Source organism: Microcebus murinus, chromosome 28 (assembly GCF_040939455.1).
Source record: "Microcebus murinus isolate Inina chromosome 28, M.murinus_Inina_mat1.0, whole genome shotgun sequence".
Classification (NCBI taxonomy): Eukaryota; Metazoa; Chordata; class Mammalia; order Primates; family Cheirogaleidae; genus Microcebus; species Microcebus murinus.
In genome coordinates, this window is record NC_134131.1 from 2,805,979 (window position 1) to 2,950,157 (window position 144,179).

The 144,179-nt window shown below is 38.7% G+C and overlaps 1 protein-coding gene across 2 annotated transcripts; it reads right to left on the bottom strand.

Annotated features, from left to right (window-relative positions):
• Positions 1–8,942: 8,942 nt before the first annotated feature.
• MDFIC2 (MyoD family inhibitor domain containing 2) lies at positions 8,943–111,848 on the bottom strand. 2 transcript variants are annotated; one of them, XM_020284843.2, is made up of 4 exons: positions 111,761–111,848; positions 59,015–59,053; positions 17,791–18,012; positions 8,943–9,202 (listed from the first exon to the last, which is right to left on the bottom strand). In XM_020284843.2, the coding sequence occupies exons 1-4, from the start codon at positions 111,846–111,848 to the stop codon at positions 8,943–8,945; spliced, it is 609 nt and encodes a 202-aa protein (XP_020140432.1). The 2 variants fall into 2 exon arrangements, with proteins under 2 accessions (XP_020140432.1, XP_020140433.1); XM_020284844.2 differs by lacking the exon at positions 59,015–59,053.
• Between the last annotated feature and the right edge of the window lie 32,331 nt (positions 111,849–144,179).

A 144,179-nucleotide genomic window follows, 5' to 3' on the forward strand; every position in this document is an offset into this window, starting at 1 on the left:
ATGTTTACGATGGATAAGGCTAGGAGAATTGACAGCATTATTTTTTTTGGCATAAGTGATATTAGTTACAAAAATTTCTGCTTGTTCTAGAGTTTCACATGATCGTTCTGATCATGGTGTGGCCATCTTTCTCCTGCAGCAAGCCCAGAGAGAACTACGTTTCAGGCATGACCACTTATACACATATGCACTAGGTTCTAAGCCATGCGAATGTGCTAAGAGTTCATCAGATGAGTTTTCAGTGATTATTCCTACAGGACCAATCCAGCCATTGAGAAGTCAGTTTCCATTATCATTCTCCATGAAGCAGAACTTGCCAGGAGCCTGGTATACAATTTAGAGCATAGTCAAGGGGCTTTGCACTTCCACCCGGCAAAGTCACTCCTTGGCTGTTATTTTTCACTCTACTGTAAATAGTAAGAGGCAGATGAAAAGGTAAAAAAATATGTTGGTTGGGAGGTACTTATTCTCGCCTACCTAGGGTAATCAAGCGGAGACAGCAGCTCCGGATTTGGTAAGTGATAAGTCACATTTGACTTTAATACACGATGATAAACTTCGAGGAATATATCTTTTAAAACATAAAATGCTTTACCTCTGATTTAAAGTTTGGGGGATTGGTCCTGCACCGTAGGCAGGTTAGATTTAGCGTCTCTGGAAATTCCAGAGCAATTTTAAACTCTTTTTTTGATCACTTGCTGCAGCTCCAGCTCTCAAAGAGAATGAGATGTTTGGGGAATGAATTGTGATGGACTTATATGAAAATTTATATGACCAAGAATTGGATTTGTTCCCCTGGAATATTATAGATTATGTTTTATGTTGGAATTACATCAGTGTGCAGAGCAGCAGAAGGCTAGCTTAATGTAGCTAAAAATACACCTGACTTTCCACTTGGAATAGAACTCCCCTATCTGCAACCCGTTTCTTCCCTAATGAAAATAATGGCTTCATGACTCATATATGTGATAGACAGTGGGGAATATTTGAGTCTTAAAATAAGAAGAGTTTGAGAAAGGACTAATGGCCCTTTGCTAATTTCTTTGCCATCCATCTCTTCCCTCCTGTTCCCCTGTCACCGTCCCATTTCAAGCCTTCGTCACCCCATGCCTCATTGCAGTGCCACCTTTCTCGGTCTCCAGATCTTCTTGCTTTAATTTGTCCTGCACGTTGCCTCATGCCCGATCTTGCTCCTCCACCAGTTTAATCCTGCAATTCCCTGTCGTTCTTCAGTGGTTTTTTTTTTTTCATTTGCTCCCTCAGTAAGCTGCAAACTCACTTCACAGCAAACTCACATCTCAGCCCCGGCCCCTACGGGCTCTTACCTGGAGTTGATCCTAACCGATCTCACTGTCGCTTTGATTTAACCTAGTGTTTTGCAAATATCCTACAAGTGCCATCGGCAGCATGCAGAATGATTTTTGATGCTACGCAGAGACTTCTGTGTACAAAATCACTTCTCATGCGTTGCTAACACTTTATTATTCTCAAAATGTAACCCATAGATCAAAACTACAAATTCTTGTGTGTTATTGTTTACAATGAGAGTCTGCAAAAGAGTGAGCTAAGAGATAACTTCATAGGGTGCATGGATCTGTTGGGGCCTTTCTATGGTTGGAATGCCATCTCCACCTCACCTCCCAGGGGATATTTGCACAAACTCACTTCGTGTGCCAGGTGGTTTATTGCCATGCCCACACTGGTGATCACAGAACTGTAGCCATGGCAGAGTGGTGACACTAGCTCCATTCTGGCTCCTTGCCTTCCTCCCCAGTTGCGGGGACTTGCACCCAGTATTGCAAAACAGTGATTGGAAATGTTAATAAGGCTCTCCGGAGTGCCTCGACGACAAATGCAGAGTAGCTTAGCTACTGAGAAAATCTCTTTCGATATTCTGATTTTATTTTATTGTTTTTAAATTTTACGGGAACTTGATATTACATGAGGAACCGTAGGCAGAAAGTGCTGAAAAGGGGAAACAAAGAGAACGTCAGGGAGGGCTGCACCTAATGAAAGCTCTGTATCCGCAAAATAAGTTGTGGCTTTGTAAATTCACTCTAAGTACCTTTGAGGAACGATAAACCATAAAAGAGGTTACCGTGACCTTGGAGTCTGTACAGCTTTTGAGATAAAAGGTCTAAGTATCAGAATGCATTTGGTTGACTGCAGTGTTGTTGACTGATTAAAAACAATCCGTGCTTCTAGAACCTTCCGGCGGAATGCAGATGAGGGCCTGGCCAGGGAGCGGCGAGCACCGGGAACTCTCTTAAAGCAGAGATCAAAGCCGCTTGGCTAAAATGGAACTCTAAAAGGTAAGCCTTTGTGACCATAGATGAATGAGGCAAAGCTACTGACGTACGGATTAAATTGCAATACATTGACTTTGCATTTATTACTTATTGGATATGTATCTTAAAAGCATTTTGAAGATGTTCCAAATTCTAAAAATTGCACAGGATTACAACTCTTAAAACATTTACTATCAGTGAATGTTTTTCTTTGAATATAGCCATTATATTTTCTTTCTTTGTTTTTTTTTTTTTTTTGGTGAGACAGGCTCTTGCTCTGTTGCAGAGACTAGAGTGAAGTGGCATCGTTATAGCTCACTGCAACCTTACACTCCTGGGCTCAAGTGATCCTCCTGCCTCAGCCTCCCAAGTAGGTAGGACTACAAGTGGGAGCCACCATCCTCGGCTGTTTTTTAAATTTTTTGTACAGACGGGTCTCATTATGGTGCCCAGGCTGGTCTCGAACTCCTGGCCTCAAATGACACTCCTGCCTCAGCCTCCCAAAGTGCTGGGATTACAGGCATGAGCCACTGTGCCTGGCCCCATTATATTTTTCTAATTGCTTTAAAAGTGAATACTCGAACTTTATCTTGGTTTGAGCATTTTTCACACATTTAACTTTCAGGCTTTAGTGATTAAAAAAGCATGGGTTTGGGAATTAATAGACCTGAGTTCAAACCTGTGACGCTTGCTTATTTGCTGTGTGATCTTGGGCAAGTCACTTAATCTCTTTAAGTCTCTGTTTCCCTGAGAAAAACAGAAATAATAATTGAGCTCATTTCGTAGGTCTGTTTAGAGAATGAGATAATGTATATATAATAATAATATACTTAATTAAATATTTGCTATGAAATTTTTCCTCCTCATCTGTAAAATAAATAAATAAGAATAAGAATAATGTAAGGAAAAGAGCACATTCACCCTCTCTGGTCCTCCCTTAACTATATTCTACAAGGGCATGGAGAGGTTGGGGTGTTAGTAGATGGTATTGCAATCCACAACTAAGGAATGTCTCCACCTCACCTCCCACTTATCTGTTTTCCCCATGGTGTCAGGACAGACAGAGCTAAATGGAAAGAAAGATAGCTAGATAGGGGGAAATACTCCTTTACAGCGTGCAAGGACCTCTAAGATGAGTCCTTCTGGCCAAGGCTTGAATTGCAAAATGTGGTGTAGATGTCCAGGCTTAAGCGAGATCAGCCTCCTACCCTTCGAATCAAAATAGCTCCAGGCTGAGGGTCCTTCTCAGTTAGCAATTGGGTTTGAGAAGCAGAGAAGGAGACCTGGGCAGCTTAGTCCAAGGCAAAGGGCCCTGGGTCCGCCTGGGGCAAGAATGCTGTGTAGCTGGTCTTCAAGCCAGACTCCCCCAATCTCTCTCGAATGACACCACTTTGTAGAATGTAGCCCAGTGAATGTCCTGACCTCCGACCAAAGAGATAAACAGCTAGCTCCTCCTTTTTTGGGAGAGAGCCAAAGGATCATCATTTCTGTAGATCCCTTCTCAAAATGTGGAGTCTTTCCAACTGGGGTTGCCAGATGTAACAAACAGAAATCTGGGGTCCACCCGGTTAGTTACAGCTGAATCTCAGACAAAGGAGGACTCGTTTCTGTAGTGCAATAGGTCACATGCAATATTTGGGACATGCTTATTTGTTGTTTTTCTGAAATTTCAAACTTAAGTAGGCATCCTGTGTTTTGTCTGGCAACCCTGTTTTCAACAGTTTTTTTTTTTTTTTTTTTTTTTTTTTAGGTAAATCTGGTGATGGCTAATGGAGAGAAAGGCTTTAGAGAAATACTGTTGACATGTGGATAGTCCTCGTGGGGGGCCATCCTGAACATTGTAGGATGTTCGCCAGCATTCCTGACTCCCACCCACTAGAGCTAGTAGCAACTGCTTCCCTTTCCCGTGGTGACACCAATTATGTCTCGAGACTTTGCCAAACTGGAGGCCAGGCATGGTGGCTCGTGCTTGTAATCCCACCACGTTGGGAGGCCAAGGTGTGAGGATCTCTTGAGGCCAGGAGGTTGACTAGCCTGGGCAACGTAGCGAGACCCCGTATCTACAGATAATTAAAAAAAATAAAAAAAAAACATTAGGTGGGAGGATCGCTTGAGCCCAGGACTTCAAGGTTCCAGTGAGCTACCATCTCACCACCGCACTCTGGGCTGGGTGACAGAGCGAGACCCTGTTACAACCAAAAAGACTTTGCCAAATTGAGGGAGGTGGCAGTCGAGAATCACTGCTTTCGAGGTGGTGACAAAAGCAAAACTGTGAAGAGTATCAAGATGGGCGAACAGAAGGTGGTACTTTTATCCAAATAATGATGCTACTTCCATCCCTCACCCACTCCCCACATTCTGGGATCCTTCCATGTGACGTTAGAAACTGTCTAGACCTCTGTTTGAGAAGCCCAATAATACAATTTTAATCCCTTGGTGATTATCATCACTAGAAAATCATTCAACTCTGCCTCTGTTGTCTTTGTTTGTCTATATAGCCTACCTAAACACATACGTGGCAAGTGTTGAGGGTTTTACTCAGATCTCTTCTACAAAGAACACCCAACAAACCATTAAACCGAATATTTGCCTTTTATCAGAGACCATCAGTGTGTGTGGCTGGGGGGAAACTTAGCATTTGCTGAATAAAACTCTTACAGTCAAACTACTGTAGTTAGGTGTACGTATTGTTCTTTTTCTCCGCTTTGTAGAAGGAGAAACTTAGAAGGATTGGGTATTGAATTCTGTCCATTAAATATTTCCACCTACACATTTATCCTTGAAAAAAATGCTGCTAGGCCCCCCCGAGATGCTTCCCATTTGTGAAGTTTCCCTGCCTGAATATGTTTTCTTACTCCTTTGGAAAAAAAAAAAAAACTGAAGCCACTTTCGCTCTATTAACTTTGATTGTCCAGCGTTGATAATTAATTTTGTAAGGCCTATCAGCTTAGGTAGTGGGAAAATTTCATTAGCAAGTTAAATGTAACTTCGTTTCTTCATTGCTTTCCATATTTCGTCGGCTTTTAGAGAAGCAATTGTTTTATAAAAATCCATTGAGCAAAGCAAAGATGATGTAGCTATATGGTTATATTGCTGTAGGAAAAAAAATATCTGTTCTCCATTTTCTATAAAGGTTGTATGTTCTCAAATCTCTTTTATTCTAGTGTGCTTCCTTAAATCAGAACACACAGGACTCTAAGAAGTCCCACCTTAAGAAACAACATTATCTTTATTTGTAATCACAGGCCTTCATCATTGCAGAAAATATCTGAGCCTTCTCAGATTCTGATATTTGTATTTAATCAATAACCACATCCCTTTTTGATCTGCCTTACCTCTGCCATTGTATTTTCCCAGCTGCGTGTGTTTTATTGTGTAAGAATTCAATTGAAAGAGCCATTCACGTTTGCAAAAAGGATGATGTTTTATTATTGGTTATAAAGAAAAGAAATTTCACACTTTGTATAACCGACCCTTTCTGTTATAGCACAGTGAATTCTGAGAGTCAGGAGCAAAGTTAACAAACCGTGGAAAAGCGAGGCCACAGAAAGATATTCTAATATTCTGACCACATTGTAAAACAAGACCTGGCGATTTTTATGTCTCTAATTGATAAGCATTCAATTCACATTTGAAATGCACCATCTTTACATAATTTGAGGGCATGTAGATTAAAAAGAATGAGGGAAGGATGGTCAAAATATTTAACACCAATATGGCACCACCCGACCAATGACACCAGGTACCATGTTAATGGGCTAGGGTTCCAGAGCGCCCCCTGCAGGTCCAGGTGTTCCTCCTTTAGTGGCTAGACCATCATTAGGGCCCTCAGAGAGAGGGCCAGGGTGGCCAGGACGTGAGGGAAGCACTAAAGAGGTCCAAGGAGCAACTGTTTACGAGCCAGCCCGGTAGTATTTTAGTATTTTTAACAGTTGGCCCAGCTATATACCACTGTGTACCAGCTGGAATAGGAAGTGAAGAGCTATGGAGTAGTGCAGTGTAGTCAGAAAATTGCACCCTGCGTTAGAATTCCTCACAGCTGCCGTTAACTCACGGTGTGGTCTTGGATAAGTCAGTTCTTGGGGCCTCTTATGTTTTCTCTTATGAAATATGAGAACGATGGAAAAAGACAGCCCTCGGTTCCCTTCCTGTTCTAAGAAACTACATTTTTTTTTCCCTCTATGATCTACAAGTCCTGTGCATAAATTCTAGAGCTTTCTCTTTGAGCTTCTGGAAAGCAGTGAGACGGAAGTGTTTCTGGGGGTGTGGAGCTCTCTCATGCTCTGTGGTTTGTGAATAGCATGGTGGCCAAGCAGGAGCGAAGCTGGCCTTGACCATAGACGTGCCCTGCTGTCAAGAGCAAGTCAAGAGCAGTTAAATACTTTTCTAGAAGCAGCTTAAAAATATATATATGTTTTTTTTTTTTTTTTTTTTGAGACAGAGTCTCGCTTTGTTGCCCAGGCTAGAGTGAGTGCCGTGGCGTCAGCCTCGCTCACAGCAACCTCCAACTCCTGGGCTCGAGCAATCCTCCTGACTCAGCCTCCCGAGTAGCTGGGACTACAGGCATGCGCCACCATGCCCGGCTAATTTTTTTTTTTCTATATATATCAGTTGGCCAATTAATTTCTTTCTATTTATAGTAGAGATGGGGTTTCGCTCTTGCTTAGGCTGGTTTTGAACTCCTGACCTTGAGCAATCTGCCCGCCTCGGCCTCCCAAGAGCTAGGATTACAGGCGTGAGCCACCGTGCCCGGCCAAAAATATATATATTTTTAAGATGAATAGTTTTCAATGTTCGGGGGGATTTATCTCAGATTAGAAAAGTGTGCTAGTTTACTACAGAAATGAAATGAATGTTGCTTTTTGCCTAAAATGACCTAAGTCAGGGAAGAAAACAGGTAATTTGGAGTTTTTTGTTGTTGCTATTTGTTTCCCTGGATCCCAAAAAATTTCCTGAATTCTCCATTTCACTTTTCTGTTGTTTGTTTTGGTTTTGGTGCATTGTGCTTTTTTATATTCAATGAATATATTGAAATATACCCATGGGAATATATAGACACGGATTAATGGGCAATGTATTTGCTTCGCGACTATAGAAACATGCCTACAGAAAGTATTGAAGAAAATTCCAATGCAATTTCAACCTAGATTTATTTTCCCCACAAATTGTTTGTTTTAACTTATTTAAGTTAAAAATCTCTTTCCAGTTTATGTCGCATCTTTTTTTATTAAAAAAAAAAAAAAAAGCTAAAGGCCGGGCATGGTGGCTCACATCTGTAATCCGAGCAATCTGGGAGGCCAAGGTGAGCGGATTGCTCGAGGTCAGGAGTTCGAAACCAGCCTGAGCAAGAGCAAGACCCCCATCTCTACTAAAAATAGAAAGAAAATTAGTTGATCAACTAAAATATATATATAGAAAAAATTATCCAGGCATGGTGGCGCATGCCTGTAGTCCCAGCTACTCGGGAGGCTGAGGCAGGAGGATTGCTTGAGCCCAGGAGTTTGAGGTTGCTGTGAGCTAGGCTGACGCCACGGCACTCACTCTAGCCCGGGCAACAGAGTGAGACTCTGTTTCAAAAAAAAAAAAAAAAAAAAGCCAAAACAACTAAGTATAAAGAAGCACTCAACATAGTTATTAATCAGAATTAATTAATAACTAATTAGTTAATTAGTTAATAAGAAAAAATATGGTTTACAAAGCATATGCTGTGTTAGCAAACTTGGTTCTGAGTAAGTACCTGCATGTGTATTTCTTTTGGGCTCCTACACAAATGATAGTTTAGTCAAATGAACTGATGCTGTTTTAATATCCTGTTGCTTATTGGAGCTGACAAATAGAAATGAGGAAAATGAAGAATTGATTAGCTAGGGTCACATAATTCCCATTTATGCTTATTAGAATAAAGAAGAGCCTTTTGGTAACAAATGAAGAATATGCATAACCTGTCATGACATAGTCATAGACGTGTAATAACACGGTTTAGAATTACTGTGCTCTCCTGAAACACACCACATTCAAAATTCACAGGAGATATTTTAGAGACATCTGTTGTAATTATAGGAACATGGTTTCTAATTCATTTAATTCCCCTTCCTACCTAAACTGTACATATAAGTGAATTTTAAGAGACTGTATAAATAAAATTTTAATTACAAAATGATGTTACACAATACATTATTAATAATAACCAACAATGCATAATGTTTATGTATGAGTCCATTAGAAAGATGAGCTAATGCATGTCAATGCTGAAAGAATGCACTAATTTGTCCTGAATTTGTGAATGAGGCTGAATTCACGATGCAAGCTGATGAGTGCAATGACACTGTGTGGTTTAGCATGCTATCTGGTAGTCAGGAAACATCTTGTACCTATGGCATTTGAGAGGTATTTAAGATTGGTTCATCCATGGATGGGATCGAAAAATCGTATTTTTCAGCGAGCCATGCGGTTGTGAGATTTGGAACAAGACCACTGAGCTGACAATACTAGCTTTCCCAGACAGGTGCAGAATAAAATGGCCTAGAGCATCCAAGAAACGTGGGTACCGTCCTTTGCATTTCAGCACTTGGAAATCACAGTCTTATGGTGACGCGATTTCCCCACCGTGGCCAAGAGGCCCTCGGGGGGAGGGATGTGGTTATTGCACGGTTGCTAGCGGTAACAGATTTCTGAAATCTCCATGGCCAGCTCCAGACACTCGCCGGTCTCGTGGCAAGACTCAAAAAGGCTGCAGTCCACGTCGCAGTTGCAGCCGCAGTCATTGCGAGAGTGGCTTTCGTCCGGGGCGTGGTGGTAGGGGTGGGAAGGGCAGCACAGGTTGGCGCACACTGTTTCGCACGTGTCTGGGAGCATCAGAAGACAGTCCCAGAACTGACAAAACAGACAGGTGAGGATGAGGGAGGCACACTCCTCTGTTTCAAGAAGCAGAGAGACAATTAAACAGTGGCACATCTTGGCCATCTCTATGAAGGCTGGGCACGTGCTTGATAACTTGGGACCCCACTCTTAATTATTTATCCGCACTAGGGGTGATTGTCCACCGTTCCCTCCAGCTGTCCCACCCCCCGTGCCAGTACTCACTCTGCTTAAGCAATTGCTTTATTAACTTCCTGACCATTTCCTATTGATTCAACATAATTTGGTTATTTAAAGTGCTGTCACTTGGCTAAACTCCTTTATTTACTTTGCCTGCAGAGGTGCTGGGAAGCCACACAATCAGCTGGCTCTCTGGAAACCTTGAAAAACATCAGTTCTTCCCCAGATGCAGGAGCAATTAGAGTTGGGGACAAGGAGAGACAGTACGAATGCCCTGCTTCTCTAAGTCACCGGGCTTTGCTGTTTGTTCACCACGGATTGCCATCAACCCGCCACACCCACGTTCAGATGCAAGCGAAAAGCACATTTCAAAACTTAATATAAAATGCTTTTTAAAATAATCACAGCTTTTGGGTTGTGTTTTATTTTTAATCCCTGTTTCCGTTTTCCTCCAGTTATGTAAAGCCTTCATTTTATATCAAGTTGTTTAAGCGCAATACGTCATCATATGCCTAAAAGGTTTTAAATCTTATCAATCCTCTTTAAGAAAATTGGTTTAAAAATTTACTACGCAGACTTGTAAAAATCTGGGAAGTATCTGTAAGGCTTGGAGGGTAATTGGTAATTCTAGCCAAACAGCTGCGATGGGTTATAGATTATTCTATTTTTTTGTTTCCATAAAGGGAATTAGTTAGAAGATGTAGCAGTTCTCTTGTTAAAATTATAACTTTTCTCTCTCTCTTTTTTTTTAAGTTAAAAAAGTCTCAAACATGTGTGAGTGTTTTGTAAAAGTGTGGGTAAGTGTTCATGTGATATATTATCCAATTAATTAAGACCAGTAATCTAAAGATTGTTGTTGATTGAAAGGAACATTCTAGCATGAATTGGAGAAAAATTTCCCTCCAGATGGGCTTATCAATGGATTATAGTTAGACTTTCATAGGCATCTATTTTTTTCCCAGTAAGAATGCTAATAATGCTTTGGTTTTCAGACTTGAGTCAATGGGGACGGTGGACACCCACAGAAGAGATTTTGCCCTCTGCCTCTAAGTGCTCTTAGAGTCCTTCTCATTTACTTCCAACAGTATTTTCCAGAAAAACGTTTTCTTCTTTTATCGTTTAAACACCGACTGATCTTCAAGAGAAAGGAAAACATGCAAACATGCTCCAAAAAGGAGCAAATATTTTAAAGAAAACCAGTTCGGTTTCTTGTGAAAACTCTACATAAAGTTCTAAAGTGAGTCCTGAATATAGGAAAAGAGAAATCTTCCTTCCTTCCTCTGTTTCTCTTTGAGTCCCTCCTCCCACCCTCCCTTCCTTTCCTCCCAATAAGCTGGTGGTAAAAACCACACCATGACTTTTACGAGTACCGTAATTACATATATTGCTGCAGGTGCTATGGCCCTTACTCAGTCTTTATAGTTTCGGGGGGCATAATCCATCATACCTCTGTGGTGTATCATGCATGTCTTTGCCAAACTTGGTGCATTTTTTTTTTTTTAATTCACTTAGAGCCAGTTTCCAGCATTTGGTCAACTCACCCATGTCTCACAAGTCACTGCAAACCACCCACAAAAAAATTCAGGAGTGAGTGAGTAATGGTGCATAAACTCTCTTGTGACGATGCATTTCTGAAGAGGGCTTGGTGTTGGCCAAAGATGTGGCGTGGATAATCCCATCAAGTTTCACCCACGCCCAGGACTGCTACCTTGGTGGCCCCCAGCAAAGAGGACGTTCTCAGTAGAAAATATCCCAAATGAATACACCGTGATCACTCACGAGGGGACTCAAGAGACTTACTCAGGCTTATAGCCACATAAAAAGGACTCCACTGGATCGTGTCCTTCATGCATGCAGGGTTGGGAGCTTGGCTTGGAGGAGAGCAGGGGAGGATGGTGTTCACCTATCAGAGTGTGAAGAACTTGTTTGTAAAATGGCCTTATAATTTCCTGAATGCATAGAACCTTCTAGCTCAATCACTTTTGCCAATGTCTCCCCAAGTTGGCAAACCCTGGAGGTCTCCACTTCTGGTATATACTGTAGATTTTATTTAAAAAAAAATAATAAAGTTTTGGCCTAATCCTTTGGCCAAATTGGCATTTGTTTCCTTTTGCCTCCTTATTTTGCACTTGAGAATACAGCCCGTTTTTTTTTTTTTTCTAAGTCAGTTCTTTTTATTTGGTTTTAAAAGGCAGAGCCTCTTGCCCAAAAACAACACGGTAACATTAATGAATTGAAAACAGATTTTTCCAAACTTTCAAGGGTGTTGCACACTTTTCCTAAAAGGCGTATTAAATAATTCTACGTGAGCAGGCAACTCTGTTTTGCATATGGTCAATTTTTGTTTGCACGAAGGTAACATAAGCAGTTCAGGGGAAAATTTGCAACGGTTTGAAGAGAGCTTTGCACTTCCCCTCCTCCTGAATGAGTGTATTTTCCTTTGCTACACTGTTTCATTCATTCATTTCCTTTGCTACAATGTTTCATAAACATGATATTCAAAGTCACACCCATGATTAGTGTCCTTGAACACCCAGGTGAATTCAGAAATCTGGGAGCCATTGCTTGTCATATCCTTTTTCTCATCGTACTTCTGTCTTCGTTCTGGCCACCATCCGGCCATCATCAGGTCAGTGGCAGTGGCCTCCCGTCTAGGACACTCTGCTTCCACGGGAGCCCACTTCAAATTCACCAGCTCCCGAGAGATTTTTAACCCTAAAGTCAAACAACTTGCTCTCCCCTCAAGTCCCGAATCATTGCCATAGTCTACAAGTCCCTGCGTGACTGGGCTCTGGTTCTTGGACCTACTTCACTCCTCACTCACTACACGCCAGCCACACTGGCTAAATGCCAGTACTTGGAAGGCACCTACCTCAGGGCCTTTGCGCGTGCTGTGCCTTTTGCCTGCATTGCACACCCTCCCCTACCCCAGCTTTATCCAACTCTTATTCAAACCTTTAGGTATTTTTTTTTTTTTTTTTTGAGACAGAGTCTCTCTCTGTTGCCCAGGCTAGAGTGAGTGCCGTGGCGTCAGCCTCGCTCACAGCAACCTCAAACTCCTGGGCTCAAGCCATCCTCCTGCCTCAGCCTCCCGAGTAGCTGGGACTACAGGCATGCGCCACCATGCCCAGCTAATTTTTTCTATATATATTAGTTGGCCAATTAATTTCTTTCTATTTATAGTAGAGACGGGGTCTTGCTCTTGCTCAGGCTGGTTTCGAACTCCTGACCTTGAGCAATCCGCCTGCCTCAGCCTCCCAGAGTGCTAGGATGACAGGCGTGAGCCACCGCACCCGGCCCAAACCTTGAGGTCTTTAGTGTAAAACACCTTCCCTCTAAATCACATCCTTGCTGAAATCCTCACAGCAACCTGCTTTATTTCTTCTTCATGGCACTGACCACAGGTTGGCACGAAACCCATCAGTTGGTTTGTTATCCCTTCCTACTAGAATCTAAGTTGCAAGGGGGGAAGAAAGCCATCCCTCTTGTAGAATGAATAAATCAATGCTGAGTGATTCTAAGAAATAAATATTAAGATTCCCAGTTTTTAGATGAAAGGACTAAAGTTCAGAGAGAGAGATTGTCACTAGAGCTGTCCTAAGTCCTACTAGCTGTATTCAAATCTGAGTCTTTCTGGATCCAAAGCCTTTACTTTCTACCCCACTGTTGTACGTACAAACTGTTTCACCTAGAGTCTGTCTGGGGCCCTCTGCATTTTACGTGCATCTCAAAATAACCCCGAGCTGAGTACTGCTATTATCCCTGTTTATAGAGGAGGAGCTTGTGCCATGCCCCAGATACGCAGGGAGTCGTGGGGGCTGAAGCTGGAGCCCAGACTGACTCCTCCAGAGCATTGCACTACCAAGGTGTCCTGCCGTCCACAACGCCTCACTTTCTTTTGGACGCATTTGAGGACCGTGCATGGGGGCCACTGACGGTCTGCTTTCTTCTCCACTCCCTCCTCCAACCCTGCTCTTTGCTGTATTCCTGACACTGCCAAAGTCTTTCCCTTAGAGGTTTCTGGCTAGATTCAGCCCCTAGGAGGCATCCAGAGAAACCAGGAGGCTGGGAGGAAGGGCAAGATTAGGGTGCTTCCTTCCCCCCTCTCTGCTTGGGGTTGGATCTTAGAGGGAGTGGTGGTGTCTTCTCCTTGCTTTGATCTCTCTCTCAACAGCTCATCTCTCTCTGGCTCCGGCGAATGCCAGTGAGCAGTGGTCTGTCTAACAACGGCCAGCTGCTGGTGTGTACGAGCTCGTGCATGGACTCCTGGTCTGGAGAGGGCTTCGTGATGTTGATAATTCTGGGTGCCTCACTGTTCACTGCATTTGCCTTCTTTGCTATTCTAATATCTCACACCTTTGTAACAAGTTTCCCGTGTGTTAAATCTTCCCAATGGGACCCCCTGGCATGGGCTGGCATGGGCTGGCATGGGCTCTGGTCACCACTGTCAGAGTGCCCACATGGCTCTCCCACTCCTGACACCTGCATTAAAGAAGGTTGCAGATGCATCACAGACCTGCAGGCCACCCCATTGATGGTGGCGCTTGGCTGTGAGCAAGAAGCAAAAACCCTCTGAATGTTGTTTCGTTTCCTTTTCATACCCCTTGGGCACCTCTAGGACATCTAGGCTGCACCGAGCTGATACTTTAACAACGCTGAAGAATTAACAGCAGCTTCCAGAGGAGCTAAACGTGCCACTGGGGGTTGGCTAATTAGGAGGGAGAATCTGCCCCACTAGCAAGGATCGTTTTAATTGCAGTGGAAAGAAAGCAACACAGGATGGCTCCCCAAGCATGCCTGAGGGCAGCCCCACGGTCACGGTCCTGGACGACTCCCCGACTCTGACCCCCAGCTTTTGGTCTGGCCACCTTGGTGCCCACGATTAGGAGGTGGGAGGGACAATAAAAACACATTTCTAGGTTCCAGAAATACACCTCCTGCTGCCTTGGGATCATTATCTGAAGTGACCCCAGATAAAACACAATTTTTATCCTTTCTCCTCTCCCAAAACAAAGTAAGACAAAAAAAAAAAAAAAAAAAAGAGGCAAAATGAACCCGGCCCCAGCCCAGTATTCGAAATGAGTTCAGGGGCTATCACTGAGAACTCGACTTCACAATGAGATTCAGGACACGATGGCTCTGGCTGATGACTGCAAGTTTTTTTGCCCCAAAGTATAAAATTTGGTTCCTTCTCCACCCACGTGCATTTCTTTAAAAAAAAAAAAAAAACTATGTCTGTAATGTAGAATGGGAATAAATAATGTGTGATTGAATGCCATTCTCTGTCTGGGGTATCATCTCTGATGCTATCAATTTTAATAGGTACTTAAATATGTCAAGATCTATTTAAGTTCAGACAAGCACAGCTAACAGTCAAGTCAGTTCTTTAGAACCAGAATGACTAGATTTGGGTGATAGTTAATAAATTTGTGCTTCTGTTTTTTTTTTTTTTTTCCTGAGCAAATGAACTGAAATAATTATCAAATTGAAACATTTTATAAGGTGACACTACTGCATTTAATTGTATGAAATTTACAGTGTAGAAAATGTAATCATTTTATTCAGTAGTCCATGGTGTAATTAAGACTATTCTTTTTGAGGTATCTTCTATTTATGATTTTCCTCTTCCACCTGGATGAGATGTCTCAAATTCAAAATTATACGTCAATTAGCTATGTTCTCGGGATTATTTTTTAAGGGGCCTATTTTCTAATATCATGTGCATTCCTGATTCTCTCACGCACAGGGATGCTTTTGCAAGCTGAAGATCGTGGCAACAGAAGCAAGGACACAAATAGTTCTCTGGACTTTTTCCATTTTACTCAGGAAGGGGACCACACACGATGAACCACAATTTAATAATAAAGTAATGTCGCAGCCCATAGTGTGTGATGTGCACTGAGCATCCTTTTAAATTCCCATCAGAGCACACACCATGAACTGCGCTAATGGATGTAACACATTTTACAAAATCTGCATGTGCGAGGCTTTTCCATCCTGTTTTAAGTGGGGCAATGTATATAAATAATAGATATTAGCAATTAAGCATCCATTCCTATGCACTCATTTATACGTTTGAAAATAAATTAACCACAAACTACATGAAAGTGGATGCAATCTTCTCTTTTCCCTTCTGTTTTCCCTGCTGTTCCTGAAAGATATTTCTGTATTTATCTCAGTACGAACAATGACCCCACTCTCAATTTCTGCATCCTTAAATTAATTACTATCAAAAAATTCTCTAAAATGAAGTGAGTCTGATTTAACTCTTGATTTCCTTGATATTTGCTGTTGAGGCTAATGAGAGTTTCTTATCTCTCAAAAATTCTGGGTTTTTCACTTTCTCTTTTACCCAGGTACCAAAAGCTCTTACCTCACTGGGGTGATTTTTCACATGGGGTTGAGAGAGTGGGAAGAAGGGTGGACTATTATTACCTGTGCCTTGAGCTTACAACCCAGATTTCCCGGTTCATATTGGCCTTAGCTAAGGGCTTCAGAAAAACACTGTAATTCGATCATCCCCATGAATCTCTTTTGCTCTTTGAACAAAGAGTTATCTGTTGTTTAACAAAAAATTGCTTTTTGGTTTTTTTTGCATGAGGCTCTTTCAGTGCCATTTTGATGGAGCGAGCAGTCATGTTGGGCTGTCACTGAGAATACAAAGGTTCAAGTGTCGTGCTAATTGGCTTGGCCCTCCTCATTCTCCCAGCATCACTGATAGGACAGAGGACAGTGGTTTTGGAGGGTCACTGTGTGGATATGTACAATGGCAATCGATTCCTACTCCTGGAATCATTAACCGAATACACGTGATGGACAGCATCCATGCGTCTCTGGTACAGTTCGGTAAGATGTTCTAGCATGTTCCCGCATTACCTATTCTCTTGACTGGCATTCACCTCTACCGAGCCTTGAGCGCCATTGTGGACTCAAGGTCACAACCTGATGGTCCGTAGGCCAAAGATGGCCCAAAGATGTGTTGTTGGCAGTGTCTTGGGCTTCATAAAATAAATAGAACTAGTGATCAACGCTAAAAAACTTAGAAATTTGGCATAACACTCCTGGTCTCTTGCTTTCTTGGAAAACTTCAAGATCTTGCAACTCTGGGCCTGCATTCATTACCTTCTGGCAACAAACAGCTAGAGCTGAGTGGAGAGACAGTGACCCTACAGATGGGACATGAGCTCTTCAGCTTGCCACAGTCCTCACCAATCCCTATTGTCTACTTGCATTTTACTACGTTAGCCACATTCTCTCTTGGTAAACGCAGGCAATGGAGTCTCTAGTTTCTGCTCTAACACATCCATGACAACATGTGCAGAAGACACCACACATATAGCAAGTGTCAGAAATCTTCTCTCTTTTTGCCTTCTAAAACGGTAACATAATCAAAGCTGAAATTGAATACTTACCGTGTGTCAGCTTTTGTACGAGGGGCTTTACACACGTTATTTTATTTGATCTTCAAAATACCTCGTGATGTGTTTGTTACTAGCCCTGCTATATCTGAGAGACTGAGATTCAGAAATGGTAAAAAAAAACAAAAAACAAAAAAAAAAACTTGTCTATTATACAGTTAATAAACGTCAGAGGCGGGAGTTAAACTGATATGATTCCAAAAGTGTTGTGATACAATTTAATTTTTTTTTCTTATTTTCAAAAAGTAAATATAAATTTAAATGTGGGCCAGAAACAATACCCTGTTACATTTTCCTTTGAGAAATTTCAGGCTTTCTTTAAATGCAAATGTAGATACTGAACACCACGGAATTCTTAAATGGTTTATATCTCCTGTAAAAGTCACTGCAAAGTTAACCTGAATAAAATTCCATGTCTTTGTGTGAAGTCCATGATTTTTGAACTTGATTGTGCTGCTGATCATTTAGCACCAGATCTATTTGAAATTGATTTTACAGACATGCCATTTATGTCACATACAGGAATGGTTTGGTCTAGGTTTACACTAATCGGAACACTTACGAAGTGATATTACCTAGAGGAACGAACCCTTTTTCATAGATCGCTGATGTTAAGCATCTTAATATTTTCTATTATCTATATTTATATATTTCCAGCATTTTAATACCATTCCACTTTGCCTTCTTCACTTTCTCTCTGCCCAGAGCTACGGGTTGAATAGTCCCATATCTGAGAAGACGAAGGAGTTTGCCATTTTTCTTTATTCCACGCCTTAACCCCATAGCAAGAATGACGATGCCCTACCCCAGCTATTTAAAACACATTGCCTCCGATTCCAAGCTTTGAGAGCAAACAATCTGCCAAGCACCTCGTAACTGCAAAGTGACCTTGACATGTGTCATTCACCAGGGTTTTCAAACTGAAGTCTTCCTGTTTAATATTCATAAAGACTTGTTTTTTTCCCTAACAGCATATGTGATGATTTTACAGGGTCTGGGGGTTGGGGAGCTTTATTTAGAGATGGGTTGAATTCTGAGAAACATACCGTCAGTGTCTCTCTGATGAACTGAAGTATCAGTTTGGAGGTAGGAAAATTTCGTTTGGCATTCTTCAAGGGAGGACAATGATGTGCTGGATTCTGACAGTTTTTTCTCATTGGGGCTTTCCTTGGCTGGTCCATCTGTGATATTGAATTCAGATACTGAATTTATAACGATAGCATTAATGGGTTTCTCATCCGCACGTTTTTCATTTGTGAGTTGCGTATCTAGACAAAAAAAGAAAAAAGAAAAAAACACATACACAAACCCACCATATTTTACATGACCTGGTGATTTAACAATGGACATTTTATAGAAAATTTCACATTCTAGACTTTTATAAGAATATAGCCTTATTAAAAAGAACCGAGTATTATTGAGCAGGATAATTGTGAATAAAAATATAAAAATAGAAGAGGGTGATCATTATAAAACTTTATACACATTATACACATTACAAGTTTCACCTAACACAGTAATTTCTAACACTTATTTCTACTATTTTTCATGTGTTGAGTAGGGAGAATCAAGGAATTCATTCACATGGATCAACAAAATCTCATAGTATGTTGTTAGTGTACTGTCATAGTGTATTATGGATCTGAAAAGCAGGAAAAGGCTTTTTTTTTTAAAATATATATATGCTGGGAAGTACTGCTAATTGATTTGCATGGTCTCAATCAAGTCACTTTTTCTTTGTTTATACAAACCTCAGTTTCCTTCTCTGTAAAAGAAAAATAGGTAGAGATGAATTCCTACTTCTGCCCTCACAACATGTCACTTGCTACCCCTTTCTCTGCCTTGAGATTTGCTAGGTCGCTATTCGGGTGGTAGTGTATATGGCTTTCGGGGTAGGCTTCTTGGGAACATGCTTTCTTTCCACATAACCACTTGGCACAAATATTAGAGATGTTCAGAGAATTTCTAGCAAAGTCCTTGGCTAAGATTCTGGTTTGAAGAGGCAGGGAAAAGGCTGAAAAATCCCAAGTGCTTGATGTGTTTTAGATCTCCTATATAGCTGGCCCTCCATGTTCATGGGTTCCACATCCCTGGATTCAAAATATTTAGGCCCTCCCACCAGCACAGTGGTCTCTGTGCTCAGCTCTCTCATGGGGCCAGCCTACCTCTTCCTCTGCACATCCACTCTTGCTACCGCTGGAGGGTGGGGAGGGTGAGCCAGAGGACAGTATGTCTGGGGTGGTGAGTAGCAACTACAAACCCACTGGCAGCATTGCCTCCATGGCCAGGCTTTGTCAGTCACGGTGGGGTCTCTCCCCTTCTCCGTGTGGCACTGTGGCACTGCTGCTGCAGACACCAGGGGGGCCTGAGAGCAGCGTGTTTGGGCTGTTAAGGGCAACCTTGCACTGTGACTGCTGCCAACAGCAGCCTGTACCACTTGGGACCCAGAGGATCATCCCACCACTGCTGCCACCATTGCCCACACCCCACCAGCATCCCAGGGCCCCAAGAACTTGTTCACTCACCCAGCCCACCACTGTCACTACCTGCACCCAAGCAAACCACCTGGAGACCCAAGAATTGGACCACTGATCACCACCAACACAGTTGCCAGTATGCACTGCCCTAGAGCACAAAGACAGGCATGCTCAACCCACCACTGCCACCACTGTGGCCTGAAGAGTGGCCTACCTGGATTTCCATTTTCCTAGTCCCCAGCACAACTTTAATGCAGCCTTCACTAATAACTGCACCATAACACTCTGAGGAAATCACAGAAAGCACTAATGTTATTTATAGCCAAAGAAATCTTACAGAGACAGAGACACCACTGGACACACCCAAAATCGAACCCAAAGTGCCCTACCCAACCAACTGATACACCTTCAGGAAAATGTCCTCCCCTACGAAAGTAAATTCAACAATAGAAAGAAGCAAATGTTATACTGTATATGCAGACATCAACATGAGGACATAGGAAACATGAAAAAGCAAGGAAATATGATACCTCCAAAGGAACATAATAATTCTCCAGTAATAGGTCTACATCAAAAAGGAATATTTGAAATTCCATATAAAAATTCAAAATACCAATTTTAGAAAAGCTCAGTGAAATACAAGAGAATTCTGAAAACAATACAAAGAAATCAGAGAAACAATTCAGGGCACAAATAAGATATTTACCAAAGAGATGAATAGTTTTTAAAAAAGGACAAATTTGAAATTCTAGAACTGAAGAATTCACTGAAGGCAATACAAATACATTTGAAAGCTTCAACAACTGACTAGATCAGGCAAAAAAAAAGAATCTCAGAATTTGAGATTTGGTTACTTGGAAATAACCCAGTTAGACAGAAATAAAGAAAAAAGAATGAGCAAAGCCTTCATGATATTTGGGACACAGAAAGCAACCAAGCATATAAATTATCAGTGTCCTTGAGCATGAAAAGAAAATCAAGGGATTAGAAAATCTATTTAATGGAATAGTAGGTGAAAACTTCCTAAGTCTTGCAAGATTTACGATAATCCATAATTCCCAGGTATATCCAATACAGAAAGTGTTTCTCCATTGCACATTATAATCAGAATGTATAATCAGACTGTCTAAAGTCAAAGATAGAGTCCTAACAACATCAAGAGAAAATCTTCTAGTCACTTGTAAAGGAAGTCCCATCAGACTAACAGCAGATTTCTCAGCAGAAACCTTACAGGCCAGAAGAAAATGTGATGATATATTCAAAGTGCTAAAAACCTCCAATTGAGAATACTGTATCCAGCAAAAATTATCCTTCATAAATGAAGGAGAAATAAAGTCTTTCCCAGACAAGCAAATGCTGAGGGAATTTGTTATCACAAGAAAGACCCTACCTGAAATGTTCAAGAAAGTCCTAAACCTGAAAATAAAAGGACTACATTTACCATCATGAAAATAAATGAAAGCATAAAATTCACTAGTAAAGCAATCATACAAAGGAGGAAGAGAAAGAACTCAAGTGATACTACTATAGAAATCCACCAGACCACAAGGACAAGCAATAATATAAAAAGAAAGGAACTAAGACTATATAAAACAATCAGAAAACAATTAACAATACTATAAGGAACAAAGCCTCACATATCAATAATAACCTTGAATATGAAGATATTAAATTATTTACTTAAAATATATAGAGTTGCTGGATGGATTAAAATAACTTGATCCAACTAACTGCTACAGACAAGAAACTCACCTTACTAGTAAAGACAGATGTAGACTAAAAATAACAGGATGGAAAAAGATATTCCATGCAAATGGAAACCAAAAGCAAGCAGGGGTAATTATACTTAAATCAGATAATGTTTTATCTTTAAGCTAATGCTTTGACTTTAAGCCAAAAACAGTAAAAAAAAAAAAAAAAGACAAAGAAGGTCTTTATATAATGATAAAGGGAACAATCCAGCAAGAGGAGATAGCAACTCTAAATATATATGCACCCAATACTGGAGCGCCCAGATTCATAAGAAAATCCCAGGGCCAAATTGATTCACAGCTAGATTCTACCAAATGTACAAAGAAGAACTAATACCAATCCTCCTGAAACTATTCAAAAAAATCAAAGAGGAGGGAATTTTCCCACCTCATTCTATACCGCCAGTATCACCCTGATACCAAAATCAGACAAAGACACACACAAAAAAGAAAATTATAGAACAATATCCCTGATGAACTTAACAAAATACTAGCAAACCTAATCCAACAGCACATAAAAATATAATACATCATGATCAAGTGAGATTTATACTAGGGATGAAAAGATGGTTTAACATATGCAAATCAATACATGTGATACAGTACATCAATAGAATGAAGGATAAAAACCATATGGCCATCACAATTGATGCAGAGAAATCATTTGATAAAATCCAACATCCCTTCATGATAAAAACTGTCAATAAACTAGGCATAAAAGAAATTTACCTCAACATAATAAACACCATATATGACAAACTCACAGCTAACATTGTATTAATGTACTAATGGGGAAAAGTTGAAATTCTTTCCCCTAAGAACTGGAACAAGACAAGGAGGCCCACTTGTACCACTCTTATTCAACATGATAGCAGAAGTCCTAACCAAGAGAAATCAGGCAAGAGAAAAAAATAAAACAGATCCAAGTTGGAAAACAAGAAGTCATATTGTCCCTCTATGCTGATAATATGATCTTATACCTAGAAAAATCTAAAGACTTCACCAAAAAACTCTTATATTTCATAAAAGAATTCAGTAAAGTTGCAATGATCTTTGCAGTGTACGAAAAATCAGTAGCATTTCTATACATCTATATGTAGCTAAGAAAGAAATCAAGAAGGCAATCCCATTTACAATAGCTACAAAAAATACCTAGGAATAAATTTAATGGAGGTGAAAGATCTCTACAAGGAAAACTACAAAGCTGATGAAAGAAATGGAAGATGATACAAATGGAAAAACATCCCATGCTCATAGGTCAGAAGAATTAATAGCATTGGCATGACCAAATTGCCTAAAGCAATCTACATATTCAATGCAATTCCTATTGAAAAATATCAATGTCATTCTTCACAGAATTAGAAAAAAACAATCCTAAAATTCATATAAAACCAATAAAGAGTCCAAATAGCCAAAGCAATCCTGAGCAAAAAAACAAAGCTGAAGGCCATTACCTGCCTTCAAAATATATTACAAGGCTATAATAAACAAAGCAGCATGGTACTGATATAAAAAAAGACACATAGACCAATGGAACAGAATAGAGAATTCAGAAATAAAGCCACATATTTTCAAGCAACTGATCTTTGATCAAATGGACAACTTATACTAGGGGAAGGACATCCTCTTCATCAAGTGATGCTGGGAAAATTGGATAGCCACATGTGGAATAATGAAACCAGATCCCTATCTCTATCTTGCCATATATAAAAATCGACTCAAAATGGATTAAAGACTTAAACATAAGACCTGAAACTATAAGAAGGCTAGCATAAAACATAGGGAAAACTCTCCTGGACTTTGGTCTATGCAAAGAGATTATGACAAAGACATCAAAAGAACAGACAACAACAGCAAAAAATAGATAAGTAGCACTTAATTAAAGTACAAAACTTCTGCACAACAAAAGAAATAATCAACAGAGTGAAGATGCAACCTGTTGAAGGGAAGAATATATTTACAAACTATTCATCTGACAGGGGACTAATATCCAGAATATACAAGGAACTCAAACAACTCAACAGGAAAAAAGCACTTAGTTCTATTAAAAAGTGGGCAAAGAACATGAATAGATATTTCTCAAAAGAAGACATAAAATGGCCACAGGCATATGATGAAATACTCAACATCACCAGAGAATATTCACCCCAAATCCTCCAAATAACAATACAACCATAAAGAAATATATAAATTACAAGAACAACACAGTATAACAACTATTTACATAGCATTAACATTGTATTAGGTCTTATGAGTAATCTGGAGATGATTTAAAGGATCAGGGAGGAAATACAAATAATACATCATTTTGTATTAGGGACTTGAGCATCCGATTGTTTCGGTAGCCAAGAGGGTGGTCCTAGAAGCAATTCCTCTCTTCTGTTAAAGGACAACTGTATTCATTCACTCATTCCACATAATGATCGGGGGTCTGCTATGTACCAAGCATGGGCTGGACACTGGAGATATGGTAGTGACTAAGACAGATATGGTCCTTGGCCTTCATCATCATCAAATAAGTTAGCCAAGAAATAACTGCTTAAGGTACATTATTTAGGAGTGCATGCAAGAGCAGCATATCATGAAATCACGTTACAGAGGGGACCAGACTTGGCGATGGTGCAGTTAATTTATAACTTATCTGCACCCATGAAGCAGAGTCCCAAGATCAAGGAAAGAGTTAGCAGAAGACGTTACTCTCAAACGTGCAGCCAGGCTGATTTCCAGAGACACACCTTAAGACCTAAACAAGGGACAGTCCTGGTGATTTGGTGGCACTACTGAGATGCTAAATAAGGATGCAGTGTGGGGGATTGCATTCTCATTGCTAGCACAATGCCTGGTTGGTTCCATACTGCTCATTGAGTGCCTTGAAATTAATAATACAACTGGCAACCTGGTTTGATCTTGCCATGCTTCTGCAGTGCAGCCCAAGAAATACGTTGTTTGTCAAGCCCATCTTCATTGCCCTTTCCAAAGTTGTTTCTCCTTCGGGGCAGATGGAAATCTCTACTTGGTCCGACCTTAGAAGGCAGTGGTTCCCAGACTTTTCTACGGAGTAGAATCGCCTGGGAAATTTTTTTTTTTTTTTTATAATTTGGAATTTTTTAAAGCTCGGGCACCCTCCTCCTCCTCAGCAGACCAATTACATCCCAATCTCTGAAGGATCTCTGAAGCCCCCAGACCCCCAGGCGATTCCAACATACAGACTAGTTTGGAACTGCTGCAGGGCCTTCTTCTTTTGAGAGTGGAGGAAGGAGAAAGAACCGTCCATTGACTTGTGCACCAGTGATTTCCAGAACTAGTCATGAGAGAGTTTTTCTCTGAAGGCTCTTAACTGGTACCAGAGCCAACAGAATGGTCCACTCAATTGTCTTGGGTCATTTTTGTTTCTTTCTGATCCTTCAAACAGCCTTGGTTTTCAACCATGTTTAATTTTTATTCCCTTCACCTTCTGTGCTGGCTTTCAATCTGTTGGTTGTGGTTTGACCCACCCTCAAAAAGGATTGGCAGAAATCGGGCTTTGGGAAAACATCTGTTGTTGATAACCATTAACACAGTATTGAATGTTGAAATAGAATTGACTCAACAGGCTGGGAAACTCTAGGCTTCCTCTAATCCAAGATGGATTCACCAAATTGATATAATGATGATGATGATGATGAAAATAATAGTTTATTATTCTTACTCGGATATCAAAGCATCTAGTCATTGGCTACTATCATAAACAAATGGACATTCAAATTATGCCTTACAGCACTAACAGCAATATTGGTATTTTGGGCCAGATAATTTTTTGTCATGGAAAGAAAGACTGTAAGATGTTTGGCAGTACCCCTGTCCTCTACCCACTAGAAGCTAGTAGCACCTGTCATCCTGGATCATAATAATCAAACATGTTTGCAGACATTGACAAATTTCTCTGTGGAACAAACTCACCCAGGTTGAAAAACTGCAGCTTTACACACGTGCCCATGTGATTCACTCACGCACACACACACACACACACACACACACACACACACACACACTTGCACGCATTTTATGTCAAGTTCTATGTTGCTACATATGTACCTTATTGAACTTAAGCATCACAAAGACTCTAGGAGGTAGATATTGTTAGCCTCCTTGAACAGATGGGAAATGTATGAATGGGCATCCCAGTTAACAGATGAATGAAGGTAACTTACCTAAACAAGCTTAGAGAGTTGGAGAGTGTATTTAGGTAAGTTGTCCAGGGACCCCTCGCTAGTCAATGTTAGAACTGGGGTTCAGACCTACGCCTGGTGGATTCCAAAAGCTTTGCTCTTATCCTTGGCCCTTTTATAGTGTTCAACATTTTCTCTGATTTATTCTTAGCTTTTATCTCTGCTTCCTACCTAACTGCTGAGACTGCACATCAGCAAAACCTTCTTCACCCTAAATCCCATGATGTGTCGCCTATCTAAAATCAAGCCTTTTAAACAACTTGGTTTTGCAGACCCGCCTTTCCCTGGGCCGTCTTTGCAAAGAAAGCACAGCTTCCTTCTTGCACACTCAGGGAATCAGTTACAGCTGCTTTACACTGTGCTTCAGAGAGCAGCCCAGACAGAGATGATAGATAAAGAAACCTTGATGAGGGTGGAGATTGCAGCAGCTATTTACTTAACAGAATTAATTAACAATCAGTTCAAATTATCACACGTAGTCAGGCTGCATGTAATTTAAATTGCTTTTGCACAAAGTAATTCAGCAACAAAAAAAAAAGTTGGATAGAGGTTACTGGAATGTAAGAACATGCGGAGAATGCGGTACACAGCCAAGTGGTATATGATTCTCTTTTTAATTTTGTGACAATTTTAAGTATAGCATTTTGAATGTAAGTGGTGTGCTACATTAAGCAGCCATTTGGAGCACACTAGGCTTGTACTGAGAGAATTTTATGGAGAAGTTAAACTGCCATTCATAAAGTTATTTTAATTCTATATCTCTGTTTATATTTTTATTTTATTTTTTTTTTTCATTCCCCAGTGGGAACTATCTGTTGCTCATTAGAAAATCATCTGACATACACACATTTGAGAACCCAGTCTGTTCAACCCAGAATCCTGACATCTGATGTGAGTCACAATTTTTGGGTGAATGTTACTGGCTTCTTCCATCTTTTATAGAAGGAATGCTAACAATAATTCCCTCAGATTCCTTCTTTTACAGTATTATTTGACATTGCACCCAAAGTATTATAAAGTAGCAAAAGCCCAAAGGAGAAACACATTAAAAAGTGGTGTCACATCTTCACATTTCTGCAGAGAAAACTATTTCAGAATTAAATAAGGAACTTGTGAAACTATATTTGGGATGGTTATGCATGGTCCTTGACATTGAATTAGAGAAAATTATTTTTTTTCAACAGAGAAAAACAAGCCAAAATTAGGACAAAAAATAGAAACTCATCTATCTTTCTTAGAAAAAAAACTCTGAAGTGTATCTTAAAAGTCAGTGAAATAGAAAATTCATGTTTGGGTTCAAAGTAATTGCAAGAACCAATGGGCATAAACTTCAGTAACAGAAAAGATAGACAATTAATTTTTTATTACCATTGAGCAAATGTTATTAATTTAATTCAATTAACACTTATTGAGTAGCCACATGCAATAGATGAATCAATGTGACAGGAGCTATTAATTTATTTACTTTAAGTTATTAAGGAAACCTTGCAATGATTTTTATTTTTCGTTCACTAAATGTGACTTTATAATGTTTGCGTCAATGTATTCTCTATTTGAATCTTTATGGATATAAGCATTCAAATTATGAACTGGTAGCCTCTCTTCTTCCCTGGCTCCTCTGATACTATTCTTGTTTTTTTCCTTTCCTTTTCCCTTTTCCTTTCTCTCTCTCTAATTCTGTGACTGACCTGCCCTGTTTCTATAATCAGTTTTCTTTCCTCTTCAGCTCCTTCAATATATTTATTCCTTAAGACTTTGTCCTCTTAGTTCCTGTCTTCCTACCCTACCCCTTCAAAGTCTTGTTCATTCACGCTCACAACTTCATTGTCTTTTTTGTGAAGTTGGCCCCTAAATCTTTATGCAGTCGGCTTGCTGGAGAGGCAGGGAATATTTACTGTGTATAAACTACATGCCTGGCCCTGTACTAATCACAAGAAGAATAACATATGGTCTTGGGCCTTGAGAAGCCCACAGTCATCACAAATTGCAGTCTCACACTTGTATCTGACTATTGGATATCTTATTTGGGTTACCAAAATCTTTCAACTATGCTGTCTCTTTCTACTAAGCCCCACATTCCTCTTCCCAAACCGAGTAACTGTAGCTAACCCTGGAGAATTCATAATTGGATTTCTCTTCATTGCATTGTCATTTTTCAAGCTCCGGCTTTTCAAGAATAGGCTTAAACTTATTCTTTGACTTCTCCCATCCCTCCATCCAATCATTTACCTGTTCTTTTTTTTTTATTCTTCCCTTCTAAATATCTCTCAAGTCTGTGTCTGCTTGTTCATTTCCACCACTACCACTCAGGTTTAATCCTCTGCACCCTCAAATATGGACTATTTCAGTATAGTCATTGGTCTGTTTTTCAATTTTTTAAGCGCATTTTTTTAAGACAGGGATCTCACTATGTTGTCCAGGCTGGACCCAAATTCCTGGGCTCAAGTGATCCTCCCACCCTAGCCTTCTGAGTAGCTGAGACTACAGGTGTGTGTCACCTTGCCCAGCTTTAGTCATTGGTCTTGACTATAGTGACAGCTTATGCACCATTATCAAAATGATGTTTTGAACAATATTAAAAAAAGAAACACACACACACACACAAAATGCTAATGGCTCACTATCGCCTGAATGTTTTCTCATTCTCTTGTTCTCTTTTAACCTACCCATTCTATTGCCAAGTTGCCTTTTGAAACAGGTAGCTTGTTGCTGAGTTTTCTTTGGTGAGCAGTAAACTCTAGAAACCTACATAAAAATTATTAGATAAGCCTTTAAGGCAGAGTGATTTTAATTTTAGTTCTAGACCCAAAACATTTAAAGGGAGTGTGTATTTCAAAAGTATGAACCATTTTTCAGATTAGAAAGTTGAATTATATTTTCCCTTGGATTTAAACTACACTCTAGCTTAGAATTTAGTACTGTAATTATCCATGGTTGAAATCAGATCAAGGCAGACAAGTGACACTGCAAGGTGTAAGCTACCAAACCATTAACAAATTATTTTGATTAGTAAAAGTAGTTAATTCAAGCGACATTGTATAGATAAAATTTTTTTTCCTTTGTCTGAGAATTTTGTAGAGTTCCCACAAATGTTAGAAATTTGTGGGAAATTTTTGCTGTTGTTGTTAGAAAATATGACTATATTCTCCATGGTTTGGTAGGTAATAACACAATATACAAAATATAGGAAATCATTCAACGTGGTCAATATCATCTCAACATGGGGAAAATTATTAGAAATGGGCCAAAATCACCTTTTCTAGATGTGTAGATCACTATTATTCTTATAATATGAAAAAAGATACTATGGCTGAAGACAGAACAAAATTAGGAAGATAAGGATTCCATGGCACTGATAAAAACATAATAAAAGGTGATTGATACTCAAAGAAGCTGAGTTTTTGAGAAAACCATATTTTCTTCTTTGGAAGCTGAGTTATAAAGCGGAGTGGATAATTTTCTCTTGCTGAGGGGTGAGAGCTTCCTAAAATGTACTCACCTTTGTGAAATGAATGGGAATAGGCAATTCATGGAGTATTCACCTGCTGTATCCTGTTATATTGGATAAGACAAAACCTTGAGTTCGTTAAATCTAATTTTTGAGGGGGGGTGGATAAAAAAGATACATATATTTGACATTTTTCTCCTTTTAATTTTCAAATGCCAGCTGTGGTTGGAAGATGTCCTTTTAAATACTTTCAAGTTAAAAGTAGCAGGTGCATAAACCATTGTTTTGATTTGTCTTCTGCGACCCTTCCGCTAAAACTCTGCCTCAAAAACGTTAGATGAAATGTTTATCAAGGGTCGTGACAAGGGGACATTTTAAGCCTTTTCAATCAGCCTTAGCGAATCTTTCTTTAAAAAGGGAGAAAAAGCAGAAGTATATTATTGCTCCAGAAATAATAGCAGTGAGTGTTCAAGGTGAAAAGGATTAAAGGGTAAATAAGAACTGAGGGAGGAGATTGAATATAACCCCCCTCCCAAACTTCTTTCATACCTGCAAAGCAACTTTAATCTCTTGGGGCTAAAGTGGGGTGTTTTGTTTTTGTTTTGTTTTTGGCTTAACTCTTCTAGATAATTACCTTGGTGTTCTGCTCACCACTACGCTTTGCACCTGTAGACAGACAGAGGCTAAGTGATATACTTTTATAGCTGGATCATAAGCTGGTAACGAGGAACAATTGGCTCCTAAGAGGTGGTTGAATCTTCTGCAGACATGAAAGCCGTTTGCAATTACAAGTCTCCATTTCATTTTTATGCAGTTACCTTCAGTTTAATGTTTGTAAAAAGCGTCTCAAGAAATAAAGATTATGTTATCCAAGAAAAAAAAAATCAGCAGTTTTTATAGTTTGATGCACTTGGATTAGTAATAGGTTTAGGGCTGTGAAAAAAATAAATGAAGCCAATCAGGCTATAAACTCATGCATAATTGGTATTATATATACACTTGATTTTTTTACTATCAGTGTTTAAATATAAATGTTAAGAAATAAACTATAATTATTTAAAATATCCTCTATTATGTTAAAGCCATCACAATTTATTCTTCCTAACTATCTGAATGTCACTTAAAGTCTCTGACATCCACATTTGAAGCTCACAACAGATTTGCAAAGTATTATTATCACTATTACATAAATGAGAAAGTTGATGGAGGGTCAGAGTTGTTAGTGGCTTGCCCAAGATTACCCAGCTGGGAAGGAGCAGAGCTAGTACTTGAATTTATGACTTCTAATTGCTATGGCAGTCAAACTTTGCATATCCAAACTGCTTTAGAAACCAGGCTCTCCAATATGAGATTGAGACACTTTTCTAAAGTATAACTCCTTTGTAGCCCCTGACTTTCCTCTCTCCAGGTTAATTTATCTTGCTGGTATTTGATCAGGAGGTATTTTATGTGTATGTTCAAAACCAGAACTTGCATTTGATAACTAATGATTGCAATTTCCAAACCTACCCTACAAAGCCCAACACAAGAAGCCTTCTACAACCGTCTCCCCACCTCAAATCTAATATTAATAGAGATTAATTGTTTCCTTTGGGAGCCCCTAGAGGTCTGGTTTGATAGCCTCACTAGAGCTCTTACTTTCGTTTATTGTACTGTGATTAATTGTGGGTGCATTTCTTTTCCTCTTTCTGTTGTGAACTCCTTGAGGAAATGCATGTTCCATTCATCTCTGATTTCTCCAGACCTAGCATGGTGTCCGGTAGAAAGCAAATGTTAAATACATTCCAGGCAACTGATGGACAGATTAAAGGTGGAGTGTCTTGGCTTTCATTTAACAATGGACTCACCCTAGGTGAGGGTTTCTGACTCATTCCACGGGCCTCCCTCCCCTGCTCTTGCTACACCCATTGATTCTGGTAAAAGTCTAAAGATTTCTCTACTTTGTGCTAAAATACATCTTGATTTTTATTTTGATTTGAATGCAACATTTGCATTTATATCTGTAAAACTGTGAAGAATATAAAAAGATACAAAGAAAATAAAATCCCCTACAATTTTACCATTTTTAACACAGTGCTGTATTTGTTTCACAAAAGTGGAAATATCTGGTGTTTGTGTATATTTATATTTACATGTTTATATATATATATCTCAACTAGAATCAGGATATCTATTATAATTCTAATTTATATATAAATTAGAATATAATTAGAATATATTAGAGCGCAATTATAATATTGATTAATATATTACTTTGTGTTAGCTTAATTAATATTATATATTCTACTTAATTAATATAAATATATATATATATATATAAAATACATAGTGCTTCCCGTGTGTGTCACCCCTCTAAGCGCTTTGCATATATGAAGCCATTTAATACTCCCAGCAAACCTGTGTGGGTGGAATAACTGGTGTCACCGATGTTTTTTCACACGAGGACACAGGAGCACAGGAATCTAAAATAACTTGCCCAAGGTCACACAATTTGTAAGTGATGGAGTCTGGCTCAAGTCCATATTCCTAACTAAAATACTTTGTCTAGATGGAGATTTAGAAAATTAATATCGAAATGTTGTGGACTATAATATATTATAGAACGTTATCATTCTATCGTATACATTTCCCTACATCCTAAAGATTATGAAACAACACACTCAGGTCTCAGTTCCAATGTCGTCTCCCCAGAGAGGTATTCCCTCACCCTAGAACCACGGTTCTCAATCAGGGCAGATTTTGCCCCCAAGGGGATACTTGGCAATGACTTGATACAGTTTTTATTGTCATGACCGGGATGGGTACCACTGGCATATAGAGGGTAGAGGCCAGGGATTCTGCTAAACATCCTACTGTGCACATTAACCCCTCTCCCACCACCAAAACCCATAAAAAAAATGCAGTTTCAAATATCTGTAGGGCCAAGGTTCAGAAATCCTTACATAAAGTAAATCCCATATCCCTCACCACCAGCTGTTTTCTGTCACTTCACTGCTTCATTTTTTAATATTTTGTTTTAATATTTTGTTTTTAGTGTTTCTCTAATATTTTGAAAATATTTTATTTGTTTACTTGCTTATGGTGCTTACCTATTTCCCACCCTTGACTAAAATACCACCTTTGGGAAGGCTTTGTGTGTATTAATTCATTGCCATATTCTAGAAAAGTACCTGCGACTCAACACATGGGGAATCAAAGAATGCACAGTGTTTCTCGCGTGGTATATCCTAAACTATTTAACAGTTCACCATTCAATGAAAACATAGGTTGTTTCCAAAGTTTGCTATCATAAACTTGCAATCAACACTATTTTCATTAATCTTTTCAAATATCTTTTACTTCGCGTAGGTTGAATTCACAGGAAAGGATCTTTTGAATTAATGGCTGAATTTCTAAAGTTTTTTTTAAAGTTTAAAATTAGGGGCATGGATTTTTATTTATTTCATCATATTATGGGGGTATAAATGTTGTTAAGGTTACATATATTGTCCTTGCCTCTCCTCTCCCCTTGAGTCAGAGCTTCAAGCGTGTCCATCCCCAGGTGGTGCGCATTGCACTCATTATATACTGTGTTTCCCCCAAAATAAGACAGGGTCTTATATTTATGTTTCCTCAAGAAGACACCCTAGGGCTTATTTTCAGGGAATATGTTATTTTCCCCTCCAAGCCTCAGCTTGCAGCACGCACGGGATGACTGGGCCCCGACAGGGGGATCCGACCTTGTTGGTGGGGCTGCCCGCACCTTTCTGGTCACCTCTGGGACAGTAGCTGTCACAATGGGGCAGACGAGAAGGGCTGCTCGTCTTCTTTACTGCTCTGCGACAAAATGCATGGGTTGGGCAGATGCGCTGCACAGCCAAGCCCATCACTAGGTCTGATTTTCGGGGTAGAGCTTATATTGTGCAAATGCTTAGAAATCCTGCTAGGGCTTATTTTATGGGTAGGTCTTATTTTGGGGGAAACACAGTATGTATATACCCATCCCCTCCACCCCCCTCCCATCTGCCTGACACCCGATGAATTTTTTTTTTTTTTTTTTTACATTTTGGTTACATTTTATATCTTTGCCTCTCCCTAGCAAGGGTTAGAGGGATGCCCTTCCCCTCCACAATGCTCGCCACATCCCTAAGATGTGAGTCTACCCCCCAACCCCCAAATCCCTGGTGAACACCACCACCATTTGAGCACCATAGTGTTAATCAGTCAGTACCAATTTGATGGCGAGTACATGTGGAGCCCATTTTTCTGATCTTGTGTCGCCTTACTTTGGATAATGGGCTAGGATAATATAAGCGGTGCTAGCTCACTGTCACTTCTTAGAATTGAGTAATGCTCCAAAATAATTTGCTAACTGCCTTCCAGAAAGATTATGTCAATTTATACTTACCCCAACAGTGATTGGGAGAAGTTTGTCTGCTGTTCTCTGACCAATTTTAGGTTTTGCCATTAAAATAATCTACTTTTATCAATTGGAAAGAAACTTTGATTCAAGTGTCCGATTTCCTACAGCTGGAAAAACAGTCTTTTGCTGTAAGGGGTAGAAGCTATTTTCATATCCACTGCCTTTCTGTGGGGTTATTTGCCTCACAACGAGACTCATGGGTAATTCTGAGATCTCTTGTATTCTGTTGAATTGGGCAGTGAAAGACATGTATTCTATATTTACAGATCAATAAATTCTTGTTGAAAAATATTTATTGAGTGGTGATTGCATTTGGTTTATTCAGCTAGTTTATTCTTGTCTTTGAGTTAAGGGGGTTTGGAAGTAAAGATCGGTGGATGGACTTAGGATGCTTTCTACCAGCAAGGAGGGCTTGACGGGCTAGTACCCATCTATGATGTGCCCGTATAAATGTTGGACAGAAATAAGGTCGGTATGGGGGCCTTGGAGAGGCCAGAAGTCAAGCTGTACTGGTGGAAGGGCAAGAAATTTCAGGAGGGAGGGAGTGGAGGAGCAAACCACATGCTTATATTTATAACTCCTCTCGTCCTCTGTGTATACACAAGGAATCTATCAAAAGGCCTAACCGGTGGTTTAAGATCTATTTTCCTGGTGGTTCACCTGGTGGAAGTTTAGCCCAATGGTCTCCAAAGTGGCATGTGTATACCTAGAGATGCTGCAAGTCTATCCAGTGGGTTAGAGCACCTATTTCTATTTTTAAGACTCCGGATAGCTATTTTTGCATATTTTATAATGTATGTTACAATTAATATGGTAGCACATGCATGCATTGTATGTACATGCATGTGCATGTGGATATGTATGTCTTGGGTGGGCTTGCTAGTTCCTTCTGTTTTACTGATAAAGTTTTACAAGGTTTACAGTAAAAAGTCTGGAGACCACCGATCTGATCGGAGTAACAGTAAGACTATGGTCAGCGCTCTATACCCCTCTCCTCCTAAAGGAATCCAGTGTTCCTTTGCTTCCTTCTGGTGCCCAGGGTGTGGCTGCTGGAATGCTGACAGCCACAGCAGCTGCAGTAGTGGCCTGAGTAGACTTTTCCTCTGAGTTTCTATAGTGGTAACAGGATTAACAGACTCTATTCTGGAAGTACTTGGGTGGCATAACACCTCCCAGCAGAACTATTCCTGACAAGGATGTGCAGATGGAAATGCATATTTATGTCACTTAAAGCCTACAAGAGACACAAGGATTTGAGCTATAACAATAAATAGAAAAAAAAATTCTTCAGCATTTTTGGTAACCCATACTCAAGTGCATTGGCTTGGCGAAAGACCTACAGTTTGCTCTTTGTCCAAGCATAAAATATTCAGGATTCAAGCATGTGGAGGTGAACTCTTCTGAATATATTTTACAGTGTTAAAATAAGCTACCACAAAGTTAGTTTAAAATTTCAGGTCTTAAAAATAACAGGACAATTTTATGAAGTGTTTGGGCCATTTCAAGAAAAAAAAAAAAAAAAGAAACCTCCCATAAAAAAAAAAACAAAAAAACAGTATTCATTTGTTCCATTTATTAGTAATGACAGGTTTTAAAAAAATTATTTCTGAAGGCCAAATAGTCACTGTAGTCAAGGTGTCCAAGTTTAAGGTATTATCTATCTTGCAGTCCTTAATACAGCATCTCCTAGCTTTCTTCTAAAACACCTCTCAAAATATAGAAGAAGAATGCCCACATCCACAAAATTTGGCTTTGAGAGTCCTGGGAAATCTTTACACTAAATAGCAAACCCATTAGAATTGAACTGAGTAATCGAATCAGTTTAACTCTTATCCTAGCTCTGCTGAAAGTAAAATGAACTACTTTTGTTTTCTGCATGCTCCTGGTTCAGAAACCATATTTCGTGTCAACCAGAAAACTGGGCTTTTACATCATGTCTTTAAAAAGGTATTGCTTTTTGATGTGACCAAGAGAGCTATAGTTCTTTGTCGCCCTAACTGAGCCAGAAATCGTTCGTTACAATAACCAGAAGAACATTTTCAAAATTTGTGCAAGGCTCTGTCTCTGTCCTTAGGTTGCAAGAAAGAACTCTGTGAAGAGAAGAGAAATAATATCTCAGTATCTGTACTCCTTAAGAGTACAGATACTGAGATTAAAAGGCAACATGATAGATCCCAAGGGGCATGTGTGAAATAAGAAAGATACTGAAGAAGTCGAAATTGTAATTAGAGAATTAAAATCTGCATTAGAAGCAGTAAAATACAGAACAGACACGGCAGAAAATATCATTTTGTAGAGGTAGAGAAGAAATTTGAAGCACTCTCCCGTAGTTCAAAATTACAGGACAAAGCATTAAAGTTATGATGGCAAAATGATGCAGGATACAGAGGTCAGAGCTTGTAGATCTCACTTAAGAGATACAGAGTTTCCTAAAGAAGAAATCAAAACATTCTAAATATAAGCTTTATTCAAAGATGGTCCTGAAATGTGTGCCCTAAGCGGAAACAATTTTTGAGTGTGTGTTCCACTGCCTAAAATTTAGTCAAAAGAGACCCACAATCCTAAAAAGTATTTTGAATTACAAAAATGAAGATTCTTCAAGCACCCATGCAAAGAAAACGAGACTGTGTAAGAAAGAGCAGTCCGGATGTTGGCCTTGAATTGTTCTTGTACAAAACTAAGTGCCAGAAAACACTGTTGCAACAAATTAAACATTTTAATGGAATAAGATTATGTTGCAATAAGTTTATCCTTAGCTTGTCTTTTCCATATGGGAGCATAAGAGTCTCGAATATTATCAGAAGAAAATATACCATCTTAAAAAGCTTTCTTAGGACAAGGTGGGAGGATTGCTTGAAGCCAGGAGCTCTGAGACCAGCCTGGGCAATAGCTGGACCCAGTCTCTACAAAAAAACAGAAAAATTAGCCAGGCATGGTGGCCTTGTAGTCTCAGGTATTCAGGAGGCTGAGGCAGGAGGATCTCTTGAGCCCAGGAGTTTGAGGTTGCAGTGAGCTATGATGATGTCACTGTACTCTAGCCTGGGCAACAGAATTAGACCCTGTCACAAAACAAAACAAAACAAAACACAACACAACACAACACAACACAACACAACACGAAAAAACCCCAAACTTTCTTGAAAAAAATTAAAATCATATTTTCACCGAATGAGAAAGAAAAAATTAGGAACTCAAGTTTTGAGACGCTATAACAAGAGAGGAACATTAATTGGTACAAAATTGAACTGATTTCAAAAGCATCGAAGTGAATTTCAACACACAAAACTCACCCTGATTGGACTCAGCATAGTCAGGAACCAGGAAGTATGTGAAGGTGTCTGGTCTCCCTTGATTTTTTTATTTTTTGTTTATTTATTTATTTTTGAGACAGAGTCTCATTCTGTTGCCCTGGCTAGAGTGCTGTGTCATCAGCCTAGCTCACAGCAACCTCAAACTCCTGGGCTCAAGCGATCCTCCTGCCTCAGCTTCCCGAGTAGCTGGGACTACAGGCATGTGCCACCATGTCTGGCTAATTTTTTCTATTTTTGGTAGAGATGGGGGTCTTGCTCTTGCTCAGGCTGGTCTCGAACTCCTGGGCTCAAATGATCCTCCCGCCTCGGCCTCCCAGAGTGCAGGGATTACAGGCGTGAGCCACCGAGGCTGGCCTGGTCTTCCTTTAGAATGGTATCTGGGTGTAATGTTTAAGGAAAATTTTTAATAATTTTTACTCTTCATTATGGCAGTAACTTGGAAATTATACATAAGACAAATTCACTGGCCGGGCGCGGTGGCTCACGCCTGTAATCCTAGCTCTCTGGGAGGCCGAGGCGGGTGGATTGCTCGAGGTCAGGAGTTCGAAACCAGCCTGAGCAAGAGCGAGACCCCGTCTCTACTATAAATAGAAAGAAATTAATTGGCCAACTAATATATATACAAAAAAAAAAAAAATTAGCCGGGCATGGTGGTGAATGCCTGTAGTCCCAGCTACTTGGGAGGCTGAGGCAGCAGGATTGCTTGAGCCAGGAGTTTGAGGTTGCTGTGAGCTAGGCTGACGCCATGGCACTCACTCTAGCCTGGGCAACAAAGTGAGACTCTGTCTCAAAAAAAAAAAAAAAAAATTCACTGATAAAAGCTCTACCCACAAAAGTGTTTTTGAATTTCCCAAATGTTCTTACTGAGCATGAATTTTCCACGTTTTTAAAATGAGCATTGCAATGCAGAAGATTTTCTTACAAAAACTAAGGAAAACATTTCTTCATTGAAGAAATACTCCTTTTCAACACGACAAATTGAAAACAGGAATCTTTACAACGAGTCCTGCAAAGTGCTAAGGTAATGATATGGATTAGAAACCAAGACCATCAAACAGAAATACTAGTGGCTGGAGCGATCAGTGTGCACACATTGATAATTTTATTCTTTAGAAAATTTCCTAAGTATTTCCTTTGTTATGAGAGGAATAATCAGACCAAGTATTATGTGTCTTTATTCTTTAACAATTCTTTAATAAATTTCCAGAAAGAAAGGAGGAAGATAAAGGCATTTTGGAGAAGACGTTGGAACTATTGAATGTTTTGATGAGGAACCAATCTTTGGACCCTGTGGGATGCCAAAGTGTCAGGACAGGGAGGAAGTGAGCACCATCGTAATGCAGCTGTATGGCACTGTCAAGTCACATGACCGTTCATGGCCGCCATCTTACCCGATCTGCATTTCTCTCCTGACAGCCTCTTGCCCACGCCCCCCGTGTTTATGTCTCCCAATTCTGTGGATGCTCTTTCCAGCTGCCATTTTGTCTCCTTATTATTGCCTTCCTTACGTCTCACCTTACTGAACTAATAATCATTCCTCAACACTTGGTGAAAACGATACTTTATTTATTCAACAAATATTTGCCACTGTACTTCAAAACTCTCCCAGGCGCTGGGAAGATGGGGATGAAGAAAACCCACTTCCTGCCACCCTGGAGATTTCAGTCTCTCCAATGCCTCTCTTGACTTGCAGGATGTCATGTTTTAAATGCTGGTTCTCAGGCTTCCAGCTCTTTATGCTTTTTCTTATATTATATGGAACCATCTGAAACAGGCACAATAACCAGCACGGGCGAAATATTTTTAGATAAAAAGTTTTCGGCCATGAAGTTCTTTGGAAAAGTAATAGAATTATAGAATTTTAGATGTGGAATAAACCATCGATGTCGGTTGGTTTCCACACCTGTTCATCTATCCACTTATTCGTTAGTGCCTGCTAGAGCAATAAAAATAATGATAGCTAACATTCACTTCTTACTATGGGGAGCTTTAGCCAAGTGCTTTAAATGAATTTTCACTTAAACCTTCACAATAACCCAATGAGGAAGTTATTATACGTTCGATTTTCCTAGTGAGGAAAATACATCTTAGAAAAGAAGGGTGCTGTGCCCTGTTCATTGTTGTGTTCCTAAACGAAGTAAAAGATTCGAGTAAGAATTTGAATGTAGGCATTTGGGAGCTATAGTCCTTCCTCTTAATAATTGTGATACAGTCAGGAGATACAAAGATAAATGAGGCATGGTTTTGCCTTTGGGGACTTTATGGCCTATTTAAAGGAGACAAAGTTGTCAACAGATAGATTGCCCACAGCCATTCCTTCCGTGCCATCTCTAACTTGATTCTTGTAAACCAATATAATTCGCCTTAATGACTAATGACTGGTCAGAATTCCCCAGTGAGGCCAAGGTTCCAATGAAGAGGGAGAAAAGACAATGAGATGGATCTTTTATGATAGGAGATAAGGCAATTTGGCCGTTGTCCCAATCCTTGGGACCCTGATTATGTCAAGCCATTACATCATTGTTAAGGCAGTCTTCGTATTTACAGGGCTTCCCTTAGTTAGATGATGAGTGTTGGTCCCCATCCCATCAGTTGGGTAGATTAATCATCTGATTCCCCTTTCAGAACCTCAATCAATTAGGTTGCCATAGACCAAGAACAATTGAGCCTGGCTGAAATCCCAAGTGTTTAATAGGTGAGTGCTCTGGCTCTGTCCCACTTAGTAAATAACAACAATGATATCAACCATTACCACTCTTTGTGCTTTATTGTTCTCCAGGTGCTTGTATGTCCCATAGCCCCCTCCGTACCCCCAGGCTTACAGAGACAAACACATTTCTGTTGGTCTTTTCCTCTGAAAATCTCAAGATAGGAGAGCAGTTAGAGGCCATGGAGTGCTGTAGGTTTGGGTAAGATTCTGAGTTATTCTTGGCAACCTGAGATGAAGACTCTGAAATTCTAGGTCCCCCAAACTTCTGAAGTTCTTTCATGTTACCACGAAGATAAAACTAGTCACTTTAGCTCATTGTTAAGAGCTCATTGATATTTTTATTTTCATCGAATGAGTTACATAAACCATGCATTTTAAATCAATTTAAATAACTGATATTTATGGATTTGTGTGTATATGCTTACAATTTCACACTTTGGTTAGGTAGGCTTTTAGCAAAGCAATTCTTTACTACTGCTAAATCTGCTTTGCACTGATATTACTTTAGTTGATTGCCAAATATGTTTGCAGAAACTCAAAAGTTTGAAAACAGTAACAGAAACCCTAAAGTAATAATATTTAAGATGGAAACACAGGGCCTCCTGGGTTACTCCAAATTCCTAACCTCTTAGCTAATGAAATATTTAAACCTGAAACGAGCCAGTCATACTTGGTTTGAAGTTGTCTGGTAGTGATATAAATAGAAGAAGTATACCAGGTAACTCCAATTCAATAACTGTGGTAAACTGGAAAGAGTATTTTTTTTTCTCTCTCTCTCTAAGAGAGCTCCAGAAGTCATCAGAAGATACAGCTAATATTTTGGAAGAATCACATTAGCTATTGCCAAGTTCATTCTGAGAGGAATGCCCTCACAGGTAATCAGTTAGGCGAGTCCAACTAGCTTACGCACAGAGTTTACACATCGTGTTGACGTGAGTCCATCCAGATCTTGTTCAATAATGTCTAGAGCAATGGTCCTCAAACTTTGGCCCCCATCAGAGCCACCTAGAGTGCTTGTGGAAACACAGATTGCTGTATTATACCCTCAGAATTTCTGACTCTGTAAGTCCAAGTGAGCAGCAGACTTCAAATTTCTAAGAAATGAAACTAAACAGAAAGTGATGGAAAACCTGGCAGGTCCTATGGCCAACCTTTTGCCACCTGCTTTAGATGATTCTCATTGTTCTGTACTATCCTGTTTGTCTATTTTCAGCAGGATGTTAATATGGGAAAGTGACACTTTTTGCCAAAGTTTTCATTCATTGTGCACCTATATGAGTCACTAGGCAACTGAAATGCAGAGAGATAAAGGGACTTGCTCGGGGTCACATAATCAAGACTCAACCTCTTAGGTAGACAGCAAGGGATCCTGGGACTCCTAGGGACGAAATGGGTGCTGTTGCCTTGGTGTAAATTACCCCCACCTGGGACGAAGGACAAGGGAGGGCCCCAGCCCGCCATCTTGGTCCTGTCCCACCCTAATCCTGCCCTGAGCTACTGTCATACCTGGGGTAGGAGGGAGCAACCTACCAATCTGCCAATGATTTTGTGCCAGCTGCAAAAGAATGCAGAAGATTCTAGCCCGTAGGCCAGGCAGCATGGACACCATAGAGTCTGGAAAGTGATCTAGAACCCACATGCATGACTCTGGTCATGCAGCTCCCAACTGTCCAATCAAAGTGGTTCCATGATGACATTTGAACCATGGAGAGGTCCCTATCTGGACACCATAAAAACAAAATGCAGACCATAACCAAGCTCTTTTTTCTTGCACAGCAAGGGGTCTGGTCACCATCTGTGGAGTAGTATCTTACTCAGTAATCCTAGATCTTGTTATTGCCCTGTAATCCCATTGTCATCCTATCTTGCTCCCCCTCAATAAATTTCACCTGATGCTTGTCTCGCTTGGGTGTATCTGGTCATTCTTTGACCATGGGCATGCCAAGAACAGACACTTCAGACTGAAACCTGACAAACCTAGTGTGTTCTGACGTTGAAATCCCATCTCTTGCTACCACCTGTCTCTGCACATGTTCCTTAAAATCTAGTGAGATAAGTGCAGAACATTGGCATAAACACTCATATCCAGCAGTTTGGGCTACACATGTTTGAGGACATTCGAGTTAGAGTTAGGAATAATTCCATCTTTTCCTTTCTGAGCAAAAGTTACTTCTGTAGATTTCCAGGAAACTAGTGCAGTGCCTCAATTCAGAAAGGTCAAAGTTCTCTCCCTCTAGGAAATGTGAAATCGAGTGACAAATTATTGTCCTTTGGGTTGTCATCCTGAACCTTACAAGCTGTTTCCTGGTGTCCTGTCCCAAGTTCATCCCTAAAACTTAAGTCTGAAAATTTTCTTTTCCTGATATACTTACTGCCCAATTTTAAGAGCATCTTGGAACAGGACCGGGTCAATTCCAAGGTTGCTTGCAATGAATTTAATTCACATAAAAATGAACATTAACTACTTTGGGGTTCTTTTAAGGGATTTTTTGCAGCGGTAAATTTGCTTTTAGTCACTCCTTTAGACTTAATCTTCGTTCCTCCTTTATTGTGCTATTTCTCTGACATCTTTTTGTCAATCTGACTTTTGTACACCCACCCCCCCCCCCTTTTTTGGTTTTCTTTCCTTCTTGACTATAATCTGATACACCACTATCTGCATTGGAAATATACAAGAGTGCAGCATCTATAGCCTTTGTATATGTCTCCATGTTATCTTAATCTCTGTTCTTTATCACAACCTTGTAAAAAAACACCAGGTTAACATAAAAACCAAACCTCTGTGTGTATCTTTATCACTAACAAGTAGAGGGGAAATAATGGGATGTGGATGAAACTGGATTAGTGAACTTTGGTAAATAGCCAACATACAGTTCCTTCTAAGTTTATAAGTAGGCTGATTATAAGTCCCAGCTAAGGTTTCTACATGGACCATACGGGTTGCATTCTTCCTCAGCCTTCCAAGCACAGTATAACAGTGGATAAATAACCTGGCACATTGGAGGGGGTGACTTCATGCTACACCTGATCGTGCAAACTCCATGGCTGGGCTGCTTTCCTTCATTATGTTCTACAACCTATTCTGGAAGCCCTTTGGATGGGCTCCAGATGTTTTATAAAAGGTGGCATTTTTTTTTTTTTTTATAAAGAAAAACACTTCCTTCTCTTGTTGGCAGCACTTAATGAGTGTGTTCTTTGGAGATAGGAAAGCACCCTGCAGAGGAGACATTGAACACAACACTATAATTTCCGCAGTGCCCACTAAGTGTCTGACTTTGCAACTGCCCCTTTGCCTTCTCAAGTGCCAGACGCAGTAATGGGGTCAGTTAGAGAGCTCCCTTCAGTACTCAAGAATCTACCCTCTGAGACCAGTGGAGTTAAAACATCAGGAGAAAATTCGCCCTCCGTGTTTCATTTTATTCATTTAGACATTCACTCTGCAAATGCTATTTCCAATTCTGTTCTCTATTAAAAAACCGCGGTTGATAACATCACTGTAATTTTTGCAGTTTTTCCCCGCTTACCCACCCAACAAAGAAAGGAGATGGCTGAAAATGTATGTTAAGTGAAAACATAATATTATATCTGCTTTTACTTTTACAAAGAGTGGCAAAACAGATTCATTAGTTTTGACTAAATACGAGGTTTCCGTGAGGATTTTGGGGCAGGTGACATGACAATGTTGATTCGTGTGCTCAGGGCAATGGAGGTTAAAAATGTTTGGAAAATATATGTATTTATAAATATATTATAAATTATAATATATTATAAATATATTTCTCTAATATATCTTGGGGTTTGGAAGAGTCACACAGTAAATATATAGTAGATATTTTTCAATGTAAGAAAAGAAATTCCAAAGTAGGTATGTCTTTTCATGAAATATCTTTTGTGCCAAGATGAGCTGGCCTACAAAAGGAATATATATATATTTTTTGGTTTAATAAAAGAAAGTAATTTATAATGCTGATATGTCAATATATTTTTCAATAAACTTTTCCCCAGGTTTTTTTTTTGAATTCTAGTCAGTGTAAGAATTATAATTATATGTCTTCCTCCCACTCTGAAAGTGGCACAAGGTGCTCATTTGCAGAGTTCTGCTGTTCAAGTCGTCACTAGAATAGAAATGTCATGACTCAGTTAACAATGCTTTATTATTCAGATTGATCTTTTTTTTTATAGTGTTCTTTATCTCAAAAACATTGTAAATCAGATATCTACCTCCCACTCTTTTGTTCATTTGCAAATTTTTATTATTCTAGTTTAAGAAAGCAATGGTATGTCAAGAGTCAGTGTATACTGTTTATGTTCTCCCAGCTTCAAAATCCTCTTCTCTGTAAAAGTGAAGATGCCAGAGGAATGCCTAATTCTCAAGTTCTCTATAGACATTCACAAAAAATTCTGTTTCTTTTCTGGATCAAAAGCAGTTTAGTGTTTCTTGAACCCACAAAGATGAAACAATGGAGTGGAAATATATTTTAGTGATAAGAACAAAAGAATTTAAGATCTATGTCTTTTGGAAAAAAAAATGCCATTCTTCAGTTTAAGCTATATGATGATGCTATTGTTGAAATAACTTTATAATGAGCTCCATTTAAACAAATGTTGCCAGTGGAAAGAGTTCTTGCCTTCTAGGACTTAAAAATCTTGTTATCAAATCTTTGTTTCATCACCATCTACTGGGTGGTCTTCTGATACAATGTTTACATGATTAAAAACAATGTAGAGGGGTGAAAACTATTCCTTTATTCCTCAATTCCTCTCTGTATCAAAGAGTATGGGAGGCATCTCCCAGGATGGATTGATTAATCAAGACTCATTTTTTTTTAAAAAAAGAGGACGGTTGATCACATCCCTCAGAAAACACCATGTCATACCCCACCTAACAGATGAATTGGAAGGAAAACAGCAATCAGTAATTCATTCAGTCTCCATTTCTGTTTGGTGTGATGCAGAGGAGTATCTCAGAAGGGATGAAATTTTCATTGGATCTTAACAAACTTGTGTTCAATTTCCAGGGGGCAATTAAAAGCAAGGATAAGCCCGGAAGAAAAAGTCTGTAAAGTCTGGAGATGTGAAAAAAACAGCACGGTAAGGAGTGGGGATGGGGGAAGAGAGAAGTGGAGCTTTTTATCTTTACCTATAGATTTAAAATTTCAGCCTGTAGACAGTCGAGGGGCATTGAAGCAGTGGCTCTTGATTGACAGAGGATGGACCCCAAGGGAAGATATGGATCTTCTTGGAGCAATGCACTACGTGCAGATATATGGTACAGATTCCCAAACCCTAGTTGGAAATTCCCAACCCCAACACACGAACTATTTCCAAGTTCCCTTAACTCCTGTTCAAGAGTCTGAAATAGAGGTTTTAAGCAGGAATAAAGCAAGATCATATTTTTGTCTTAGAAATGCTGTGATGGAGGATGAATTAGAGAGGAAATAACCTGGATTTCAGTCATTCTTACTGGTCTGTTCTCCTTCAAATTAACCTGTAAGGCAATTACAGCCTCCTCCTTATACTATTTATTCCTGGGCTACTTCTGATACCAGTCTCTCTGGTTTGTTTTCTTCTTCCATTCCTCTTCTCCTTGTGCAAGGGATGAGAACATTCTAAGAAAAAGGGTGCGACTAAGAGGACCAAATGCTGCAAAGAAGCCAAAGATACTCTGGGATGGAGGCAGGCGCATTGCTCGAGGTCAGGAGTTCGAAACCAGCCTGAGCAAGACCCCGTCGTCTCTACTAAAAATAGAAAAGAAATTAATTGACCAACTAAAAATATATATACAAAAAATTAGCATGGTGGCACATGCTTGTAGTCCCAGCTACTCGGGAGGCTGAGGCAGTAGGTTCCCTTGAGCCCAGGAGATTGAGGTTGCTGTGAGCGAGGCTGATGCCACGGCACTCACTCTAGCCTGGGCAACAAAGTGAGAGTCTGTCTCAAAAAAAAAAAATAAAAAAGAAAACAAGCCACTAACTTTGGCAACTGGGATGTCATCGGAGATGCTTTCTAGAACCATTCCAATGAAAGGGCAAGGCTAGAAGACAGATTGAGTGGGCTGAATGAGGGAAAACAAATATAAGAGAGTGGAAATGTTGACCATTGATTACTCTTTCAGTAGGTAATAATAGATAACTATTTCTACAGGCTTTTGAAATGCCAGATAGTGTTCTAAGGCTTTTGGGGTAGAAGCTTCTAAAATCCTTACAATGACTCTATATGGGCCAAGCCCTATTACTATCCACATTTTACAAATAAGGAGGCTGAGGCACAGAAAGATAATGTAAATTGTGAGTTATAATTGCAGATAGTAAGTAGCAGAGCTGGGATTTGAATGCAGGAAGTCTGGTTTCAGAAAAGAGCATGAGCTTTTAACTATCATGGTGCACTGCTTCCGATAAAATACACTTAATAGGTAAAGTAAATATAAGTAACATTCACAGTAGGTGTAATATAATTAGGAATATTGATAATAGAGTAGCATTATAATATTAAATAGCAATATAGTAAGCAATATAAATACTGTGCAAAGGAGAATCTTATTATCAGATTGAAGAGGTTATCATTATTAGAATAACAAGTGCTAAATAGTTCCATATTTAGAACTTAATAAGATTCTTACTGTAGTCTTACTGTCCTTAATTTTTAAAGGTTTAGATATCAAGAGAGATTATTGAGAGCTGAATATCCACAATAAGATCTAAAATATTACAATGATGCCAAAACGCTAAAAACATAACATTATATTACATATTTTGTATGTTTCACTGTGAATGGAAAATCTGGACAAAATATATATATATATTTTTTCTTTTTTCTTTTTATTTCAGCATATTATGGGGGTACAAATTTTAAGGTTTCAAATAATGCCCTTGCCCCCCCCACAAGTCTGAGCTTCAAGCATGATAAAAAAATATATTCTTTAATCAAAGTTTAATTTCAAAAGTAACCCATCTTCAGGATAACTATTGTTTCCTAACTCTCGGAAGAAATTGTCTTGTAGCTGATGTTAGGTTGCCAAAAAAAAAAAAAAAAAAAAAAAAAAGCGCTTCATTGATAGAAATTCAGAGATAGACTGTTTTTAAATGTAGCACAAAATGTGGGGTCAAGAACCTTTGGTATGCTTGCTCTAAGTTGTTTACACTTTTTCTGCTGTCTAGATTACATTAATGGAAGGATAATATTTCTAAAGTCAATTACGGGAACCCAATGAAACACTTAAGGTTATTCACTTCTTATTTTTTTTAAGTGTAGTGCTAAATGCTGTTATTTTTGTTTGTTTGCTTGTTTGTTTGTTTTTTGAGATAGAGTCTCGCTTTGTTGCCCAGGCTAGAGTGAGTGCCATGACATCAGCCTAGCTCACAGCAAATTCAAACTCCTGGGCTCAAGCGATCCTCCTGCCTCAGCCTCCCCAGTAGCTGGGACTACAGGCATGCGCCACCATGCCCGGCTAATTTTTTCTATATATATTAGTTGGCCAATTAATTTCTTTCTATTTATTGTGGATATGGGGTTTTGCTCTTGCTCAGGCTGGTTTCGAACTCCTGACCTCAAGCAATCCGCCCGCCTTGACCTCCCAGAGTACTATGATTACAGGCGTGAGCCATTGTGCCCGGCCAGTGCTAAATGTTGAAAAGTGAAAATTAAAAGAAAAAAACAGGAGTTTTATACTGTTAGAAAGAAAAATGGATTTTCCTCCCGTTAATATTTTTCATGAATCATTGGTTTTTTGACTGATGACACTCAAGTTTGGCTTGTATCCTGGTTTTCTTTACCTATTAAGATGTTATACCTCAAAATTCCTTAATTCTTCCAACAAATGTTGGAAGAATTATGTCTACTACATAGCAGACAGTGTATATGTGAGGAGAAATTCAGATAATAGACATAAGTCAGCTGTCAAATAGCTTCCAGTCCAATAGCAGAGTCCAGTGAGAAGACACTGAGCATAGCATGTAATAAATGCCAGGGCTGAGCTTATGGGAGTGTCCGGGTGGGGCACTGTGCTTAGCTTCCATAACCAGAGAGATCTCCCCAGAGACGATAAACCAAGAGCTCAATCTTGAGGAAGAGTAGGAAGAATGTACCTTCCCTTTTGTAAAAAGCATAGAACTTTTTGTGAATTTTATTATTAATGATCACCATCTTACACGTAAGAAGAGGCAAGGAGTCTGTGGAGGAATGTTCAGGCAGTAGGAGAAAAACCCAGAGATAGCCAAGAAAGGTGAGTGTGTGAAGGACTTTGGTGGCCAGCAGTGTCAGTGCATACATTAGGAAAATTGTATGTTTAGAATGCTCCCTTATTTGCATATATTGGTATACCCAATCCTTCAAATACAGCTAAAGAAGATGTCTCCATTACACTATTGTCACCGAAAGCTCAGGTCTTGTACGCTGCATGCTGAGGCTCCATCAGAAGAACGAGGACAAGTGGTTTGAGGAGAAGCAAAGAGAATATTTATTAATTTGCTGGCAAATGAGGAGGATGGAGACTACTGTCTAAAAATGCCATTGTCCTAATAATAATCAGAAATAGGGAGCTTTTAAAGGGTGGGTTCTCAGCTTCAGGCAACAGCTGTTCAACTACAGTTGATGTTCTAATCATCCCACCTCCTGTCCCGTCTTGGCTGGTGACAATCTGCTCAGGACCTTCCTAGCTCCTGTAGCACAAAGAACAAGACATTCACCTGCCTCTTCCGACAGCTGGCCTGCGGCAGGGATGCAGGTTCTAGTTTTCCAAAAGGAGTAGAGAATGTTTTAAAGGAACCCATACTACTAAGTGAAGTATCCCAAGAATGGAAAAACAAGCACCACATATACTCACCAGCAAACTGGTATTAACTGAGTAGCACCTAAGTGGACACATAGGTACTACAGTAATAGGGTATTGGGCAGGTGGGAGGGGGGAGGGGGGCGGGTATATACATACATAATGAGTGAGATGTGCACCATCTGGGGGATGGTCATGATGGAGACTCAGACTTGTGGGGGGAGGGGAGGAAATGGGCATTTATTGAAACGTTAAAATCTGTACCCCCATAATATGCCGAAATAAAAAAAACAAAAAATTAAAAAAATTAAAAAAAAAAGAGACACAAAACATTTTTGCCATTTTTTCAGGCCATTTCCTCTGCTACACTAGATTTACGTTGGTCTCCAGCCTCAGCAAGAGCAAGAGCCTGTCTCCACAAATGAAGAGAAAAATTAGCCGGGCATGGTGGTGCACCTGTAGTCCCAGCTACTTGGGAGGCTGAGGCAGGAGGATCACTTGAGCCCAGGAGTTTCAGGGTGCAGTGAGCTATGAAGATGCCACAGCACTCTAGCCTGGGCAACAGAGTGAGAGCTTGTCTTAAAAAAATAATGATGTCAGTGATAGACACTGGCTAGATGCATACTTAGTGGAGTCTGCTCTTTTCTGGGAACAGGTAAACTAGATTTTGTGGCCTTTTTGGATCTAGATAGGGTCATAAAAATAGTTCTGGCCAAAGGGAAGTGGGTGAAATGATGTGCCTCATTTTCACATTTGGCCCCTAAAATATGCCATATGATTCTCCACGTTTTGTTCTCTACTGATTGGCCAGCAGAGAACATGGTAGAAAACTCTGATTTGAACTCCCTGAAGAGAGCAAAGCCACAAGACAGAAAAAGCCTGGATCTCTGAGTTACCACATGGCATAGCACAACTCAGGAAAATCTATCTGCCTTGAGCTTTTGTTGGCCAAGAATTAGCTCTTTATTAAATTAGGCCACTGAAATTTGGGTGTCGTTATTTGTAGGAACTATTGTCAATCAATCTGGCTAATAACATGTTCATTTGGAATAAATATAACTCATATGTGAATTAATCAAGAGGTATGTTTTGGTATTTGTTGTGGAATTGTAATGATAAAAATATTTAATATTCATTCAATTCCAGGAGTCGTCCAAAGTCTAATAAATTTATTCTCTAATTTTATCATATAAGAAACGCTATGTGGTATATGCTATTGTGGTCTTCATCCATTACAATGGTCAAGAAACTAAAGTTCAGGGAGTTGGAGACATTGACTTAAGATTATAGAATTGAAAATGATGAGGCCAGAATTTGAATTCATGCAGTCAGAGATAAATGCTATCTACCTAACTATGTACTGTCTCTCACTGGTAGATACCACAATTTATGTTGGAAAACTAATGTCATTTCAAGAAGGTAAACATGGTTTAACAACACCCAATACAATCCTCTTCATTTTATAGACTAATGTAGGAAATCCATTTCACTCTTGGCATAGCAATAGAAATTCTTTCCCCAGTGTATTCATTCATAAATATCTGTATTTATTGGTGGGCTGGTGTCAACCCTTGTTTTTGACAGCCAGATAGAACTTTGATTTCGTTCTCAAAACCTCTACCAAATCATCGCTACCATTAGGCAAATAATAGATGAATCATACACACACATACTCTTCTAACCCTAGCCAAATGGACATTTGAATAATGGAAATCTCTCTTGAAACTGGCCGACAGACATTGTCTATTTATTGTTTGTTATTAATATCTGGTTTCATTTCACAATAGCAACGACCATTAAACCTGCAATGACAGCAAGCTGAAATTGGATAGTCAACAATTCTAGCTTGGTTTTGGTGAAGGCCTCTTTTGAGCAGTAGTTTGTCTATGGAATAATTCATCCCATCCCTTGATTCTCCTTGACTTTTGAAGGCAATGCTCCATGGTGAGCCCAAGGGCTAAATGTGTACTGAAATGCAAAGGATGTCGCGTGTCCACCCCACCTCTGCTTGTGTTATCATCTTCCTCCCAGGTGGGAGAAGAGGGTCTGAACAAACATAGCTCTTGATTTAGAAGGCGAACTTGAGAATTTGAATGGAAAGACCACCACCCGATTGCATTTGGCTGTTTCTACTGCATTGCCCCTGCTGTGGGCTGGGCCGCCACAGAGCATCGTGTCTTGCCATTTCTCTACATTTGTAGCAAATCCTTTTCTGCCTTCTCTGACAAAACAGTCCTGTTGTTATCCGCTGTAAATGTATTAAAAACACACAAGGGCATTTTAGTACGTGTATCATGCATGCAAAATATTACTGCCTGACAGCCTCCCATTGGCAAGCGAAAAGAGGTTCTATTGAAGGAAACAGCAGTTGCAAACAGTGAGCAGTGCACAGGGAAGGTAATTGTTCCTTTAACGTTGGTGGCACACGCTTGCAGAAGATGATGCTCCTGCCTGCCCCACCTACACCCAGAGGACCTGCTAGACAGCAGCCAGCCTCTCTCCGGGACCGAGCTGTCATTGCAAACTCGAGTTCCTTCTCTCTTTCCGAGCAAAGCTCTCCCCCCAAGCTCCCGGCCTCGCCTTCTTGAGTGAAAGCTCTGCGAGAGCCCCCTTCTAAATTGCCTCGCACGCGCCGTGCTGCTCTTCAAACTGACAGAACAAAGAGCCAGACTCCAAAAGTCTGGTCTGAGTGATTTGTTAGTGGCGCTGGCTGATTACCCCGTACTGGGCTCCGAGGACCGGCCGGGTGGTGTCCGTGCTGCGGAGCTAGACCTCGCTGCGTCCCTCCCGGGTTGCTTGCTAATGAAGGGTGAGCTGCTTAATCAGGGAAACACACGCTAACGAGAGACTGAGAGAGAGACAGAGAGACAGAGAGACAGAGAGAGACAGAGAGAGACAAAGACAGAGAGAGAGAGACAGAGAGAGACAGAGAAAGACAGAGAGAGAGAAACAGAGAGAGAGACACAGGGACAGAGAAAGACAGAGAGACAGAGACAGAGAGAGATAGAGAGATAAAGACAGAGAGAGACAGAGACAGAGAGAGACAGAGAGAAACATAGAGAGAGACAGAGAAAGAGAGACACAGAGAGAAACAGAGAGAGACAGAGAGAGACAAAAACAGAGAGACAGAGAGAGACAGAGAAACAGAGAGAGAGACAGAGAGAGACAAAAACAGAGAGATAGAGAGAGACAGAGAGAGAAACAGAGAGAGAGACAGAGAGACAGAGAGAGAAAGAGAGAGACAGACGGAGAAAGAAACACAGAGAGACAGAGAGACAGAGAGAGAAATAGAGAGAGACAGAGACAGAGAGAGAAACAGAGAGAGACACAGAGAGACGGAGAGACAGAGACAGAGAGAGAGACAAAGAGAGACAGAGAAAGAGAGAGAGACAGACAGAGAGAACACACAGAGACACAGAGAGACAGAGAGAACAAACAGAAACCGAGAGAGAAACAGAGAGAGACAGAGAGAGACATAGAGAGACAGAGAGAGAGACAGAGAGAGAGACAGAGAGACAGAGAAAGACAGAGAGACAGAGAGAGACAGAGAGAGAGAGAGAGACCGAGAGAACACACAGAGACACACAGAGAGAAGACAGGGGACAAAACAGAGTCCATTGCCGCCCCTGCCCCCTACCCATCAGTGGCAGTGGAATCACGTGGACCAGGAGTCCCCAAGTAGAGGGACTGTCATCTGGAAGGACTAACCAGGCCTGCCTTGTTTGACACGCGTGTGTGTGTGTGTGTGTGTGTGTGTGTGTCTTCCAGAGCGGACGCCGCCCCAAGCAGCGGTCCTGCGTCCCCAACAACAGCTATTTAGCGTCCCGAGCCCCCAGCGTTCCCGCCTGTCGCTGCGCCCTTCTCCTGCCCGCCGCCAGCACACGCGTCTGGCCGACAAGGGCCACGTTGCTGTTCTGACATAATGAACCGGGAGACATGCTTTCCGAGTTCTGAGGCCGGCGCGGTGACGCTGGCGGGGTGACATGTGTCCTCCCCGCGAGGCGCCCCGGCCGTACACTCACCACACTCGGCAGGACAGACGTTGACCTGCTCCAGGCGACATGTGCATGTGACACACGATTGCTTTTAGACAGCTGTGGGCGTGCAGAGCAGCGTCTGTCACTATTATTGTTATTATAAGGGGTGGAATCCCGCAGAGTGTCCCGCCTTTACCGTTAGTCCTCATGCGCAGCGTGCACGTATTGAGCGCCAACTGTATGCGCACCACGCCGCCTGTGGTGGATACAGCGGTGATATTGGTGGGGTTTGAAACTCCCCACCAAGTAGGGACTATGCACAACAACGACGTGAGTGCACACTGTCTTGTGCACTGCCAGGAATGGGTTGGGTTGGAGATTGTCCACTCCTATTTCCAGGGTGATTCATTCCTTTGTACAGAGAGAAAGAAGAAAAAAAAAAAATGGGACATGATGAAACTAAAAAGCTTCTGCACAGCCAAAGAAACAGTCATGAAAGTAAACAGACAGCCTACAGAATGGGAGAAAATTTTTGCATCTTACGCATCCGATAAAGGGCTGATAACTAGAATATACTTAGAACTCACGAAAATCAGCAAGAAAAAAAAATCAAATAACACTATTAAAAAGTGGGCAAAAGACTTGAACAGAAACTTTTCTAAAGAAGACAGAAGAATGGCCAACAAACATATGAAAACATGCTCAACATCTCTAATCATCAGGGAAATGCAAATCAAAACCACAATGAGATATCACTTAACCCCAGTGAGAATGGCCTTTATCAAAAAGTCTCCAAACAATAAATGCTGGCGTGGATGCGGAGAGAGGGGAACACTCCTACACTGCTGGTGGGACTGCAAACTAGTTCAACCTCTGTGGAAAGCAATATGGAGATACCTTAAAGCGATACAAGTGGATCTACCATTTGATCCAGCAATCCCATTGCTGGGCATCTACCCAAATGATCCAATGACACTCTACGAAAAAGACACCTGCACTCGAATGTTTATAGCGGCACAATTCATAATTGCAAGGCTGTGGAAACAGCCCAAGTGCCCATCAATCCAAGAATGGATTAATAAAATGTGGTCTATGTATACCATGGAGTACTATTCAGCTCTAAGAAACAATGGTGATATAGCACATCTTATATTTTCCTGGTTAGAGCTGGAACCCATACTACTAAGTGAAGTTTCCCAAGAATGGAAAAACAAGCACCACATGTACTCACCAGCAAACTGGTATTGACTGAGTAGCACCTAAGTGGACACATAGGTATAGGAACTTTCCTGTAGTGGAAGCAAGTTGGTCAATGCTACATGATGAGAGGCCATAGTTATGTAATTTCTTAGGAACTATTTATGAAAATTCATCCAGACAGACACTAATGAACATTTTGAAACAAGCTAAAAATGAAATTTACTAACATTGTAGAAAGTTCATTTTCAATGAAAAATAAGAGTTAATTGTTAATTAAAAAAAAACAAAAACTTGCCATTTAAAATCATAATCGACTCCAAAAGTTTGGAGCCTTCCAAGGCATGGGGTTAATATCTGGCCTCTCCTTTGGCAAAATAACGTCTGGGGAATTTGGATCCTAAAAGGGACTTCCCCCCGCCCAAACCACGGTGCAGGAGCGAGTCTTGCTCAAACTGCCCTACGTAAGGTACGAGCTGAGAAGTGTGGGGTGGGTGGCCCGGGGACACTTGGGGGAAACAGGAGTGCAGCATGATGGCAGGAGACTGGGACCTCGTCGGGGAACAGCAGCCAGCGAGAACGACCAGGTGACACAGGTAGCAATGCCGATACCTAACATCTAATTTTAAATCACTTCCTAGCTGATATTTTGATATTAATAATTAATTAATAAAATCCCCCTGACCATTGTTTGTTTTTTAAGCTTTTTTTTAAAAAGAGCTTTTATATAATGCAATAATTGACAAGGAACATATAAAATGTGATGACTGTTGACATATGGGTGCACCAAGAAACCGTCCCACCATCCAGGCATCAGACATGTCCATTCCACCTCCCAATCGGTTTCCACACGTCCCTTTGTGATCCATCCATCAGTCCCCCTTCGTCACCAGCAATCCCTGACCTCTTGTCTCTTAGAGATTAATTCAACCTCTAGAGTTTCATCTAAACTAAATCACTCAGTTTGTACTTTGCTTTGTGAAGTTTTCACACAGAATATATTTTTTTTTGAGACAGAGTCTCACTTTGTTGCCCAGGCTAGAGTGAGTGCCGTGGCGTCAGCCTGGCTCACAGCAACCTCAAACTCCTGGGCTCAGCGATCCTCCTGCCTCAGCCTCCCGAGTAGCTGGGACTACAGGCCCACCTACTACGCGCCACCATGCCCGGTTAATTTTTTGTATATATATTTTTAGTTGGTCAATTAATTTATTTCTATTTTTGGTAGAGACGGGGTCTCGCTCAGGCTGGTTTTGAACTCCTGACCTTGAGCAATCCGCCCGCCTCGGCCTCCCAGAGTGCTAGGATTACAGGCGTGAGCCACCACGCCCGGCCAGAATAATTTTCTTGAAACTCACTCAGATTGTTGCATATAAAAAACAATTTTTTTTTGTTTTTGCTGAGTCACAGTTGCATGAATTGACTTTATCCATTTTCCTGTTGAGGGGCATTTGTGTTGCTTTCAGTTGTTGGCTGTTATAAATAAAGCTGCTATGAAAAATGTGTGTTGGGGTTTTTTGGGGCAGACATTTCCCTGGGGGAAAATTGGAGAGTAAAATGCTGAACCATCTATTACGTCCTCCCCATTGTTTCCTGATTTTTGAAAAACTTTGATGAAGATCTGATACGCGTACAATCCAATGACGGCAGCATTGAGAATACAGAGACTGGAGTCACATCTAATGAAGCCGGTCAAAGATCCAGGAATATCTGGGTGGGACATGGACAGGTACTTGCAATGAGTGACTTGGGATTGGGTATGCGACAATTCCACTTTTCTCAAGTATTTCAGAGACTTAAAAAAGAAGGCTGGGCTGACACTGGAGTGATACATTTGTTTATTAAGCTATTCATTCAACTGTTTATTGAACAGCTACTATATCCCAGGGAGTCCAACGAGGACTGGGGATATCAAAGTGAACAATATGGACACGATTCTTGTGCTTAGTTGAGCTTAGGGTCAAAACTAAAAGGATGCTTATATGTCTACTTGGCAGCCCTTTGACAACTTATTAGCATCCTTTGTGATCTATCTACCCATAGACCAGGTTTTCTATTTTCTCCCTCACTTCTTCCTGGCTTCCTTTGTGTTAGGCAAATTAATTTCTTTATTGCCTCCTATGGTTTTAGATTTTGCTTCAAATTTTATCACACGGAATGCCTTCTTTTCTCCCCACCTTGTCAAATCTTGCCAGCAGCTTTCCATACTTGATCTTAGCCAAAATGCCAAGAAGCAATTGCCAGCAATTTTTTTTTTTTTTTTTTTGGAGACAGAGTCTCACTTTGTTGCCCAGGCTAGAGTGAGTGCCATGGTGTCAGCTTAGCTCACAGCAACCTCAGACTCCTGGGCTCAAGTGATCCTCCTGCCTCAGCCTTCCGGATAGCTGGGACTACAGGCATGCGCCACCATGCCCGGCTAATTTTTTCTATATATTTTTAGTTGGCCAATTAAGTTATTTCTGTTTTTAGTAGAGACGGGGGTCTCGCTTTTGCTCAGGCTGGTTTTGAACTCCTGACCTTGAGCGATCCTCCCGCCTCGGCCTCCCAGAGTGCTAGGATTACAGGTGTGAGCCACTGCGCCCGGCTGCCAGCAGATTTTTAAACCCTGCCTTGGAAAACCTGGAGCTTTTCTGACTCATTTGGTCTGGAGTGCAGTCCGAGCGTTATGATTTGTAACAACTGCAAAGACGATTGTAATGTGTAGCCAGGGTTGAGAAGCTAAGTGATTTTCTTGACATCATTTCCTATGATTGTACTTGACTGTAACATTTCTCTGTTCCTTTGCATTTTCTTCTATCCCCTATCACGGGAGAAGGGGCCCTCCTTTTTTTAAAGGTGAACCTTTGCATCAGGGTTTTATACCCGTCTCTTTCACCATGTCCAAGATGTGTCTATATCAACCATTGCTCTATTTCCTTGTATTTTCTGTCTTGCTCTTCTGACTCCTTCCTCCCTGGGAATGCATGCTCAGGTGTACTAGAGCCCATGAATGCTCTTTGCACTAATTTTTCCATCATCAAATTCCTCCGAGGGGACCTTAACACATACTATTTCTTTATCCACTCCCTCCTTAATCCCTCACAATCGGCTTCCATCCCCACACAAATGGACCTGATATTTTAAAGCTCAAGCAAGAATGCATGGTAGGTGCTTAATACGTATTTGTTGAATGAATCGGTAAACCCACGAACACGTGACTCTTTCTAATCACCATATCAATGACCTTTAATCGGTTCCTATGATCCAAGGCCAGTCAGGCCCATGACTCTGTCCTAGTCTTCTTCCTTTTATTATTATTATTTATTTCCCAAATTCTGTGGGTACAAAATATTGTTAGGGTTACATGTCTTGCCCCTGCCCCCCCCGCCCCACCCTACTCTGCCAGAGCTTCAAGCGTGTCCAGTCTCCAAGTGGTGCGCCTTGCACCCACCATGAAAGTGCGTACCCTTCCCCTTCTCCCCCCTTCCACCTGTTCGCCTCCCATTAACAAATTTTTTCTTTTTTTTAGACATTTTGGTTACAGTGTGTTTCTTTGCCTCTCCCTAAAAAGGGATAGAGGTAATCCCTTCCCCCCTACAATGCTCATCACATCCTTAAGATGTGGGTCTCCCCGACCAGATCCCTGTTGAACACTGCAATTATTTGAACACCATAGTTTTTGTCAGTACCAATTTGATGGCGAGTAGACGTGTAGCCCATTTTGCAGGTCTTGAGTCGTCTCGCTTTGTATTACAGGCTTAAGCTTAACCCACGATAGCATGAACGGTGCTAGCTCACTGCCGTCATCCTGTTTGTTTCTTTTTTTTCCTTTTCCAAACATTCCTCTATAACCCACTTTTAAGGGATGTGTGTTGCTCAATGTTTAAGGGTTCTGGCATTCCAAGCAGGCCCTTGACACTTCCTAGCTGTATAATTTATGACAAACTGCCCCACCTCAATGAACCTCACTTCTTCATCCATAGAGAGGAGATAATTACATAATAGGATGTTTTAAAGGTTGATGCGATATTTGAGTGCCATTGCAAAAACAATAAAAGCTCAGTGAATGGGAGTGGGTATTAGCATTCCCGTGGCGATAAGCTCCCTATGGGCAGTGGCCCTGCCATGTTTTCCACCACTGTGATTCTGCCCTCAATATCTGCATGGTATTCAGCACAAGGAGCTTGGGAGCTCATTCACTCTTCAGCATTCTCCTTCGTGCCAATGGCTGCTGCATCTAAACTGAAATCAGACTTGGCCTCTGTGCTCTCCACATTTGTTGTCTCTTAGAAGTTTCCCAACAGAACATTCCCAGATGCATCCCTTTGATACTTGAAACTCTCCACTCTTAAAAAAAAAAAAAAAAAAAAACCACTATTCTCTCCCCTTAATCCTTATTATTCATATATATTTACTTATTACATGTATTTCTTTCTTGCACTTATATATTTGGAATGGCCTCCAGACAGTTCTTCCTGCCTCTTTGCTTCTTGGCTCTAAGATAATTGCACTTGCAACATGCTCTCTTCCTAATGTGTAGCTTAATATATCAGCTACCTCTACACTGACAACCAGAACCAAAAAAAAAAAAATAATTTTTTTAAAAGTTCATGCTCCTTATTCTGCCATTAACTTGACCTTTATTTTATTTTATTTTATTTATTTATTTAATTTTTTGAGACAGAGTCTCACTTTGTTGCCCAGGCTAGAGTGAGTGCCGTGGCATCAGCCTCGCTCACAGCAACCTCAAACTCCTGGGCTCAAGCGATCCTTCTGCCTCAGCCTCCGGAGTAGCTGGGACTACAGGCATGCGCCACCATGCCCGGCTAATTTTTTTTCTATATATGTTAGTTGGCCAATTAATTTCTTTCTATTTATAGTAGAGACGGGGTCTCGCTCTTGCTCAAGCTGGTCTCGAACTCCTGACCTCGAGCGATCCGCCCGCCTCTGCCTCCCAGAGTGCTGGGATTACAGGCGTGAGCCACCGCGCCCGGCCTTGACCTTTATTTTAACAGAAAACTTTCTTTTATCTATAAGTAAAAAATTAAAAAATATTTCTTTGCTAAGCAAGCAACATGTAGGTACATTATTATTGTCAAAAATAATAGCTGGAATAACACAGATGTGTCAAAATAAAGGGAAAATCTCCACTTTGCTGCGGCTTGCCCCTTTCTCACTACTGTTGTTTGATTAATTTATTTGATTCCTATTATCAGTTTGGGATTATCAGCTTTTTCAGACGTTTTACATATATTCATGAACATCTGCGTATTTGATTTTACATAATGTAAATGGGGCCATGCTGTATTTATTAATGTGAAACTGGACTTTCCCCCCTCTTTATTATATTATATCTTGGAGATGATCTTGGAGAGATCTTTGTTCTGCTTCACCCTACAGAGCTACTGCATGTTATTCTCCAATGCAGTTGCACCATAATATGGACGAGCCTTTATTGATCAATGATAAACTCTACTTTGCTATGTTTATTTCTCGTGACTTTCATATACGTAAATTTTTAACCAAATAAAAAAAAGCACATTTCAAGCTTTTTTGTCTCCACCTCTTTGGGCACGCCATTCTCCTCCTATTCTTTACAGAGAAACTCCTACTCATACTCCAAAACCCAGCTCAAATGTAAACTTACACATGGAGTCCTCTGCACCATGTTAAAGGTGATGCCTTATACCTCTTACTCTTCCTCCTCAATCATTCGAGCGTAGAAACTGAGGTTTTTGAACTCGGACAGAGTTAAACCTAGTGTCCTACATATAGTAAACTCTGAATCCATTTATTGCCTAAATAGGGAAACAATTTTTAGTATTTTGTTATCTAACATGTATACACATGTACATTATAAGCACCTCCAATGTAAAAATGTACCTCTAGTGGCTTCAAATAATGTGTACTGTGATGATTTGTATGCTGGTGCAATGGCTGCCATATTGTGAACAAAGGCGGGTCCTTTTCTTACCAAATTGCACCAAAAATGCCCTTCAGTCGATACATTATGGGAAGCGACTGCAAAGAAAAGAGAATGAATTACCAGGATCTCCAAGAGGATTTAGAATTGAGCTGGATAATCCTAAAAGAAGTGTGTGTGGGGGGGTAGAATTGAGTGGTATCTCCATTGTTGATCCCTTTCCACCCTTTTTTTCAGGGAAAAGAATTCTACATTCCAGCAGAGAACCACGGCAGTTTGTTCTGGAATGGTTATAGATCCCGCAGTAGCAATCCAGATATTCCCTGGGTTGAGTTGCTCCTGAATCTTGTCTCCTCCTAGACATCCTAGGATACATCCTTCCTTATCTGAACTGGTTGAGTTTCTATGACTTGCAGTGGAAAGAGACTCGCCGAATTGTATGGGAGGTTTAATTAATTTTATATATTTCTTCCGACTCTATTTTCTCCCCATCTCTTTTTAGAGGATGTATGTATGCTGATTACGTCCTCTAAATCTAATTGTTTAATCTCTGCTTTCTAACTCCCAAAATATTCACAGAGTGGAAAATGTTTAATTTTGCGAAGGTATGCCAAAAGTGATCTACAAAAATGGCTTAAAATTGGAGGCAGAATCTTATGCTAAAATGAATGGCAAGGAATAAAGAAACTGTGATGTGGTTTGTGCTGATCTGGTCTTTCATCAGTTCTATTCAATCTACAATAACGAGAAGTGGGAATTTATGTATGTTTAGTACCCACTCAGTACAACTATGTCATGAAGTTTACTCATGTCATGTAGATATTATTATCCTGATTTGAGCCATCTTTTTAAAAAAATTGAATAATTTTCAGAGTTCCGTTCTTGCCCAAGGTCATCTAACTATTTGGTAGAATAGATGGAAGATTAGAACCCAGCTGGGTCTGATTTCTCAATCTTCCTTCTCCAACATCCAGGATGCTGTGCAATTAGGTTGGATATTGATTGTGCTCCTAAAGTATATTTGCAACTTTAGGCAACTGTCTTGAAGTTCATGCTTGAAGTTTCATTCATGGCTTGATCATTATTTTTTGGGGGGACAGGGAAACAAAACCAATCATTTTCTAGGGAGAAGTATATTGCTAACTAGAGAGTAAGAGATTTGAATTTGGAGATGTGCGTTCTAGTCCTATTTTTGTCCCATTTCCACCAAAGACTCTGTGCTTATGAGGCTCAACTTTTCTTAGACCTTAGTTTCTTCCTCAAATGAATGGCATAAATGTGGATCATCTCTATGTCTATTCTAGCATTTTGCTAGTGGTAAGCGCTTCCCCAGCACACTGTACGTTAGAGATCATGTCACCTTGTGTTATTATTTGCTGGCTACCGTCACATCTTATTCAACTCTGTGTTCCCCGAAGAGATCATCAATAAATATTTGTTGAATAAATAAATGAGGCAATGAAGCATGTTTACTCTTGCGTACAAAACATTACTTTTCATTTTGCTTGTGTGTGTGTGTGTTTTTTTTTCTTTCACTGACCAAAGAAGTAATCTTTGAAATTGCAGAAAATATCTCTAATTTTGCTGGTGAGAAGTAAAAATAGGTTAGTAATAGAATCGAGTACTCCAATATTCTATACATCTGTGTGGATTTTACACAGGACTTTCCTTTAATTAGAAGCCCAAGATAAATAAGGAGTTCATGCAACTTTAAAAATAAGAGATGTATTTTCATGTGTAAAATGGCCATTTTAGAGAGCCATAGTAATTCAACTTTTAAGGCTGGGTAACTGAGCCATTCTGGTGAACTTTCTGTGTGAATGAGCCCTTCCTTAATCGGCCTTTTCTGTATTATTCCATCCTGGGAAAGAAAAGCAATAGTAGCTAAGCCAGAAACAAGCAGGATAACAAAAAAAAAAAAAAAATCCCTTTTCAATAAATGGTGCTGGGAAAACTGGATAGCCACCTGTAGAAGGCTAAAACAGGACCCACACCTTTCACCTCTCACAAAAATCAACTTACGCTGGATAACAGACTTAAACCTAAGGTATGAAACTATTAGAACTCTAGAGGAAAGAGTTGGAAACACTCTCCTAGACATCGGCCTGGGCAAAGAGTTTATGAAGAAGTCCCCAAAGGCAATCACAGCAGCAACAAAAATAAATAAATGGGACATGATCAAACTACAAAGCTTCTGCACAGCCAAAGAAATAGTCATGAAAGTAAACAGACAACCTACAGAATGGGAGAAAATTTTTGCATCCTACGCATCCGATAAGGGACTGATAACTAGAATATACTTAGAACTCACGAAAATCAGGAAGAAAAAACCAAATAACCCCATTAAAAAGTGGGCAAAGGACTTGAACAGAAACTTTTCTAAAGAAGACAGAAGAATGGCCAATAAACATATGAAAAAATGCTCAACATCTCTAATCATCAGGGAAATGCAAATCAAAACCACAATGAGATATCACTTAACCCCAGTGAGAATGGCCTTTATCAAAAAATCTCCAAACAATAAATGCTGGCGTGGTTGCAGAGAGAGGAACACTCCTACACTGCTGGTGGGACTGCAAACTAGTTCAACCTCTGTGGAAAGCAATATGGAGATACCTTAAAGCGATACAAGTGAATCTACCATTTGATCCAGCAATCCCATTGCTGGGCATCTACCCAAAAGATCCAATGACACTCTACAAAAAAGACACCTGCACTCGAATGTTTATAGCAGCACAATTCATAATTGCAAGGCTGTGGAAACAGCCCAAGTGTCCATCAATCCAAGAATGGATTAATAAAATGTGGTATATGTATACCATGGAGTACTATTCAGCTCTAAGAAACAACAGTGATATAGCACATCTTATATTTTCCTGGTTAGAGCTGGAACCCAAACTATTAAGTGAAGTTTCCCAAGAATGGAAAAACAAGCACCACATATACTCACCAGCAAATTGGTATTAACTGAACAGCACCTAAGTGGTCACATAGGTACTGCAGTAATAGGGTATTGGGCAGGTGGGAGGGGGGAGGGGGGCGGGTATATACATGTATAATGAGTGAGATGTGCACCATCTGGGGGATGGTCATGATGGAGACTCAGACTTGTGGGAGGAGGGGGGGAAATGGGCATTTATTGAAACCTTAAAATCTGTACCCCCATAATATGCCGAAATAAAAAAAAAAAAAAGAATCTGTGGCAAAGCAACAGGATTAACTTTTTTTTAAATCCCATTACTTGTGTTTGTGAAGAAGTAAGCAACGTGGTTTTTTGTCTTTGTTTAGACATTGGACAATAAAAATCACAAGAATATATATTTTTGACATACTTTTTTTTGGTGTTCTTTGGAATTTGGACCCTAATTAAAAAATATGTGTTTCCTAGCCCTTCTTACTGTGAAAATCCTTGGCAATATAAACAGATGCACTGGTTGGCTTTTAATTCTGACACCAGACTGTCTGAAATAATAGCTCTAAGAAAGTGTGAATTCTTTCATTCCTCAAGCTTCAATTATAAGTACTTAATTTGTTTCTCTTTCTACTGCTGACTATCATACCAATCTGGTTTAGTTTTCATCTGGCTAAACACGGTGCACAGGAGAAATCCCTCATTTTGGAAAGTTTCTTCTGCACGGGAAGACAGAAACAAGCTACAAGTCTGAGTTATTTTCAGACTCCAGGGCACGTCACTGTAATTTAACAATTAAGATATTAAGTAGCGTTCTGAAAATTTCAGTTAATATAGGCCCGTAAGATGACAGAATTAGGATCCTTGATAACCAGTTTGAAAACACTGAATATTTCTCATAAAAGTCGATTCATCGCTTGATAAATGAGCCAAGTTAATAGCGTACTAACTCATCCTGACCTTTCACAGTCAAAGATATCCTTCATTTTTTGTGTCCACTACTTTTTGTGCCTTGTAACCAATTAGCTGGCATGATGTTTTCACTCTGGGATGCGACTGTCCTAAGGACTGTGGATATTTTGGAAGAACTGCTAGGACTGACCTTCATGAATACTGTCCTAGTTCCACTTTTAAAATATCTCTCTGTAGAGGTGTGTTTGTATTTTCCAGGGCCAAAAAGCAAACCAACGAAAGGCAAATGATTGCTGGAACTCATGGTAAACTTAATGAAGAAGGTGTCTTGCTTTTCCATTTGTTTCCTTTCTAAGTCTACCGCTATATGCGTGTGTACACTTTGAGACGTTTTTGCCAGTTGTTTTGGTGCCTAAGGCTAAAGAAGTTTATTTCCCACTTGTAAATATGATGGCCAGAATGATTCAGCCTAAAATGTAATGAGGTATATGGTTGGAATTGTTACGCCCTTTATTTTTATTATCTCACTTAAATCCTCATGACAATCTTAAAGGCATTTTGCTAGTGCTGTTTCCCCCAAAATAAGACCTACCCTTAAAACAAGCCTTAGCAGGATTTCTAAGCATTTGCACAATAGAAGCCCTCCCCCAAATGTAAGACCTAGTGATGGGCATGGCTGCGCAGCGCATCTGCACAACCCATGCATTTCATCATAGAGCAGTAAAGAAGATGAGCAGCCCTTCTCATCTGCCCCATGAGAGCTCTATGGCTTGACATGAGAGATTGGGGCCAGTGGTTCTAAAGGAAATAGAGTCGCAAGAAATTCAGGATGGAATTCGAGGTTTGGAGAGTTAGGATGGTGTTCCAGAAGAAGACGACTTCACTCTATTTGAATAAATGTAGATTGTTGTACTGTACTTAAAAAAAAAACAACACATGCCCTGACAATAAGCCCTAGGGTGTCTTCTTGAGGAAAAATAAATATAAGACCCTGTCTTATTTTGGGGGAAAATGTGGTAGTATCTCCATTTTAGAGATGAGGACACTGGGACTTAGTGATGCTAAGTACCTTACCTGAGGTCACAGAGGCAGGAAGTGTTAGAAGCAAGCACTTGAACCAGGAATGGCCAGAGAATATCACCCAGTTTTCCCTGCTCCTAGGCACTGCAGCTAGTAATGTACCTAATGTTTTGCACACGTGACCCTATTTTATCCTTCCTAAAACCATTAATGTTGGTCATATCATACCTATTTTACAGATGGAGAAACCCAAACTGTGAAAAAACAATTTTGTTCAAGCTCACACAGTTGGTACGTAATAGAGATGGGCTTAGACCCAAGTTCTTCCTGGTTCCAATAACCCTGTGCTCAGAACCTTCATTCTAAACTGCATAATAATATTGTTTAGGGTTTTACAGTTTGTTATTTAAACCTAGTAGATGATACCAACACAATTCTTCAGTGTGCAATGACTGAACACACGGTCTTTGATGCCGGAAAGACTTGAGGCAATTTCCTGGCAAGTATAGGGCCGCTGATTGTCCTGCTGTTCTTGACATATTTGTAACAGTGATGAAAGGAGTCACTGAGGATACGTATTTCCAGGGGTAAAGGAGAGTTGGAATGGGGCTTCCAGAACATCTTCCTAACCTCTTTTACACGACACATCATTTAATTCATTTGCCTCCAATTAATCTCCCCCCAAAAAACCAAGTTGGCAATTACAACAGCTCTTCAGAATGGGCGGGAAGCACACGTAATGGCATCCTCTTGAACCTTTTGCAAAAACGCAACTATGATTTTGTCCATTTTAAAACGTTTTTCCCATTTGTGGGAAACTTGTTTTTGTAGGATTATATTTTTGAGAATACGAAATCTCCATGGCCTGTGGGCTCCGTGACCATGCCTTGGGGCAATAACTTGGACAAGCATGATAGCTTCTAAGTGGTTTCCTGTTTTTCTTGGCCTCATTGCAATCCTTTCCAGAACTTTCCTCCTTAGTAATGCGAAATGAAATTCATTGTGCCCATTATATCTGTTAAATGGTTTCCATTTTAACTTGAGAAAAATGTATTGACGTTCATGTGTTTGGCATGGAAAATGTGTATATCTATCGAAGACAGCAACTTGTCTGTTGGAATTACAGTGCATTATGTATAATGCTGCTTTTAGCTGTGCATGTACATTTCCTGGAATCTTATTGTGTCAGAGCTTGGAAAGTTTACACAAGCAGTGGTAATCTAATTTTTGTCTGGTGGGTGGCTGTGGAAATATGGAGTATTCGAAAAAGCAAATGTCTTGGCCATCTGTGCCAGGGAGTGGTTTGGTGGCAAGGGTGTCTAGGCAGGTGGGTAAAAAGCATCCATCAAAAAAAAAAGGTTTTAAAAATATTGCCCCGGGCGTAATCTAAATATTAATTTCCCAAGAGCAGAATGATATAACAGTTACTGTGACATGGTTTTTAGCACGTTTCTGGTTATCCTTTGTAGGAGTTCTAATTGCAAGGTTGAAGAATCTGTTTTTATCTTTCTCTTGCCTCTTAACGATAATCCTTCTCTAGACTATATTGTTTCCCCGGGTCTTTTGTCTTCTGCAGACATGAGCCTTTGGCTTGTGAACATCTTGTTAAGGTCTGTTGAGGATTAGGGGCTGTGACACGATTTTCTTACTGAGTCTTTTTATTGGGGATTTTGCAGCTGGTTTGTCTTGGAGGTCTTTGAAATGTCTTCTATCAAGCAACGATTTTCATTTTTCTTTGTCCTCCTCAAAATTGGGGTTGTCTTTGGCTCAACTGTTCCTGAGGTCTAGGTAATGAGTCGTGTTATTTAACAGGCGAGTGTGAGATGTCGCGTGTAGCAGCCGTCCTGCTGTCTCCCAGAGTCGCTTAAATCCTACTCCCTGAGCTGCTGCCGCACTGTGATGTAGTTTTCATTTTTTTTTTTAGCTTCAAGTGTATTTCAGTCATCCATCTAAAGCAGGGTTGCTTAACTTGGGCACTGCCACCCTTTTGGAGCTGGAGGATTCTTTGCTGCTGGGGCTGCCTGTGGGTTGGGGGTTGGGGAGCAGCATCCCTGGCTCCTACCCACTTGGTGCCAGCAGCACCTGCCCCAAATCTCCAGCGATCCCTCCCGCGATCCCAGGGGTGGGGGGTGGGGGGGGGTGGAATCACTCCCACCTGGGAAGCACTGATCCAAAGCAAGGTTGAAAGAGGAGGCTGTTGTGTGTAAAGGAATGTCCATAAAAAGCACTGAGCTCAAGCCAGGCAGTGACAATGCTGAAGGGGCTCTGTGTCTTGGAGGATCCATGGAGGAACTACATCACACGTCCCCGGAGAAAACACTGTCATAATTGTCTATAGTTTCCTAGCCTGAGTAGCAGAGGAGGTAAGGGGTCACCTTTTAACTGCTTTGCTTCTGATCAGCTAATTACCTGCTCACCTCGTGATGCCTCTCAGCTCCCCTCCAATGCAACTCGACTCACATAAGGAAGATCCTAATTCTTCTCAGACTTTCCACCTTAACTACTCTCCTTCCCTAACCTCCTTGCTCTTCTGTTTCCCCCACTGGTTTTCTTTGGCTTAAATGGGAACAAGGAGCCCATTTATTTCTTTAATCCACTTTACCACCTAATAGCACATTCTCTTCTGCGGGCCAGCTTTAACGAGATGCTTTCTAACTCCTTAACGCACTCCCGTAAAGAACTAACGTTTACCGTCATGAGACTGCTCAGGTCAAGCTGAGAAGCTGCAACACTGCCCACCACTGAGGAATAGACTTTTTCACGTTTAACTTTTTCTCAGCGCCTCTTTGAGTGAGTTGCATCTATTATACTTAACGGCAGTCTTATGGGCCTGTCAAAAGGGCATGCACGTTGCCACTGAGATATTAATTAAAATAACATGCAAACGAATGAAGTCATCAGATGCATCTGATGATAATAACAAGATTAGTTTTCTTTTTTTTTTTTTTTTTTTTAAATGCTGTGAGAGCCGTGGAGGTAGGCTAACAAATCTATTTGATCAATATATGGGATGTAAAAAGAAGAGGAGATGAGATTGACTGATGAATAAAATGAAACTGACAAACAGGCTGACAGCCAGCTGTGTAAGTCTCTTTAGGGCAAATGCAATTAACTTAGAATAATAGACTCAAATTTGATGGTTAGAAATGCATTTTTATTAACAATCACAGGCTGAATCATTATGCTCTTATGAATAAAATGGTACTTATATTTTGTGCATGTGTGTGCACGCATATATAAATACATACACATATGTCTCTGTACGTATATATCCATGCCTTTCGCATTCCTATGTGCTCTGCTTACAATTTGGGTGGAAAAGTTGATTTTCAGAATAATGTACTTTAAAAAGGAAATTCATTCATAAATTGTCTCTAGGACTATAAATTCTGAATATTCTCCCAAATTACTTATATAAAAATCATGCTACTTATCTGGTGCTATTAGACATAAAGCCAGTGAGCCCTGGTCCCAGAACTGCTGGTCCTGTGGGGATTTGGAATTGCAATCAGGGATTTACAGATTTCATTTTGAAGAGGAGAAGTCATTACTAGAAACCTAAGCTCATTTCCTCTCCTTTAATAGCTATTTTAAATCATTCATTTAGAAAATACATTAACTATTTAGGGTACTTGCAATGCATTTCTCTTGGCTGTAAGTCTGCATTTTTAAAAGAGTTTTTCTAAAATTATTTCAAAAGAAGATGAGAATTAGGGGAGAAAAAAAGACCAAATGAAATTTTGGTGATATAAAATCACTTTTGGATAACATTTTCCTCTCTTACTGCCTAAGAGAACACAACTTAAAACTTCAACAAAATATTAGAATATTAGCAAACTCTTTTGTTGTTTGAATGTTATATGGATGAAAAAAGTGCATGACTTGGAAAATTACAAACTGGATTTTAAATATGATCAAGAAATAGCACATAGTCGATGGTATCTTTAAATGAATTTGTTAATAATTTAAATAATAAAAGTTTTAATTCTGTACTTGTTAATATTGATGCCAGCCTTAGCTAGTAACTGGGTAATAAAAGGGAGAAAAAGATTACAGTAAAAAATAAGTAACTTTGATTTGTACAAAGAATTCAGAATATGGAGTCTTGCATAACATTTTGCAAACTGCTTTATATATATGTGTGTGTATATATATATATATATATATATATATTTTCAAATGCCTGAGTTATGTAATTGCTATTCTTCAAAAGGACATCATGAAGGTTGACAATTTAAAATGTGCTCTTCCTGTCACTATCCAATTTTTTTGAATGTCTACGGATGGTGTTAAAAACAATCTCCGCAGAAGAGGGCTGCCATTGCCAATTTAGGACACTGGCTTTGTTATTAGCGTAGGCATATTAGATCATCCTTTTGCTCTTCCTGCCTGCTTTGTTCTTTTGATATGGCAGGGAACTGAAATTGACAACAGCCTACATTTATATAACAATAACTTGCATTGTTAAATATATATGTGTAGATAGACAGAGAGTTCTTTTATTCCCAAAGATATCAAAGTTCATTACACACCAGGAAAAAAACCACGGATATATGCTGACAATTCTGGGGTGAACCTTAGCAACTATTTAAAAGCATAAAGTATTGACAGGCTTAAGATTCTTGGAATAAGTCTGTTATCCAGCGTGAGTTGGTTTTTGTGAGAGGTGAAAGGTGTGGGTCCTGTTTTAGCCTTCTACAGAATGTTTATAGCAGCACAATTCATAATCGCAAGGCTGTGGAAACAGCCCAAGTGCCCATCAATCCAAGAATGGATTAATAAAATGTGGTACATGTATACCATGGAGTACTATTCAGCTCTAAGAAACAATGGTGACATAGCACATCTTATATTTTCCTGGTTAGAGCTGGAACCCATACTATTAAGTGAAGTTTCCCAAGAATGGAAAAACAAGCACCACATGTACTCACCAGCAAACTGGTATTAACTGAGCAGCACCTAAGTGGTCACATAGGTACTACAGTAATAGGGTATTGGGCAGGGGAGAGGGGGCGGGTATATACATACATAATGAGTGAGATGTGCACCATCTGGGGATGGTCATGCTGGAGACTCAGACTTGTGGGGGGAGGGGGGGAAATGGGCATTTATTGAAACCTTAAAATCTGTACCCCCATAATATGCCAAAATAAAAAAAAAATTCTTGGAATAGTATGTCGTCATTTTTAATTCCTGATAATTTTATCCCCTTAGAAAATTTCTGTTTTCTTAATGAGGAGGAGAGGATAAAGGTCATGTTTTGTTACTTGGACAACAAACCAGAAGCAGTTTAGGAAAGTCAGCCAGGAAGTCACTGTTCGATCCACTGATTTATTAAAATAAATAATGAGAACCCTGATCACTGGATAGATGCTACTATAAATAGGGTTATCGGATTTAGTAAAGAAAAATACAGAATGTTCAGTTAAATTTGGATTTCAGTTAAATGCCATATAAATTTTTAGTATGAGGATGTCCCATGTAACATGTGTGACACACTTCATACTGAAATTGACAGGAAGATGCATTTTTATAACACTAAGTGGGGCACACTTCACACTAAAAAATTGTGCATCATTTATCTGAAATTTAAATTTAACTGAGGATTCTGTACTTAATCTGGCAATCCTAACCATAAAAGCAAGGCTTTGTGTACTCTTTAAGAAGTAGATCATAATGGAGGTAAAAGAAAGTTTTTCCAGAAAAATGTAATAGAACTTAATTTTTTTGTCATCCTTAAAACACCCTACCATCTTAAATGTTTGTAAATCTGTTTTCCTCCTCACAGAACAGAAACAATAATATATTTAGAATATATTTGGACATGACTCTTTTGTCAATAATTCATTATCACAGGTCCTAGATGGAATATTCTTGAACAATATAAGGCTCAGATCATAATAATCAGTGGGTGATCTGTTTCCATAACTGGCATGAAAGACAGCGATTTCTTTTCTTTTTTTCTTTCTTTAAGTTTATTTTCCTGAATGCCAGACATAATATCAAGCACAAGGTAGGTGATCAATAATCTATGTTGCTTGAATGAATTTATTCTCTGGCCATTGAATTGATTTCTTTTCTCCTTTCTTCTAACTTTTTATCATTTCTCTCCTATTTCAGACATAATGATAATGTTGTCTCTATGGCTTCATTTGCATTTCCAGATATTCTGCAGCATACACAGCACGAAATTTGACACCCCCTTCTAGCAGTAAGGTATAGGCAGCATTTCTCTGGCAGTATTTCTTAAAAAATGGAAAACAGAAAAGTTCTGGATGGGTGAGGATAAATCTGGAGATAGGAAGAATGAATGAAGTATTTTTTTAAGTCCACTAGGAAAGGTGTATTTTAGAAATTTAACTGTGTTCTTGAGCACTTCATATATATTCTTTATAATGCACTATATATCATCTAGTCTATGAATGAGTTAAGAATTTTCTAGAGGACTCTAAACATACAGAATTTTTATCTTAGGTACCGTACTAAGTTTTGAACCACAAACCCAAGCTGTAACTCCATTCTGTTAGAATCTTAATAAGTAACATTGGGTCTCTTTTAAAAGTCAGAATTTGTGACTCTGTAATTGCAAAAAGGAAGTCTCTTTATCTGCATCATCCTTATCATTGGTTTTGTTTCTACTGTATACATGTTGTTGGCATTTGCCAACACAATATAAAGCAAGGGAGAGGAAGGTAGCAAGGTGAGTGAGAGAGAGCCTAAAGGATGACTCAAGGTCACATACACATAAAATAGGATTATGGTCATCAAGAACACATAGAAACTAAAAATATTCATCGAGCACAAAATAATATCATAATTTTTTCCCTAAGTCTCTATCTGTTTTCTTATGGCAAAGAGATGCATATTTTCCTTTCAGATTAGATTCAACATTACATTAACAAATGAAGTAGAAGTTTGAAGTTGAGATGATCAAAATAAAAATCTGAACAAGTCGATTCAATTCATCTTTTTATTATTTGAAGGGTAGGGAGGTGAGTGGTAGAGGAGATGGGCCTAACATTTATGGAGCACCTACTGAATGCAAGCACTGTGCTAAGCAATGAGAATACTCTGACTTAAGGTCTCTGACTCCCTGACTCACAGTTTAATGGGAGAGACACAAAAGCCAGTTAAAGGATTGCAAAGCACTGTAATGAAGTGTTTTAAAGACATGGTATATTGTGTAGACATGATCCCATGTAGAATGTTATCAACCTTGCATAGAGACTGTAGGAATGTCATCGTTGGGGAGGTAATGCTTGACTTGAGTTCTGAAGAAGTTTATCAACTGGGCAAAGATGTTAAAAAAGCATTTTACATTGACAGCACAACAACTGCTAAAGTGTTGAGTCGTGAAGTAGCATTAGAAGCAGACTGGTCTGAACCAGAACGTAGGGTTCAGGGTAGAAAGAATTTCAGGAAATGGGGCTTGAGAAGTATGGGTAGCTCAGAACTTGGAGGCCCCATCTATCAGAGGAAGGAGAATTTAAAGCAGAAAAATACACAGTCAAATTTAGGAAGAGAATGCTGGCAGCAGATTGGAAGGGACAAGATCAGATTTAGAGGAGCAATGTTTGGGCTCTTGCACTCAATACTTGAGGCAAGAAGTAATGAAAGCTTAAACAGGGTGCTAATTTGCAACTGGAAATGGACGGGACGTAACAGATTAAAGAGTTAATGAACCAAAGGACTCAACAGCTCAGCGTACTGGGGAGTAGTGACAAGCCTGGTTAGTATAAGACAAGGTAGTAGTGAGTAGGCTGCCATGTGTGACAGGGTTGGTGACGGTTGTGGCCCATAGGACACAGGGGAAAGGAAATCAAGTGAAGGGAAGCGAATCAATTTAGTTGATGGTGAAATCTACTTCCCAGGAAATGGGCTAGGTAGCCTTACAAACATTAGTCCAATTGACAACTAAACCGTCATCTTTTTTCACTAGGGAGATCTATCCACTCTGGCTGAAGAAGAACCCTAAAGCTCACAGTCGATAAACATATTATCTATGGTAAGCTCACAGAGCTAGGAAATGATGGAGTGGGGGTCCCCACACAAGTCCCTTGAACCACAAAGTCTCCGATCTTTCCTCTACATTGCACATCCTGGGGTCAACTTCAGTCAACGTGGATGTGCGTGTTTGGACCCAGTCAAATAAAGATTTAATTCTACACAAGGGACCGTTTAAGTGATCTATCCAGGAGCAAGAGGAAGTTCCAGAGCTTTGTGTCTTTAATATTGTCTCACCAGTTCGAGGGGCAGAATGGGGCTCACTCGTTCATTGGCTCAGTCACTCATGATTGATGCAGCGCCTCTTTTCTTACTGTAGTTATAATCTGGAGCTACCCCAGGCTTTGGTGTCTAAGAAAAGAAGGAACTTACAGTGTGCAAGAATGAGCATCCAGTTGGATGCAATTTAGGAGACAACAAACAGATGCCTCCATAGCTGTGACCCCCATATTACAGAGGAAAAAGGAATTTCAATTTTTTCCCCCTCATATCTTACTCTTCCTGGTGAATCATCCTCCCCCCTGGTCCCCACGTTGTGCCTGCCCCTTCAGGTCTAAGTGAATTCTTTTCTTAAGACACATCATCACAGGTGCCCCTGCTGTGAAAATGAAAAAACAAGACAAAACAAAACAAAAAAAACTATGATCTTTTTGGCCACGGGAGAGCTGCCAATTCCACAGTCATCCTCCATTTAGTCTCCCTTTCCCTTTTTTGGATGTTGATGAGACATTAGGATGGCGCGAAGCCTGTTTGCTTCTTGCTGTATTTATTTTGTTAAGATTAGAGTTGCTAAGATACGGTAGTTATTGCACACTGTAGCCACTGATGCCAATGGTCATAAAATAAAGTACTGAAATTCCTTTATTTGCTAACTCTAATAAAAAAAAAAATTCTTGAGGGGGTGAGGGAATTTTCTGGCAAAAAAACAACCAAAACCCGAACAGTACACCAAGTGGCATATGTTATAGCACATAATTAGATCCACCAGTCTAGCTGATGTTGAGCTATTTTGGTTTAAAAATCCAGAGAGAAGTTCTGGCTTTGAGTTGTTTATTAAGTTATTGTTTTTAAATCAAGGGCGTGGTGCGGTTGTGCAAATTTTATGTCCCCTCTTCTATTTAGTGGTTAAAGCCAGGGAATTTCTTTTCCAATCTGTTGCTAGTTATTCTTCTCTGTTCAATAAATATTCGGGGGGATTTGGAATTTTTAACGCTTTCTTGCAACTTCTTGACTTGGGTCTCTTAATTCTTCTCATCTTGCATCACTAAAGCACTAAATCTCTATCATTCTATTTATTACTTCTACTCTCTTAGTACATCATTTATAAATTACTTGTAATTTTATTGTCGTCAATGACATTTTTTAGGTAATTGAGACGAAGCCACACCTTCTTGTTCTGCGGCTTTTGTTATTGACAACAGTGTGTATTTTTCTTTATAATGAATCATTTTTTAAAAAGCGCAGAATGTTTTTCAACCAGATTTAAATCAACTCCAGGACATTTCTTTGAGCTTGTAGGTAAATATTTTTTAACTAATACTTAAAAGAAAAACCATTAAAGTATTTGGGTGGAAAAATAGCCCCTGAGCAGCCAGTTTGGCAAAAGTTTGTTCAGTGAAGTGTGTGTAATTTCAAATTACTGTATGTTTTTATTCCACAAAAATTTCTAGCTTCCCCAGAACACTTCAAATACTAATATCCAGAGTTTCCACTGGCAATTCCTTTGTTTGTCCTGGAAGCATCTTGCAATTTGGGACTAAGAAAATATTGTGTTCCCTTTGGATTTATAGACATAAATATATGTATTTCTTCTTCAACACACAGTTCCTTTCAGGGGAAGCCAGGTTTAATGGGCAGATTGTCAAACAGTGAGAAGGCTTCATCAAGACTATACAGCATATTTGGCTAAAAAAAAAAAAAAAGTGATCTTCCATAAAATTGAATCTATTTAGAGAAAGATAAACTATTAAATAATGATATCCCAATGTGATTTGATTAAAAGTAATATTTTGTGAAGTCGTCATTAAATGCCTTTCCAGAGAGACTTGGGGAATATGCTGTACACTGTTGAATTGTATTCATTAAGCCAACCCTATAATACCCAGTGGAGCCTTATTCCACAACAAGCCTGTGGTTAATTGTAATTCCATTAGAGAAATTGCAAAAAGGTGGTTTCTGCCCACATCTCTGGAGACAAAAGTGGCTCCTCAAGTTCTATGGTGATTACTGTCTCAGGATTTTGAGATGCTAGTGCTTTGTAGAGTTTCAGTTCTAACATCTGACTTCTTAGAACTGAACATCCAGAAGGTAAAGTGTTTTATCACACCCTCAGTCTCCATGTTCTATGTTTGTTGTTCGTCTATGCCATAATAAGGGCACCATATGAATTTTATTTATCCGACAATGCATCCAGAAGTCTAAGGTTACAGATATACCAGGCACCTGCCTGCTTGCATAATAGTGGGTATATGTTGGATTGATTTATTGGTCCAATTTTTTCACTTTCTTAATTAGGATGTTATATACATACCCTTGCTTTGGCCTCATGATGGTGGAGTTCACATTCCCGCTCCTTTTTGGAGGACTTAGTGACTGGACTTGGCCAAAGAAGAGAACATATCGAGGGCAATGTACCCGTGAATCCGGGTTTCTGCTTTTGTATGGAGAATAACATGCCTCAGCAGTTGTTGATCCAAGGAAGAGGAGGAACAGAGAGGGCAGAGTAGACACACCTGTAGCTTTGAGTCAAACCCTACTGCACCTTGCTCAGATCATCCAAACTGCGGCTGACTCATAGATAAGCAAGCAAGAAACAAACACTTATGATTATTTGCCATTGAAATTTGGGATGGTTTATTATGGCAAGATCTAACTGCTAGTGTGCCCAATTTTAGTACCTTAACCAGTGTCTCCAAAACAACATCTGCATAGACGAGGGGGTAAAAGGAGTTATTTCCTCTGTCATTAACTCTTTTGATTCTGAGGCTGCATTTTGTCTTCAGTTTATATAGACCTGAAATGCTTTAATAAAGTTGAGTCATGTGTATTGATTAATGCCCCAAACCTGTTACTTGGTGAAATTGAACAGAATGGAGTTTTGCAAGCCCAAAGTCTCAGTGGAGTTCTTACTCAATATATTATTTAGGCTTAAAATATATATGTATTATCTGCTGTGATTTTTCCATTTGCATACGGTGTGGTATACCAGTGTCCCATAAACCTTTCATTGGTGTCATTTCATTTACATCAATGTCTGATTTTCTTTTGTTTGTTTTTTTGTTTTTTTTTTTGACAATTGGGAGTTGGACAAGGGTCTCAACTGAAGATATAGGCTGTCGTAGTAATAACTGTTGATGGTTTATTGTGCTAAGTGGTTCAATTAAGACAGGCTAGCGAGAATAATAGGTTAGAAGCATGACTCAGAGATTACAATCTCAAAAGCTAAGAAAGGCCAGGCAAACAGCATAAATCGATGAAGTGGGCCAGGTAATGGGAATGAGACATTCACGGTAAACCGGAGGACACATGCCCCATTTGTGGAGATGCCTGGCTCTGACTGGTTTCATCATACAGTCATTGTATTGCTTTTTATTTATTAAAAAAAAAATGTTTCGAACACCTACAACATGCCAAGAACTATTCTGGGTTCTGTGGACGCAACAGTGAACAAAACAAACTGTAAAGAAAGCAACAGAATGAAATGCAAAGTATTTTACACTGTGGTAGGTGCCAAGGAGAGAAAAATAACACCAGGTTAAGTGAGACCGGACATTTTTGATCATGTTGGTCCTTACTGAGAAAATGCCTTTGTAGTGAAGACCCCAATGAAGTTGGAGAGGGAACCGTGTGGCGAGGGGAGTCCAGTTCGTTCACGGGGACCCCAAGTGCAGACATGCAGAGGCAAGAGTGTGCATGGGGTCCGTGGTAAGGTCAGCGTGGAAGGGGACACAAAGGGGACTGGGTGAAGAGTTTTAGAAAACCCAGAGCCTTGGCTGCTTTAAGTCGGCCACTTGCTTTTGCATTGAAAATGCTTCATCCAAACCTTAACCTCTGAACGTATAATAAAATAAACACCCAACAAGACTCTTTATGCCATAACCCATTTAGAGACATTTGAAACTCTTGTATCAAATAAGCTTAAGTAAAAAAAAAAAAAATTCTGTTCTGGGAGATAAAAGTATTCAAATAGACTAAAAATGTACAATCACGTCTACAAACAAAACAAAATCCAGAAGTTTTCTCTTATGGTCATTGGCATAATATATCCAGTTCAGCAGAATCAAAAAAGAAAAAGGGTTAACAAACGCAGAGATAAGATTAATTATGAATCTGTACAGCTTGATTCGAATACCAGTTATTTGGTAGGCATATTTATATTTTTAATATTCTTTTCAGAACATTAAAATTTGGGGGTAATTGTACATAACAAAACCCAGTTCCAATTATAAAAAAAATTGTATGCTAACTAGTGATGATAAAACATTAGTGTCAATTGCATGATTTTAACAGCTGTAACGTCTGTATTTGAATTCTGTTGAATTTAATGGATAAATTAAAGTCATATTTTAAGACTACTTAGAAGAATCTTTTTTGAAAAAGCTCAACCCCAAACATTCTAAAATTGCTTATTTTTATTCAATCTGTGCAATTATTCTCAATTATTATTTTGTTTTGTACAAGTTTTACATTATTATAAACAGATGTGAGCATGAACTGAAGTAACATAATCCATCTTAGATACAAAGGATACAAAAGCAAAAAATAGACACTCTTTTTGGGCTTTCTTTCCACTAAACTTTGGGGAAAATTAGTTTTCACTTAGAAAGCTTTTGGAACAATAAATAAAAGTCTATTTTCCCTAATGGTGAGATGGCAGAGGGAGTCATACTTAAAAAACAAAAAGTGGAAAACAATTTTCCTCTATGAAATCAGGGGTTACCAAGAAGTTTATTACTTAAGTTTATCACTGTGGTAGAAAAAGAGAATCTTTTTCTGAAAATTATAAAATGAAAAGTAGAAGCCCTACACAACCACTCTACCTCAATAGAGAGATTCTATCAGCTTCCCTTAGTAAACAGTTCGTAGTTTTTTGTGAATTCTTCTATACTTGATTTATGCATATATAACACCCCCTATTTTTATTAAAAATGGGAGTGCCTTATATGTCATAATCCTTATATTTCTTTTTTTTCCACCTGGACATTTAGATCGTTTCTTACAATTTTATAATAATTATAATAATTTGGAATGAGTAAGGGTAGAGAAAAGTGCAAGTGCAAGCTATGCATCAGGGGGGCAGTTTAGTAAGGGTACATAGTTCGATTAATGAAAACAGTGAACGAGTGAAGGCCTTAAAGCATACTGACTCTTTGACAGCACAGAAGTTATTTTGAGATATGTCTTCTTAAAAAAAAGGAGAGTAAAAGGGGTTTCAAATATTATTATTTTATTAGAGGATAAAAAGTAGATTGGACTAATGACATAAATTTTTTGTAAAACAAAATTTCTATGAAAAAATATTTTGTAAATGTTATAGTTATTGAAAGCACACAAATAAAAGGGCCCAAAATGAGCGTGGGCTGTTGTTGACATTTGGTTCATAATAAGCAGACGTGGAATAAGTATGCTGGTTTTATGCTTCAGGAACCCATAAGAATCTTTTGACTATGTCTTATGTACCCTCTGAACTTTGGAAATTGAGGAGCAATCAATGCACGCCAATTGATGGAAGCCTCTATCACTTTGAAAAATGCCTTAACTCCTTGGTTATGTGCAAATTGTGGACCCAGAGCATTTTAATTTTTTTTTTTTTTAAATCTTAATTACAGGGAGAATTAGTAAAAATTTTACACCATTGAATATAAAATTAGGATCTTCCCTCTCCTTTCTCCCCACTAGAATCGAGTCAATTTGCAGGTTTAGTAATACTACTCCAAATCCTTTTTTAGTAAAATAGTAATCATATTCTGAGAATTCACGGTTCTAGGTAATGGAGTAAGAACTAACAAGTTCAAATAACTTGTCTATTGGTTTTCCTGTGGTTAGGAATGATTCTTTGAGATGGATCTTAAATCAAATGGAAATGCTAGCACATTAATTATATTATGAAGTGTTTGTCGCCAGTAAAAATAAAGCCACTTTCTGGAAATCAAGATAACACGTATCTTGGTCACAGGTCTTCTGAGTCATACAGAGAAAGAAATGTACTCACTATTCAAGAGACATGGTTTGGCCTTTCCATCAATCCTTTTATGATGACCCATTGTGTAAACTAACGTCTATTATTTCTTTAAAATGGAATGGTGACTGTAAACTGCAATTAATAACATTTATGATCTCAATTCCAATTTAGGGAGGTATATTAACCCTTTGAGGATCTCAGAGCCCATTTATTCAATTCGTTCTTCTAAGAGCTGTATGTTGGAACTAGCGACTTTGCAGAAATGAATACAAATACTGGGAAACCTATGCCACTTTCTGCTCCATCAGTAAAATAAAAAATGCATTTTACAGGAAAGCTGTAAGATGCGTTCCTCCCTTTTTAGCAATGCGGAGAAGCAATGGAAAGGGTCAAATGACATTATTGGTCTTCTAGTTCATTCTGATTGTCAGAAATTCCCCATTAACCATTTACTGCCAAGGTAAGAACTCTCTAAACATACTAATACTATACTTCAAGGTAGATGGGCTATTTATGCTATGTCTACACTAGAAGCTTAAACAAACTGTAGACGGATACTTGGGGTGTCAGCTGTCTCCTTAGTTGAGCATATGTCGGTAATTTTCCACAATGCAAGCTACTACCATCTTTCCATGTTCAGAAATCCACTCTTATTTAGCTCTGTGAGAGTGGATTTATTTTTCCGAGGCCAACTCGTAGCAGCCGGGCTGATCAGATGAACATTTAAGAACTGAATATCAGTTTGCTAACTCACAGATGACAAGGATTAATGTGCTTGAGTCCATATGACCAGCACGTTTCCTCGGTAGGAGACGCAACCTGAGGACTCTGAAGACTCGTCGATGAGCATGGAATTTGAGCAAAGCGAGTTAGATGAATCAAATGGTTGCTGGCATCGGGCCACACATGGAGACCTTCATCTAATCAACAAATATTTACTGGGCACCTAAAATATGCCATTTACTTTGCTAAACACAATGAACAAGGAAGATGCAGTCCCCGTGATAATAGAGTTCTTGGGCAAATATTAAATTGGGAATAATAGCAGTGTGATGAATCTTGAGAGAGTGGAAATACAGGGAACTATGGGAACATGCGTGTGTGTGTGTGTGTGTGTGTGTGTGTGTGTGTGTGTGTAATATACACTGGGGGTCATGTAAGGCTGTCTGAGAAAAATCATACTTAAGTTGAGATATAAAGGATTAAAAAGAATTATCCACAAAAATAATGTAGTGAAATATTCTCCAAAGTGTAACCAGGTAGGGAATCAATTTTGGAGCAGATGAGAAGGAAGAAAAAGATAGCAGGGTAGGGAAGGAATCTCTTTGGACTTTGGGAGTAGATGAACAACACCCCAACCCACCACATGGCGATCCATACACGCTGCGTGCTCACGCCAACACATGGAGTTCATGAACACACTTTTCCAGCCATCCTGGGACTTTTAGGGTGGGGATGGCTATCAAGGTGCTTCATTAATATTTTTTCAAATTGAATGACAACAGTAAGCAGATAAGGAACATTGTGTCTCCACCATGTGTTTCGTACCTTACTAAATAAGTTTGCTTATTCAGAAAACAGAATGTGAGATCTCTTCGACTGTCTTTTGAACCAAAAGTTTATTGAACCAAAAGTTTCTTATATTATTTTGGCTATTATATCTTTGTCATCATTTAGTAGCCTTCAGCAGAATATTGCTTTATTAAAAATAGTTATGGGCCGGGCGCGGTGGCTCATGCCTGTAATCCTAGCACTCTGGCAGGCCAAGGCAGGCAGATCGCTCAAGGTCAGGAGTTCGAAAGCAGCCTGAGCAAGAGCGAGACCTTGTCTTTACTAAAAATGGAAAGAAATTAATTGGCCAAGTAATATATATAGAAAAAATTAGCCAGGCATGGTGGCACATGCCTGTAGTCCCAGCTACTCAGGAGGATGAGGCAGGAGGATCACTTGAGCCCAGGAGTTGGAGGTTGCTGTGAGCTAGGCTGATGCCACGGCACTCACTCTAGCCTGGGCAACAAAGCGAGACTCTGTCTCAAAAAAAAAAAAAAAAAAAAAAAAGTTATGAACATTTCTGTTCTTTACATTGAGGGAGAAACTTATTTTTAGCCAGCATTTTTGTACATTGATTCAATCTATTATTATTGATTCAATCTACTAAATCATTGGTGCTTTGTTGGCTGAGGAGCCTTCACATACGGACATGCTTGGATTGATACTGCCAACTTTTGCCTCTCACGGTTTTCTTTATCTAAGTTCTCATGAGTGACCAACGGGAGCTCCCTTCTGAGCAATGTTTTGTCAATTAATGAAGTTGGGTCGCCTCCCCAAATTGTTGGCTGGGTGGGCGGGGAAGAGGGCTGGGAGTGCTGAACTTCTGGGGTTTTTTTTGTTTGTTTGTTTGTTTGTTTGTTTTTTTTTTTTGAGACAGAGTCTCGCTTTGTTGCCCAGGCTAGAGTGAGTGCCATGGTGTCAGCCTAGCTCACAGCAACCTCACACTCCTGGCTCAAGCAATCCTCCTGCCTCAGCCTCCCGAGTAGCTGGGACTACAGGCATTAGCCACCATGCCCGGCTAATTTTTTGTATATATTAGTTGGCCAATTAATTTCTTTCTATTTATAGTAGAGACGGGGTCTCGCTCTTGCTCAGGCTGGTTTCGAACTCCTGACCTCGAGCGATCTGCCCGCCTCGGCCTCCCAGAGAGCTAGGATTACAGGCGTGAGCCACCGCGCCCGGCCTGAACTTCTGTTTTAATAAATTTTCTCTGATTAATCATGCAATGGTTTTATACTCCATTCCCCCTTCTATCTTACATAGTGAAAGAAGCTTCATTTTTACCAAGGGCAGAAGGAAAATGAAAAACTGATGGCTACATCTTAGTATTGTGAAAGTATTTCTATCCTGTTCTAAAATACTATGTTGTAAAATCTGTACCCCCATAATATGCCAAAATAAAAAAAAAATACTATGATGTACGTAAATTTTCCATGGGGCTTAATTTCATAGGATTATGGACTCTCTAATACCGATTTTTTTTTTTTTTAAATATAGTACTTTCATGGCAGCTGCATAGCAGACAATTTAAGACAAAAGGCTTTTCATCAGGTGAGAGCTAAGTTGTTTGCAAGACATAAATTCTAAGTAGAAACGGTAATCTGAGTGCTAAAACATGCGGAGCACTAGTTCGCCTTCTGAAAAGCAGAGTTGGGGGTTTTAGCCATGGCTGAAATTTCCTGGTTTTATTTTAAATACTGTATTGTTTTAGAGCAATTTTAGGTTCACAGTAAATTGAAAGGGAGGTACAGAAATGGTCCCTATACTCCCCTCCCCCCCCCCCACAGAAACCCCATTGTCAGCACTGGCCACCACGGCACTGCCCATGCTACAAGCCATGGACCTACACGGACACACCATAATCCCCCAAATCCAGAGTTGACCTTAGGGTTCACTCTTGATGTTACATGCTCTGTGGGTTTGGACGAATGTGTAATCACATGTAGCTTTGTTTTTCCAAACCATTACATTTTCAGCATTCTTTCTTTTTTTGCAGCTGATTTTTTTAAAGTTTTCCTTAGACATCTATTGATTTTGGCAGCTCCTTTACAGAAGTATGTCAATGAAGTATCCACTTTATATGTGGTGATTTGCCTCGTAAGTATATTCTTTTCATCTACAAAAAATTAAACCATCATTACCCAATATTTAGTATCAATGCATTTGTATAATCTCAGTGTATAGGAATTATTTTTTCTGGAACAAGTATCATGAATGCCCAGTATTAATAATTAACGATGAAAGCAATTATAGTGCTTTCCTTTAAGCCAGAAAAAGTCTTTGGGTTCTTGTACATTACAAAGGTTAAATACAAAGAGAAATTGAGAAAAATACTATTGTGATAGGAGACAGTATGTTCCTTTGTCAATCTGTCAAAAGTTAAAAAATAAATATATATAAATAAATAAGAATTGGAGTAATATAAGGCTAAATTACATCAGAAGATACATGTTCTTTTTAAAAGCTGTGGAATATTTATTTGGAATATCTACATTCAATAATCACAAAAATTAATAATTAATCACCTATCACATACCAGGGCATAAGAAAATACCAATAAATTCCAAGAGGCAGAAAATGTATCAGCCATATTTTGCCACAGTGACATAAAACTAGAAGTTAATGATAAATTTTTTTTAAATGCCTGGTTAATTGAAAGTTTAAATATTATTCTCCAAATTGCTAGCAGGACAAAGAAGACATTAAAACAAAATCAAGTAGACTTTAGAAAATAAAGGCAGTAATGATACTAAAATATTCAAACTTAAGGTATGAGTCAAATGTAAACTTAGAAAAATTACTATTCTTAAGTGACGGTAATTGAAATAAGTATTTAACTCAAGAAATTTGAAAGAGAAAATGATCCGTAAGTAAAGAGAAGCAGAAATTAAAGAATTGGACAAAAGTACAAGGGTAAATAAATCCACGAGTTTATTTTTCCTTCAGGGAATGAAGGAGGCCAAGAACACAACATGCTGAGAAATCTAATAATGCAAACCACAGAATTATGCAAACAAATTAGAAGTTTGGGATTATTTTAAAATTTGGAATAGATAGGCAAGAAGAGTAGACTAACAACTTTGGGATAAATGGTTGAAGTTTCAATGACCAGTTGATTTTACAGATTAGTTCTTTGAAGCTTCTAAAGCACATCTCATTCTAGCATATTATAAAATATTGCAAAGCATGGAAAATAAATAAGGACAGTTTCCAAAATAATTGTATAAAGAACATGTAACCTTAATCCCTAAACTAATATTAAATTTTTTTTTTAAAAAAAGAAAAGATAAACACAGACCAATCACATAGAAATACAGTATCTGTTTCAGGGCTAAGTTTTGTGTTTCATTCCCTGTCGACAGTGGCTAACTACCATTTCATAAGTCCTGGGCTACTTTAATTACTGAAACTTTCTCCGGTACAGAGGTGGCTGCTTCCTTCATCCAAGTTCAGTGTTTGCAAGAGGTTGGCTGGAATTTCACAACTTGCCAGGGCTTTCTCTACGTGTTACATAAAGTCACTCATGAGTGAGTGACTTCCTGAGACTGATTTTTAATATTTTACATTTTTATTCCTAAAATTAAATTGCCGGGGCCATTTATCAAAGCTGGAAAGTTGTTTATCTCTTGAGGATCCCAGTTATTTATCACTGATCAAGTTTAGGGTTTGCAAACCCAAAGTGCCCAGGACTAGGCAGGTATGTAAATGATGAAAAGGGCTAGGTAGGCAACCATGCAAACTGGAGAGCATCGTACAGGAATAAACAGAGCTGTGGCTAATCACTTCCAGCTAGTTGGTGTCATTTAGGATGCAGATTCAGTGTAGTTAGGTATTTGTTTTTCTAGGGAAGCCAGAAGCCTTGAATTTCTTTGAAAAATTTATGATTTTTAAATGGTAATCGATTCAAATATTTAACAAACATTGCCCTGGCCTTGCAAATGTTGACCAAATGTGACCCATGGGCCACCAGTTGGCAAATTCCAGTTCATTCCATTACCTTCATCTTACAGCAGAGAAAACAGACCCAGGGAAGTGACCGACTCATCTAAGAAGGTCTTAGAGGGAGTTAGGGGCAGAGCGTGTCAACTCACCAAGGCTGTGTCACACTAAAAATCCTATTTTTAAGGCACACAAGAGTGACAAGGTAGCCCTGAATCACAGTGGCCAAAACTGTGACAGTTCAAACACTTTTGAAAAGGAATAATGAGAATCCCCATCACGATTCCAGAGTTACTCAGCACATTAATTTTGTCCAACTTCATTGAAGTGTAATTTACATACAATGAAATGCCCCTGTTCTAAATAATTGGGGTCTCAAACAAATGTAAACACCACCAGGATGAAAATGCAGAACATTTCCATCTCCCCAGAAGGCTCCTTTGGATTCCTTCGCAATCACCACACCCCCACCAGCTAGTCCCAAGAAATCACCTTCTGTCGCTATAGATCAAATTTGCCTTTTCTGGAATTTTATACAGAATGTGCTCTTTTGTGTCTGGCTTCTTTTGCTCAGTATAAGGTTTCCGAGATTGAGCCACGTGGCCGGGTTTATTCATTTGTGATGTGGAGGCATAGCCCATTGTATGAATAAACCACATTCATTTATTCTTTCTTTTTTGATGGACATTTGGATGTTTCCTGTTTTTGGCTAATATGAATAAAGGTGCTATAAACATCCCTCTGCAGGTTTTTATGTTTTATTTCTCTTGGGTAAATACCTGGGAGTAGAATTGCTGGGTCAAATGGTACATGTATATTTAACTTTTTAAACTGCATTTTGAATTTTGAGTTTAGATGGAACACCTAGCATTGCTGAATGTACAAACCGTATTATCCTTCCTCTGAATTTCCCATGCTTTCCTCCAGGTTCTCATTGAAAAGCATAAATGAATATTTCCTGTGCCACTAAATTAGAATTTTCTTTCAGCAAGGTTTTGGGAAAGGCAGAAAACAAAAATGAGCTAAGAAAATTGCTTAAGCAAAAAACTAAAGAGACAGCTAGCAACGAACATTCTGCAAAAACTCTCCAAAGAGTCATTCATGGTTGTGTGTCTTCTAATGGGCATCATTAGGGCCATAGTCAAGGTCAAACAGTGTCCTCCCTCCTCACTCTGTCTCTAGATGTCCTTCTCACACTCCTGGCTATCTGATGCCAAAGGAAGTCCAGCCAGTGACACGAGTTTCGTCTAAGAAGGCTTTCCGTACGAGAAAGATAAATGCGATCTAAGAGGACTGCCAAAGCTGAGATTTACCCCAGTGATCAGCGAGACTTGAAAGGGATGCATGAGGTTTCATGCAGATGTGAATGTTTGTCCCCAGAGGTGGAATAATAAGTGTGCTAAGCCCAGCGAGTTCATTAAAACTTACTCGACTCAACAATTTCTCTGAAGACTACTCTAAAGAAAATATGTGTTTATATAGTACTTATCACCTCTTTTTTTTCTTCGTAAAAATGAGATGCTAAGACCTTTAATCCGAAGGGAAGTCTTAAAAGCTTCAGGATGAGATCACAGAATGATTTCTCTCCAAGAGTATTTTGGGATCATTGCCATCACCCAGGAGATAGTCCAGAAAAATCCTCCCTAAAACAGTAAACTCCAGATAATACAGTCATATCACCTAATTGGAAAAAGGTCAATGCTAGTGAAAAGTTTGAGCTATGAGAACATTTAAAAAAAAAAAAAAAAAGCAATGCGGGTCATGTTTTTGATTTACAAGGGCATGCTGGTAGGGTCAGAGGAGAAAAAAGGCAAGGTGCAGATGAGCTTGGTACAGGTACGCCGCCATTCCCCAGTGCTGTGCCAAGGGCAGGCATTACTAATCAATCACAGTTTTTAAAGGGTAGCCTTTTCAGGTTTGGTTAGTCGTGAAAGGTACAATGAGGTCTAGAATTTGCTTTTTCGACACTGATATTTATTGTGCTTTCAAAACAAGGCGTTGCTATAAATATTGTAAATAAAAGAAATAACTGTCTTGTGTGCGTGTGCGTGTGTGTGTGTGTGTGTGTATACCTATGATAAAGAAATGCTTTTAGAAAAAGATGCGGAAGTGTACATTCACATGTATGTAGGTGGGGGAGTGTAAGTGTGTGTGTGTGTGTGTGTGTATACCTATGATAAAGAAATGCTTTTAGAAAAAGATGCGGAAGTGTACATTCACATGTATGTAGGTGGGGGAGTGTAAGTGTGTGTGTGTGTGTGTGTGTATACCTATGATAAAGAAATGCTTTTAGAAAAAGATGCGGAAGTGTACATTCACATGTATGTAGGTGGGGGAGTGTAAGTGTGTGTGTGTGTGTGTGTGTGTGTGTGTGTGTGCATGTGTGCAGAGAAAGAAAGAGCAAGCTGATATTTTAAAATAATCTCAGGGAGTTCAACTAGGCAATTCCGATTATAATATTTTGGTGCTTTTGACTGCAGATAAATTATCACTTATGAAAATGAAACAAGGTTCAGAGTCATCATAGCCAACAAAGTAAACTTAATTCTCTTTAAATATGGAGTACGTGTCTGACAGAAATGAGCACTGATATATAATTTTTAATGACATCGTTCATCAAATCAGTGTTATAAGATATATTTGAACAGTATTTTTCTTCAAATAATTAATGTTAAACTAACTGAAGAACTATAGCAAGGAGCCTCTAAATAGAATATGTATTGAGGAATGTTATAAAAACTACTGAGTATTGCTAGTGATGCAACTTTAAAACCCAAATGTCCTACTCTTCTCCCTGTAAACTCTGGACTCATGCTTTTAAAGATCTTTACCAGTTTTGCAAAAAGAGTTGTATCGGATCTGTTACCGTTTGCAACTGTTTATCTGCGAGAAGGAAGATTCTCAATCCCTTGTGTCCCAAAGCAAACTACAGAAACAGCACCCTCCCGTGGGTGACCTAAGCCTGTGGCTGTCATTTGTAACCTCCAAGTAGAAGTTCCTGTGACCATCAGAAATGCCTCCTCATCATTCGCACTGAAATTATAATTATATACATGTTAGATTTGTACCGGAAAAGTTGATATGAATCAACTATTGCTCGGTGACCCTGGGCAAGTCATTTACCCAACTCGCATATCTCACCTTCCTCATCCATTAATCCAGGATAATATCAATAATCCCTCATAGGGTTGCCGCAAGGATTAAATAAAGTAATAATTGTGAAGTACTTGGAACAATATCTAGCATATCATCAGTACTGTTACATATAATATATATAACATATATATAACATATAATCAGTACTATAATCAGAGGACTTGGCAAATAAAATAAACTCAATTTGAAATAAGAACTTTTATGATAAAAAAGAAATTCTAAAACCCATGTCTTACTCTGTGAGTGTTTAATTAGGCAAGAATGACTTGAAATCAGACGCAAGTCTGATTTGATTGATGCAAATCATGGTGACTAATCAGCTTTGATTAATATTCCTAATCAAAAGTAAATAAAATTATCCATGATTTTATTCTCCCACAATAAACTTTTTAAAATATTTTGATGAAGAACACTTCAAACTTTTAAAAAACATATATATACACACACATACACTTTTTTAAAACAAAAATACAATTATACTTAAGATAGCATATAATATAGGCTCTATATGGAAAGGATTTTGACAGTTTTATTCCTGCTGAATTCTGATGTCTAGAACAATGCTTGGCATACAGTAGGTGCTTAATAAATGTTTGTTCAGTCAAAAATACCTGTTTATAATAAAATATTTTACTTAATATATTTGAAGATATTTTAAAAACATTAAATATTATTCTTCCAATAGTACATATCACCATTTTTAATGACTGAATATAATTTCATCTTATGAATGTACATATTTTCTTCACTCCCCCGTTGCTGGACATTTGGGTTACTTCTGTCGTCTTGCTATTATAAATAAATATTGTGACAAGAACCTATAGGAAAATCTTTGTGTATACCTCTGATTATTTTCCTGGGATAGTGCCTAGAAGTTGCTGGCCAATGAACTTTATGGACTTTTAAGAATTATGATTCATTCAATATTTGTTTAGTAAATACTTAACCAAATATCTAACCTGCCTGAGGATACCATAGTGAATAAACTAGGTATAGTCCTGACCTCATGCTTATAATAATCTAATGCAGAGGTTGGTAAACTATGACCCCAGGGCCCAAGTACAGGCTACTGCCTTTTTTTGTAAATCAAGTTTCATTAGAGTATTGCCACACTCATTCATTTATGTATTATCTGTGTTCTCACACTATCATGGCAGAATTGAATAGCTGAGACACAGACTACAAGACCCACAAAGCCAAAAACAATCACTATTTGCCTGATTCTAGAAAAAAAATCTGCTAAACCCTTGGTCTAGTGGATTGTAATTTTGCCAAATCACACACCAGAGAGTTTATGCTCTCAACTTTAATCAATGAAACGTCCTCACATTAACAAGGTGAACAAGTCTTGGTTTTCACCAGATTTATTTTTTTTTTTTCTTAAGTAACTCCTTACAAATAAGTCATTTTTAGCATGGTGGTAACGAATAACCACCAAATTTGCAATGAGTGAAATCAGAATTACTGAGGTTTATTTTCAATGAGGCATGGGCCATATTGGCTGAGCTTTATGATGGGCTGAGCCCTCAGCAGTTATATCAAACTTTCCTTGTGTGCTCCTAAGGATGGAACAAGCCAAAGTAGCCCATATCTGCAGCTGCCTGGAAATGAAATACAAAAAAAAAAAAAAAAAATTCTGGAATTTTTGAAAGTGCTAGTATATCATTTTACATATGAAATCCATTTTGTTTATTCTGAAACTAACCAACATTACCCTAATGACTTATGTAAACGGAAATATCTGTTATTTGACTTTTTTTCCCCCAGCCCTGGACTCACACAGGCACGTTAATGATTATTTGTCAAAGTCACACTGTTTGCTTACAAGGTATGAAGGCTTTTTAGACACTCTAATGACGGCTCTTGATTCACTTGATAATATTTAGAATAAGCCATAAAAGCTGATCTCTGAACGAACAGACCGCTTTTATTGGCTTTTAGTGCTATTACTGCTGTCATAAGTGGAAAATTGGCCTAATGCAAGCAATACTGCTGTGTCATACTGCAAAACTGCTGCTTGGTCTTATGGTTTATTTCTTCTAATGAAGAGTATGGCCAGGTATGGGGAGGGTTCCGTCACCTCCTGGGCGGTGGGAATGATGCCACCACGGTCCATACTTCACCTAAGAAACAGGGAGGGACGTACTTGAGGATGGGTGGGGCACTTGCTTAATGTCGTGGGCATGTGCTCAGGTGTTACCTAAATGCCTACTGAGTCCTACTATGTACCAGGTGCAGGGGATGAAAGGGTGAGACAGATCTGATTAACATGGAACTCAGTCTTAATTAGAGGTAGATGATAGAGAGCCTCCCGGTCCATTAGCCCGCTCAATATTTTAAATTAAATTTTTGTTGAGCTATAACTTCCATAAAGTACATAAATCTTAAATGTACACCTTGGTTAATTTTTACATATGTGTACACCCAAGTAACCAAAACCCATTGAGATAAAAAAAATAATTTCAGCACCTTAGACAGCTCCCCTGATCTCCCCACCCCCAGTCAGAACTTTGCCCTAAGAATATCTTCTGAATTCTATTGCTACAGAGTACTTTTGCCTATTCTTCTTATAAATAGGCTCATACAGTGTGTCTTCTCTCATATCTAACTTTATTTCTTCAACATTGTGTCTGTAAGATTCATTTATGTTTTTGCATGTACCAGTAGTTTATTTTTTTAAATCACTTTGTAGAATTCTATTGTAGGACAATAGAATTGTAGGACAATAGAATTGTAGGACACTACAATTGTAGGACACTACAATTTATTTACCAGTAATTGGTTATTAGGAATAAAGCTGATATGAACATTCTTATACATGTTTTGGTGGACATAGCACTCATTTCTGTTGGGTTTAAGCCTAGGTATAGAATGGTGGGTTGTAGAATGGGCACATTTTTAGCTTTAGGTAGACACTGCCTAGTGGTTTTTCAGAATGGTTCCGATTCATACACCCATCAGGAAAATACTAGAATTCTAGTTACCCTATGTTGTAGTCAGCACTTGGCACTGTCAGTTGTAATATTGTTTTCATAGATTTGAATGCCTTTATACACTGCATGCACAGAAACATCAAGAAAATGGGCTTGGCTCTGGAATATGTTTTTTATGTACAGTTGAGCTTGTGTGATGAACACGTTGGAGCATGAGAGGTGGTGGAAAGCCAGATTTGGAATCAGAGAGATCTAGGTTGTTGTCTCTAACTCTACCCAATAATAACTTAGAGCCTTAGGAAAGTCACTTATGTTTCCTATGCCTCAGATTTTTCTTTTTTAAAGCATAGAAAAACACCTCAAATCTAGGGTTGTTGTGAAGACAAATGAAGTGACAAACGTAAAGTGGAGAGCTAGTGCTTGCTATGTCTGGGGCTCGTTGAGTGGTTCCTTTCCTCTCTTCATAGTTGCTTCTTCTTCTTGCTCAAGCCAAACAACGAAGCTGTTCTGACATCCTTGTGTACATAGTCTCCCATCGGCACCTGATTTCCTCCCTTGTCATGCTTTGTCCCCTCCCTGGCATCCTCTCCCTAACATCCCAGGCCTCCTGAACATCACCCAAGGCTCTTTCCTCTGCCTCACTCGCAATATGCAATAATGACAACAATAAGTACCATTCCAATTCTTTATTCAGCAAGTCCTATGAACCAAACATTGTGATAAACGCTTGATACGTAGCATCTCATAAGAACCCTGCAAAGAACTTATTATTTCCATTTTACAGATGGGAAGAAAATAAGACTCAGAGATCAACAAATTATCTTTGATTATATATAAAGTGGGCAGAAGAACTAAGATTTGAACCCAAATCTGTTTGATTCCAATGCTGCTTTGATTAACTACAAATCTGTACATCAAACTAATCAGAAAGTCCTCTGGACTTTGTCTCCTCCACTCCCTGACTATGTCATTTCCTCTTCATCCCTGCATGGCATGCAAACCTCATGCACCTTCTCAGGTTTCTTTGACTATGTGCTTCCTGCCAAATGTCTCACCCCATCATCAGCTTCCCTGGCACCCTGGTGAGCTCCCAGGACAGAGGGAATCTGACTTGGAGGCTCAGATTGCATGGATCTCTTGCACCACATGCTGAGTTCTATTTGCATTAAGTAGCTCCTCCATTTCTACATTTACATGCAAGAGAGAACATCTCAATCATCAAGGCTTTGAGGCTAGTGACTGAGAGATCTTGGTATGATTCTCTCCACCAGTGGCTTTTGGTTGATTAATAATCAAACAATAGATGCATTTATCTTGGCATCGACGGCAGCACTAGCTGGCTGGGAGCACATTAGTCCGGTGGCAGGAGATGCCTGTGAATTCCAACTTTATTAGGAAGGAAGACACTGGAAGAGACTTGTGGGAACCCTTTGTAAATTTGTGCATGGATTGTTTTTTGGTTGGGGTGTGTTTTCAATGCACTGTGCCTGGCAGATAGTAAATGCTCAATCATGGCTGAACAAATAGGTCCTGGACTTGGCAGAAGTTGAGATTGGATGGTTACTGAGCAGACTGACACATGTCATCATTTGTCCCAGGTGCTGTAGACTGGAGCAAGGTACAAGGGCCTGGAAAACAGGGTTTGGATCCCACCTGTGGCATTACTTACACCTTGAGGTTAGAAGTCATCAGTCTCAGAACTAGAAAGATCTGGGTTCAAATCCCACATATCTCAGCCTCCCTGGGCCTCTGTGACTTTATCTGTACAATGGGCTTAATTGTGTCCACCACCTCCCTGGTGCTTGGGCAGATTAAATGGACTCATACTTGGGTAAGGCTCTTTATATCTATTACTGTAACAGCTGGGGTTTGAATGTCTATATTTCAAAAGGTTTCAAGTTAGAATTTTAATTTTATACATAGTAAAAGAGAATAAATGATTACTTCTTAAAGAAAAAAAAAAGAAAGAAAAAGAAAAAGGCAAATATGGCCAAATGTTAACATCTGTTAAATCTGGATAGTTAGTACATAATATATTTTTAAAAGAATGTGTAAAATGTCAAAAATCAAGTAGTTAATATATGTACTGTTAATAATCTTATGAGAATCTTACAAGATTATTAACTCCACTTCACTTCTGATCCCTGGTCTCCAGTCTTCCCACCTCACCCTTGTCAAACAAAAAGGGCTTTCCATGCCTTTGGATGGCGGAGATACAGGCTATTGGCTTTTTAAAATCCTGGAATGAGATTGGTTTTAAAAATCAGTTGGACTGGTTCTCATGAGTGTGGCTCTTAAAACTGTTACCTCCTTCTAGTTAAAGTTCCACAGAAGCAAGGGTCAGGTTGTTTTTCATTTGTATGAAGTGTTAACAGTAATTTTGATAAGGCCAAGATATTTGTACTTGTTAATCCCTATGATTCATTTCTGCGATCCTGCCCTATAATTTTGTAGAGTGAAGTTAGCCCGATTCCAAACTCTAAACTAACAAAATTTGCAATTGACTCTTCAATTTGCTGGAAACTTTTGTTTCCAGCAAAACTCTATTAACCTTTCTGAAAACAAAAGCAAAAACAACAACAACAAAAAAAGAACAACCTCTGACTTTGAAGAATGACAAACGTCAGAGTAAATGGAATTGGTTTAGCTGATCCATATGTTTTTGAAGTTTCATTGACAATGTTATGTGGGTTAACCTTAAATCACTCTAGTTCCAACTTACTTGTTTCTTACTAAGGGAAGGAATAATCTTGAAGCAGTTGTTCCATAAAAAAAGTATTTTTCACACATTTTAATGATTAACATCTAGGGCTCTAAAGCCAGTCTATCTAGGATCTGAGACCAGCTCCCACACCCCTGCCACCTACCAGGAATTGATTTTGAGCAAATTACATTGTCTATAGCTCAGTTTTCTCATCTATAAAATGAGGATAATAATAGCATCCATCTCAAATGATTTTTGAGACAATTCAGTGAATTCATACACGAAGTGCTTAGAACAGTGTTGTATGTACACTGTTATTGTTATTATAACTAATAAATCGTGTTACTAATTTCTCTAAGCAGAACACCTACCCCTCTTCCGGACTGACCCAGCATCTTGTACAAAGCTCTGTTCTTGCACTTTTCCCAATGACTTGTACTTTTTCTGTTCTTTGATCTTATCTCTAACGACACTCTGAGATTCTCCTGAGAAAGAACAATATCCTTAGCACAGTGCCAGGAATATCAGAGGCCAGGAATGGCAAATCCTTGGCAAAGAGGCTCTCACTTCGCCCTCTGGTACTCACAACATGCTTGCTATCTTTTCTCAACTCAGAATCCTCTTCAACTCTGTGCTCTTGGGAGTCACTGACCACAGATTAAAAATGGACCATTCGAGACGACATGTATCTGTTCTCCATGTAGTACATGCTCACTACATTTTGCATACCAGATTGTCTTCTTAATACCTTTCTTCCAACATGTGTAATCTGTAGATGTTGTCTTTGGCTTCCTGGAAGAATGTTGGGGTCTAATAATTGCTGTTGTCTCATCCTTCACTTCTCACTTAAAGTTTGTTCTATGTTTTTCATTGGTTCTGCTTTATTTCTGAGATTCACTCATTCATTAAGATTTACCTATTATATAAAAGATGCATTGGTTTCAAAGCTGAATGGTCTCTTCCTTCAAGAAGGTAAACATTATTATATAGCAGAAAGCTGCTTGTTTGTGATTAGTTTTGTGTGTTTTGAGCTCCCTTGTTAGACTGATATCTCTGTGTCTTCTTATAGTTTTGTGGCAGGGCACATAACTCCATGTCTCTGATTTCAAGCTTCCTTTCATTAATCAGAGATAATACCCATTTCACAGAGTTGCGGTAAAGATTAAGTGAGATGATGCACTTTGTGATTTTCCTCCCCAACATCAATAATGATTGGATTTAAGTGATTATTTCTATAATATGTAATATTTGCCCATTAGACTGGAGCCTCTGAGAGCCATTACTATACATGCCTTGTTGGCCTTGATAGCTCTAGCTTCAACCACCATGCCTAACACGTAATAAACTCAACTACTATTAATCATGATACCATTATTAATTATAGTAAGAGTGAATCTAGAAGCAAGGGCAAAAGTAGAACTGGAATTCAAGCCATGTATGTCTGCTTCCTTTGGTTTCCTTAGGAAAGTTCATGACCTTGTGATTATCTTTTACATCAGCCTGTTTTGTATCTGTCTTAACTTGGGATGAATTTTCCTCTATGAAAAATAGCCCTTTTAACTTCCTAATAATTTGACAAACAACGATTCATTTCCAAATGTTTTTGCTTTTATGATGTACAAATATTTGAAATTATATCTTTGACTGTACACACACTCATACACAGTTTGCAATAAAGAGAATCATTATTTTCTTTTCATAGTTACACAATGGAATTGTAATAGAAATAGCAATTTTCTTCAAATGTTTTCCCTTGAAGGTAGAATCACATTGGTAGGAATCCTATAAAATCAACTATTTCAATGATAGGCTCAGAATATTTATGACTCAAAATTATCGAACAAGGGAAACATACATACAACTAATTACTAACAATTTAAAGGTTTTATCTTTTTGAAAGAAGTAAAGGCTGTTCATAAGTAGTGCAATTGTAGGACTTTGAAGTAACGTATGATAGGAAGGAAAGAAATTCAGTATTAACCACACGCCTGGCTTTTTAAATTTCTAGGAGCATGCGGCTCATTTGCATTCCATTAGTTTAGGTGTCTTATGTAGGTTTGGTGAAGCCATCGGATCCCTTTCAGAATAATTCTCTTAAATGCATAAAATAACATGCATAGTATTTACAAAGAAAAATAATTACATACAGTTATCCAAATATCTTTTAAATTGTGATAAAGTAATATATGTGCATCCTTATCAATACATTAAACAATGAGACCTAGAAGTTGAATAACTAATTTTGGGATGAGATTCAATGATATTCTGTGATAGCAGTAACAATGGATACAAAATTGATATGGAAATATCTTTTATTTCTATTGGTGGCAAAATCACAGATATTGCTGATCCTGCTATTGTGATCATTACTGTGATGTTGCCTAAATTTCTGACTGAAGGCAATTCTAAATTTTAGTTAGAGGTTGTGAAAACAAAACAGTTGTGCTTTAGTTGGGTGCTACAGTGATATAAGATGGTGTTAGCTTGGTTTTTGCCCCCAAATAAGACTTTTTTTGATTAGGCCTGTTCCTTTCCTTCCCATTTTCTCTTTCTATTAATAGCACTACATTCTGTTGAACTAGAAGTAACAGGAGTTTTAAAATTACATTAATATTCATCCAGATAGTCTTAAGGAAAAAAAAAAATAATGAATGTCTGAACCTTACTGAAAAGAAAGAAAAAAGACCATGTTTTGAGCCTTGTTATATTTACTAATTGGTAAAATTAGCTGTACCGATCGTATCTCCTTACTTTATTTTTGTGTTATATGTTGAGGCCTAAAGACACTCTTGGAGCCAGGAAAAAAAGAGCAAAGTTATCTGATAAAAGAGGGAGCATATGAATATAAACTCAAGAATATGAACACAAGATCAAGGATGTAACAGGTGAGTGAGTTTTTGATATTTATTGATGTTTACAAAGGACACAGCTTGGTTTTACAAAGACATTGCCATATTTTAAGTTTTCTCATCTTAGTTTCTTTTTCTCCGTGCTATAGAAATGTCAGTTCAAAATAATACTGTTCCAGCATTTAAAAACCAGTTTCTAGAAATGTATTTTTCTTTTTTCTTTTTTCTTTTTTTGGAGACAGAGTCTCACTCTGTTGCCCAGGCTAGAGTGAGTGCCGTGGCGTCAGCCCAGCTCACAGCAACCTCAGACTCCTGGGCTCAAGCGATCCTCCTGCCTCAGCCTCCCGAGCAGCTGGGACTACAGGCATGCGCCACCATGCCCGGCTCATTTTTTTTTTTTTCTATATCTATTAGTTGGCCAATTAATTTCCTTCTATTTATAGTAGAGACGGGGTCTCGCTCTTGCTCAGGCTGGTTTTGAACTCCTGACCTTGAGCGATCCTCCCGCCTTGGCCTCCCAGAGTGCTAGGATTACAGGCGTGAGCCACCGCGCCCAGCCTAGAAATGTATTTTTCTTTATAAAGAAAAACATATTCTTTAGAATAAAAATTACATTGATTTTTCTAACACTGTTCTTTATAAAACATTCTCTGTTTTTGCTAATGAAATCTGTCTACCATAGCTCACGGATAGATCTTGTGGTACAACATCTGAGGATACTTAGATTCAATTCAATTTCAATTTAACAAATATTTATAAGCACTTACTGTTGATAGACACTGCTGTAGGCATGTAGAGGAACACAGAAAGGACTAAGAAGCCACTCATTCCCTGGTGGTTTCAAAAAGTCAGGAAAAATGAGAAAAAGACTCAAAAAATAACTATAAGCAAAATGGTAAAATAATAACAGTAGTTATTATTGGGTGCTAAGTGCTCGTCATTCATTATTGCTCTTTCTGCAAGGTAGCTGGGTTACTTAGATGCTTTCAGCTGCAAATAACAGAAAATTCCAACACAAAGTAACTTAAAAAATAAGGTAATTTATCACTCACATATGAGTTTTAGAGGCAGGGTGGCTCGAGCGTCGATTAAATCAATCAGTGGCTCAACAGCACTTTTAAGAGCCCAGATTTTTGTTTTTTTTCTGCGTCATTTTAGGTTAGGCATGTGGCTTTTTGCTGAGTCTTGCTTCTCTTATGATTATAAGGTGGCTTTCCCAGTTTCACTTTGACAATATCCAAAAGAAGAGACCATTTCCTTCTTGTGAACTATCTTAGGAGCCAAAACCCCCCAAAACAAAGCAAAAATAAAACAACCAACCAACCCACCTCCCTCCTTTCCCCAAACAAAACAAAACCAAATCCTTTACTAGAAACCCATAGCAGACGAGCCCTCCTGTCTCCTTGTCCATAATTGTTTCATAAATTGTTGCCTAAAGGGATCACTAGGAAGGGCAGTGGGCCCACCATAACTGGGTTAGACCAGTCAGAATCTGCCCCGCTCTCTGAGATTAGTGATGAGGGCAGCCTCCCTGGACATGCATGACCGCACTGAAATGGATGAATTCCTGGACAAAATTGAGAGTCCTTAAGAAAAATAAGAGAATGGATATTTAGAAGGCAACCAACTATGCCTTCTGCAGTAGCCATTATTATTTTGCAATGATAGCTTTAGAAACAGAGTGTCAGTTATGTTAAGTGATTTTACCAAGATCAATCTCTAATAAGTTAGCAGATCCAGATATCAAATATGGTAGTAGTAGTCTGGGAGTTCCAAAGACGAGACCTTTTGACTGCATCATTCCCCATGGTACTGCAATGGAAAGATTTTAGAGTGCTGTATCTTTTTTTTTTTTTTTTTTTTTCGGCATATTATAGGGGTACAGATTTTAAGGTTTCAATAAATGCCCATTTCCCTCCTCCCCCCAAAAGTCTGAGTCTCCATCATGACCATCCCCTAGATGGTGCACATCTCACTCATTATGTATGTATATACCCGCCTCCTCCCCCCTCCCACCTGCCCAATACCCTATTACTGTAGTACCTATGTGTCCACTTAGGTGCTGCTCAGTTAATACCAGTTTGCTGGAGAATATATCTGGTGCTTGTTTTTCCATTCTTGGGATACTTCACTTAGTAGTATGGGTTCCAGCTCTAACCAGGAAAATATAAGATGTGCTATATATCACCATTGTTTCTTAGAGCTGAATAGTACTCCATGGTATACATAAACCACATTTTACTAATCCATTCTTGGATTGGTGGGCACTTGGGCTGTTTCCACAGCCTTGCAATTATGAATTGTGCTGCTATAAACATTCGAGTGCAGGTATCTTTTTTGTAGAGTGTCATTGGATCATTTGGGTAGATGCCCAGCAATGGGATTGCTGGATCAAATGATAGATTCACTTGTATCGCTTTAAGGTATCTCCATATTGCTTTCCACAGAGGTTGAATCTTGATATCTTTTGATTCATGTTCAATGTCTAAGGCAAAGATGTTGCATTTTGGTATCAATATAAGATCTTATTTTTATGAAACTGAGAAGGATTTGATAGAAACATGACTCTACTTGCTAGTCATACTTTCTTATTACATTCCTTAATCTTCATGGAAACAACAAAACTAAGGTATGTGTCAAAGTAGAACCAACCCCAACTGCAAACTTTACTGCTTCTTTGTACAGCATTTATGGCTGTGTGTAATGTATGTATCGACTTGTTAAAGAAATCAACAGAATCCTGAGTTTGTTGTATATATTATAATTCATTCAAAGAAGTAGCATTTTTACTGTTGGAGAAAGGGGAAAGGCCCTGTTTATCAAGATATTTTCTTCACTTTGTAATAAGGCAAAGATAAGACGAATGAGTCTTTTACCCCTATTAGTAACCATAGATTTCCTTTACCCATCAGCCCCCAAGTAAGTTATAATTTGTCACATGAGATGCTGTGAAATGTAATTTAAACCCTATATTTCGTTTCCCTCTCCTAATCAGCTTATTGTCTTCCTGAGTGGGAGACCGAAACAAACTCTAAACATGACACTTTCTTACTATTAATGACTGCTTCCAGAGCCTCCCAGAAAATATGATGGATTAATTTTAGGTAACCAAAGTTCAATAAACATTGAGCCCCAATTTCTAGAGCCCATCATCTGTAACACCTTGACAGTGGTTAATATAATTTTGCAAATAAGATAACTTAAAAAAAAATCTTTTAGTTATTTAATTCTCACCAAGTGGAGTCAATTCTATAGGTCTTCTTGCGTTTCCAACTGAGTAAACAGTGTGATCTTTTACTTAGCAACGTGGGTACCGTCTTTGATGTCTTCTTCTCCTTCATTCCCATACCCAGTACATTGTCATTCTTTTAACTCCTACTTGGGCTACTGCATGCCCTCCTACCTGCTTTCCACCAATCCACTTTGTCTCCTCTCCAATCCACAGTGCAGCCAGAGTGGTCTTTTAAAAGGCAAATCCAATAATGGCCTCTCTGTTCTTAATACCATCTCATGTTTCCCCATGGCCCTTAGAGGAAACTTCTTTCATATGTCTAATGAACTCCTGTGATCTGCCTCTCTGGTCTAGTCTACTGCCAGTATCTGATCCAATCCCTTCTCCCCTTCAGCACATAGTGGCTTAACCATTGTGTGCTGATGGATGAATTAGGGAATATATTAATATTATTCCTTATCAAAAGGTTCTTCTGATAATGATAGAAATCTACTTCTCTCTGAACTTTGCTTACTCTTAAAAAGAAAACAATGCAAATGTATATTTAAGCACAATACTCTGCTTGTTAAATTCAACATTAGACAAATAAGTGTACAGATTATTTTGCCTAGCTCTGGGTAATTAGTTACTGTAAAATGAGCCCTTATATAAACAAAGCAAAAGAACCTAAGGGCCTCCCTGTTTACTTAAATAACCTGGGGAAAGTCGAGAAAGATAGAAGTTGTAAGATGCTCACCCTACACCACAAAAAGACTGGATATCTTGGTAAGAGTTTAGATATTTGAGCCACTAGAAGGCTGTAATTTGATTACTTCTGCTTAGCTCTCAAATTGTTTATTTAGTTTCTTTTATTGCTAATGACAAATTCATATAATCTCTGTAATTTTGATTGGTTAGACAGAAATATAGATGTTTATTATTGCATACGTCTGGTGCACTATGTATATTTGTGTAATCAGAATTTTTCGAACTGTATTAAATTCCTTCTTCAAGGATGGAAAAATATTTGACTTAGTTTCCTCCCTTACATACAACGAGGAGTTAAAATGTTTCCTTTTTAAAGCATTTTGTTATTATTTTTTTCCATTTATGGGGTATGTGGTAAGAAACCAGGTAATTTGTAACATATTATTTCATTACCTAAAAAAATAGCTTTCACTAAAATGTATTATTATCATAAACTCACATGCTTTTGACCACCAAAATATAATTGAATTTAATTTGTCATTGAAAAGTACAATTGAAGCTGTAGATTCATAATAACTATTTGAAAAATGTTATGTTTGTTTCTGATTTGAAGCTTTTACAGAGTGATATCTTTTATACTTTGCTAATTCTTGCTGTTGAAAGACTTAAGGGGACAAATTCTTGAAAATTCTAAACATAACAAGGAAAATCAGGGTCACATCTAAGGTTGATGGTAAGGTGCTACTTGCTAAATATGAGAAAACACGGCTGTGTGTAATGTAACTTGCTGGAGAGATGATTTGACCAGATAGGGATATTTGAAAATTAAAGTTAGATTTGGCATCCAAATATCCTTAGGTTTTCAGGTTTTTGATCTGTTTATTAGCCATGCAAAAATATATTGCTGTTTCTTAATCTGATTGTAGTTGATTCTGCCACTGGAGTTATTTTATCCCCCACACTTTAATGTGGTATGTTTTATTTTCAAGTGCTTTTTTCATAAAGATAAGCAAACAAAATAAGGTTCCCACTTCCCTCCTCCATCAGCCATGTTTTTGTTTAGTTAGCCAACGTCCATGGGAAGATATTAAAATAATTAATTCTTATAATTCATTTGCGTCTTAAATGACTGGTTATCACGGAAGCTGAACTCCAACTTTTATCTCTCAAATATGAATGCAGCAATATTACAGAGTTATAATTCACTCTGAATTATTTAATCACTACCATCTACAGATAAGCTGGCTTCTGAATCTTTGCCTGATTTCACAACTAAGTCCTCTTTCCCATTCAAATCGCCATGGCTGTGCTGAAGCTAGGTGTTTAGAGAATCCAACTAAATGAATAATAGGTTTAAAAATGTATCAGCTTCATTGACTTCCCCAAACTTTTCCAGGCTTCTTTAATTTTAATTGTCAAAATGAGTGCACATGAGGGGCTATTGGTTATCTCTCTTCAAGTGTATTTCAAAGCAGAGTCTATGATGGAAAAAGTGCTGGATTTAGGATCCGAATACTTGGCTTGAGACCTGGTCCTTTAGTCTACCACCCATGTGACTTTGGACCAAATTACTTAAACTTCTCTGACCCTTACTTTCCTCATTTGTAGAAAAAGCAAATGGGTGTGGGGATTCAGAGCAATGTTTTGCCATTTACATTTTCTAATTTCTCTAAGACTGTCTGCATATGACTTTTATGCAACTACACTGAGGCATTGATGTGCAATAGATTGTAAACTAACAGGCAAAAAGCCAAAGGTAAGATGGGAGGACCTCACCTGGTGTTTTTGGTTAGTCAGTGTATGGGGAAATTCCAGAACACACCGTAATGTGTTCCTTTGAGATTTAAAACCAAAAGACTTAAAACAACTTGAATATCTAAAAATGGGTAATTGGTTACATATATTTTGTTACATCACAGGACACTATGTGTATAGCCATTGAAATGATGCTTTAAATCTATATTTATTGCCTTGGAAAGGTATTCATGGTCATTTATGAGCCATCAAATTCTGTTAGTAAATATATTGCAAATCAAATTTTATGAAAATTATAAATCCATGTCAGTATACACACATATATACACAAATATCAAACATATAAGATGCATAGTGGCTATCTATGGGTGTGGGGATTTAGAGTACTTTTTTGCCATTTGCATTTTCTAATTTCTCTAAAATAAACATAGATAAGTTACATAAAGTCATACACAAACATACACACATATATTTGTACATTGTTCTATTATAGAACAAGTTATGCTACAAAATTCATACTCCGTCATTTGTCCTAAGTCCAAGATAAGAATGATTTCCTTAAGTAAAATTGAAGCGAAATGTACATTTTTCCATTACAGAACAAACTTTATTACAAAACTCATACTCAGTCATTTGTCCTAGAATTCGGAGGCCAGGGAGTTGCTTTTTAATTAATGGCCTACAGAATTTAGAGGTTTAACAATGTGCCGAATTTGAACACTCCAATGTATTCATGCCCTCTAACTACACTATGTGTCCAAGTTATGCTGTTATTTTTTTTAAGTAAAAAATCCTTAGTGTAATTTTCCCTCTTCTTTTATTACTAAACAAATGATTCACTTAGGAATTCCCTTGGAAATGTGAACTACTTACTATCTATTAAGTATCTTTATCTGTTTATGCTGTAGTTCATCCTTGTTTTAAAAGAGGATATTAGTTGTTTTCCCTTTTTTAAAGAAAAAAGGCCAAGCAATAAAGAATATTAACACAAAAAAGTCTTTTCTTCTAAGAGACATATGTAAGAAATCTAAGTTAATATTTTTAAATTAATCCTGCTGTTTCAAGTAATTCCTCCTATGGTTATTTTAGCCCAAACCTTCTAAGTTCATTAAAAACAAAACAAACAAAAATATTCTGTTTTAATTTTAAGATAAATCTGCATCTAAGGAATTGGGTGTATTCATACAGTTTGGTGTGTGTAAGAGTTAACACTGAAATATTCCATCCAAATTGTTTTTGCACATTCTACTATATTTCAAATACAACAGAGGAGCTTGTGCTTTTCTGAATCCCGTGGTAAATAGGATGTGTTGTTGGTATTTTATTTCCCCAACAGAATTGTAAGTTCCTTGAGCATGGGAATCATTGTATTTAACTTGTGGAGGTCAGTGTCTTGTAGGAAATGAAAACATTTGTCGATTTGGTTTACTTAATTTTATATTATCTTGTAAAACAAATGCTTCTTTTAGAGTAGCAATGGTTTCTCTTATCAATCTGGATTTGCGCATCTTGGTTTAATAAATGAGCTTTAAGACACATGTGAAGAATAGAATCCCATTTAATAACCTGTGGCCTGAATATAGACTTTTGATGTATTCTTCATTCTCCAGAAGATTTATTTACATATACATTTTACATTTTCATGAAATTTGTATTCAATATGCTTCAGTATTAACACCTCTTTTGCTAACTCCAGAAGAAATATGATTTCCTATCTAAAGCCGAATTTTCTACATATAAAAGAAAATAAATTTGGTAAGGGAAAGAGGAGCTAAAAGGCTTTCTTCTCCTGCTGTCTGTTGTTTGAGATTAGAAATCTCACGAAGCACCTTTCTTACCTTGCTCAATGTAGCTATTTCATTTCAGATCCAGGTTGGTGTGAAAACGTGGTTCAAGATGAAGAATTGCCTGATGTCTTATTTAATACTACGCCTCTGTGAGTTGTCCCCTCTACTTTTCCTGAAGTTACACACTGGCAGAACCACTGTCATTGCCCTTGCTTTTTTGTCTTTGCTGCACATTTACTTCCCGATAGGCTTAAAATAATGGCTAAAATGGTTGAAATGATTTATGCCTGTAGACTGATGTCTTCATTTGCTCTATTCACAATCCCTTCTTTCTCTCTCTTACTAATGGTCTGGTGAACACCTAGTGTTAGGTGCATTTTATTAGAGAGTATATTCCTTCTAAGTGCGGTTCCTACACTGAAAGAAATGGGCCATAATCATATAAAAGTAAAGTATCTCTTTGTAGAATTTACAAGAAATGGAATGTCCTTATTCCTGAGGCATAGAACATAAAAGACGTTTTTCTTCTCAGTCTAAGACTGCTCTTTATAATAATGTTGATTAAGTGTAGCACATCAATAGCTGTTGTGACATACAGGAAAACGAATGATTCTACTGAAAATCTCTATTGAAAGGTGTAAATCTCTTGAACTTTCTAGTTATCTACAATTTTCTTCTTCCTGTTGAGACAGGAGGGATTGGTTCCCGGTCTCCACAGATTGCTTCACTCCTAGTTCATAAAATTGCAGTTAATAATGGTGAGCTAAGATCATTCTGGATTTGATGAACTGCCCTATCATCATTGAGCGAGAGTCTTTAAATCTGCTGTTTAACAACTTATAGGGACCTCGCACTGATTAATTCATCTGGTCATAGTCTCAAGGCTGACATGGCATCTTCTCCATTCCATTGGGATCAACATCATCATTTTATACGAAATGAACTTACTACTTTATAGGCTTGGTGGGAAAGAAATTTTAACCATCAGCCGTAGGACGTGCCACTGGAAGTTAATTCGTTGACCTATGAGAACAGAGAAGATCTCATCTTTTACTGAACTTTCTAAACATAAATTAAGGTTATCAGAGAACCGAAATGATCCTGACATTTGAACTTCAGTAGGAGGCCAATACATTTAAAGTAAGTACTCCCCTTCCTGATGTGTTCAACATTGTATCAGAGTTGCATATCAGGTTCTTAAGAAAATATTATCCCAGGTTGAGAAAAGCATGGGTCGTTGGTACTTAGAGTAGACACTATGTTGGGGCAACATGGCGCCTGTTCTGCCTTTATTTTGGCACTAGAACGCTGGATTCACCCTGAAGATGCATCTGCATCTCATGGTGTGTAGCCTTGTGGGGCTGGCAGTCAAGGTCCCCCGCCTTGTCCATCCAGGAGGTGGGTTCGTGGCCAAAACTATTGCTTTCTTCCTTGGGACTTGGGGTTTTGAGGAGGGAAATCAGAGGACAGAAAAATGACATGGAGCTAATTTATTGCAACAGTGTCGACCTTAATACGTTGTTAAGTCTTGTTCTCGGGCTCACCAGGGCTGGATTCATTCCTGCCTCTCCTGGACCCTAGATTTTTCCTCTAAACTGTGATCTGCCACCCAGCCTTCCAGTACATTCCCGTTTGCGTTAATGCAGCTAGATCAGTGTCTGTCATTGTCCTCCCAAGCACTGACAAAACTCCCCTGTGACATTGCTGAATTTTGAAGGTCATGTGCCATCCTTTGGGAGTTCTTTACCATATATTCTTTTGAGGATAATATGCAGTGGGATCTGTTTGACTACAATATATCTTTAGTAGGCATTCCCAGGGTAAAGAGCTTACTGGAATCCCAAATGTCAACCAAGGGCCTCTGAAAGGTTCTAGGGCCTGTTCCCAGCCACACTCCTCAGACTCAGGGAATACCAGCCTTCTCCTGGGGCTGGATGCCCCAGGCACTCCTGTTTTCTTTCGCTTCTTGGAGCATGATACGTCCTTGCCTTCCCCAGTACCTTTGCACTTGCCATTCCTTCTATCAGAAGTTTTATTTCCTTGCCATTATGCTCCTTTTCAACAGCTGCTTTCTAATCCTTCAGGTCTAAGCAAAATCTCAAGGAGCCTTCCCTTGTCAATACTACTCAAAGTAGGTCAAGTGATTTTACATACCCCATTGCCCAGTTGGTAATTTTCATGAGGATGTCTCGGAGGCATTTCATGGGTCACCTGCCCCACCCAGATCTTCTGAGTCTCCCTTTTCTAGCCAGTTTCTCTCACACTTCTGCATTCAGCATTACCCTTCTGCAGCGTCAGCCTAGTTCACAGCAGCCTCAACCTCTTGGGCTCAAGCGATCCTCCTGCCTCAGCCTCCTGAGTAGCTGGGACTACAGGCATGCACCACCATGCCCGGCTAATTTTTTCTATATATTTTTAGTTGGTCAATTAATTTCTTTTCTATTTTTAGTAGAGACAGGGTCTCGCTCTTGCTCAGGCTGGTTTCAAACTCCTGACCTCCAGCGATCCTCCCGCCTCGGCCTCCCAGAGTGCTTGGATTACAGGCGTGAGCCACCGCACCCCGCCCCACCTTCACCATTTTATCCTATCCCAGTTATCATGTTTTGCTTGGTCAGCTGCAACTGTCTCCTATTTTGTTTCTGCTTCCTCCTCTTTTCCTCATGCAATGTGAATGATGGCTTGTATTTCCTTGTTTAGAATCTCCAGTGACTTCTAATTCCAATCAGGAAAAAAATATTCAGTCTCCTGACTGGCCAGCAAGATCTAGCATTATTTCCAACTTGTACACCTTCGATTTCCTCCTTCCCTCCCCTCCCTGTTGTCTTACTTCCTTCTTCCTTCCTGTCCAGCCATTCTGAGCCCTACCGTCTTCCCACTGGCTCCTCTCCCGGGTGGAATGCTCTTCCCAGATTTTTGCATAGTTGGCTCTTTCTTGTTATATAAGTCTCAGCTCAAATGACTTTCCCTCGGAGAGAACTTCTTTGACTGCTGATTCTAAAGAACGGTTCTCTAAAGAACGCCAAGCTCCATCACATCATCTTGTCTCAGAGCTTCAATTACCCTTGTGAAATGATCTTCTTGATGTCCTTGTTTTACTTATTGATAGGACTTGCAAGGGTATATTTTCACAGCCAATTTTTCCTATTGGCTACGCTTTAAAACAGAACAAAACAACATCCTATTTGGCCATTACCTTTCCTTCACTCCTATTTTGGTTATTTGGTAACACGCATTCATGAATTAATGAAAAACGACAGAAAAAAAGTTAATGATTCGTTTCCTGTGTTTACTTAAAATAGGAATCTCAAGATATGCTATTTGTGGACATTAACAATTTAAAATAGGCATGAGTGGGGCTTAATTTTTAAGCTAGACACACAGAAAAACAGCCCTTTTAGAAATGAGAATTATCTGAGTGAGAGAATTAGCATGGTTTAACGTTTAGTCATTATAATAAAGCACTTAGGCACATGAATTCCTTGAGAGCAAGGACTGTGACATTTTCATTTTTGGGCATCTTTATTTCTTTGGCTTGTCTGTTGTCTATGAGTTCAAGAAGAGCTACGTCAAATGGTTGCTGAATTGAATAAAATGCCTATTTTGGGAATTGTTTTAATGTTCATGGTCTGAAATTATTTTTTGAGCAAATGAAGCAAGATGCCTTCACTTGGAATTAAAGGGAAGTCCAGTGAATTTATGAACGTCAATAATGTCAGTAAGATTCTCATTTCATCTCATTTGAAAGCAAACAGAAGTTTAGGAATGAGATAGGATTTTTGTATTATGCATTTAAGGTTTTGCATTATCCTGAAAAGGGAATATTTGGAACCTGGGTTTTTGGAGCTCTAGACTCTTTGCCAGTATTTTGGATTATTAGTCTCTAATATTCATTAATCCTGATTAAATGATAGCCAGGATATTCAAGGTGCTCCTCCACATAAATACTAAGTAAGTTTAGGAGAGTTTCCTCTAAAATAAACCTAAATAATGATTTTTAAATCACCAAGGGAATGCTTACAGAAAAGACACTATACCTAGTCCAAAATAACTGCAGAATTCTCATCTGCCACACTCTTTTCTTCTTAGCATTTATGAAAGGTGAGAGAAAAGCTTTTTCATTCCCTTCATTCCCACTTTTTTGGTCAAGTTTTTTTCTCTATGCATGAATTTTCTCATTGGGGTACCACTGGAACTTGACAGTTATTAGACAAAGCTGATACCTGGTTAGAAGATTGTAAAACTACTGCTTTGGTGCATTGAGGGTACACTTGTAACTTGGGATGATTTTGCTTTGCTCCTACTTGTTCCAACTGTGCAGAGAATGGTCCACTAAAACAATTACTAGTAGCTAGTAGCTACTAGTAGCTGGTTTTCTGAAGGACAAAAATTTTATTTCAGTATTCTTAATTTCACATTTTTAGGGCAAATGATGGGTGTCTTGACTTTGCTCATACATTTAAATATGTATCTGTGTGTACAGAGAGAGCTATACCGTGTTTGCCCCAAAATAAGACCTACCCATAAAATAAGCCCTAGCAGGATTTCTAAGCATTTGCACAATAAAAGCCCGACCCTGAAAATAAGCCCTAGTGACAGGCGTGGCTGCGCAGCGCATCTGCACAACCCATGCATTTCATTGCAGAGTGGTAAAGAAGACGAGTAGCCCTTCTCATCTGCCCCATCGTGACAGCTACTGTCCCAGAGGTGACCGGAAAGGTGCGGGCTGTCCCACCAACAAGGTCAGTTCCCCCTGTGAGGTCCCGGCCATCCTGTGTGTGCTGCAAGCTGAGACTTGGAGGGGAAAATAACACACCCCCCCTGAAAATAAGCCCTAGGGTGTCTTCTTTAGGAAAAATAAACATAAGACCCTGTCTTATTTTCGGGGAAACATGGTAGCTAGATAGATGCAGCAATGTTTGTGAAAAACCAGTTTTCAGGAAATTGTGTTACATTTTGTTTAGAAATGCCCATTCCTAGAACAGAAGTTACAAACTGGCAGTCTCTGTGCTGAAACAGACCCCTGGACCTGGTTTCATGTGTCCTGAATGATATTTTCTTGTTTTGTCGTTGTGATTATTATTATTACCTAAGCTTTGACAATCAGAAGATTTCACAAAGAAATTCAAATTCCCTGAAAAATCAGGAGACGTTATAAGAAATTGTGTGCATTTCAAACGCTGGTGATGCTGTGATTTTAAACTGCAAATGACAACAGTTTAAGGGCTTCCATCCCTTCATCTTGCTGTTTCTCTTCCGAATCAAATGGTGTAAGCTCCAAGCACTGAAATGGTTACCCAGAATGCTCCTTGGCTTAATGGGGTATTACACGCCATCCTATTCCACCTGTAATTTTGTTCCCCCAATTTCTATGTTATATCAATTTTTCCTCCATAAAGTTTTTCACATTTGGGCCTATTTTCTTCCTCTCTTTGATATGACTTTTATTCAGGTCATGTTTTTCTCTGTATTGCTGTCTTAGTTGTCACCTCCCTCCTCCCTTAACCTGGCCTCTGCCTGCCTCACCCGACTCTGCCTGCCCGTCACAGATTTGTAGATTTATAGACCCAAACCTTGCTTCAATATATCAGTTTCTGCCCTCAGACCTTCAGCCACAAGACAGAACCAGTGTCCAACTACATAACAGTCAGCACACAATCTTTTATCTCCCCTTGTTTTGTGTTAATCCACCCACAAATAGCTAGACAATGTGCCCATTTCCCTAGTACCAAAATAGGCATCTTCCCACCTGTAATGCCTTTGCTTCTAGTGTTATCTCTTTCTCTTCATCCATGCAAGCAGACTATCAAAACCGGGGTTCCCAGACCACGCTGGTCCATGACTGCATAGAGCAGCCCTTCTTGCCTGGCAACTTATCTCAAAATCACACCTTGTTCCTCGGATTCTCTTAAGACAGGGTTTCTCCGAGTGTGGTCCCCAGATATTTTTCTTCAGAATCACCTATCTTATTTTTAAGCTTTTATTCCTTGGCTTCTCCTATAGCATCCTGAATTCCTTAAGTAGGGACCTGGGAATCTGGGAAGTCTAAAATTTGAGAAGTCTGGAATTCAGAGGCAACGTGAGTGGTATTGGTAGAGGCCTAACGATTGGAGAGACGGTGAAACAAGATTCAATTCATTTTAAAATAGATGCATTTTCGGGTCTGCCAGTGGTGTTTCTCAAACACTGTATGCCCTAATTATTGATGGTGGCTCTGGTTGTGGATTTCACCATCTCTTTGACGGGCCCCTAAGCTAACTGAGTAAAGGCAGAATGGCCTCCATGCCCTTCTGGCAAAAGCAAGACAATTGAATGAGATGATAGAAGAATGAGTTCCTCGAGCATGAGTATGTTTCCTTTATTTTTAATATTGCTCTCTGGCATGCTCATGCCTTGTCTTTAGTCATGCCATGATTAATCCACATTGAGTTGGATAAATGGCATGAATGTTTGAGGCTGAGAAGCTAGAAAGAACAGCAATACTTAGAATGGCGATGATGATGGGAATGCCTGTTGGTTGCATGGTCACGCCAAGGCCAGGCGCTGCCTCAGTGTTTTGGCTAGGTCACTCCGGCGAAGTGCCCCAACCACAGTAAGGCATTGCCACGACTACCCATATTTTAGCAATGAGGAGTATTCAGCTGGCCTTCCATGGGAAGGCAACAAAGGCACTGTGATGTGAAATGCAACCACTTTTGTCATCCATGGGGAAAAAAAAAAAAAAAACCTTTGGAACAACTTAAATCATCTATTATTTTTTTAAAGCAAGGATGGGGGGGAAGGGGAGGTTGATGAAATTAAAATTCTGATTGATAACTGTTGAGAAGGCCACAGTGATAAAGTGATTTAATAAAAAGAACAGGATTTGGAACTGGAAGACCTGGGTTCGAGATTCAATTTGCAGATTACCGGGTCTGCAAGTTTGAGCAAGATTCAAAGTCTCTCTAAGCCTCAGTCACTTAATCTGCAAAATGGGGCCAATACTGCTGCACACCAGGCTGTTATAGATGCCAAATGAAGGAATGCATAGAAAATGCTATAAAAATATACAGCGCTATTGCTACTCCAGATTGCTCAAGGTGTGAACCAAGCTCTCAAAAAACGTGATTATTCCGAAGCATGCTTTTAAGAGGAAAAGAAGCAGAGAACTGGTAAAAGCTCATGCCCATAATTTCAGAAAGCAGGTATTCTCGCCCCCAGCTAATGAAACTGAGGCTCAGGGAAGGGAAGTGGCATGTTGTAGTCACACAGCTAGTAGGTAGCTGAGCTGCGATTTAAAAACTATGCCTGCCTGACTTCAATGCCACCCTCTTTTTACTGCACCAGTTTGTCTTTCTTTTCTTTATTGTTTTAATAAACCAACCCATATACTTTTTCTTAACATTAAAAAAAAAAAAGACATTATGTTTGAAAACTAACTCATCCTGATAATTCCCAATTAAGATGTTGTCATCTAGCATCTGGCTCAATTTCCTTTTATGAAATATAGTAAACATAATTTGAGTGTAGCTTAAATGAAGTGTCCAAATGAGATGAAACAGGTCACCTGGGAAATTAGATTTTATAGATTACAAGAATTCAATGCCCAAGTTGTACTTAATGGACACAATTTTTTTTTTCCAAAGAAAATTCATCAGGAAACAATTGATTGGTCTATCAATTTCATCATTATTTCTATATGACATCTATAGTATGCAGCAATTAAAGAAAAAATAAATAATATAAACTTCACCGTGAGTAGTAATGAAGAACATCTCTGTCTTCATGGATTTGGGATTCATAAGAAAAACACAGGGGGATCTTTGAAGCAAGTTAAAATTTTTTTTCTTCCACCTTGTATTTAAAGAATTCTATTTAAAAGACCTTTTAATAAAAAGGAGGTTAGAGAGTTTTCTAGCCCTGTGGCTTTTTAAAGGAAACGATTCTGAGAACACTTTATGTCTGTATTAACTTTTACCCCCCACTATTAAATGTGGTTGTGGGCAGTTGGGCAGAAGGAATGATCTTTTTTAAAAAAGTAAACATTTTAAAAATGAGGTGGGGAGTTGGGACAAGAGTGGATGTGAGGGTACCATGAAGTTGGAGGTGTTGATTGAAACACTGTAGGAAAAGCTTTTTTTTTGAGTACAGATCACATCCTGACAAGTAACTTAAACATCTTTTCCTTTGGAACACAATGAGGTGGTATTTCAACTCACATGCTGTAGAATCACACAGCCTGGCATGGAATCTCAGCTCTGGCACTTCCTAATTTTGCAATTTTAGGCAAGTCACTTGAACTCTTTAAGGCTCTGTTTTCTTATTGGTAAATTGGGGATAGCCACTGCTTCATAGGGTTGTCACCATGATTCAGCATAATCATCAATAAACGTCAATAAGCATTGTGGATGTTGTTAATATTATTATTATTATTATTTGGTGTTGTATAACTTGCTTGACATGTTTATTAGGGCCTCCTATGACCTCATAAAACAATTAAAAAAAAAATGTCAGTTGCCTAAGAGCTGTCCCTTTACAATTTAATAGATTTATAAAACGAGGAAAAAAGACACAGCACACCTATTTAGATAAAATATCAAATCAGTCTCCTTTAAAAGACATTAAAGGTGTTCATAAAATCAAAAGATTATAAAACCAAGCCTTCTAGTAAATAATCACAGGTTTAGAGATATTTTCGAAAGTGCACAAATTTGTACTCATCATAGGAGAACATATCGATTCGTGTGTGTATTTCAAGCAACCGTCTTACGCATGCTGCACCGTGGCCCACAGCATTCTCCCCTGGGAAGGTGGCGTCTCTAATTGCAGTGAATGGCGATTCTATTTGTAGACATCCTTTCCCACAGCGTGCATTCCTTTCTGTGATTATCATTTAAAAATACTTGCCCTCAAATTAGTCTTCTTGGCTAATATTTTTCTGGCTAATAATTTTTTTCCTATAAAGGGAAAAAATCTACAGCACTACAAGAACCTCCCAGATACTATGTTTCTGAATTGAAAATGCATATTAAGTTTTAGCAACAAAGTAATCTATGTTTCCTACATCACAGGGGCTCTAAGAAGCATTTCAATATTAAAGATCCTCAAATGACCACTTAGGCCACGTGTGGGTTAAAAATAATAATAATGATGAAAATCAGAAATACTAATATCATTTGAACTGCCAGGGTACTTTTTCTCATTCTCCTATGCTATTCCTTGCTTATAAAACTTTTCACACCAATAGAAAATCAAGAGCAAAGAAGACTTACCTTCCTTCAACCAAGAAATGTTATTTTTATCATTTTCAAAATGCTCAGCTGTTCTTACTTTTATCTTTTCCAGCTCAGTTTCTGACATCTAAGTGGAAACAGAATTTGTGATATAAAAAATTCATTAAGAACCCAAATTTATAACATTGCGTTTTATATTTAGAGACTACTGCCATATTATGGGAAAATTTTATTTCTATAGTCTTCCAGTTCACTGTCCAATGTCAAGTCTTATATTTTATCTATTTGCGTTATTTTAAAACATTGAATCGAAAACTTTACATGACATTTCATTGTTCAGCAACACAGATGGCTGTAAGATCTTATAATTTCTGAATGTGAAAGAATAATAGATTGATAACTAAGCATGCATTTGTAACAAACAAACAAACATTCGGTTGCTGTTTTAGTGGGTTTATTTATTTTTTATATAAGCTAGAGAAAAGCATGCTACAAAGTGACATGCAAAGATAAAAATGAGAATAAAACACAAAAGGACCTTTTCAGGAATTTATTGGGTGGGGTAAGAACCTTATGACCTAAGCCAGGCCAAGCTGTGGAGGGGCCAATTCGGCATCTGCAGAGCCGAACACACTGGATTCTCAGCAGTGGCCCTGCAGTGAGCTAGGACGCTCTGTTGGAAGCAAGCACGCAATGTACTCACCTGTGTCTTGCAAAAGGAGGCCCAAGGTGTGGGGCTGGGGAGCAGTGTGTTGTAGCCTCCTTTATCTTTGGATGTCCAGCATTCCTCAACCCTCCCAGAAATGAGCAAAGAAGCAAACACGCTCCCTCCCTGGGTGGTGCTACATTTGTACTTCTGCCAAAAACTTGCGGCTGAGAGTTTTTTTTTTTTTTTAAGGTAATATAAAGCCTGTGGTTCAAAACAATAAAAACCTTCTCCAGGCTAGCACTTATTTAAAATGACACTCTGCAAAAACAGAGCAAAAATAATGAACTCTTTTCAAATGGACAGAGTTTCTTCCCTCCCCTTCCTTCTTTACCCCGCCATTCATTACCTTATGGTTAATGTGAAAAGATATCAGAAAAAATGGTGTTGAAAATATACACAGATTATTTGGGCTAAAAGGAAAGGAAGGGAAACATTTAAAGCTACATTTTCCGGAAATTCATCCTACAGCTGGTATTTTGAAAAGCAATTTTTTTTTTCCCCACTCACATTTTAAAAGCAACAAGAAAGCATTTCAAGTTCTTTTGATCATCTGCAGATATTCCAAAGAGACTTCGGAATAACATTCCAAAGAGGATTTGTTATTAGATTCTTAGTTAAGGATGATAACTATTTGCAACAGAAGGTTAAAAACAAAAAGCATAACCCTTGGGTATGCATGATGGTAAATAATCCACCATTCCTAAAAGCTGCTATTTTTTTTCATCATGAAAAATAATATTTATTTTTTTTGTCCCAAAGTGGTTTGCCTCCTCCAGTGTTCTGAACTGGACAACAGTTTATCATCTCATTGCTTTGTATCCATTTCACTTCCTTTCCCAATTTCTTTGCTCCTCGTGCTGTGCTCCCAGTAACATCATTTTTAAATACCACCTCCATCAGCCAATTTCCACACTCAAATAACTTTCTGTTTCTCCCCTTATCAGTAAGAAAAATTACAGGTTTCTGAGACAGCTAAGGAAGACCGTGAGCAGTCAGATCCTATATCATGATTTTCCAACTGTGGTCTACACAGTCTTCAGATTCCTTGGAGGTTCCTAACCGTTTGCGCCAACCTAATGGTATTGCTACTGTGCCTTGAACAGACTTGCTTCTGTTATTAACATTTCTAGAAAGGTTGCCTCAAAATTCCATCTCCACCCTCACCTTGAAGGCTTCTTGATCTCTCTCTCGTCTGGAAATGACCTTTCCCTTCTCTGATTCCCCTTGGTGTTGTTGGTACAATTGGGCTCCATTCTAGTCTCATGTTCCTGACAAGACTATTAATCCTCTGAGGGTTTAGCCCCTATCTTAGTATCTTGTGTCTTTTGCTCAGCACTTGATGTGATCCTCCACAAATTAATAATTGTTTCGTAAACTAAGCCAGCACGTCAAAAACTGATAGTTGTTTTTGTTTATCTCAAAGCTGTTTGGTTGTAGAATATAACCAAGATGGTTGTAGAATACAACAGAGATGGTTGTAGAATACAACCGAATTCCTTTCATTTGTCTCTTTTCTATACATCGTGACAGTGTTTTATGTTGCTTCCTCATATATTTGGGGACCTAATCTAATTCCCTTAATAGTCTAATCACTTTGGAAAAGCAAATTATCTAAATTTTACACATTAGTGGGGCAAGAAAGACGTGACAAATAATAATCACAGTGATCTTAAAGCAGTGAGCAGAGATAACACAGGAGCTAAGGAAATCTAAGGTGAAAATATCTATAATGGATTAGAAGAGGCAATTAACTACCGGGAGGGAATAAATGAGACAGGGACAGACTGAACTTATTATCACTGTTAGTTTATTTTTAGCTATGTTTTTAATATTAGACCACATGATTATTAATATTATTCCTCAACAGAAATGTTTGTTGTTTTTTTTTTAATTTTCAAAATTGGAGTTGGATCTCTGTACGATTACAAATCATGTAAACTCTTTTCCCCATGCACATTCTAAGGCAGAAAACCCCTTTCTACCAATGCACATGTGATGGATCCAGTCTCATAGCCTTGCTAAGATTCTGTGATCATTTTTATATATTTTATACGTATGTCCAACTAAACTATTTTCCCATTTCCTGTCCCAGCATAACCCATCACTCAAATCCTCGTCCATAATTCTCACTTTGGAGATTATGGATTATTCTTGGATTATAGTTTATCCTTTGATTATTCTTGACTTATATATGCTTTCCACTTGTTTGACTTTTGCAACTACTATGACACATGTATTTCAGGCCCGGTATTAAATAAATTGCAAACTTTAACATCCTTGTGCAAGGTTTTGTTCTGGGGAGGAATTTTTATGAAGATGATGTAGTGACTAATTTGGAAATAATATCTAATTTTGGCTGATGTATTTGCAACATGTGGTCAGTGCTAACGCTTGGAATTCTTCTGTTCTTTGCTTTATCATTTCTCTCTGCTTGGTCTCTCACTGCCGTTTGATTTTGCTTTTGCCCTTTGAACTGGCTTTTTGTTCTTAAGACTATGTGATATTACTTGAACTTTCTATGTGGAATTTTTTTTTCCCTTTCATTCTGAACAGCACCATTGTTCAAAGTTAGACAAACTCATTTTGAATTCTATTGCTGTCTTAATGAGTATTTGCAATCATTCCTTGTGAGAGTTATAGCTGTTAATAAGCATGGTGTTCAATTTTTTTCATCCATTTCATTAGAAAGATGAGAAGAACAGATGCTGACTTTTTCCTGGATCAACTGCATATCACTTACATTGCATTAAGGGTATTCCATACTGACGCCAAACCATTTATTCGCCCACCTAGCTATATCCTTGGTCCACAAAATTCTCTGTCTGGGTAATGGAGTCTGGTTTGGACTAAGATTTTAGTCTCTTGAGCTGGGCTAGACTCTGGAATGAATGAGGTGAACCCACAGTCTGATGAACCCCAGGCAGGACAGACTGGGAGACAATACATGGTCCAACCGGAAGTTCAAAAGTGACAGGCCAGCCTCAGAAGTCAGGCGGGTTTGATGGGAGTCCAGGGAGAATAAACACTTTTTAAAAAGAATCCCCCTGTCCAAATAATGTGCATTGTGCCCACTTAAAATAATGAGCTAAACCATTTATAACCAGGGATATGGTCTCAAAGTTCAAGGATTCCTCTTAAACTATGCTTTCTTTTTTAAATGGAGATAATGAGACTGTAGTCTCTTTTTAAAATAATTCTATTCCTTTTATTTTGACTCAAGGCTCAATATTTTTAATTCCTAATCAAAATCTGATCCAGAAATAGAATGCTTAAAGGGCAAAATGTCCAACAGAAGGCAATCTCTGCCAAGAGAAAAACCTGTAAGATTATCACACATTCCACGTTCTTGTTTCTGTTAGAATTGAGTGCATGGAGCCAGAGCATTTTTAACAAATAAGTGCTATCATATTAGTCTTTTTGAGTGTCTTAAAAGTATCACATTATCACCTGCCATTGTGTGTAAAACAATGAATTATATGTGTAGTGTAAGAATATGATATTAGTCAACGTGTAGGTATGTCAACAATTCAGGTTATTGCATTTGAGGACGACAATTTGTAGAGTAGAGCTCTCTAAAAGATTTGTGGATCGGATCCAACTACAAACAGTATAGGAAGATGTACTATATTCCTCTGGAAGTATGTTTTCTGCCACAGAATAGAATCTCGATTATTCAGTATAATTCATTAAACATTGTAAGTAGCCATTCTAATGATCAGTATATGCCATTAAATATTTTATATTTTAAAAATTCTCTTTGGGATTTTGTGGCTTTGATATAAAAATACACATGGTGTGCAAAACACTGATCCAAGCTTTCAAAGGCAAAGGTAAATAAAACAAGAAGAAAATTCTGTATTTGTGACACAGGCTTTCCCGGGGGAAGGCTACGGCTAGCACCACAAGGCATACCAATTTAAGGATTTATTAGATGTTAGATCTCACCAAAAGTTTAGGCCTGAGAAATAACACTCAGGAATATAAAATGCGTTAAATTTTATCCTCCTTTCATGCCGGATCATTAAAAAAAAAAAAAAAAAAAAAAAAAGCTGCTTATCTTGACCAAATTACTTTTGTACCATACAGAGAATTGCTTTTACTAACTTAGACTGTGGCTAGCAGTGAAAAATGATGTCAGAATAAACATGTGAATGACACTTGCTGGTGGATTTGTAATGAAGATCTTTGTTTCCTCTGGGGATTGCAACACTCATCCTTAACTTAATATAGTTCACTTAGTCTTAATACTGTTCCACTTGATGTTAAGCCTAATAACTTCATAGCTGTATAATTTTACTCTCTTCTTTGTACTATTATTTTCACATATTTCACATCTGCAAATGTTATGACAACATAAGCAACGCATATATGCATATATAAGCAATGGGTATGTGTATACACACACACACACACAGGCATACATTGTTGTACTGCGTTTTGCTTTATTGTGCTTTGCAGATATAGCATTTTTTTTTTTTTTTACAAATTGAAGCTCTGTGTCAACCCTGTGCCAATCAAATGCATCGGCACCATTTTTTTTTCCAACACCATGTGCTCACTTCGTGTCTCTGTGTAAGTAACTTTTAGCAATAAAATATATTTTAATTAGGATATTTACATTTCTTAGTCATAATGCTATTGTACACTTAATAGACAGTGTAAACGGAACTTTTATATGCATTGGAAAACCAAAAAGACAATTGTGTGACTTGCTTTGTTGTGATATTCACTTCATTGCAGTGATCTGGAACCAAACCTGCAATATCTCTGATGTATGTGTGTATGTGTCTATGTGTGTGAATCTCTCTGTATACATCTATGTCTATAGATATATACATATATCTGTATACATATGAACAGATAGTTGTCATAAAGAAATTAGGAAAAAAACATATTTTTTAATGTTTACTCTCATAGTTACCACTCCTGGTTCTCTTCATTTCTTCTAGTAGACCTGAACTTTCATCTGATATTATTTCTTTTCGTCCTAAAGAACTTTCTTCAGTATTTCTTTAAAGGCACCTACTGGTGACAAACTCTCTCACTTTCAATCTAAAAATGTCTTTAGTTCACTCATTTGTGAAGGCTACTTACCTTGGATATATTGATAGGGTTCTTGATTGCCACTTTATCTCTTTCTTTCATTCTTTTTTCTGTTCTTTTTCTTTTCTCTTCTCTTTTTGTAAGCATCATTCCCATCATTGTTCCCCTATATCTAACATGTCTTCTTGTTCTCTGTGACCACTTTAATTTTTTTCTTTTTCTTTGGTTTTCAGCAGTTTAACTATGATGTACTCAGGTGTAGTTTTCTTCATATTTTTGTTCTGTTTGGGTTTTTTGGTGAGATTCTAGGTTTTCCAGATTGATTTTTTTTTTTACCAAATTCAGAATATTTGGCCCATTATTTCTTCAACTAATATTTTTCTGCCCCATATCCTGTATATTCTATCTCTCAGACTCCAATTACACATGTGTTAGACCAGTTGACATTTTCACCTACGTCACAGAGGCTCAGCTCAGGTTTTTTTCAATCTCTTTCCTCTGTTCTTCAGATTGAATAATTTCTGCATATGAGATTCAAGGTCACCAACCCTTTCTTCTAGAGTCTCAATCTACTCTTATGGCAATCTGGGGTATTTTTCATTTTTGATATACCTTTTCTTCTAGAATTTACATTTTGTTTTTTTGTGTGTGTATGTAGTTTCTACTTTTTTGCTGATATTTACCCATCTCTTATATATTATCACTATCATTTCCTTTAATTTCTTGCTAATATTTATTATCATAGCTAGTTTTGAGTCATTATTTGGCAACCCCAACATCTCGGTCTTTGGTTGACTGCTTGTTTTCTTGGTAATGGTTTATGTTTTCTTGATTCTTCAGATGCCTAATATTTTTTATTGCATACTAGACATTGTGAGTGACACATTGTAGGAAGTATGAACTATGCTGTATTCTTTTTTTCTTTTTTTTTTTTTTTTTTGATGGTGGGCCATATTCAGGCTTTTTTCTTAGTCTTAGGATATACGTTATGCTCTAGGACATGCCCAAGGTGTGTTCTTTTTCAGGCGACAACTGAATGTCCAAAGTGATCGGGGAGATATCTCCACTCTGGTTAGGACAGGATGCCTTCTAGGGCTGTACGACGGCACCTGTATTCAGTGCTCGGTCTCACAAAAGCTGGTTTTTTGCAAGATTTGTCTAAGTCTTATCTTTTCCATGCACAGCCCAGCCACTGGCCAAGAATATCTGTGTTGAACACTACCGCTTCCCTACCGTGTGCACTTCCCTCTTCTTCATAACCCTGCACTGTGAATTCTAGCCACTTCAACAGCCCAAACTCCAGTCTTTGCCTCCTTAGCCTGGCAAGTCGGCCACTCTATTAGGGCTCCACTTCCCTGCACTCTAGGAGGGAAAGGGCTGCCAAGCCAAGAGCTGGAACGAATGTGTAGCTCATCTTTCGTGTTTCCTTACTCTCAGAAATGACGATCCTGTTCTGCCTGTTATCCTATGCTTGAAAACAACTTTTGTCTATATTTTATTGCGTTTTGCAGCTGTATATGAATAATACAAGCCCAGTTTATTTCATCATGACCAAAGCAGAGGAAATATTTTAAATTCCTGTACCACTACCTTTCCAATCAATCAGACAGTGAAGATAGCTTTCTTCCACTGTCCTCTTATGAAGGGTACAGGCAGCCTGGAACAAAGGGTGCTCAGCTTTGAGATTCAAATTTCCTTTTATTTTAAGTTCATAGAAGAATCAGTAGTTTTGAAAGCAAGTCTTTTTTTATGATAAGTACCAAAGGGTTGAGATTCCATTTAAACCATAAATCATATATTAGGTAAGAATACAAATTCACTTAAAAGTAGTGTTTGAGCCAGCCACTCTGCCAAATTAAATCTTCTCAAGTGAGTAGGAAGGGGATTTGAAGGAGATTTATGACCATGGTTTAGATGTTGAGGTCTCATTAAAAAGGGACTTGATGCCCTATTATCTTAGCTAATCCTAGAAAGATTGGGGGACAGTAGTATCCTCAGATGTTGGAGCAGAATAGACCTTTGCCCAGTTCCCTACAAGAACTTAAATGAATTTCAAGACTTAGAGACAATCTCTGCATCCAACAGGTCATCTGAGCATCAGTGGCAGATGGAGGCATCTAGTAGGAAAGACTTGAGGTCAATGTCGTATGAGGATGCCTGCAGAGAATTCCAGACTTCCGTCCAGCTTGAGATAGGTGCTGAGGGCCAGCAAAGAGGAACAGGGCTCTTGGTCACAGTAAGAGATGCTGTGAGTGGATACTTCAGAGTTGATACAAGTTGGAGGCAATGCAGGGTTTTAGACACTGGGAAAAGCAGCAGCAGGGAAAGAGATGACCCCAAAGGCTGGCAGGAAGTGCTCTACGCAAGTGAAACCATGAGCAATGACAGAGGATTAGCATGTACTGGAGCAAAGCAAGGGGGAATTATATTGCTTCTGAAAGCCTCTATTTTAAGCTGGAAGAGACTGAGTTAACTTGAATTTGCAAGTTTGTTTTCCACCATCAGCAGAAATTTGGGCTCAAATACTGCTGAGTTAATATCAGTTATGGAGAAATAAAGACATTATATCATATATTTTGTTGGTCTGAACACATAGCCTTGCTCTATATGATCATTCCAAGTCCCCCTTTCTCTCCAGAGACCTGCAGATGAGTTCCTCAATGTAGTCAGCACCACTGGCCACTGTGTTCCTTGGCCACAACAGATTGTATCCGAAATGGGTAATTCAAGCCTGTCAATTCAATCTTCTTTCCCAAAATTTGGAATTGGGGTCTAATCGGTTAGCATCTAGCACCTTCGGTTAGCTGGGGAGTCTCAGGCAGCTAGGATGGCCTGTTTGGATGTGGGAAAGTTGACAAATTGCATATTTGTGGGAGAGCAAAGTGTCAGATTTTTCATTTGTAGAGATAACAATGGTCTCTATTTAGGAGTTTTCGGGGAAGGAGGCAGTATTAAATCAGTTAAAGAATGTTAAGAGCTTTAAAAAGATACAGCATACAGTAAACCCTCCGTAAAAACTTAGCAATTGTTTACTATGAATTATTATTTTTTTTGCAACTTTACAGAGGTATAATCGAAGTACAGCTAACACAGGCTCCAGTCCAACAAATTACACACATATAAAGCATGCACTTTGATCGGTTTGACATACCCATCCATCCATAAAACCATGACTACCATCAAGGTAAACGTCACCATAACCTCAAAAGTTTCTTTAACCCTTTGTAATCTAACCCTTCCTCCATCCTCCCATTCCCAAACAATGATCTTCTTTTATGTCATTCACTATAAATTTGTTTGCTTTCTGTAACACTTAGAAAAGTTTTAAAAAAATATATATTTAGAGACCAGGGTCTCATTATGCTGCCCAGGCTGGCCTTGAATTCCTGGGCTGAAGCAATGTTCTCACCTCAGCTTTCCTGTTTACATTTTCTAGTTTAAAAGTAAATGGGATCATACATTGTATATTCTTGCTGCCTAAATTCTTTTATTCAGGACAGCGATCTTGAGATTCATTCATATTGTTGTACGTATCAATAGTTCATTTATTTTTATTGCATTCCATTGTATGCCTATAGCACAAATTTGTATATCTACTCATTTGTTAATGATATTTAAGTGCTTTCTTACTCTGGCTATGATAAATACAATTTCATGAACATATGTGCACAAGTTTGGAATTTTACTTTTTTATGGTTTGGGTAATTTCCAAATTAAAAATTTTAAGGGCAAAAATGAGAAAAATCCTAAAATAAATAAAACTACCAGTAGAAAATGCAGTTTTAACACATTAATTGCAACACTAGAAAAAAAAATACTTTTCCTGGGGCCACAGTGTTTTATTAAAACAAAGCAATCCTTTCTAATTTGTTATTTTTTATTGTTTTCTGTGAGTGAGTTACATGCAATGCAATCTACATTTTTAGAATTAAATTGTCAATATTAATTGTGACAATAAGAACACAACAAGTTAAGATTTTCATGAATCAACTGCAGGGTTTTGTTTCATGAGGCCCAGGGTCAAAACTAGCCTCAATTAAATACAACTCATATGGCAGCTAATGTGTTTAAAATAGTCTCCATTATTCTTTAAAATTAATTTTATCCTAGAGAATAAAAGTTTACATTAAAAATATTAGCTGATATTCAGATGGAGTTTTCTTAGTATTTCACTATGATGAGGTCTTTGCTTAATTAAAATATACTGAAAAACTCTCTAAAGGGAAAAAAAGGTGGCTTATATAAACCACATACTACTTCTTAATCTCTCAAAATTGTATTGCAGAGATAGAGGTATACTGTCTCCCTATAAATATGCAGTATCATGTTTTAAAATATATCGAACATTTAGTACATTTGCAAGCTCAGTTTATTTTATTTCACAAATACAGAAATAGCATTGCCTTCTCACTCAAAATCCAGGTATTTTGAAATATTTGGATGACAGTGATTGCAGCAATCTAAGATGTTCACCCTTCAAAAATGTGCTCTACTGAGTTTATATTAGAAATTACTTTAAAGTTATTTATTGCTAAGAAAATATTAATTTATTAGATTCTTCGTACCTTTTGCAAAGTTCTTGATAATTATGTAAAAGAATAGATATTATAATATTATAATAGATATTATTGTTAGTATGTATAAATGTTCTCTTTGGAGAAAGGACATATCTTGAGTATAAGTAGTTATTTTCCTCTTGTTTTAGTCTCCTAATTGTCAAGTTCTTTGTCATCCTCTTGACTCTGTCTTTGCTTTTGTAGTTCTAAGATCTTCTTTGCCAAGTAGGACAGACAACCATAATTTCTTTCATACCGTACTTAGTCTTCTGTCTACATCAGTCAGAATCCTTTTTTTTTTTTTAACCCAGGAGGGAAAGAAAAAAATATGTTATCTTGATCTGTCTTTTCTCCAGATCACCTCTCATGGGTCAGTCCTAAAGCAGGATATTTAAATAAATTGAACTTCAAATACAATCTCAGTTTAACAGGACTTTGGGATCCGAAAAGAAATTCTAACATTTGATCAGCTATTCACAAATGATGTCTTTGTATCCTTTAAAGAACTATAAAGCAAATAAAAAAAATTGTAAGCAGTTTTATTTGATGTTATCTGAGATAAAACAATTCTTTGAAGAGCCATAGAAACTAATTGGAAAAGAATATCAGTGTGTCCCCAAATTATGAAATTAATAAAGTCACACCACACAGGACCTACATAGGTAATGCCACACGAATCTAAGAATACACGATTGTTAATGTTTTACAAGTTCTAAGGGGAAACGATGAGATTTCTGGAGAAGCTGTGAGAAAATTTTAGTGGGCAAAGATTTAAAAAAAAAAAAATAATGGTTGAATAAGAGAAAAGGACACGGTGGACAAAATAAAAGGGGAAACTTACCTTTCACAAAGTAGATTGAAAATGGCATTTCTTTGCTTCTCTAATAAATGAAAAGTACGAGGTCCTTTTTCTTGAATTGCAAATCTCCTCTCAGGCATAAGACACAAGAAGAAGAAAAAGAAGAGCTGTCCTCAGAAATCTTGTTTGAAGTTAAGAAAAATATAATCCAAGATTTTTTTTTTTTTTTTGTCATTGCGAAAGGTGAAATGAGTGTGTTCGTTTTGTGCCAAGTGGCAGGCCTGGGATTTCCATGCAGACCATAGGGACCCTAAGTTAATGTCATTAAAAATGAACATTTTTAACACGGCCGGCTCCTTTCTCCCAGTTGTGGCTGCTCTGAACAAGCATGGTGTCACTAGGATGGGGTCTCCTCACATCAGCTTGTTCCTCCTCTTTGTAGCCCTTTCCTGAGTGGGAGGGTGCAGGGGGGCTGGTGAGTCCCCAGGCTGCAGGGACGGTTGCGCAGGCTGCGCACTGCAGCATCCAAGGTGCACGCGGTGGCTTCGAAACGTTGCAGTGTGGAGAGGCTCAGCTTTGAGTCCAGGTAGGGAGGGCCACAAAAGATATTTCTGTGGGCGATTTGAAACACAAGCATAGCAGCAGCAGTTATATTGTGTTGTCCCACTAGGTAATTCGGGGTGGCCACTCTTGTCCCTCTCCCACGTCGCTCCTCCTCTGCTGGCTCACCTTGTTGGCGCGGGGCATCAGCCACCTGCAGTTGTCCATCTTCCCCGGATCCCCCTGCAGCGTCTCCGTCTCCCGGGCCGGCCCCGTGGTGATAGGCCTCAGTTTCTCCTGCAGGACACCAAGTCCCCCAGGTGGAGGCAAGGGGAGCCTTCGCGGGCTCCGGTCCACACTGGTGCGTCCTGGCTCATGCTTGCTCCAGCTGGTCCACGCCATTCTCCACTTGACTAGCCTTCGTCCCGTCCCGGCCACCTCACCTGCCAGCCTGAAGCTCTGGAGCCCGAGCTTCGGAGACGACAGCGTCACAGAGACCTAAAACTCAGGCTGGTGTCCCCGACGTGCGGCCAAAGCCAAACGCTGGGACCCAAGCGCTTGGAGACAGAGAAAGGTCTATGCGGTTTGGCCAGGGTGCAAAGGAGGGCAGCAACGTCCCTCAGATCTGCCCTGTCACAGAGATGGGATGGGGGGCGAGCAGGGGCAAGTCCGTGCTGCTTCTAGTCTCAGGTGACACCTTGAGCCACCAGACGTCTGAGCGTCCTCAGCTAGTCGGAACTTTTCCAGAGACATTCATCCCTCCTGCAAAACAAACTCCTATATTCTCCTTGCCACCCTGGAGTTACCGCCTCCTGCTGGCCAAAGAAGCAGGACATCAGTGGTTAATAACCACTGTGAGAACCAGGGGCGCTGGGCAGGGCGTGAGCAGTTAACAAGTGCCACCAATCAAGGGGACAGCACGATGTCACATCACTTGGGTCATGAAAAATGCTGGGGTACTGAAATCTCACGGGGGCCCGGCTACGAGACTATTTGACCAGCTCCTCAAGTTGTGTAAGGTCAGATCTCGGTAAAAGATTCCCTCACACACACACATGCACACTCATGCACACACACATATACACATACATATATGTACACGCACACACATATCTAATCTTCCGGTGGTTCTGCTCCTCTAATTGAGCCCTGAAGGATGGAGGGACCCATGCAGGGTGCGATTTGCATAAATGGTACCACGTCTGTAGTAGATGCACTGTCTGGGGCCACATCAGCAGGCCTGAGGGTCTGTATTACCATAGCTCAGGTAGTAGGAAGACCAGATTCCTTTTTTTTTTTTTTTTTTTTTTGAGACAGAGTCTTGCTCTCTTGCCCAGGCTAGAGTGAGCGCCATGGCGTCAGCCTAGCTCACAGCAACCTCAAACTCCTGGGCTCAAGGGATCCTCCTGCAGTAGCTGGGACTATAGGCATGCGCCACCACGCCCGGCTAATTTTTTTTTTCTATGTATTTTTAGTTGTTCAGCTAATTTCTTTCTATTTTTAGTAGAGACAAGGTCTTGCTCTTGCTCAGGCTGGTCTTGAACTCCTGAACTCAAACGATCCTCCCACCTGGGCCTCCCAGAGTGCTAGGATGACAGGCGTGAGCCATCATGCCCGGCCACTTTTGTTTCTTGTTTCTTGTTACAGCAATAGGTGGGAAATTTGACTCTATAGTTAAATATATTTGGGAAACATTGAAATTATCCCCACCCCTGCACTGAGATCCTAATATATATTTACATAGTAAAGGCTCTGCACAGCTATGCACTAATTTGTTCAGTCCAGACCTCTCCAAACTTATTTGACTAGGGAATCATTTTCTAAGGAGCACCTATGAACATAGCCCTGGAACTAGTGGTCTACGAAACACACTCTGAGGAACCCTGGCTGATAAGCTCAGCCATTTAACAGTTGACGCTCATCATTTCTAAGTGCTATCCAAGTACAGAGTTAATGTAACTTAAAATCTCATTTAGCCAGTCAAAAATTAAATGCAACCAGCGGATGTGATGATGAGAATGTAATGAAGAACAATGCTTGCTCATGTGCGGTGCAATTCATTCCAGCACTTTTCAGAAGATCTTGAACCACAAGAGAAAAGGCTAGTGGCAGAAAATGCATCTGACATATAAGAAAGGGACACTATATTGCACCATGAAAATGTAAAAATGTGATAAGAGGTAATATTTCTCCTCCTTTCTCCATTCCTTTTCCCTCTTAGTAATGACTCGAAAGGTGAATAATGTGAATGGCAAAAAAAAAAAAAAGCAAAAGCAATACGGTCAGGAAGAAGAGGCGTTAGATATTGAAAGCTGGAACCAGGTTAGCTTTGAGTAAAATGGAAGCCAGCCAGGCCTAGGGCAGTGCAAACACTTCGTTTGTACCTGAACTCTGGTGTTTAGGTGTAGATGAGATATTCCAGTAGCAGATTAGTTGTTGCAAAAGCCAACTCAAGCAAACTTGTGAAATAGACATGGTCAATTTTTGATGCACATGGTTTCTCTTGGTGAAGCAAGCAGTGGTTCTCAGATGGAGTGCTCTGGGTTGCATGATGATTGGGAAACATTATTGGTGTATTGAAGACAGGAGGCTGGGCCATTAAACTTCCTGTTACGCAAGGAAGATCTTGCACCGTAAAGAGCTGACCTGCCCCAAATGAGTTGCCTCTCCGGTGTGCCACACAGAAAGTCCTGCTGGGTTCCGTGTCTTTCCTGTCCCGGTCCAGCCACCTCACCCCTGTGGGCTGCGTATCTCAAATAGGTGTGTGCGGTCTGATTAGCTGACAAAGTTGTTGCAGACAGATTGGATAAGGCTCAACTTTCAAGTGTTCATTTACATTTCAAAAGAGGAACTAATCAACTCAAAAGAGTCTCTAACTGATGCTCTGAGAGAGAGAAAAATGTATTAAAATATTTTATTAGAATAGTAATGGAGTCCCCTTATATGGGAGAGAAATTTGGAGACATTGCCTTCCTTTGCAATTTGCTTTCATTTCAAATTCTGCAATTTCTCTATCTGTCCCTCTACTCACAGCACCCCCTTTCAAAGGAATAAAAGGTGTGTGGCTGATATTGCCTTTGCATAACATCAACTTTATCCTGTATCATAGATGCTTATAAAAACAAAGGGCTAGCACTTCAAGAGGATGGGTAGGCACATCCGATTGTAAGTCACGTCTCTATTAAGCACAGGAAGTCTTGCCTGAAACACCAGGCCACTATTGTCACCTTGGCTTAGCCTGGATAGACCTGATATATCTGATAAACTCCTTTGGCCTCCCTTCTAGAACTATATAGATGCCTTTTCTGCTATTGAACTGTTTTTATTCACATATTTACAATCCAGTGGATTGTTATAACTTTATCATCTTTTGCTCTTGCTTTCCTAGTACCATTTTCCAACGCAGACTTCAACCGTAACCCAATCTTGGGATCAGCACAATTGCAGAGTATTTCTGAATTTGGGGAGTCTCTAACTTCCTTTGCAATGTGCCCTCTTTCCTTCCTTCTGTCATTCTTTTTGTCTTCCTTTTCTACCACCAGAGTGTAAGTTTCGCAAATCGGTGCAGATTCTTACTATAGCCCCCAAATGATGAGTCTGACATCCCAGCTATGCCACTTGGCTATCTGATTTGGGCAGGTTGCTCAGCCATGCTGTCTTGCAGTTTCCCCATCTGTTAAATGAGGATTAATAATACTAGTCATCTCACGGTATCTTTGTAGGATTGATTGATTATGAAATTTTAAGTGCTTAGAACAATTACCAGGATATAGCAAATACTTTATAAGTGTTGGTGGCTACTATCTGTGGAGTAACAAATTTTCATTTTGACTGAGCAGCATAGAAGTCCACAGTGTCTAAGGTATGCATTTCAGTGTAGTGGCTGTCTTTTATATTCTGAGCAGGCACTTGGCCTCCCAAGAGTATTACCAGTGATTTTATCCTTCCATGCCATCTTCCTCCCTCTTTTCCCAAATTTTGGATGATTTTTCTCTTATATATTATTATTATTATACCTTTTCTTTATTCTCATTATTCAATTACCTCATAAACGTGCATTCCTAGACATGGTAACATACTGGATATTGCTAACAATAGGTTAAGATGGCAAGATAGTCATGGATAAAAGTTGTTTTACTCCTTTCAAGCATCACTGTACATATTTGATGATGATGATGGTGATAATGAATGCTAACCTTCATATCTATCCAATGTGTTATAAGGAACTTTTGCTTCTAGACATGGCAGAGTAGGAAGAATTCAATTTACTTCTGTGCCTTAAACACGTCAAAAAAAAAAAAAAAGCAACCCAGACAAATGTATAATCAACAGTGATTAGACATTGAATAGCAGGCAATGCAGGACAGTGGGCCTTGACAGAAGGGAAAAAAAGTGAGCCCTGTGATTGCTCCAGCTTGCTGCCTAGAGAGATTTTACAAGGCAGGGGACCCTAAACAGAGTGTGGCAGTCTCCCAGAGTTGGGAAGACAGAATTCGGGGGTGCCAAGGCAGGTAGAATCCACGTGGCAGAGTCCTGGAGAGAAGAAAGGTGCACAGAGAGCAAATGATCATATCTTTAGCTAAATATGGATCAGTGCAGACATGGGAGGAGACCATGGAGTTCAGGAAAGATCACCAGAAAGGAACAGGAAAAACAATTCCTGGAGCTCACCCAGAACCAGAAAGAGTTTGTGTTCCCACCAGCAAGGATGAAAACATACAAACACATTGGGCAGCAAGTAAGTCTTTAGAAGGATATTATTTTAGTAGTGGGGGGAAATTCACCTTGGAATCAGCCTAACAAAGTTGAGAAGCAAGCCACAGAAGGATCAAAAAATTTCCAAATAACTTAACACTGTCCCAGAACAAAAGGTGAAAAATATTTAAAGGAATCAAAAAGCCTTCAGAATTCAACAGCATAAAATGACAATGTCTGACAGCCAATCGAAAATTACCAGGGACACAAAAAAGCAAAACAAAACAAAACAAAACAAAAACCCAAACCACCGTCTGTAATAAACAGGAGAAAAAAAAATCAATAATTAGAAGTACACCCAGCAATTACATAGATGATAGAATTAGTAGACAAGAACCTAAAGACAGCTATTAGAATTACACTCCATGTGTTCCAAAAGGTAGAGGAAAGTGTGAGCATTGGGAAAGCCATGAAAGATCTAAAAAATAACCAATTTGAACGTGTAGAGATGACAAATACAATTTCCCAGATGCAAAAACACACTGAATGGGATTAAGAGCAGATCAAATACTGCAGAAGAAAACATTAGTGATCGTGAAGTCCTAGCAACAGAAATTAACCAAAATAAACACAGATTTTTAAAAATGACCAAAAAATGAAAAGAACTGGGCATCAGTGTGCTATGTAACAACTTTAAATAGTCTAATGTACATGTCACTGGGGCCCATAAACAGATGGAGTGAGGAGACAGGGAAAAAATATTCAGAGAAATAATGGCTGAAATTTTTCTAAATTTGATGACAATTATAAACCCACAGGCTAAAGGAGAGCATGCACAAGAAACAGAAAGAAATATACACCAAAGCATATAAATTGCTTAAAACTTGCGTTAAAAAGAAAAATTGTAAAAGTAGCTTGGGAGAAAATGACACATCTCAAATAGAGTGAAAGATATAAACGACCACAGGTAACAGCCATATCGTCGTAAATAACGCACTATGGAAGACAGTGGCGTGACTCTTAAATATTGAAAGCAAAAAAGTCAACCACAAATTCTATACCCAGCAATATGGTACAAAATTGTAGACAATCTATTACTGCACATATACGATCATGGTCATTCATCATTAAAATAAGAGCAGCAGTAAACTTTCTGAGGTATTTAGAATTGAAGAAAAAAAAACCAGAGAACTCAAACTTGGCAGTAAAAACTCTGAATTAAAGTGAAGGATTAACCACATATCTTTAATAAGTTCTTAGGTTTTATAAGCTCTATTAACATTTGCCTTGATTATTTTTTCATTCAGAAAACTCTAAAATACTGTTTGTGAAGACAGTTAATGCTTAAGCTGTTTTATTGTTTCACTCATTTTTTTCTAAGCACTTTTGAATTGGTGACTACTGTAAGAGAGGCTTGTAACTAAATTCATGTCTGGTTGCATAAATCAATTAGTGGCAACTCAATCCTGCACGCAAAATCTAAGTAAGAATTTATGCAATATTAACGTGAAAGTATTATATCATGTGAAAAATTCAGAGGCTTATATAGTTGAAAATGTAACTTCTATACAAAAATTTTTCTGTTTTAACAGAAAATTTTCAAGTGATTATAATATGTTGGAAAAATTAGAAAACAATGTCTATTAGAGAAAAATTACAATATGAATTTTGGCATATCTCATAAAATTCATTTGTAGGCACATTATCTGGGATTAAAGAAAAATCACATGATAGAATCTCAAAGATTTTCTTCTTAAAAAAATTTTGCAGGACTAAATAAGGTCATTTTCTCCCTGGTTTGCTTACTTGGTATTTCTCAAAACATCAGTGAAATAAAATGTCTTCTAATTGAATAATCAGAAATATTTTGGTTAAAAACTTTCATCTGTGTAAATTGTCAGAAAATTGTAAATTATCAGAAAAACACCTGAATATACTCCATCCAACCATCAAGTATTAGCAGAACCTGAAATAATTGTACATGCAAAAGAAAGTTACTAAATAGTTAAGGGTTATAAATCCAGGAAGAAACAAAATCAAAGTCTATGTAAAAAGATATCTATAAAACTTGATTTCAATGTAAAAGAGGACTATTAACTCTGTGTCAGAATAGTGAATAATCTCTAAATAAATGTATATTTCCTAATATGAACTGATCACAAACCTAATTCAGAAAGAACATATATACTTTAAGAGAACTTGAAAAGTAATAAGCATAATATTAATATCTATAAATATTGTATTTCATTTTTAAAGTCATATTTTAAAATCGTAATGATGAACTTATAGCTGATCTAAATCTTTCAAAACCCACACATCTTTTTCTATAATTAGTTATAAAACGTTGGGAACATATCAGTAATCTGATGTACCTAAAAAGTGAAATGAATTACTAACACTAAATGGCATATTCAGACAAGCCATCTTTGTCATATGTCTACATTTGTCTTTATATAATAACATTTTTATACAGCTTTAGGTTTCCTAAGGTCTTTCATAGGTAAGAGAGATTATCAGAAAATAATCTAAGGACAGGAAAAACCAGTATTTGTTGTTTTTCTGTATTACAGTGTTTGCTTATTTATTAATTCAACCATTCTTTTATTTATGACGTTTTCGTACCAACCCCAAAATTGTTGTTGATCTACTTCACTTGATAATTATGTGCTATATAATATTATGCTATGTGAGTCAGTGCTGTTGGTTTAGAAGTAACTAGGTCAATTATACGAGGGAGGGTGTTTGGGGTTTTTAATTAAATATAAAAGTAACAGTAAATTATAGTGAGTGGTTAATTCAATGCTACAATTGCCTCACAACTCAATAAAATATTCCAGATAGAATGTAAACAAATCATGTAAATGTGTTTACAAAATACTGTAAAAAGACATTGTTGTATAGGGTATGAATGATTAAAAATGAACAACAGGCAGCTCATTATATATTATTTTATATACTTGTAAGTGAAAACAAAATATAATTACTTCCGAATTAGGATGAGTTCTAATTTTATGTATTTTCCTTAAGATGTCTTTATTTCTGCTGACAGCAATATGTGGAACTAGCCTATGCTGATGTGAGACTGGGAGATAATTTAAGATTCTCGAATTTAAGCATTTATCCTTTTCAACAAAACATGGAGCCTTCAAAGCATGAGCTTCTTGCAATGTGCTCAGTGAATCTCAGGAAAAGCGTCTGTAACGTGTTTATTTCCATCCCTCTTCCTTATTTTTTCTCTCTTGTGCTTGATTTCCTGCTGATGTTGGCTGTCCCACCTGGCCCAGTGGAAACTCCTGCCCGTGAAGTAATTGGCTTTGGTGGATGATCTAACATCAGTTTCTGGCTGGAGCTTACACACAGCTTATCAGATCCCCGGGGCTTGCAAGGGGGAGGGAGACGTGTTTTCTGTTTCCTCTTTATCAGAACAAGACTTAGGGCCACGTGATATCAGACCCCAGATTTTACCACCCCACAAATCCAATTTATTTAATCTATTTTAGACTTTAAGCATTCCACATAGCTCTGGACACCTCACTGTACTTTTATGATAGATAAGGTAGGAAATTCAAGGTACTGTTGATGAAAATAAAACAACAAAGTCTGCACACACAAATCCTGGCCAAAGAAGTGCACTTTAACCATGGTAAAATATGCAATTCGCCCATGTAAGCTTTTCTAAGTGGCTTGTTTACATAAATGATGGAATAAAGCCTTTTATCTGCACTGCTATTGAAGTTTTAAAGAAATAAAGTTTCCATTTTATTCACAGAAGACTGTCATATCCAGATAATGGCACAATTCAGAATTATCAAGTGCCAGGAGATTATAGAGGTTAATGGCACAAAATGGCATTAGTGTGAGATTTTGGGGGAAATCCCATGAGATTTAGTATAGTAACTTCACAATTAAATTACTATGTCAGTACTATATGCTCAGACAAAGGGAAGTTTGGCATTTGTAAACTCAGTATTGATAGATCTAATGAACGATCTCGAAATGGAAACTTCCATTATAGAGAGAAATACGATTTTTTTTTCCCCCAGAGCGTTGCTTTCTCTTTCATTGTACTAATATTCAAAGCAAAGGACACAACACTGTAAGTCAACCAACAGCCATTTTAGGGTGGCTTTCTTTTACTCAAAACACACAGCATCCAAAAGAAAAAAAAAGATATGTTTGGAGATACAAGTGCTATTACCAGAAGGTCACTTCAGATTTTTTTTCTTTGTTGTTTTCTCTCCATTAGAACTCTCACCATCAACAGGCTATGGGTGTGGAATTCATTTGTGTTGTTGAAAGACTCTGTTTACTTCCCTCCCACCTGGTGGCCAGGCCAGCAGGCCATGCCTGGGTCAAGCCCCTTCTGCACGACTCCAAGACACCTCTCTCGATTCTCATCCTGGCTGCAAGCCACAGTTCCTGTCCACTGTCCTTGTGGATGTACAGGTGTCATCTCGGGCCCAGTGTCCCCACACTGAGCTCATTACCTTTTCTCAGAAGAAGTTACTTAAAATAGATCATTAATAGAATTAGAGAGAGAATGAAAGGAGACAACGAGGAAATTCGCACAGTGTCTGGCACTGGGCAAGTTCTCTACAAATGTTAGTTGATGCTATTATGAGTACTAACATTCTTAGATATAGTGGGCCTCCAGTATTCTCTATTTTATCAGTGTTATTATCTTTCCTTGGCCACTCAGCCTCTAAAACTTGAAGCCATTTTCATTCTTCCCTTATCTTCTACTCAGCCTGGACAACTTGGCTCACAAATTCCTCTGTGTCTTAAAATTTCTTTTGCTCATATTAATGCAGCTACCATTCTTTATCCTCTTGCTTCCAATATTGCCTAATAGCCTTTCCCCACTCTTTCTTCCCTGTGGGTAGCACCTGTTTTCCACTTGGGAGGCTGAAATGCCATGTACTTACTTCCCATCCTCCTTTGCACCTACAGCAGAGGCACGTGACCCAATCCTGCCAATAGGATGGAAGGAGACTTCTAGGGAGGTTATTTTTTCCTTTAAAAATTAAATTTAAAAAATAAAATAAGTAAGCACAAATAATGAGAAAATCATTTAAATATCTGAATCATTTTATATATAAATATATAAAATATACACAATATATTATATATTATATAATATATATTATATAATATTATATATGATATAATAATATATATAATGCTATAATATATTATATATTTTATATATATTTATATATATAATTTTTTAAGACTTATAAATGGAAACTTTATAATGGAAATTTATAAGACTTATAAATGGAAACTTCCATCGTTTTCTTCACTGGGTACCATCACATCTACAAGTTCTGCCTGGAACTGCCACAGACATCTTGCTACTAAGCAAGAAAATTCCACCTTTTTACAGGATGCCTGGGAAGACAGACGGAAACCGTCAGGTATGATTTTATTCTATTCTTTTCACACTTGTACACAGAGCTTAGCGTCTAAGAGCACAAGTTGATCTTCTAAGTGGTACACACATTTCTTTCATTTATCCAAACTACCCTACACGCTGCTGCTAGACAGTATTCCTTCATATCCCCTCCTTTTGATCATGGCTCAGCCCCAATTAAACACCTTTAACACTTTTCAGTTCCCAAGGTAATGGTCTCCAAATGGAGTGGGGTGACAGGATAACCCAATGGAGTATGTGAAGAAACTGTTAGAAATTGTCTATACCCAAGAGAAATTAAACTCGACCAATATTGTGTATATTGATTGACAATAACTTTCTCACTTTCATTTATCTGATGATCACATACTATACAAGATGGGAAATTGTCACTGAAAGTTGGCAAGACAGCCTCACTTGTTCAATTACTTTCGGAATATTTCGATGTATTGAGGGTTACCTGTGCCTGGTTAGGTGGACTTGTAGATTACATGATTTGGGTTTTTCTAAACTAACTTTCAAGAGTGGCTTGAAGAGACCCCTGTTAAGGAACTACAGGTGAAGCACATATAGTTATGCAGGCATCTTTTTGCTATCTAGGGGGTGAGCTCTTTGTCAGCCTCACTATAAGGCATTAAGAAAGCAATAACGTAATTATGTTTGATACAAATTGACCAAAAAAGATATAAGAATCACCAAGGAGGCAATTTAAAATATGGGTTCAGATCCACTATTCTTAAAAGATGACACTACCCCTTAGGAATAAAATGCCTTGAGATTCCAGCCCATGATGATAGAAGTAGTATATGTATGAAATATGTAAATAATTATAAGTACATTGGGGGCACAAGCTCAAGATTATGTTGGATATCAGGGATTTCAATGAGAAAATTAAACACTTGTGACCTACAGGACAATGTCTTCCTTCTTGCTACCTACCAAAATCCTGCCCCCTCTTCAACATGTGAAGTAAAATATCTTAAGGTTTCCCTACAACTGGCAGACTGAATAGACCTCCTCCTGGCCAAGGGGATGCCCTAAAACTAAATTGCCTGTCTTGAAGAGAGAGGTCAGACACTGCTCATGATGCCCCTTCCCTTCTTGAAGATGTCCTTTGTAACCCATTAACAGGACTAAGGCTATGCAAGACAAACCTGCAGCTCCTCAATTTATATAACAAATATATGGCCAGTAGCTTGTCCCTAATAAACAGAATTCCCTAAAACATTTCAAGTCTTCAGACAAAAACTTCATTTTTTTAACCAATTATAAGTCAAAGAGTCTTTAAACCCACCTATAGCCTGTAAGCCACCCCGCCCCCTGCCCCCGCCTTCGAGATGGCCCACCTTTTGGGGCCAAACCAATGTATGCCTCTCAGGTGTTGATTTATGACTTTACCTTTGACCCCTGTCTCCCTGAAATGTATAAAACCAAACTGTAACCCAACCACAGTGAGTCCACTTGCTCAAGGCTTCTTGGGTGTTGCTCCGGGTCATGGTCCTCAAATTTGGCTCAGAATAAGCCTCTTTAAATTATTTTACAGAGTTTGGCTTCTGTTCCATTGACAAACATTATAATAATTATTATAAATAAGTGCTCCCATTTACTGAATGCATAATTGTATGTCTGGCACTGTGCTATGTATGATAATATTTATTTGGTTCAATACTCATGACAACCGTGTAAGCTAAATATTATTCTGTCATTTTTATAGATGAAGAAGCGGAGAGTTGAAAAACTTGCCCAGAGCTACCCTACTGATTAGTTAAAGAGCTGGGATCTAGGTTATGTTTAAACCTTAACTACTACTCTAAACTATCTTTTTCACTTATCTAACTGCTTCCTTCTTCTGGGAGTGGCAAGGAAAAAAACCAACAAAAATAAGTACATAAAATTAAGCATATACTACGTATTAGAGAGCATGCTGGGTATTTTAGGCATTTTCCAATTTAACATTTTTTGGTAACCCTGCTAGTCAGCTGGTGTTCTTCCCCATTTATTTCTGATGAAGAAACTATAATGTCTTCTATCTGTCTGGAATCTTTCCTCCTTCTGAAATTTTGGTCACGAATGATGTCTACTATTTCTTCGGCACATAATCGTATTCATATTCTCCCTTGTGGCATTTTTGGGTTCCTGATTTCGCTCATCAAAGCCAGCGTAACGTAATAGGAACAAAATTTGATTTGGTTCCAGGCTGACCTTGAACCCTTTCTCAGTGCCTCACCCATAGATCAGTCACTTTGGATAAATATATATATATATATATATATATATATATATATATATATATATATATATATATATATACAGTTACTTTATATGCAGATTGGGTATAAAAGACATTATTCAGGAGGGTAAACACCTGGCACAAGTGCTGAACACACATGAGGCGTCAATGAATGTTACTTTCTCACCTGGTGGGTATATCTCATCTCCGACTGCAAATTCCTTGAGAGCAAAGTGCGGATGTTTTACTATTTTGCTTCCTTCGTGATATTATAGAGCCAGTACACGCACTATGTTGCCACAACAACAGTGGCTGGCTCCTGGGTTCTTCAAATGCACATTGTTTTGTTTTGTTTGGAGCTGGTTGTGGTAAGCAGAACAAAACAGATCCGCTCAGATTTTGTTCCTTTACGTTTGACAGCAAACAATCATAATTTTTTAAGGTTTTCATAAGACCGTTAATCTATTTTTGTCTTAATACTATAAACAATATTTTTTAAAAGAGAACGCTCCATTGGGATTGAGCATCCTGGGGGTGAATAACCAAAGTGGTTTCTTTGAATTAAAAGACAGACCATTTACTTAGCCACCGTAGGACTGTCCTGTGCTATGATTGTGAGTGGCGTTGATACACTGTAGGTACCTTGAAACTGTGCCCACTTCTGTCTGGGTAATTTTTAGTCAATATCCTGGGTTTGTATCATACCTGTGATATACAGAATTTAAACTCACTCTGCTAACAAGAAAATAGTTTTATTATGGCATTGGCAAAGGGTAAAGGGGTTTATTTTTCTGATTTCTTAAATATAGGGATCTCAGTCTTTAGAATCTTCAAAGCATATATTTGAAATATGCTATTAACCTTAAATTCATCTTTTCCACTCTGCTGTTATGGCACTATCAAATGAGGGGAGCCCATCTTGGAAAACAGCAATGAATTCAATGGCTAGAGTGTATCATAGTCTTGGCACTATACTTTAATGTATATTGTGGCTTTAGCTTTAAAATTATGGGCAACTTCCTTGAACACTTAAGACTTCCATGTTAAGTTATATGAAAGCAAAAAAGGAAGTAGAAGCCAGGGTTTTGAAGGGAAGGACCAGTTTGATGGCATTATACAATTTTAGTATGGTTTCTTTGGAAATTGAGTGCTTCACTAGTTCTCTTTCATATGGGTAGCTGTAAGAGAAGAGTAATCAAGTAGCTGTGGGTATCTGTAAAGTTATACAAGAATCTATTTGCTTTCCTGAGATTTCCATGTTATGCAGAGTTCCTCTTTCCCACTCAAAAACATATCTGTCAATCTTGGAGGTTTGTGGGAGAAACTTGTGGGAGTCAGAAAAAGTCAAGCGTCAAGAAACTAACATTTTCTGGTTCTTTTGATTGGTAAGAACAACTTCTACTCATGAGCAACTTTTGTTCTTTGTCAGTCTTGTAAAAATATAAGTAAACCAAAGCAGTATGATGCCTGAGATGGGCCTTGGTGGAAGAATTCAGTGGTTTAAACACAACTACTGAATTCTAGCAACATTTTATTTTCGTCAATGTCCATATCTAATGAATTCTTCCATTAGAGAGAATCATCTTTCCTTTGAAGTATTTTTTTTTACAAAAGTAAATATAATGGAGAGTTGTTCTGTGTGTGTGTGTGTGTGTGTGTGTGTGAGAGAGAGAGAGAGAGAGAGAGGGAAAGGGGGAGATAGAGGGAAAGGGGGAGATAGAGGGAAAGGGGGAGATAGAGGGAGGGAGGGAGAGAGAGAGAGAGAGAGAGGGAAAGGGGGAGATAGAGGGAAAGGGGGAGATAGAGGGAGGGAGGGAGAGAGAGAGAGAGAGAGAGAGAGTTCATTGACGATTAGAGTCCATACCAGGAGTTCATCTATCGCTAACTATTCCTGGACCACCACCAATTAACCAAATATTCTTCCTCGTGTTGCAGAAAATTGGAATGATTTAATAATAACATCTAAACGTAATAGGGAACTTTATATCTCCACCTCTTAGGTGTTTAATTTAAAAATAATTGCTCTGAAGTTTCAGGATTTAGAACCATAAAACAGAGCACCATCTCCTAATCAAGGCTCCTGCTTTGAGAGTGGGCCAAGGATGTTGGAAGTGAGCTATACTGTGAAGTGCTTGTTTTCTCTACTGTATATTCTGCACAATGGCTATATTTCAGCTATTAGTTTTCCCCAAGGAAAAAAAGAAGCCAGCAAAGAATATGAATAAATAAATGTTCAACATCTTGCATGCCCAACCTTTGTTATTATTTTTGCAATGACAACAGTAGATATTTTGCAAGCTTTATATAGGGAGGGTTTTACATTCCTTGGCATAATCTTGGGCCATAACTCATATTGGAAAGTGCCTCTATTTCTCTTAGGATATGGACTTATACTCCACTTTAAATGAACTGATGATAGTGCATTTCACAAATTGATTTTAAAAATAAGATTCCCTAAATGGAATTCACCAGTGACATGCTCAAAGAATATTTACATAAATACAATTAAGAGCAATAATGTTTATCATGTTATCTTTTGTTTAATAATATTTTGGTTTTTATATTTTGTTTCTCTACAAATCACATTGCATACTATAGCTTTAAATTAATCTTTAATGCTTTGTTTGTATTTAAAAATTCAATTCCATTTCACTACTCTAGTTCCTTTGAAATGTATTCATTTGTAGATACCAAAAATTGTGGTTTAAGTATTAAACACCTTTGATTGTATGCTTCCAAATAGGTAAAGATTATAGTAATATATTTTATTCCTTATTGACTAAAATTTATAATACATTTAAAATATATTTATCATGTAACCAATTTTATAACACAGTGTGTTTTAAAGAGGGGACATTTGACTTTAGCATCTAGACAAGGCTGTGTATGCTAGAATCCCAGTTCTGTAGTTTTCTCAAAAAGTTTACCTGTGATTTTGGGCAAGAGACATATAAACTCTCTGATCCCCTATTTTCTCATTAACCATAATTAGATACATCTATCCCTAGAGCTACTCCTTTTTTCTTTTTTCTTGTTATAAATTCCCTTCACTATATTCAAAGGCAAAAGGAAGATGCTGAGATATAGAATCAATAGACCCAGGTTCAAATGAATAGACCCAGGTTCAAGTGCAAGTTTTACTATACCCAGGATAGGTGATTGTGCAGATAAGAGTTAATTGTCAGGCCTGAGATATCCTTAGAAAGACCAGCCTGAAATGCTAGCTTTTGGCTGATACATGGAAACCTGGATTTTGGAACGGTTCCTACCCCCTTAACTGTTAAGAGTGGCTCTGTGTGCTGAAATTGTTTGGACAAACAGTATGAATTATGCTAAAAGCCTGTTTTTCCCCCAGGGAATATGGAGTTTTGGCATTTGCTATGCAGAGGGTGCTTATGTGACCAGCCCCCAATACATCCTCTGGGAACTGAATGTCTAATGAGCTCCTTGGAAGACGACATTTCACACTTGTTCTCAAAATTCTTTGCTGGGGGAATTAAACACATACAGTGTGTGATGCCACTGGGAAGGGACTCTTGGAAGCTTGCACTTGGTCTCCTCCACATTTTGCCCCTTGCACCTTTTTCTTAGTTGATTTTGCTTGTATCCTTTCACTGCAATGAGTCGTAGCCACGGGTACAGCTTTGTGCTGAGTCCTGTGAGTTTTCTTAGCAAAGCATCGAAGACACGATAATTTGGGGGACCCCTGGCACTATAACTTTGAATGAGCTAATAAACCTCTGAGTCTGTTCCTTCTGCTGTAACATGTGTATGATGGTGACAACATCTGTCTTGCAAGGGGGCTGTGAAGTTAAAATGTAATTGTGCATTTGTGCGGCCAAGCGCCGTCCATGTGTGAGCTGTGAGCCATCATCATTGTCGTTGCTATTGTTATTTGCCATGTCCCTCTTCCTGGTGCTTTGGGATATACCTTGTTGATGCAACAGGAGGAAAGAAGAAAGACATCTAAGTTGTTCCTCTTCCTCAGCTAGGCTCTGCTATGGTTCTATAATTAGCACACAAGAGCCTATGGCAGAGCTGGAAGGACCTGCATAGCTGGTGACAAGTTCTTTCCCGCTAGCATCTAGGACTGTGCCACAGCCCCTGTTTTGTGCATGCTTAAAAGACTGCCAATCATACCCTTATTTCCACAGAACCCTGACTTTCTTCATGGGGCCAGTAAGAACCTAGAGTAAGGGTAGGATTCTACCCCAGCCCTGAGGATGAATCCTGGTTGGTCTAAACAAATGATGATAAAAATAACCTTACTCCCCTTGCTCTTGGTTTAACCTTGGTTTAAGAGCGGGCAGGTGGCAGGGTTCTGATGTATGAAATGGGAGAATAAGACACCTAGGAAGTTTCTCCCTTCCTATTTAAGAAGACAAAGCCTCATGAGGAAAAAGCCTCTTTCTACTTTGTTGTTCCCCTCACTGTGCCTGGCAGTACCGTGGCCATTTTTTGTCCATGGGACATAAGCCAACAGGATGTCAGAGCAGAAGGGTAGAAAGAACTTTAAGGTCACTTGAGTGCCCTTAAGGTCACTCTGGAGCATCAAACTGTTTCCTCATTAAGATACATACAGTGTACTCCAATAAAAATAAACTTTCAAATGTTGTTTGTTGATATTAGATACATGCAAGAATATTTACAATGTATCAGTGATATATATAATAATATCTATCTGTTGATAGATATCCCTGGGAATGAAAGAAAGTATTAAATCCAAAGTAAATATTTGCATACATGGTTATTAGATCCTTGCTGTAAGATTGTCCTTGTACTCTCCATCCTCAAACAGACTTCTTGGCGGATTATTACAAGGAAACTGAACATATTTACAGCAAGTGTAACAAAGCACAGTCTGAAATACAGCTTTTAATAGAAATGCCTTATTCTGCTTATGCCATTCCTGGTATAAAAACCTATTATCATTGAGTGTTTGGGGTCAATTTGTTTAAAGCAGAAATTAAGTAGCGATGACAAGAATGTACTTTTTTTCTTTGCAAAAACCAAGAAGAGATCACATGGTGTCTATAATAAGAAACTTTAGGTGACTCACTTCGAACTTGTGTCTTCAGGAGCTGCAGTAAACACCTGCTGTCATATTTGACACTGCTTGTTAATAAGTGGAAAATTTTGGAAGTGTCTATATATCTTAGCAAAACTGCTTAGCTGGCTTAGAATTCGTGAATAATTGATGACAATTTTGAATTGAGCTGTATTGATGGTGCACACCAGAGTGGTTGACTTTATTCTCATTCCAAAGCGTTTGCTTCAGTGTCTGATTAACTTCCGAGGAACCAAATGCCACTTCTCTTTCACTAAATTGATTGATTAATGGCTAAGTGTATGGCACATTTTCCAAAGGAATCCCAAGTGTCTTTCATGAACTCTGCTGAAGCAAACGTATAATGGGAAGTTTATGAAATGTAGTCCCTTTATTTCCAACAACATCAGGTTTAGGCAGAAGTATCTGACCAATGGCTAAGGGCCAGTGAGCTTTGCATGACGCCATATTGGTGACTCTGGGGTTTCCAATATAAATGTGCTTATGTTTCTTTTCTTCTATGCATCTTTCATCTTCAAATTTCTCTCCCTTTCCCTTTTTCTTCGGCCAGTGTTTGTATATTGTGGCAGTTAGGGGTAAAGAAGGGCCTGGTTCCTGCATTATATAGTTCAAGCCATTCAGCACTTGGCAAACATGAGTAGTAGGTACTGAAAGTTAGTAGTGGGTGTAAAATGTACTGAAGAGTTACAAGTGCCAAGCAAGATAGAATTGGAGATGTTACTCTTTTAAGGAAGACAGTTTTGTACTCGGAGCCAATTCCTCATTACATTTTTAAAATAAGCTTTTTATTTTAGAATTGCGTTAGATTTGGGAAGATAGTACAGAATTCCCATATATCCCACACTCAATCTCCTCTACTATTAGCATCTCACATTGGTATGGTATATCTGTCACAATTAATGAATTATTATTGCACATTATGAAATAATTCATAATTATTCATAATTATAAATTCATACTTTATTCAGATTTCTTTAGTTTTTATATCAGATCCTTTTTCTGTTCTAAGAATATTATCCAGGCTACCTCGTTACCTTAGCGGGTCATGTCTCCTTAGACTCTTTTTGGCTGTGACTGTTTTCTTACATTCTTTTTGCTTTTGATGACTTTGACCATTTTAAGGAACTCTGGTTAGGTATTTTTGTAAAATATTCATCAACTGGAATTTGGCTGACATTTTGCTCACAAGTAGATGGGCGTCTATGTGTTTTGGGGAGTAGGATCACAGAATTGAAGTGTGATTCTCATCACATCATAGCAAGGATACATTCTCCTAGCCTGTCACTGTTGTGGTCAGCCTCGATCACCTGGAACGAAGTGACGTTTGTCAAGTCCCCAAATTCTTTTTTCCTCCTTTCCTTCCTATATTCTTTCTATATTCTTTCGAAGGCAGTCACAATGCCTGGCCCATGCTTAGAAAGTGGGGAATTACACTCAACCTCCTTGAGGGTGAAGAGTCTAAATAAATTAATTCAGAACTTTTCTGCACATGGGATTAATTTCTTCTCTCTCATTAATTTATGAATTCATTTATATGTATTCATGGATACATATTCATGTATTCTTGAATAAATAAATTCATTTATTTATATGAATCCATGTACATTTGTTTTGCACTTTGGATTATAATCTAATACTACTTTATTTATTTCTTTGCTTAAACTGTTCCATCTTCGGTCCTTGGGAGGTTTTTTCAGTTGGCTTCTTGTCCCTTTGACATGCCTCCACCGTGGGCGGGTGATTTCAAGCAGCTTCTTTACTTTGCGGCCCTACGAGAGGCTCCAGGCTCACCTGTTGTATTTGCTGCTCAAGCTCTAGAATAAGCGATTTCTCCAAGGATCTATTCTGTTTCCTCTTATTAGACAGTGGTATTAGAAACCAACATCTGGGTGTTTGTTTTCACTGGGGTGTCCTTGGTTCAAGAAAACTTCTCAGCTGACAGAGCAAAGAAATACACACCTGCATACTAACTCTATATGTGCATATGTCTATAAATATTTCCACCTGTAACAATCTATATCTACATTAACTTAAACACAGGTTGGCACTGATGTTTCTGTCTCTAATCCACTACCACATAGACTATACAAATTTTCTCCACTTGCTTCTAACTTCCAACTCCGACAGAGAAATCTCATTGCCAACATTTGCCGTAATTTCCTTAATTTCCATAATTTCATAATTTTCCTTAATTGTTCCATTCTAGTGTAGAGTGGTTTCAGGACTGATAGCCCATAGCCCCATAGGAAATGACTTTATCAAATGTAGGTTGGTGCTTATGCACACTTCCTTTTCCCTTTAGTCCCATGGATTCCAGCTATTTCCAATGCGACTTAGGTCAGGCCAGCACCTTCCTCCCCCAACCCTTTTAGAGATATTGTTTCATGCATTTGTAACACAGCCAGCTAGTTCTGCCACATTTTTCATTCCATCCTTTGATTCTCCAACTTCCTAAATTATTTTTTTTCACTTTGCATACATTAAACTTCACTCTTTGTGCTGTAAATTTCTATGGGTTTAACACAGTGGCATGCATTCACCATTACAGTATTGTATAGAATGATTTCACTGCACTCAAAAATCCTTTATGCTTTCTCCATTGAACATACCTCCTGTCCTCTCCAAAACCTCTGGCAACCATTAATCAATTTGCCATCTCTATTATTTTGCCTAATCCAGAATGCCCTATAATTGGAATCATACACTACGCAGTTTATATCAGAATGACTTCTTTCACTTAGCAGTAGCATTTAATATTGATCCATATCTTTGCATGGCTTGATAGCACATCCATTTTTATTACTGAGTAATATTCTATTTTATGGATCTACCAGAGTTTGAGTATCCATTCACCTACGGAAGAGCATCTTGATTTTTGTCATTTATTAATATGGTTGCAATAAACATTAGTGTGCAAGTTTTTATGTGGACGTGAGTTTTCACATCAGTTTGATCAATACCAAGAAGCACAATTGCTAAATTATACAGTAAGACTTTGTTTTTTTGTTGTTGTTTTTTTTTTTTGTTTTTTTTTTTTTGAGACAGAGTCTCGCTTTGTTGCCCAGGCTAGAGTGAGTGCCATGGCGTCAGCCTAGCTCACAGCAACCTCAAACTCCTGGGCTCGAGTGATCCTTCTGCCTCAGCCTCCCGAGTAGCTGGGACTACAGGCATGAGCCACCATGCCCGGCTAATTTTTTATATATATATCAGTTGGCCAATTAATTTCTTTCTATTTATAGTAGAGACAGGGTCTCGCTCTTGCTCAGGCTGGTTTTGAACTCCTGACCTTGAGCAATCCGCCCGCCTCGGCCTCCCAAGAGCTAGGATTACAGGCGTGAGCCACCGTGCCCGGCCGAGACTTTGTTTATCTTTGTAGTAGACTACCAAACTGTTGTTGAAAGTAGC

Bases quoted from the DNA above. Each gene is read 5' to 3' on its own strand.
- MDFIC2 (XM_020284843.2), bottom strand. From the start codon at position 111,848: ATGTCAGAAACTGAGCTGGAAAAGATAAAAGTAAGAACAGCTGAGCAT. The intron at 18,013-59,014 runs GTAATTCATTCT...TTTTTTGTCTAG, and splicing joins AAATCCTCTTGGAGATCCTG to ATACGCAACTCACAAATGAA. The intron at 9,203-17,790 runs GTATGTTTCTCA...TTCTTGAAACAG, and splicing joins TCATCAGAGAGACACTGACG to AGGAGTGTGCCTCCCTCATC.